Source organism: Electrophorus electricus, chromosome 9 (assembly GCF_041902795.1).
Source record: "Electrophorus electricus isolate QZ-2024a chromosome 9, ASM4190279v1, whole genome shotgun sequence".
NCBI lineage: Eukaryota > Metazoa > Chordata > Actinopteri > Gymnotiformes > Gymnotidae > Electrophorus > Electrophorus electricus.
Window position 1 is genome coordinate 19306475 of NC_137505.1, and position 142625 is coordinate 19449099.

Here is a 142625-nt window from a genome sequence, read left to right on the forward strand (position 1 = left end):
TGTGTGTGTGCGTGTGTGTGTGTGTGTGTGTTCAGTAATGCAGCTTCAGCCCTGCTGCTCATCCTGACCATTCTGTCATTGTGGGCTTTGGAGAGAATCACGGTCTGCTCTGTCATGGTGCCCCTTAAGGTAATGTTGTTGTGGGTATGTAAACATGAGCGCATGTTGTGCCTCACAACCAGCACCTAGATACTCCACATCCTTAGAGTCTTATGAGGAAGTCAGGTCACTGGAGATCGACTTTTAGACTTACGAATTCTGCTTCCTATCTAATTGCCTGCTGGATTTTGAATTTGAATTTGTGCGAATATACTATTACCCTTCCTACACTGTCTTCAGTGAATCAGTTTTTCTCCCACAGTGCACTGGTTTATATTTCTCATGTCTAAAACAAGCTGCCATATATTTTGCTTATACCCGCAGTACCTAAGTCCTGAAACATCACATGCTTATTTTGTCATATTATATTAAACAGCTACAGTGGTGCTCAGCAAATAATTCATTATTATTTCCATAGTTATGTTTATGGAATTTTGGAGTTTGGAGCCATTCCAGCAATTAAAGATTAAAGTCTAACGTCGACATGGAGCACAGCACTTACTTTATCCAACCTTGCACCCACCTGCATTCACTAACGCGCTCTCCCAGTAACACCCTCAGCAATATTAAAAACTGGCAATGTGATGCATGGATGGAACAAATATTTGGAGGCACCCTGAACTCTGGCAGATCCAGTCCAGTAGCTATGGACTAAAGATTAATGTTCACATCACAGTTATACTTCCACCCATCACCGAGGAGGAAGCAAAAAGACATGTCTGTTTGCAGACATTAGTTTCTCATATCCTCTGATAACATTGTGTTCCACATCGCCAGAGCTGCGGGATGAAATCATATTTTCAAGCTCAGCATCGAACGATCCAACTCTCCTCCTCCTCCATTCTGGGCTTCTCCTTTGACCCTCGATCTCTGCACTGTATGCACCCTCTTTTTAGGCACACTCTTTTCATACACACTCTTTCTTTTTATGTACTGATAACCAAGACACGCTATGCTGCTCATGCCCTGACACACAAAATTTGCGATTGGTATTAAGAGAGTGATGTCAGGTAAACTTTTTAAGAACAGACGCTACAGGTCATAGTGAGCTGGCATTCTTTATCTCACATTGCCATATTCTTTATAGTTACACGTGAAACTGTTTTAAATAGTTAACAGGAGGAAGTGATTTACAGGCCCCACACACTTTAATAATTCTTCTGTTTGCATTGGACTCCAAACAAATTAGAATTCATTTAACACCAAGCAAAATCAATGACTGTCTTCTGATGTACATATATTGTCACACTGTCAAATGAGGTAATAATGACTAATGTCTGTTTACTGCAAGTTTGTGCAGTTTTTGCTCTATCAATATTCAGTGTTGACAATATTGTGTTAATTAAAGTGTGAATTCCGTTCCTCTCTTTTCCATGCTTTGTCTCATTTCATTTGCTCACATAGTATTTTTTCTTTCTCTGCTTTTTTAAGATGTTGGGACTTCTCCATTTCTCTTCTCTCTCTCTCCCTCCCCCCCCCTCTCTCTCTCTTTCTCTCTCTCTCTCTCTCTCTCTCTCTCTCTCTCTCCACCTCAGAATTGCCTCCCCACGGCACTCAGCGTTTTGCCAACAGGAACTTCCACTTCCTGTTAGGTTGCCACAGACGATTAACCCCTTCCTCTTTTCCTCTTACTTTTTTCCTTTACCATTTGTACCTTTAATGTTTGAGGGAGTGTGTGTATGTAGTTATAACAAGGGTTTGTAACTTTTTTTCCTCTCTGGAACCGATTTGTCCACAGATTTTCAATGTACCCCAAAAAGAAAACACACCCAACCAACTAACCCTCATTAAACACGTGTGGCCATTTCAGTCATAAACACTGAAATGGAAATACAGAGGCTTTTCCAAAACCACATCCTGGACTTCTTGAATTAATGAGCACAGTTAATAGCCAGACCAGGTGAGACAGCAGCCTTCACTTTAGCTGAGCTTCCTGAACGTGAAATAGCAAATATTTATGATCAAAGAGGTAAAAACAGCATGACATTTTGTATTTGTGTATATGTCTGTCTATCACAACTTTGCAGCATTTGATGCCATAAGATGAGTTTAAAGAGGAGTGACAATGTGAAGTTATGAAAGCAAGGTTTGACTTGCCTTGTCAGGGTCCTGTATGTTGCATAGTATAGCAGATAGAGCAGAGTTCTTCATGGGTTTGATTTCCTGTAAACAACCCACCTGTCAAACTGTAAAATACATAAGTTATTTTGAGTAAACATCTGCCAAATGATGTAAAATGTATTATGTCATGCAGCATAAATCTATTCATTTCCATAGACCAGTAGTATTTAAATCTTGTCCTCAAATTCAAATCCGGTCCTGGATTTCATGACCACTTGTAGTTCATTAAATGATTAATGTACCAGGTTGGCCACTTTGCCATCACACGTGACTCCTATCTGGAGGACCAGAGGACCTTGAGGACTCTGATTTGAATACCTCTGCCATAAACTGTTTTAAAACATGTTTTTGTCATTTTGTTTTAAGATGGTTGAACTTTATCACAAGGCTCTGGCCTCTACCTTACAACAAACAACAAACACTATTTAAGTTTCACTCAATATAGGGTGTACATAGAATATAGTGTGCCTATCATTTTCCTCTGTCACTTTGTTTTATTAGTGCCACAAACTGGCTGGATTGCCCATGTGGTCACCAGACCACTGTACAGCACCGCTGGGGATTTAGAAAACCACTGAAGTAGCAAAAGTCCTCCTTTTTGTCGAGCTTCATATATATGTAGTTGTAGTTGTGTGACCCTTCATGCTACGACAGCACAGGAGACATCAGAAGGTTGCGGGTTCAAGCCCCACCACTGCCTAGTTCCCACTGTTGGGCCCCTGAGCAAGGCCCTCAATTGCTCAAGTTGTGCTCACTCATAATTGTAAGTCGCTATGGATAAAAACATCAGCGAGATGCCATAAATGTAAATCAGTTAATGAATCACTTTCTCAAGAGAACTTTCACAAGAGAACCTTCATGGGAATACTTCCCAAGGACATGCTTTCAGGCTTGACTCACTGACTAGCAGATATTTACAGGTACTGGCCCCAACTGCTTGATGACGCACTGAACAAAAGCTCAGTTCCTCTAGTCCAGTGTTAAAGCTTTCAATGATCTCACACAGCACGTGGAGCACAGCAGATTTTGATTCCTTTGTGTCACTTTCTGCCATAGGAAGTGACTGAACGATCATTAGAAGTTTCATATTTCCATATGAGGAAAAGGAAACTTATATCTGCTGTGTCCACATGCTTGACGCCGCTCAGGTTAATTGCCCCCTGTTCTATTGCTCCAGTACAACACCAACAGTCAACGGAATTGAGGCTGTGCCTCCAGCTGGATGTTAATTGACTTGGTCATTTTTATGAGATGCTGTCTAAACCGGAATGACGTGAAACCTCTCAGTTCCCAGACTAAGCAGTGAAAGAATACCATGAGCACAACCCAATCCCAGTATCCTTGTTCATCCCATAAGGAAACACTATTGGTTATCCACAGGGCTTTTTCTATGACCTATCTATTTGGCACTATTTTCCATTTACTCCCAATTGCAATCAAGTAAAAATCATTATCCTTGTAGAATAGAAACCATTAGCTGTGTTAAATGCACAGTGGGGGGAATTCTCAGATGCTTTTAAGCAATCCTCATTTTGCCACATCCAATATGACTGCCTTCTACAGGGCTGGCTGGCAGCACCTCTGGACCTTAGGACCTCTGTCTGCAGATCAACAGAGGTGAAGGTATGCAGGAGTCCTGAAGCCAGAGGAAGCTGTGGAACACAAACTCTTTCACCACTGTCCAAAATCAACAGTTCTATTCTGTGCACAGACAATGCCATCTGGGCCATGCCAGGCCTCGGGCCTGTTCAGACTTTCAGACATCCTCAGCTGGTGGGCTGGCATGGCGGGATAATCGGTCCCTGCCCTTGAGGGACAGACTGAGCTCTGAACTGCTCAACCCTCCATGGTCACACAAAGACATTCGGCTCACTTATCAGGAGTTTTCGTTGGTGGGGCTGTAGTGGCTGAATATGTGGGGGAGTACTGTGTAAACTTTGCTTTGAGTAAATTGTACATGGCAGGAAGTAAAATGTTTTGCATATTCTATTGGAAAGTGGAAAACATTTGGTTCACAGAGGAAGGAAGTATATGGTGTGATGGAGTACACAAACTGTAGGTTTATGAACAGGTCTGTGGATAGTGTGAACAGGGTTAAAGTGCATAATAATAAAAATGTTCTTACACCTGAGGGACATTTTTGCATGAAAGATTTTATGTTAATGAGGTGAAATCTGACATCTTTAAGTCTTTCAATCAGCGCGAGACTGAATGAAGACCTAAGCATTGCACAACTGATGTAGAAAAGGTACGAGGATGGTGAATCCTGGCTCTTCCACTTTCCACAATCCACTTTGCTCGCCTCAGGCTCTGTGATAATTCCACAGATTCTACTTGTTCTACAATGTTCAGTTTTTGTTTTTTCTCCTGCCATGTTCTTTGCTCCATGTTTTCATTCATCTACAGTTTCCTTTGTCTTTATTTTGTCTGTGCCTCTATTATGATTGACTGGCAACGGCCTACAAAAATCCTTCCATCACTCCATATGGAGTGATGAAGCTCTCCTGATGGGGGGGTTTACATATGCTATTTAAGGTGACATTTGTAGCCTGTGCCCAACTACCATGACACGGGTTCAGGAAAGGGTTCGGAAATATCCAAATGTAAACACTACCTGTGTTATACTCCAAATGGCAATGTAGTGTCGGTGGTGATAAGTAAAATTGTTTTTCATATTAAGTCCAGATTTTGTAAATCTTAATTTAAAAAGGAACAATCCAGTTTGTGAACAACTTTGTTAACAAGGACACTGTGAAATGAATGTGCACAGGATGCACGTGAGGTGTGGCAACAATTAGTGCACATTGGCATTCGATGAATGTGTTAGTGCCAGTGCTTAAAGTGGGCTGGTGCTCACAGGTGCATAGTACCGGCATCTCCACATTTTACTCTTTGGCATATTGTGACTTTTTCTTGCGTACTGGCACTTCTCACAAGCTCCACATACTCTTCCGTCCTCTCCATATTATTATTATTACATCATAAATTTAATCGTTTTGCAAATGGTTGTAAATAAATGTATGTTGTGAACATCAGTGATCTTTTATTTGCTGTATTTTTTTAATTGTATCTTTTATTTGCTGTAGAAATTAAGAATGTGTGTGTGTGTGTGCTTGTTTGAGTTTCAACTGGATTTTACGTGAGCCACTAAGGTATTCTTTATTAAATAATTACATTATTTAGTGCAAGAGAACAAAAGAAAAATAAATGCATATTTCCATATAATTATCTATGATTCACCTGTTAATTTGGTTTTAACAAGTATGCCCACAGGTGCTTGTGTGCTGCACACTGAATACTCAACAGGACATGGTTTTACTGGAAGATTAAAAAAAATGCTGAGACTTTGTTCAACAAGAGGCCTTTTGCCTTCAACCATCGTGTGAACCTGCTCTCAAGAGATCCACACCCTTGCCAGAGTGCATTGTTCTGAGATGTTTACAGTCTGTTGTGCTGTTGCTCATACAGTCATGCTTGGTGCTGATGCACAGCATGGTCTATTGGTGTGTGGGAGGCAATGCTGTGGAAATTAATTGTATAACTGGTATAAACGTTCTGTCTGTGTAAAACAGTGGCTATTGACTGCCAGATAAATTGTGGGTTTTTTTTTTTCTTTTTCCTTCTTGGCTAAATTCACTGCAATGTTTTTTTTTTCCCCAAGAACAATATTTCACAAGGAGTGCAGCCATTCAAGTTTAGATAATGACTAAACAATACCTTTCTTCAAATAAACCATGGCCATGCCTGAGAGACTTCTGCCAGTAGTTGTGTATCTCATCAGTAACAATCAGATTTTGCTGAAGGAGAGCTGAGTGCCAAGTGGAAAGTCTTTACAAATAATATTCACAACAGTAACAAGGAAGTCTCTTTCATGCTTTCATTTTCTGTGTGTATAGTTGTGCATGTGTTCATGCCTAATAGTATCCTCGAGTTTAAAAAGATGCGATTTGATACTTATAGAAGGTACAAATATGGAAACTTTGTTGTTAAGGACTGGAAGTACTAAGAGATGGGATGTTTTCAATCTCTGTTCAGTTGTTTCTCCTTGAAATCTGATAAAAGACTCTGCAAAAGGTTGCCCACTTGTTTAAACTACAAAAGGACATCTCCATTAGGCTGTTAATAGTTCATTCTGATTTCCTTAACTACTGTGTGAATGTGAATTCCTGTGCTCCTTTGGCAGAACAGTAGCACAGGTATCAGTATTCAGTTAATCTGTTTTAATAACTACTGAAGCACAAATTTCCTGCAACTTACTGGTGCTTATAAAACGTGCATACTCCATTTCAGCTATGAAGGGAGCAGCGAGAATTGTTCAAAGACCAAAGCAAAATGACTGTAGCAAAACTGACTTTATAGCCTTTACACTGTACTCCATGTATTGTACTGTATGTAATTCTTGGTTTCAGACTGGGTGTGGCTTTCACTGTATGCTTTTCTTGTGAGTACTAGTGTGTGCCTGCCTAAATTATATAAAACACAAGATTCTCAGCAGGATATTGCCACAGCTCCTGTGTGTGTGTGTGTGTGTGTGTGTGTGTGTGTGCGTGCATTTTTTGTATTTCTATGTGTGAACTTCCTTTCACATCTCATAAATATGCCACCCTTCCCTCTTTATCAGTTGACCATAAACCTTACCGCTAACACCCTGTTTTCCTGTGGGCATAACTACATTATTACTGTCATTTCCTATGACCACTACCATTGGAGCATATAGTAATGAAGTAGCTCAGTCTGCGTTGTGGGTTCAGCTCTATGTTCTCTCTAAGGGGTTCCAGTGGGCCATGGTTCTGTTGATCCTATTGTCACCTCATGTGGTCTGGCGTATAACGGATGTCTGGCTGGACGCTTAGGGTCAGGGTTTGCTGTAAAGCAGTCATCGCAGCCCATCCAATCACTTTTGCTCAGCGGGGCAGTAAGGACTCAGACTGAGGCCGGATACCAAGACAAGAGCAGTTCACTTTGCCCCCTTGGCAGTGAGGAGAGGCCGACTGAGCTACTGGGCTGCACTGGAGCTGCCCTCACACCCAGGTTCCCACTGACCTCAGTTCACCTCACCACCTCGGGGCTTTCATTCAGGTCTCAGCACCTTCCATTGTCAGTTTAGTAGGCACTCGTGAGTTTTGTCCTTTGTGGGTGTTCAACAGTGAGATGGGTCAGAAAGTTATGTACTATAGCTGGTGTGTTAAAGCCTTAGTACATGTAGATCAATATGTTGTGACAGTCTTATATGTAGGACTGATATTATGTCATATAGTTGCAAATGAGAGAGTGTAGTAAAAATGCAAATTTGGGATTTAACAATTTATTTTAATGTATTAATGTATTTACAATATATAAATATGATGTTTAGTCACTTTTTACTATTCAGAAGCTCTGGTCATAACTTTAATGTTCATGTTGTCCTGATGAAGAACTACGAGGCAACCATTGGAGATTGGAGCTTCTTGGGAAACATTTTAGAGGAGGTGAAAGAACATTCAACTGAGATTGGCTGTGTTTGACCCACATTGCCCTTCATCTTTCATATTTTGATTCTGATTCTGGGCACAGCTCATTTGACAGGGACAAGCAGTCTGATTACATGTGTAACATGAAACAGCTCAGCTGTGAGAATGTGTGCCATGATGAGGCCTTCTCCATCTCGCACGTCTGTCTGTGGGTGCTACAGATCATCTTTGTCTCCACGCCTTCGCTGGTTTACATCAGCCACGCTGTCCATCGCATCCACATGGAGGAGAAGCGCAAAGAGCACTGGGAAGCGGAGCTTAGCTGTGGGCAGGAAATGAACAGGACACGGAACCTTGGGGCAGAGGAGATCATCAAAAGGTTTCACCTTGAGGGTACTCTGCTCAGAACCTACTTCTGTCACATCATCTGCAAGGCGGTGTTCGAGGCAAGCTTTGTGCTGGGACACTACATTCTGTACGGCCTCCTACCGTTGTACAAGTGCAGCCGCTGGCCCGGTGGATTGTTTCGTATCGCGACCCACAGAGAAGACCCATCTTCATCATCTTCTTGCTGGCAGTGGCCTGCGTCTCACTCTTCCTCAACTTTGTGGAGATCAAGCCCCTCGGCTTGAGGAGGAGGTGCTTTGTGCCTGTCGCGAGGTGCCTGCCATCCCTCCTCACCCCTCCCACTCAGAAGGCCAAAGGCTACAGGTCCCTTGAGGAAGACCTGAAGAAGGAGAAGGTGACACATGTCTACCCACTAACCGAGGCAGGTTCGGAGGGAGGTCAGCCGCTCGCACCCTCTTAGTTGGAGGTGGAGCAGAAGATATTGTAAGAGACATTGGTGCAGGAAGCAGTGATGGCTACAACACCCCCTATGGAGGATGGAGAGGGTTGTGAAGAGATGTTGTCTTCCAGAACTGAGGTCACAACCGATGCTTGAAATACCACAACAGGAAGCGTATAGAGAGGGAGGTCGAGACTCCACTGGAAGATGTGGTGGTAGAGCGATCAGAGGACAGCAGCACGGATCCGACACACAGGACAGAGAATGTGAAAAATGAGCAGAAGCCAAATGAGGGGATCCAGGCCAGTATAGAGACAGTAATGGATGAACCATAGTCGCACTCTTACCACTAAAACTGGAGACAACAGAGATGCAGAAATATATGAGACCTCTGAGCTGCCTTAGCAAGAGAAGCAGCAGAGCCCGATCAGACAATCATTCAGTATAAGTGTAGAAATAGCCAATGAGCTTAACCAAAGGAAAACAAAAAAATTCTAATTACATGCAACTTGTGTATCTCTAAATTTAGTGTAATTGCATGACATTGTGCAATCTTGATCTGTTTTTGTTTGGTTTGTTTTTGTTTTTGTTTCAGTTCATACAAATAGGAAAAGCATACACTCTGTGTGAATATTTAATCAGAAGAAATGTAAACCTACTTGAATTTTATTTCTCTCATTAAATTGTATTCATATTTTTAGTTTTTTTTGTTTTGTTTTGTTTTGGTTTTTTCCATTTCCCTTATGAAGAAAAGAACACAATGGACTTGGCTTTATTGTTTAGTCTTTTTGGCTTGGCTTGTTGAATTCACTAAGCTGAAATGTTTTTCTTTTACTTAGAAACTGTGCTGCCAATATCGCCACAGGCCATACTTTCTGCTTGTGTGAACATAACTGCCATGACGATAAAGATACTGCTCGGTCAGCACGAGGTATTGTTCCTCTGCAGACAATAAACATTCCTCTCTAACCACTGAACAGCTTCTTATTATACATGGTTAAAAGACGATAAATAAATAATACCAGAACACTGCTTCTGTGTCTTAAAAATGTCTAGTTTTTGTTAAGCTAGTGTCTATTTATTTGTGGAAAAAAAAGAAGAAAAAAAAGGTTTTTATCTAGATAACCTTACTTCTGATTCAGAAATAATTGTAAGAAGTGACATCTGTGCCAGTTTTTAATTCAGTTGATAATTATCGTTGCAGTGAGAATGACCTTTCTGTTCTCGTTTTACTGTTAAAGTTCACATGCTCACTCAAGATTATTGCTAATGGGACCAAAAAGTAACCAGCGCTGTATAATGTGGTGTTTTGTTTCATCTGTGACTACAAATAAATATTTTAATATTGGGTTTGCTTTGCTTTAAAAAAACAAATTATGTGCTTAAATATATTTTATATACTTAACAAATGTTATTCACTAAATGACCACTGGTATAGTAAGAAAATATACAGTGAAAACAGTAAAGATTAATATCAGTTGTATCTCATTGTCTTGTAATCGTAGCCTACATAATTTCTTCACGTACGTTGAATCCTAACATTATGTTATATGAGTGACCTCTAGTGGCCATAAAACATTATAGTAACGGTCACAAGCTTTCAAAACTATACGCTCCCTGTAGGAATACTAAGAACAACGGGATTTTTTGTTTGTTTGTTTATTATTCGAAATATTTATATAACATACAGAATCTTACAGAGGATCAATATGTCACTAATGTTAAAGAAATGAGTCCACCTGAGATGTGTTTTATGACGACATCAATTTTTCCTTCACTTTAATGGTATGTAGCTGACACTTTTATTCAAAGCATCTTATAATTATGACGGAGCACAATTTGAGGGTTAAGGGTGTTGCTCAGGGGCCCAACAGTGGCAACTTGACAGTGGTGGTGCTTGAACCAGCAACCTTCTGATTACAAGTCAAGTCAAGTACCTTAACCACAGCACTATAATGACAGCAGGTCACAAAGTTCTGAGCTGTAAATGGACTGCTCAACTATAAGGGCATTTTTTTAATGGTAAATTATGCATCAAATCAAACAACACTACACTTCAGTCTATCCACTGAATTGGTATAAGTACATATCTGTATATAAGTACATAAAATTATTATAAGCAATGCTCAGGTCCAGTTCTAGTAATCTGCCATCTGCCGATTTTAGTACTAACCCCAATTTCACACCTAATCCAGCTCCACATACACCATGCATTCAATGGTACAAAAAGAAGGTGAATGGGAATATGACATGTAACTGAACAAATTTGGTTGTATAAGGCATTTGCACAGAGGATTCGTTGCCTTAATAAACATTCAATTAAGTTTACACAGTGATGATAAAACCACATCAAAGCCAGACTTACAAAATCTTTAGTGGTTTGTCTGCCTCCACTGTACCAAACACAGGGTAGATTTTCCCTGACTTATTTATAGAAGGAGTCATAGAAGGAGACCCAGGCTTCATCTAGAGCCAGACAGACCCCTATCCTTAGCCTGATTAAATTTGGTGATTGGATCGGTCATAACAATCAGAGAGCCCATCTGCAGACGCAGAGTCCGGTACCCTGTTGTTGGGTTCATATTAACAAATCCATGTCGTGGGGCTGACTCCTTCACTATACCTATTCTCCAATCACATTTCTCCTTCACATCCACCTCCCAGTAATGCCTGCCTGTAAGGTAGCCCTCTCTAGCATGGGCACATGGCCGGCTATCATAGTGCAGATATTTCCTGTTGGGTACATTATATAGATCGCTCTCTTTATGGGCCTTCATTCTGAGTCTGCGTCCATCCTGAGACAACATGAGAGTTGGACTGGCTGTGTTTGGATCCAGAGTAACATCAGCTTGAATAAATATAAGTGCACAAGTATTGTGATGAACACAGAGTAACAACAGAGTGCAATGGAGTAAGTGTTGAGTCTCAGATAGAGATGCCATTAATTCAGAATAAAAATGGAAAGCTGAGGGTTAAAATAGGTTATACCCACAAAAGGACTCATTTGGATTCTAATGAAATTCCAGCATTCTCATTTAGTTACTGGTTAGGTGCACTGCATGTTTAAACATCTGAATACAATACCTGATAGCTTTGTGATCCATTTCAATACTGAGAAAAACAAAATACATTAAGAGTTCCAATATCATCATAATAAAACAACATAAAAATGTAATCTAATCAAAGAGCTCAAACTAACCTGAAGTAGGGATTTGCAAACCACCTAGAAAGAAAGCAAAACTGTTTTTCACAAAAGTGCCCCAAAACACACTGAAGCATTCTTATAAACTCCACGCACATTTCATATTATTGTGACATACTTCAGCAATCCAGAGCTTAATATCACACTGCACATAAATGGGGAAAAACGTCCAGTGAGGTGATCTCACCTGCTTTTGAAAGCTTCGGTGCCCTGTTGAACCAATGGAGGGATAAAGAAAGATCATACATGTCCACACACATAACTTCTACATGTAGGACCGCGTGTCATCTAACTGCTCATAATGAACACTTAAGCGGCTTTGGTAGCCACACAGTCAACTAGTAAGTATAAATGCCGCAGTCCCTACCTCAGCTCTGCACACACCCTCTCATTCATCGTCACCATATTACTGACACCAAGCCACACCTCTCTCACGCGGTCCCCCATTTACCTGCATATGCACTGTGCCAACCCAACCCCCCTTCCCCCAGAATCCGAGTCTGAATTTTTCCCTTCATTTTTGCTTTGCTTTACATTACTGGTCTGGATTCCTGGTTTCAGATTTCTCTTCTGGTTTGCCCTCTGAGCGTTTGTATGCTGGAACCATGAGTGGTGCTGATACTGGATTAAGCCAAGATGTTTAAGAGAGCTATGAGAAATACTGGTCCAATACCAAGTTGTCTAATGATGTTCCTGGTTTTCTTTGTTATGAGTGTCTGGGGTGTGTGCCATTTTACTTTGTATTTCTCCTTTTTATACTTTGTTAGGGAAGTTGCAATTGTAATTTTCTTACGTTTTTTTAAAAAAACATTTTATTTAGGGAATTAAATTGTCAGAGGGTGGTTAGTTTGTTTTTGTTTGCTTGAGTCCACCCTGATGTGATAGTCCTGATTTGTTGATTTAATTATGATTGTTTTCATAATTTTGATAAAATTTGAATTTCAGTTTGTGTTTTCAGCTTCAGTGTGTGTTGTGTCCTTTTTTGGTCCTAAACCAAGCCATCATATTAAGGCCATAACAATGATCATCTGACTTCCTTCTTGACTTTAAGTGTAATTTTACCTGACCTTTTAATAAAGGTTTGCAATTGTATTGGGTCTACTGTGCATTCATGACAATAAAATGATTAAAGAGGAAAAGGGTATTTTGGCTATAAAATAATAATAATATTTAATATTTAATATTTAATAATACTTTCCAAAGCATTGTTGATATTTTCAACAAAGTCTACTGCATACTATATGCAAGGATGATGATACAGTACAGTCAAAACATCATACACTCTTTTATTGCCGGTGTCATTAAGGATCATATGCTGTAAACCTTCATATATTTGATATTTTTTAAAGTGACTTACAATAATACTCTTCCAATGTTTTATCAAATATCAGTAAAAAACTAAATTACTTAATAAACAAATATCACTTAATAAATATGCTTAGTGCATCCTCTTTGGACCCATACAGATCTTTTCTTTAGTCACATGTGACTGCGTGTACGTCTGATTTGTTTTCCTGCAGTGTGTTTTGTATGACGAGGTCCATGACTGGGAGTGCATTGGCCAGCTGCCCCGTCTTCCACTGCATACACACTGTAACACGGCCCTGCGCTCACCGCTGATACAAAAAGAGTCCTGGCGAAAGAGGAACAACCATTAGACATTTAACATGTAATACAAACACCCAACGCCTGCAACTGAGGTAAAAAAAAAAAAAGGATAATTTGCTGTTTTTTCCTCCTGTTTCATCCTTTATGCACTTCTCTATTTTCATGGTTTTTTCCCCCCCAAGTTGATTTGTTGAGGGAGATTATAGGTCACACTTTGTTAACAGTACCAAAGCGAAGTCTGCAGATGTTTATGAGGTTGAAACACTTAGCCAGCGGAATGTCGAAACAGCGGGAGCAAAAATACCATGGCATGCTTTGAGCAAGAAACTCTCTTGTTCTATATAACATATATTTTATATTGGAAACACCAAACAGTAGTCTTCAAACAACTGATCAGATGCATCAAGTGTTTGTTTGCTCGGAGAGAATGAAAAACTGTTTATATTAGGCCCTTTCACAGGGCCTAGTTTTAAATTTTTTAGATGCTGAAAACTTTTTCTACATGTAAATCATATACAATAAAAATGTATATTTTAAAATATGAAATGCTATTTATATTAAGGAGATATTATAAATTTAGAGTGAAATGTCTGTTTTAGTTCTATACCACATATTTCAGGTTTCAGTATTATATAATAAATAAGAAAGTGTGATTTTCTGTTATAACCCTATACATTTTACAGACCATTTGCATATAGAATGTTAGCACCTCTGTTCTTCACTTTAAAACAAAGCAATGTGTGATTTCAGGTCATATTGGTCAGATATCATATTGCTTTTCTGTTGTGTTCCACTATCCAATCTGGATCTACAGTAGTTTGTATGCATTTTCTGTCTATACCATCAGATCATAGTTCTCCAACCTTTGGCATGGTTTAAGTTGGCTTGTCCTCTCACTGAAGTTCCTGTTTGCCTCTTTTATTCTCAGCCGCCTGTCTGATTTCTGGGAGGTTTGTTCATCAGTCTTGCTCTCTGGCGATGTCTGTGGAATGACAAAATGTATAGTTTACTGTCTTGACACAGTGATTAATGCGACAGTAGAGTGGTTGCACATATTCAAGTATATGATGTATTGCTTTTGTCTCAACTGTACCTGCATGGTTTCTTGTTTTTTTTTTTATTCTGTGGGTTTCTCTTTTCCTGTAATAACCTTAGCTCAGCCCACTCCGGGACTATAGCTTGGCCTTCCTCTTCATCAATTTTACCATTACTTACTCCAGACACAGAGGTCACATCTCTAACTTGAGGGTGTAAATGTTTTATTTGAGGTCATACTGTTACTTTTCAAAATGAAAGTAATAGGACACCTGGAAAAAAAAAATAAAAAATCAATGCCAAGTGCACTCGTCACAGTATGAAATTGCATGAACCACTCTGTCCAGCTAAGCTGGCAGGTTTTTGAGGATACTCTTGGAATCCTCCATGGAGAACATGGCTTGTTGTGGGTCATTTTTAGGTCCCTTTAGAGGAAAAAATATTATATTATCTCTTTTAAAAATACAGGCTTTCTTGGCCTAAGCTGTAACCACATTGTGTGGGTTCATCAAAGAGCAGCAGCCTACGGGAGACGATGCAGCTGGAGAAGTGCAAACATAATGACACTTTTTATGAACTGTGAACAATTGAACACAGTTGCAATTTTTCCAAAATAAACTCAACGTTATATTCAACTATCTTAAAATCTTTTGAAGAATTTGATTAGTCAGCTAGAACAGAAACGACATTTTAAACTTTGGTTGTAAACAGACATTACGACTGCAGTGACTGCTTAATGCTGCTAATGAAGCAACAACTAGCCAAATACAAAAGGAATTGCCTTAAAGACCCATATGAAGGGAACATATGGAGCATTACAAATATTTTATGATATTAAACTAGATTAGCAAATTCCACTTTCTGCAAATTTCAACCTAGGTAACATGAAACCATTTCCACAATTTATGCAACAGTACAATGTCTAAATAGTCTGTTTACATGTTCTCTGGACAACACAGTTTAATTTTTTCATTCATTAAACTAACAAAGCTGCTATGTATAAAGAAATGTGCTTTTTTTGTTAGCTCTCTTTGGACTTAATGTGAATGAATGTCCAGTAGGTACGTCCGAATACTGGTAGGAGACACGGAATCAAAACTAAAGTAGGACATTTATAACAGGAATTACCCATGTGGGATGGGAATCCTTTTTTGAGTGTGGAGAGTAAAGCTTATGAAAGTTCCACAACACAAGGATAACCTATTTTGTACCTGAAGGACATATTTGTGTGAAACAGGCATTTCCAAGGCTTTGGAATGATATTTATATAATACACAGTGTGTGGCCAAAAGAGCAAAAAATATAAACTATGAATTTAAAAAATGGTTTAGGTTCCCTGGGTGTTTAAACATTTATTTTCTTCCTTGTTATCTTATTACCTTCGCAAAGCTCAGATTTGGTTTGTGGGATGTCTCTAAGCTGCAGACTCTTTTACTTTTCCTATTTCTGTGTGGATCTGCCAGACTTCCATGACTCCCCTAAACCCTCATGTAGGGATCCTCTGTTGAAATGAAAGATAGATTAGTCAGATTAGATTAGTCACCATTTAACTTTAGCTTTAAAACCTTACTTTATTTTTCCTGTTGGTGAATTACTGGATAATCTTTTCCCATTTGTGAATTATTGGGAAATGGAGCATAAATACCAAGATAAAAACATAAAATATGGCCTAAAAAGTTAATACACTGTACATAAAAGTTACTATTTTACTGAAATGCACCTTTTTAAAGCAGTTCTCAAATTAAGATACAATTCATTCTAAAGCAATTAATCAAAATGGCAAAGTTTTCATTTAAAGATAACACTTTATTGATCCTGAGGGAAACTACAGTGTCACAGTAGCATACATATTACACAAGAAGAGGGATCAATAAGATGGGGGTGGGAGGGGTTATCACCAAGAACAACTGATCACAGTAACAATGAGTAAGTAACAGAGCACCACGTACATCAGTGTGTGTTAATATACTGTAAACATAGATCTGTGTAGGGTTGCTAAGCGCAGTTCAGAGTCCAGGAGATAAGTGGAGTCCCTGCGGAAAGGAGACTTGTATAGTCTTATTGCAGTGGGAAGGGAAGATCTCACATGTCATTCTTTAGTACAGTGCAGCTGTATCAGTCTGCCACTGAATGTGCTTCTCTGTTTTTCGACCATTATACGCAGGGGATGTGATGCGTTGTTTACTGTACAATGGTGAGAATTTTATTGAGGGCGAGTTGCTCTGCCACAAGCTCCAGAGTGGCCAGCTTGACTCATACAACAAAGCCAGCCTTCTTTTTGTTGAGTTTGTTCAGAGGTCTCTTGTTGCCCTGGCACACAACAGCATAGAATATGACTCTTGCAACAACAGACTGGTAAAATATCCATAAGAGTTTTGTGCACACCCCAAAGGACCTCAGTCTCCTCACAAAGTACAGGTGGTTCTGTCTTTCCTGAACACTGCACAGGTGAGACAACTGCATTACAGCTGTCTATGTGAATGCCGAGGTATTTGTAAATACCAACCACCTCCACATCCATTCCGTCAATGGTAGCTGGTGATAAAGGAGGTTTGGACTTCCTAAAGTCCACAGCCATCTCCTTCGTCTTCCCAGTGATGATTTGCAGCTGGTTCAGTTTACACCAGTCTACAAAGTCCATCATTTACTTGTATTGTATCACCTGTCCGTTCCATAATGGCCATTTTAGCTGAGGCTTTCTTCAAATGGCATGAGTTGGAGTTGTACCTAAAATCTGAGGTGTACAGACTGAACATGAACGGTGCTAATTCAGTGCCCTGAGGAGCTCCAGTGCTGCACATGGCCCTGTCCAAAACACAGCCTCACAAACTGTGTAAGACAAGTGAAGTCCATGAACCACGAGATGATGGGTTCATGCACTCGCATAAGATGAAGCTTCTCCCCAAGTAACACAGATTGTATGGTGCTGAATACACTGGAGAATTCAAAAAACATGCTCCTTGCAGCACTGTCTGTTGTGCCTAGGCGTGAGCACACGGTGTACAGCAAGCAGATCCACTCTACTGCCATCCTGATACGCGAACTGGAGAGAATCTAGTGCAGGTCTGACCAGCATCAGTCTTTCCAGTGTCCATCAGGTGGGATGTCAGAGCAAAAGGCCAACAGTCCTTTAGTGCCACTGGTTGATTCTTCTTTGGGACAGGAACCACGCAAGATATTTGTCACCTGCCTGGGAACTTTTCTAGGCTGCAGCTATGCAGCACACACTCTCAGAGCTTTTGGCTCAGTGCCATCCGGTCATGTGGTTTTGCCCCATTTGAGTTCCTTTCTCGCCTGATCGGCAGTTAATGTTGGCAATGCTGGTCCAGAGTGAGGTGGGAATGTTCAGACAGGAGGAGCGTGAACGTTGGTGGCTGTTGAGTAGAGGCTTTAAGCTGCGAAGACATTGTCAGCAGAGATGATGATGGGGGTAATAGGAGAGTGATTGTCAAACTGTATATATATATAAACTTCATTCGCCCATGTACAGTTGCCTTCAGCTGATATTCCGTGGCTGCGCTGGTTGAGGCGTGTGATTTCTTTCAGGCCTCCCCCGACATCACGTATATTCTTCTGCTCCAGTTTATCTCCAACTTCAATTTGTAGTCAAAGTTTGCTTAGGAGCCTATTAAATCAGCGGTCTTATCACCAACAAAAACTCAAACTGTGTAACGCCGAGCGATATGGAGGCGGACGCATGGGCGGAGAGGAGCGAGATTTATTCAGGGCAAATCCAAAATCAGAGTCATCTAGATAGTCCAGGGTCATAGAGCCGTCACGGAGAGCACGGGGAAACGTGACTAAACAAAACAAACACACGAAGGCCCACGGGAAAGCAGGTTATAACTAAGGAAAGGAAACAAGAAGGCTAAGATACACACAAAGAAACAACCATAATGAAACACATTCACAAATAGGAACAGCTAAGACCAAGGCACACAACAGGGTTTAAATACATGAACTTCACAAAACTACAAACGAGGGACAGGTGTAAGCAATGAAACAAGGTGAGGACAAAAAGAAACTATGGAATGGAACTAACACGACAGGGAAAACACGGAACACGGCAGATGGAAGGGACTGCTCGTGACAAACTGAAAGTATTCTATCTGAAGTACTGAAAATACTTCCGTTTACTGTTTTAATACCACTATGCAGAAATATAATTTCCATAATTACAGACAATAATATGAATGCCTTTTTCATTAGAAATTGTATTTGCTTGAAAAAAGCCGCAAGAAATACATCCTTATGACGTTTTATTTTCACACTTACCTGTTGCTGAAGAGTTCATTTTGGACCAACAATAAAAGTGAATTTCCCACGCAGAAGAAGTAAACTCTTAGAGCTGTTGAAGCATATCCTTTTGACAGCTAGAAGCAAAAGGAACAACGAAAGGAAAACTTGCTTTAATATTCATGGAAGGAGTGGCTTACACTCACTGTAAGGTGTGGGAGTGCATTACCGTACTCTCATAGATTTTTTTTTTCTTTAGTTGTACCTAATTTGTGTTTAGTCCTTCAACTGGAAACCATAAAAATTACCAAATCTCATGAGCTATGCACTGATGCTGCGTTATTAATATTGATGGACCAGAGCGTTTAACTCTGAAAGTGAAATGTAATATAATTTATTGTCCATCTAATTTATAAATGGCTGAATTAAAACACATAAGAGCATTTAAAAGGGAAATATATTTTGCTCCAGAAATTTTTAAACTGTTTATAATCATGAAATCCCTTGCCAGTAAATGACATGACATATGCTACCTCCATGCCTGAAACATTTTGGAGGTTTCTTCCATCCAGTCTCTCATCACTATGGGTCTGATCTGTGGAGAGGGCGGTTAATCAGGTCAGACAAGTTTGTTCGTTCTTTACCAGCTATAGCTACTATTTCTGTAATCTGTCACAGATAACCTAGCACTGTTTCAAGACAGACATACACGCAAAAGCATACTGGTATATTCATGCAGGTTGTGACTGAATGGATTTCAGAAGTATGACTCTGGTATCAGTATAAAAACCTCAGACTTTGACGTATCTTACTCCATGGAAACATGGAAGAAACGCATGACGCACATACGCCATAAAATTAAAGCACTTGCCTCAGAGGAAAATACATAGTAGAGAATTTAAGATTTTTATGTATGTGTTTGTGAATGTATCACGTAACACATGTATGGTGTTATGCCTTCCTATTTCATATGTTACACAGTTTATTTTCTTTTAATCACATATTTTATGTTCTTGGTAGGTATAAAATGTTATCAATTGTAAATGCTTTGTTATTATGTCATTTCTATAACGTAATAATATTTATTAAGAAAATCAAATTGAGTCGTTTGACATAGTTGAAAGCGGTATCGCGTTGGTCTGCACCGATTAGTAATCTGAGCATGATTACAGTTCGACGGTGCGAGTAAAGACCGTTCACCGCCTCATCTCCGTAACGCTGAGATTGAATTCAGAAATGATAGCAGCGCCAGGGATCGTGAGTGTAGTATCAGTCATCATCCTCGCACACAACTTCTTATAATCGTTACTGGAATAAAATGCTATTTTTTGTCACAAAAATTCTCTATTTGGGGTTATGTTGGTGCTTTTCCATCCAGTGGTGAAGGTCCATTATGATCTGCTATAATAGTTAATAACAACGTTTTCTAGCCTGCCACTTCAGCTTGTTTTCAGCACGCAACTGGTGTAGTGTTATGAATAGGCTTCTGCTTAGTAATACGTGTAAGAAAAGTGTGCGGTTACATTAAGGAATAACAAGTGGGATAAATTACAAGTGGGATAAGTGGGGAAAGGGCCATCGCACTCGCTGGATGGGCGAAAACGTTTTTAATAATGAACTGGAGGTCCAATTATCCAGACGCACGTATTCTAGTTTTGTGTAGTGATCAGTTATCTAAAGTGATGTCAAATATTTAATTTCATTTAATGTACTAGTATTAGTCCTTCAAGTCATATGTGAAGGCAGTGCACTGGCATTGGTTAATTTAGGAACTGCTCGCTTCATTAGGTTTCAAGAAGGTTCAGTGATTCATTTCAGGATTTGCTGTTAAAAGTACACTATATAACGTATGCATTTTATCCATGGAGCAATAAATAGTTTTTCAATGATTATTCTTAACATTGTGAAACAGCTATTATACAGACAGAGATTCTGTTTTAAAGTTGGTCTCCACAATGTGGGGTGTCTGTGCTCTGTGGAAAATAAACTGGTTTATTTGACAACAACAAGTAATTCGCTTCTTCTCAAGTGAGCTGCACTTTATAGATAAAAGTAAAAATAATAAATCACCCTCATGCATATTGCTTGCTACGTTTTGTTGGTAAAACTAACTTATTGTTCCTTTAAGAGAAGTGGACACGGTCAGAACGGCGATGTTGGTTGTCTTGTGTCTTATCCGAATGAACCATGTCTCATTTTCAAATACATTAAACTAAAGAAACACACAACGAAATCGCGTTTACATGCCATGACTTCGTGTTGAAAACTCAAAATCGAAAATAATAATTCGACCTACAGGGGGCTTCTCTTACTTTTATTCCCGTCTGTTTCTCCGGAAGAAAACCTTCGTCTCACCCGTACACTTCCTTTTTCCGTCAGCGGAGTTTAGGTATGAGCGTTGCCTTTCGTTCTCTCCACTGCATCGAAATTAAATCTATGTTTAATTTTCACCATCCACTATCAAAACGAAATGACAAACACACACACAAAGCTCGCGTCAGTTTTTAGATTGCTTTGTAGTTGGGTGGTGGTGAATTTATATGCGAAATTCGTCTTTAAAGTTTGTGTTGTCAAGGCCCAGCGGTGGTAACTAAAGGCATATGTGCACGCCGGCGCTGTCATGAATAATACTGCACACTGGATCATTTGGCTTTAGGGGTTTTACGTCAAGATTTGAATCTGTTTATAATTTGTCGGATATTGAAGTTGGATCCTTTGGCTAGTTCATTAGCTGTTTGTGGCTATTTAGCTTGTACCCGGCGTGTCGAATCAATCTAACGTTTATTTTTCTGTCCTGGACAGCTGAAGTTGTTGAGCAAGTGCACAGGTTAAGTTTTCATTTAGTTTTATATTCAGCGCCACACCTCAGACGTTGAGAACGATGAAGTGTGTACGTTGTGTACGAATGTTTTCCAGCGAGGCGGTGTGAAGTAATGGTCGTTTTTGCCCCACTCCAGGACGCAGGATGGGCCGTGTGATCAGGGCACAGAGAAAGGGAGCGGGCTCTGTCTTTAAAGCCCACGTCAAGCACAGGAAAGGTGCTGCTAAACTCCGGCACATTGACTTCGCCGAACGCCATGGCTACATAAAGGGAATTGTGAAGGTAAAATTTGCCTGTGACCAAAAAGTCCAGACGGTGAGGGTGTTTGGTGGTGACAAGCGTAAGCGGAATCCTAATGCTGTCGTTTCTTGTCCAGGACATCATTCACGACCCGGGCCGTGGCGCTCCCCTGGCTAAGGTGGTGTTCCGTGACCCATACAGGTTCAAGAAAAGGACTGAGCTGTTTATTGCCGCTGAGGGCATCCACACTGGGCAGTTCATCTTCTGTGGCAAGAAAGGTAAAACTAGCTTCCTTGTTTGCAGCTTGGCTTGTGTGCTTTTGCATCATGAACTGCAACACATTGTTACTAATCAGTCAGTGACCCATCAGTGTTGTAAGCACTCTCTGATGGTGGTTGGGAGCACAGATGTTGCCATTTTCCTTCTGAACGACCTGCAGCCCAGCTGAACATTGGCAATGTGTTGCCTGTTGGTGGCATGCCTGAGGGTGCCATCATCTGCTGCGTGGAGGAGAAGCCTGGTGACAGGGGAAAGCTGGCTCGTGCGTCCGGAAACTACGCCACTGTCATCTCCCACAACCCAGAGACAAAGAAGTCCAGAGTGAAGCTTCCTTCTGGAGCCAAGAAGGTCATCTCTTCATCTAACAGAGCTGTTGTTGGTATGCACTTTGATATTTATGGTTATGAATGAATGCTGGCTGTTTCATAGACATTCTCTGTTTTATTAATTTGCCAAATAAGAGAAATCACCAAAGTATGTTTGTGTCGGAAAAACAATATTTTCTTTGGAAGATTTGGATGTTACATGGTCAGGTTGGTAAAATAACTTATGGTTCGGGACCTAGTGAATGACAGGGTTAAGTGGTATCGTTATTATTGGTGAACTTTATTGCTTGCTGTAGTTAAGTAGCATAACTACTCTGAAATACTGGTTGAGGTGCCACTACTTTGCCAAGTTATTGGGATGTCCCCTGGTGATCACCATGCAGAGCTTATTTCTGATTGCTATTCTAATGAGAACCATTACATACATTATTGCTCCATTCTTAGGAAGAAATAATGTTCTTAAAAGTAAATGGTAAATCCCTGAACTAACCACTCTGCTTAGGTTATTTAAGGCATTTGAAGATTAATTGAATCAGGTGTATCTACATGAAACAAAGCTGAACAGCTTGCAGTCCTGTAGGCCTCAAGGTTCACAACCAGGAGTGGGATTATTGGGTCCTGAAGTGGCACAGAAGGCGGGGAAATTAAGTTTTTCATGGTGGCCTGAAAGTGTGTCAAGAGTTCAACGTGTGTTTTACTTGTTTGCTCCAAAGGAATCGTTGCTGGTGGTGGTCGTATTGACAAGCCTATCCTGAAGGCAGGACGTGCCTACCACAAGTACAAGGTCAAGAGGAACTGCTGGCCTCGTGTCCGTGGTGTGGCCATGAATGTGAGTAGTGGAGATGTTTCTTGTCCTCCTCCCATATGGACATTTGTGATACCTGACAAAGAAATAGTTAGGTATGTGATGCTAGAATTAATTATGCATATTTTCCATGTATTGCAGTGAGAGCATATGTGAATGTCAGTGTGATGTAGGGCTGTATGATTTGTGTATCAGGTGTACAGAGCCATTTACACTTTCTTTACTGTTAAATGAATCGTAGATCAGCCATATGTGATGGATGCAGATGAATGCTTAAGTGGTTTTTAAAAGCTGATTTCTTTAACTGTGCTCTGAACTGCCTCATTTCCTTCTCCAGCCTGTTGAGCATCCGTTCGGTGGTGGTAACCATCAGCACATTGGCAAACCCTCAACCATTAGGAGAGATGCGCCCGCTGGGCGCAAGGTTGGTCTCATCGCTGCCCGTCGTACTGGCAGACTGCGTGGAACAAAGACCGTCCAGGAGAAAGAAAACTAAATGCATCTTCATAATAAAATATTTCCCAATAAAGGTGTTTTAAGTCTTGTTTTCTCTCAAGTAGGATATTGAGCCCTTGGCTATAAAAGCTTTAGAGGTAGAATCGGACCAGGGCACTTTGGACTGTTTAATCTAGTAGGGCTGTCTGTTCAGATACTTTTGAAATCTAAAACTGGGCAAATGTGATCAAATGAACAAACTAGTTTAAGATCCAGATTAATCCAAAATCTGTTCCAATGGATTTTATGAGAATCTACCACTGACCCTGTATTTTAGTCCAAGGCTTTCAGTAATCCATCACCAGAAAACTCAGCAAGTTATATAAAGGGAAAGTGAAATTCCTACTGCCAGGCCAGAAATCAGAAAATTGGTTTGTCATATATAATGAAACAAGCTTTTAAAAAGTTAAAAACTAGCAGTCATTCACTGCTCCTAATCCTGAGCCATTTTATTAAACCCAAGTGAAATTGGTTGTGGCAAATTGTTTTGAAAAGGTATTTCCTTGGCCTGAGGATGACATTTTTCCTTTTAAAGAACATCAACTAGTTAATTCAGACCCACGAGCTGGTCTGCATCTCCCTCCACACCTGAACCAAGCTATTAAAAACTACATGGTACAGGTTTACTGGGAGCCAGTAAGGTGTGTAGTGGTGGGTTGTCTGAAGCAACTACATTTGGGTTTTAAAGTGTAGACTCAAACCACCAGACACTTTCAAGATTCAGTTTATCTTTATTCTTGAAGGGCGCAATGCTGTCTGTAATATTTCTGTGCACAAAAAACCTCACAAAGTGAAAGTTAACATTGCGACTGTGGCTCCAGAATTCAACGTCACACCATGGCCAAAACAAGTCGGCAAAAAACCCCAAAAACAAACAAACCAAAAAAAAAAAAAAAAAAACGGTGAAGAACTCTGTACAGTCAATATCTTTAAAAATAACACAAGGACAAAAATGTTCCTCTTAAATCAAATTCTATTTTTTTCTTTTCAGTGAAATACAACAAAATAAATTCTATAAAATAAAACAGCAAAATATTTAAATATATGGTGGGCAGAATAGTTTCATTTGCAGGAGTATTTGGTATTTTTAGACAAAAAAAATGAACAGAAGCATTCAAGTTACCAATTAAATACAGTATTTACTGATGTTTACCTTTACTCCTAGAGAATATTACTTTACCTAGCTTAAGTTGCCACATGACTAACCAGCAGTTATTTTACGGTACAAGCCTGCTTTTTAAGTCCATTCTGCTCCAATGAAGAGTCCCCAGATGCAGCCTGTGTTCAAGTAGAATAATCAAATGTGAACATTCAGCATCTGTAGTCTGTCGACTTTAGTGGCCAATGGCAATCGTTTTTAGTTTGTCTAATGCAAGGTTCAACCAAGGAAAGACAAACAAGCAAATTGAGTACAGTCCACTAATGCTCCAGGCATCCTGGCATAGCAAATTGTTGCATATACGTTCTCTTTCTAAAATTCCTATAAATCAAAAACTAACTATTTATTCCCACCAAGAACTGAGTGCCAAATGTTAGGTCTGAGGATACGCATGTGCAATCGAGAAGCCACCCATTTCTTACATTGATTCAAGAAACGACAGTGGAGAAATGGAGAAGGGGGGGAAAAAAAAAAAAAAAAAAAAAAAAAAGAAGTGTCATGTCAAAAGAGCTATGGATTAAAGGCTACAGCTGTTATGATCACGGAGCTTTCCCTTTGGCTACACTAGTCCGGTGTGAAGCCATGCTAAAATGTTACAGCACATCAACTAGAGCTTTCGAATGACTGAATTAATACCAGAACAGAAGAAAGGCAATGAAAATTTCCAGAACAAAATGTTGCATAACCATTTTTCACATCAACCTAGCATCACAATCACCCAACCACTCCCTCATGCCTACACCGCAGCCGTCTCTAGCGCCAGAGAGGGGTTAGATTAAGTCAGAGATGGCGTGGATAAAATGATCGAGAGCCATATGACCAAAATGGCATATGGCATGACCGAAAGGCAGACCAATCCTCACAACTGTGGACAGGTGATAAAACTTTTTTTCCCTCCCTCCCTCTCTTTCCTTCTCTCTCCTCTGTGTTTTTGTAGTTTTGAATTAAATTTTTCAGAAATCTGCAAGTGTCCAAACAGCATGTTGTACTGCTGGTTGGAGACAGTCAAAACAACAGAATATGTACACCGCTGTCAAATGAGACAAGTGCTTCAGGCCTGGCTTATTAGAACACCCACCACGGCCCACTGCAGGCAGGTGTTAATACTGCAGGGCAGACAGTGAGTACTCCACTCCAAGATTAGAAGGACATGGGAGCGGAGGTTTCTGGAGACACAGGTTCTGGAGTGACGCTGCATGGTGGGGCCTGGCCTCGCTCTTCGATCGAACAGCTCGACAGAGCGCTCGCGTGGAGGACAGGATGAAAGCGCTGTGCTAGTCTTTCGGCTGGGCGGGAAGCACCTCTTCAGGGGGCTCCCAGTTCTCTTGTGCTCGTGGGCCTGCACGCTGGGGATTGTTCATGTGCTGGGCCGCTGGACCCGTGTATGGTTGACCGTGCGGGAGGTTGTTCTGCTGGAACAGGCAAAGACCATCACAGGATAACTTTACCTGTGGCCACTGCTATAATGTCTATGCACAGGACTGTAAATCACATAGCCTCCATGTTACCTGCTGATATTGGGTCCCTGGAGAGTGGGGGTACAGAGAGGTATCCTCAGGTGGAGAAGAGTCCTGATCATCAGGGGCCTCTTGATCATCTGGCTCCTGAAAGAAGACCAGGCACTCATCAGTCTCATCTCAAGTGAAACTCAGAGGCTTGCACATTTGAGCAGTCAAATAAGAAGACAAAAAACCCAACATATCTTCAAGTCCATTTAACTCATTAATAGCAAATGTTTATGTGGACAACAACAGGATACTGACAAAGCAGAATTTTGATATATTACACCTGAACAGCACTGCTTACATTTGATTTAGTAGTTAGATGAGTGATCTTGGCTTGATTATTAAAATACTATATTCCCAAGAGACAGCCTAGGGCTATTAAAACACTTTACATATAATCAAGTTGACAACAAATAACAAATGGAACTTAATGGAAGACAGACAAATATATAACACAGTAACTCTGCTGGACAATAAAATTGAGAGTAATATTTTAAAACAACAGAAAGTTTCAATCCATATAGAACTTAACAAGCAGGGCCTTCTCTTGCATGCAAAAGGAATCATGTAAGGCATGATTACATCAGGACTTTAGCCTTGCCATGAAAAATGGCTTGCAACATCTCACTGAGAAGCTAGGCTAATGCTTATATCATTTATTCTGAAGCCAATCTGAGTGAGATTTATTCTTTTGATTAGACAGAATACTACTTCCAGAAAAACTTCAACAAAAAAAGTACTCAAAACACTTCACAGATTCAAAAAACAAAACAGAAAAAGTAATCTGTACACTATAGCCAAGGCTTAGAGTTTTCGATCACTTTGTGTATGACACGAACAGTTTGAGTCCAAAAGCACATTGAGATGAGGACAAGAGAGAACAGTTATTCAGAGATTTTCAGGGGGGGGGGGGGTTGTTTTTTTGGGGGGCTGGTTGGTTTGAAGGGGGGAGGGGGGGGGGGTGATGGATTTGGCTACATCGTGCCCTGTGAAGACCAAGAAGGTTACGTAGATGGCACCAGAGTGCCTGGGGCATACGAGTCTTACAGTGTGCTGCTGCTCGCCTGCCACTTCCCTTGGCAAAAGCTGCTGTGGCGAGGACGGTTTCCGGCCTGCGTCCTCTTCAGACACCACCTCGTGCTTCGTTAAGTGACACTGGTTTGAAATGGCAATTAATAATGCATACTGTATATTACAGGTGTCAAACGATGCAAGTTTGGATTTATCTATGGTTGGAAATACGCAACAATGTCAACTGGCCATTGATTAAGTTAACCTGAGCAGGTCTAATTTTACTTAACTTAGCAAAATAAAGAGACAAAGCTTTTATACAACAATGGAAAAAAAGAATGAAAATGTGTAAATAGTATGAATTTGTATAAATGCCAACAGTAAAACATTTACATTTTGACTTGGAAAATAAATATCTGAAAATTAAATTGTCGAAAACTCAAAGCCCTATCTATAGTTATATGCACCACTTGTAATTTGCCATCAAAATTTCACTTAATGTTAAAAATCAAACAAAAGGCAAATGTGATTTAAATAAACAGACCCTGTTAGGTCCACAGTTAACATCCAAAAAACGTTTGAATTTTTATATATGTGCTGTTTATCTGCCACATAGCATGCTACCTAAATACTTCAATCCAGATTTGAATTGGTTTGTGTTAATGCGCTAAATCTACAGAAGGGTAATTACTCCTTGAAAATTTTTTTAATATGTACAAGTTAAATTAGAGAGACAAAACACTGCAACTACAAGCTGTTGAAAATAAAACATGGGTTAAACATGTTTCCATTTTCTGAATGTTTGCAAGCTCCTTATTTGCAAACAGTCAATGATAAGTCTGTTGTGTTTACATTTAGTCTACACGCAGCATGCTAGAGACCTGGGGGGGGGGGGGGGGGGGGGGGGCATGAGAGCAGTGATGCATTTCCCCTACCTCCTCCGGGCACAGCTCACAGGCCTTGGCCAAGGTCATGCGCGCACTGTGGGAACGCTCAAGGAAGTATCCGTTGGAGGTCTCATTACTCTGGACAGGAGGTGACCAGTTGTTGTAGGTGTACTGGGCATTCCCGGTGTAGGGCCGGCGCTCCAGCTCATCACCGAGCCATTCCACGGCCCACGTCCACTTCCTCTTTAGGTCCCCGTTACTCTATGAGCACAAGCATCAGGTAGACATGGTTATGAGGGTATGATTACAGATACGATCATAAATAAAAACAATAAACCAACTCCCACCATAGGAATGATAGTACATGGAGTCATATGTACCTGTAGAATCTGATAAGCCACTGAACAATTACTGAACAGAGCCACCATGCATTTGATGCACTGGTACGCCCTCTTCTGGTAGTGGTTTTTAGAGCGCTGGATGGTGTCAAATAATCCATCACGGTCATCTGGGATTCCCTTCAGTACATTATGGATCCTGATGGACCATAAAGGAAATGTCAGAGACACTACGTGTCATTCAGGAAGTGGTGTTTTGCAGTCTGCTAGTATGGCAAGCTTGGGCTGACCTGTGCGTCTGCCAGGAGTCCTCAATGAGCAAGATCTGCAGCAGCAGGTCCAGATAAGGCCTGAGCTCATATGTGTAGGAATATGCAACCTTTTTAGAAAAATCAGAAACAATAATTGAAATTCACAATTAAAAAAAAAAAAAGAAAAAAAAAAAAAAAAAGAAAAAAAAAAAAAGAGCCATGTCTCTGGAGTACAGTTCCAATGGATGCAGAAAAGGCCCACCAGACTAGCTGAGACTCCCACATCTCTTATCGAACTGCCTACATGGACTATATATAATGCAATAAAGCATGGACTGTTTATTAGCTGGGCCTCCCAAAGAGGATGGCTTCTCTCGAGTCCATTCCAGGGAATTTTCCTTTCCACCATCTCCAGTAGCTCGCTTATTAGGGATCTGGACCCAAACATCTGTAAAGCTTCTTTGTGAAAATGTATGTTGTTTTAAAAAAAAAAAAAAACAAGCCAAAATGGTGTCAAGAAAAAGCCAAACATCAAAAGTGGCAATGTTCCAGAAAAAATTGTGGATCTTATCTGAAGGTAAACGTGATGTCCCATACCTGCCACAGCAGCTCACTGAGCACGGTGGAGGAGAATTGGGGGTTCTCCCAGCAGCAGAAGCGTAGCAGTTTGATGGTCTCCTCAGAGCTGCTGCAGTCCTCGATGATCTTCTTCACGTAGCTGGTGCGCACAAACAGGATCTCAGCCACCAACTGCTGCAGTGGCATGATGGACTGGGTCAGGCTGGGATCGCCGTATGGGTTCGAAAGTGGAGGGTTACCTAAGCGGGATGGAGGACACAAAAGATGCTGATTTAGAATGAGGGATGACCGTGCACTCTTACATTACATGCAGGCCAGGGGGAGTTCGGTCTATGCAGTGAGAATGATCGTTGTCCATATGCCCTCAGCTCCAGGCAGTGCCAACGAGGCAGAAGCGCCTGGAGATGGCTGCTTTGTCAGTCACGTGCCACTGAGCAAGGATGGGACTCATCATGGGGCAATGTGGATTGAAACTGGAAGGCACATTCATGCGATTACAGCCCAAAGCACAGAACGCATGACAAGGTGATGGAGGGAGCGAGCAGAAGAGCCTCACCGTTGATTGAAGACTGCATGCGGGACGCGACATCGCAGCAGCGCACTAACTGAGACACTACCGTATACAACTTCCCCAGCTCAGCATACTGGTACTTAATGGGTGGGCCTGGGCCCTCGTCCAGAGCCACTAGCATGAAGGTGGCTGGCACGCCAAGTTTCAACAGTTGCGTCTTCTCAGCCAAGCCTGCAGTGAAGGATGGAGGACAGAGAGACCAGGTCACAGGAAGTACTGCTACATCATGTGGTCAGCTGTGCTCGATGAACTCACGCTAGTCTGAATTTCATGTCATGAATTTTGTTCATGTACCTAAATTTATAATAAGGAACTTGTTTGGACGGACAGACACAAACCCCTCCCCCCAAAAAAACTACCACACACACACTATTTGATCATTGCCATTGCTTTTCATTTTTGTCTGACAACGACAGCCTTGCAGGTCAGATCCTACTCTGGGACTTTTCTGGTTGAGTGACTCTCTTGAAAGCGGGTGCAGACTGCTCACCTAGGTTAGCATACATGACGAAGAGGTTGAAGTATTGCTGAAGGTGGCGGCCATGCTCAGACACCTCTCTCCGTAACAGGTTGAGCACAGCACGGAACAAGTGGTCACTTAGGCTCAGATTATCACAGCCCTAGAACAAAAGCCAAGAGAAACACATGAACTTTCGGAGACAGAAAGAGGGAAAAAAACAAGAAAATTAACATATGAACTTGAAGCTCCCACTAGTGTTGCACGGTATACATGTACTGAAAAAGTACCACGGTACTAGGGTTTTGAAAATTATACTATACCAGCACTTTGGAAAAACAATACTTTTATTATGTGAATCGCTATTTGAATCTGCCTCTTTAATCACGATGCTGACATTGTTAGTGGTGTATGTGACGTGGGAAACAACCCTGAATAAGTTTGTAATATGAGCCACAGCAAGCGTGTAGAGCACGCGTACCACTTTCATTCAGAGACTAGACTTGAAGAGATGGCAGCAGCTTCTATAACACCTGAACTACTCTACAGAGAATGGGGATAGGGGACCTGAGGTCACTGACAAAGAGGGAGCATGAAGCGGAATATGGAGATATTTTCCTGAATTCAAAGTCCAATAGGTGATAGTTCACCAGTTCACTCTTCTGTTATGCCCAGAAGAGGCAGGAGAATCCAAAAGTGGGTTTAATATCAAATTACTAAGCACACAGGGCTAACAAAACACGGAGAAAATCCAAAGCTTATAAAAAGTGGATAAAAGTCCAAACCATGCTCAAAATTGCAAGAATACCACCAAAGATTTCATACGATGTACTTAAAGAACACAGATAATGAAATGTAATTGATACAATGTGCAATCAATAAACAATACAGGGGAGGGGCGACCTCCCCAGGGCAGGCTAGCAAGCATCACATCAGCTGTACACAGCAAAAACAAAATAATGCACATGGGCATCTCTATATACTGATTTTATATACAGAGATTTGGCTAATGCTTCATACACTGTAGCTTTTATTCTTTGGAAAATGTTATCTAGGTATCGTATCTCTCAAATTAATTAGACCCTCTACTATGAAATTTATAATCATAATCTAGTTAAGTTCAATGACTGAGTTCACAATAGTTTTCTTGATGGAGGAAAAAAGATTTAAGGATAGGTTAGAAGAAACTGAACAGTTTGAGATTATTTTTATTGCTCTCATTGTACTAAAAGAAGTTTGTGTTTTGATTGGAATTATTATTGTCCAGGTTTGATATAACGCACAATAATATTTGAGCATGTTTACCTGGCATCAGTACTGAAACAATTTTGGTGTTGTGACAACACTAGCTCCCACTACAGAGCCGAAGAGCTCACCTGACTGGACGGTCCTGGCGAGGCAACTGGTGACGGATAGGGTCCATCTTGCAAGGAGAAATGTGCAATAAATACTATGAGTTTGGAGAATGCACCTCGGACCTCAGCACTGGGGCACTCGAGTAGGTACTCCGAGAAGCGGTTTGCGTAGGCAAACAGGGCATTTTGTGCAAACCAGCAGCGTACATTCTTGCTATGTCGGAGCAGGACGCAAAGGGCATCATACCTAGGAGGAGATTTAATGTGATTATGTGTAAAGGAAATCAAAAGCCAAATCCTATTATTAATAATAAATGATGATTATTGATCAAAACTACACCAGCGTATTTAAGGGCACAGGTAGGTACCAATCACTAGCAGGACCACGGACTACTTTCTTGGTGTGGAATCCAGTGCTGAAGAGGAAGCGAGCAGCGAGCTGAATGCTAATCATAGCCATTTCTTCTGCTTCTGGCAAAAGATGGTCTTGGCCTAATTAAACCATAAATAATCAAGAGAAAACAAAAATTGCTTTCTTAAATTCAAGTCACTCATCCATATGCATGCCTTTAAAGATGCAGGCAATTTAATGATGGGCAATTAAACTTCACCCGAAATGTGTCCTCGTTAAAATTCAAGTCATAAGAAAGAAAAAGAATGATTTAATTCGCATTGTATCTAATTAGGTCTCTGTCATCTTAGAACCATGATGGTAGAAACTATGGAAACACACTCAAAACATACAACCAAAGCGGTCATACTTGTACCTAAATTGGTTATGTCATGCTCATAAGATGTCTAATATTCCTAACACTACTTTGTACAACTGATAAATAATTAATCTGGGGTAAACAGCCTCTTACAGATTTGGAAACCCTTCAGATGTCAGCAGCCATAATAAAACTGCAGTGCCTCAAAAAAGCGTGATTTAAATTAGGATACTTCTAAAATAAATAATTAGGATACTTCTCTCAATAAATATCAAAAATCATATACCTGCTTGAAGGCTACCATGAAGCACCAATATAATCCTGGAATAATTGACTCAAAGCCCCACATTAAATCAAAGCACCTCACACCTACCAATATTTATTTGTAGACAAACAGCCACAGGTTTGCACCCAGTTCCATTACCTGGCGGTGGGCTCAGGTAGACGCTGTTGCAGGTCAGGAGCTTCTTGATGAACTGGAAGTACTCCAGGCTGTACTGCATGCGGCTGTGCATGAACTGCACGTTCTGCTTGCGCACGCTGCACTCGATAGCCGACGGCATCTTGACCTGGTGCGGCTTGCTGCTCACCGCCAGCTCTGAGATGCACTTCACCAGCTCATTGTCCCTGTCCGGTGAGTCCATGCGCTCGTAGAACAGGATGTAGGCGTTCCACCAGCGCTTCTGCCGCCGGTACGACATGCGCTTCATCATGTGGTCAAACACCTCGCCCATGTACTCGCCGCCGAAGCACTGGTTCTTCATCTCCTCATCGTCATCCATCTTACACTCGGTGACGTCGCCGTCGTCAAACTTGTACCAGCGGTTGCGCTCGCCCTCGCTGCTGGAGCTGCCGCCGTTCCGCTGGATGATGTAGGAGTAGTAGTGACCCCCGCTGGCCTGGCCCGAGTGCACCAGCACCCCCACCAGCCTGTAGCGAGAGCTGCAGGACACCTCCACCTCCGACAGCTCATTCTGCTGGATCACCTGCTGGAAGATGTCGAGGAGCGGAGTGAAAGTGAGAGACTTCAAAAACAAAAAATATATAATGAAAATCTTTAAAACGCATTGAAATATTTTTACTATATTAAAAACAACCTAATCAAAACCAAGATGCCACAAGTGCCAGCACTTCTTTCTGGTATAATTTTCAAAAGCCAGCAAACTGCCACAGATATACCATTTACTGCGGTTACTAAAATTTGAAATGGTATGATCTCTGGGTTTTACACTGTGCATCATCAAACCAGTAACTGCCCCATCCCCCCCCCCCCCCCACACACGGCCAAAATGTCATCACAACCAGCAGACGGTATAGCACCCAGAAAAGGCTTAAAGGCAACTAGATGGAAGATCAGAAGAATAAGGCATGTGGGCCACAAGTCCACAGTTATTACGTTGTATGAGGCAGTACCTGATTCTCCGGGTGAACGTCTGAGCCCTCCAGCTTGGCTACACCTGCTACTGTATAGGGCTCCATGTCCAGCTCCCGGGGAAATTCAAAGTAGTCATTGAACTTAATGGCGCACTCCCTCTCCCAGTCGTAATCGAATCGCTTCAACTGGATGGCCAGGACTGGAGGCAGTTTCTTAATGAGCAAACGCTTTACTGTGTCCACCTGCAGTAAATTAATTACAGCACACGTTTAATCTAACCCTACACCAACCAACACATTCCAGTCACGTCACAGAATTAACCCTCCATGTGGTAAGTACCTTCTTGTTGCATTTTTCACAGTGATAGGCATTAGCACCCTCTAGCAAGTCTCCCTTTACATACTGTTCCATGGAGTCGAGTAGATTCTGGTGGTTTCTGATATCTACATTCAGTGTTGTGAAGGATTCCTCACATTCATATCTAGAAATAGATGAATATTAAAAAAAAGAAGAACCACCCCATCAAAACCAGAAACTTTGCCTACCTAAAGAACCTTTCCATTGTAATAGCTGCATAGGCTTACCTGTGAGGACACCCCTGACAGATTTTCTGGTCAGCAAAGGAACCTCCCAGAACTTTGCTGAGCATGGCAGGATGGCCCAGAGCTTTCAACGCCTCATCTAAACTATCTACAAGCGAATTGAAGAACTCCAGGGCATCGTGCTGTTCTCTCAGATTCACCGGCTCACCCCATAATCTGCACAAAGAGAGCGACAAATCGAAGCTTTCATCGTTTTGAATGCTAGACAAATATTTGGCTATTTGAAGTGGCCAGGCACTACTGGGAATGGTTCTTGGTGCAACATAAAGCAACAGCTACTCAACTTCACAACAAAGAAAGGCATGTTTACCTGAACTGTTTCCAGAAGCCTCTCGGAACATAGTACTGCAGTCTGGAAGAAGCAAGGTGCCCAAAAATCACCTGAAGGTGACGTAGAACGCCGATGTTGTACTCCTTCCTGTCCTCTGACTTATTAAGCGATGGCTTGTCATCAAACTGATGGTGATAGCTGAACACCTCATCCCGAGGGTCTACATTGCTCTGCAAAAACAACAGTGCTTGCATAACATCTCAGGGAAAGAAGTGGAAGACAGGCTTTCACAGAGTAACATGGGCTTAACAGATTTGGCACATATGCCCTCAGCTCCAGGCAGTGCCAACATGGCACAATGTCCTAGAGATGGCTAGTTTGTCAGTCACATGATACTGAGAAAGGATGATCATCATCATCATCATCAGGCAATAGTTTTAAGTTTCATTTAGTGTAGAGAGTTATTTTCAGCAACGAAAGGGAATGAAAGTAAGCAAACAGTAACCAAATACTTTTTTTTGTGCTACAGGAAAACCCTTACATTAAAATGTGAAATAAATCTTAAAAATGGTGAACTAAGAAAGCAGATTTTTGGAATGCTTTATTTGATGTGAATGTGCCATAGAAGACTGATGTGCTTTCAAGCCAGCACAAGGGTTTTCATTACAAATTAAATCAGTTAAAATCAACACTCATTCCACCAAGCACATTTCTACTAGGTCAGTGAGCATCAAAAACTCCCAGAAGAGCTACCATGAGTGATTACAAAACCAACCAGTGGCTTCCAATACAAACCATAGAGAACTTCAGCCTGTACCTCATTATCTTGCTTCTCATCCCCAGACATGTCGTCGTCCACGTCGCTGCCCGTGCCCTCGATAGCAAGGATGCCGTTTCGGATGGGTGGGATCATGTACAGCTGCTGGATCACTGAGTTCATGTAGCAGGTGGCCCCTGCGTTCTTCAGTCCCACAAAGCCCTTATTGGGCCTTGGGCCCACTGGTGGTAAATACTCCCATTCTGTAAGTGCCTCGCAACCTGAGAGAGATTACCCACTTATAAAAAGAAAGGGAGGGAAGCAGAACAAGGCTGACAAGTCTAACTACCAAGAAAACTAGTGTAGGAGCTCTGATAAAGCTATAACTCGACTATCATTAAGCACAACACCTCTATATCCTTTTATTTTTAAACAAAATTTGGCTCTGTAATAAGCAGAAAAAAAATGTCCTTACCTGAGTAGTACATGTCAGTTAGTGTGTCAACAATCTGTTTGAGATTGCGCACACATCCGACAGCAAGTGCGACCAGGAGCTCAAAGCCGGCCGTGATGGTGGCAGGGCTGCTGCAGACAGGTATGGCCTGCTCAGGAGGGAACTCCCCACTCTTTACGTACTGCAGGTACACGTTAGAGGCCGGGAAGAGAAAGTCATCTATCAGCTCCTGCACAGAGAGGAGAAAGAACAGGATGGTAACCAAGCAGTTAAGGGAAGAGAAAAAACAAACAAACAAACAAACAAAAAAAAAACCCACTTAATTAATTGACGTGTTCTCCGTGTTGTATTGGGTAGCTACAGTTCAATTAAACATAGCAGATTCAGGAGCACAACCTGAGAATGAAGTACTAAAAGATAAGGGGAAAATTGATTAAATGGCTTACTTTGATAAGGTTGGCTCCTCCCTTCTCACAACCTATATAGTACTTCTTTTCTGGGGTCTGGAAAGCCAGCAGCTCTTTTGTGACGCCAATATGGCCCTCCAAAATGGTTTCTTCCATCCCGGTTTCCCCAGTTCTCTTTACCTCGTCCTGATGGGAAAAAAAATGCATTACAATATAGTTGAGCGAAATTGAAAAACTGCATAAGAACCAGTGAAAGTCACTGTACCTTAACTCTTTTCAACCAATCAATCTCATTGTTGAGAAGAACTTCTGCATTGGGGAGGTTGATGTTGCTGTTATATGCATAGTTGAGCAAGTGCCTCAAGAGGGTGAAGTAATGCCCCGCGTGCTTGGCTCGCTCTTTTGCAGTGCTCTGGAACAAACAGGGATAACTTCTGATCAGCAAAAAGAATGGCTTCCCAGCAGCCTGTTATTTTCATCAATTATTTCTCAGAAAGACAAAAAATAAAACAAACCATACAGCACTATAAATCATGCTCAACACTTACACCTAAAACTGTGAAGAGGAGGGTGATGAAGAACAGGAGTGGCCTGTGTCCCATACAACACCTCGTGGCCATGAGAAAAAACTGTTCTTGGGCCATTTGACGAACAGACCTAGGCGTAAAAGAGCGACTTAAAGACCAAGTTCCCATGACAGCAGTTACTGCATTGATCACACTGGAGTGGCCCTGCGGTAGGTAGGCTGGCTGGCTGAATGCATCCCACTCACTTGCTCTGGCAGTGCAGCAGCAGGTCAATGATGAACGTCTGCCAGGCCTTCTCTTTGCTAAGTGCATCGAGTGCAGTGGGGGTGAGGGCGAAACACAGGGTCATGACCTCCAAAGCCTCACAGCACACCTGCTCGTCCTCTGCATCTGGCTCATTTCCTGCATTAGTCTAAGGGAAATGAGAATGCAAAGAGTGAACACAAACTGTAAGACACTCTGAATATATATTCACAGTACATACTAAAATATATTGTATATTTAATCCACATTAAGTAGTTTTATAAAATTAACATTTACTGAGAACATCACAGATTAGCCTCTGTATGGAAACTTGGATTTCTAATTAAAGCACATATGAACGCAACACTGTACACTTGACAGAAATTGTACACCAGACAAAGAGAGAAATAAATAAATAAAAAAACAAAAATAAGGTCTGTCATATTCCTCCAAGTACACAAGTGTGGCACCTTCTCGTAGATCTTGCTGATCTCCTCATTGGAACTAAAGACAAGCTGAATAGTCCCACAGCCAGAGGCCCAGACGATCTTCTGGACGGCTCTGATGACACAGATGTCTGGGATGTACTTAGATGCCTGGAAAAAGCTCTGCGTGGGAAACAGAAATGCAAATATTACTATATACAAATGTAATTTAATAAAAGCCTGCATCTCAACAGCAGCTTCTAATGCCAGTTTACTCTGATTACATTGGTCAACGGTGATTTTGACTTGATTCATTATGCATTTTTGTCACCGAATCTAAATAGGTTTTCAGAATTTTATCACCACCCATAGCTTTTTTGTGTCCATGTATAGCATGGAAAAGTGGTACCGAGGAAATTGGAGCCCGTCTGTTGCCAGACTACTCAAACATCCCTCTTCAGTGTCCAGCAGGTCAAATATAGACAAATTCATACACTGTACATTTTACAAGTATGTACACAAGTACACACTTAAAATGTGTTTGAATTCAGCATAAACATAGTATAAAAAGGTCCACCTAGTGTAGTTTGGGATGAAAATGTTCAAATTTTGTTGTCCAGTGTTATACAAATAATTGTATATTTTGGATAGCTTAGAACTGAAAATGGTTTAGAAAATATCTAGTTAGATGTACCCAACAGCTTGAAAGTCTTCAAAAGCAAATCTTACCTGAATTCTAGGTCATCTTTGTCTGTCACTCTTATATCCCATTACAAATATACATTTTTCCCCGAGTCCAAAAATAATACCTACTAACATTCACTCTCCGGTTCTCACAGTACAACACCAACTGCCAAGTGTGGCAAACCTGAAAGCCGTACCTCATCAGAGATCTGCTGGGCAAGGCGGATGGCCACGTTGCGGAGCATGCACTCAGCTGTGGGGTTGGGGATGTTCTGCAGGGCACTCTGGAGCACCAGCGCCTGGTCATGAGTGGCCTGGTTTATCTGTGAGTGAGTGAGTACAAGAGAACGGCACAGAGCCCACACCATTAGGTTAATGGGTTTTGAAGAGATGATGCAAAGATGCCGCTTTCATCTCTTCCATGAAAGGTCAATTTGCGGAGGAATTTTAAGGAGTATAAAAAAAAGGTCGGCAGTTCTAAATATGGCACACTACTTGAGAATTGACTTTTTGCTGAGACTATAAACCATGAAAAAATTAAATATTTTCTTGACTACACATTTGACTTAGAGGTTGAATCACAAACACTTAACTGAGTACGAACAAATGTTGGTACAAATGCATATTTTTAAATATCATCCAAGATGTGTCCCCCATAATGAGAACTCCCTGTTGCAGAGTATTCACACAGGCTGAAATTAATTGTTTTGTCTTTTCTCCAGATACGTGATCATTAGAACGAAGGAGTGAATATTTAAGAAGTAAAAGACTGTCTGTAATTTAAGTACACTTCCTGTCAGGACACCATATACCCTTGACATTTGCTGCGTAAAGACTGTCAGGATGCTGCCAATGTCCCTGGGAAAATTCTAGGGAAAGGTCACGCTCCCAGGTGGTTCCTCAGAACTGCTCCTGACATGATCAGCTGCAACACTTCACTACATATTCCCCTTCTCTCTTTTGCCTCGGGCTACACAACCATAGCAACTATTTTGTAAGAGATAAAGCAAGGTGTTTTTAAAGATAACACTGGAAGAAAAATACAGAACACACAGCTGAGGTGACACGTACGTGTTGGGGGGGGGAGGTGTAGGAACTTACGGGGGACACAGGGATGGACCCTTCCGCTACAGGCTGACAGGCCTCTGCCACAGACTTCACGTGACCAAAGCCCACCGCGGTCAGCAAAAGCTTGGCTATTTTTAGTGCGTTCAGATAGGCTCCACGCCGCGTCTCCATGTCAGCATTTGGGAGGAAATTATTTCGGGTGAGCATGCTCAAGACCAGTGGCAGGCCACCACTCTTCAAGAAGTTGTACTGGAAGTCACTGGCATCCTCCCCCAGTGTGCCACTAGCCGGCATCAGCAAGGCGTAGACCACCTGGCATCAGGGGGGAGACAAAACCGCATTTGCATTTCAACCCTGACGTTATCTACATAAAATATATTTTTTTAATTACTACCGTTTTTTTCTTTAACCCGGGTAGACAGAACACTTCGGATCTCGTTCATTTCTGAGCTTCTTTGAGAAAAGCCACACCAGACGAACCTCGATCAAGTACAGCACTTGGGAAGGTGAAGGACCAAAGAAGCGCGAGTCGAGGGTCGGGCTGAGGCTGGTTTCTCCCAGCTTGGCATGATCCAGGCAGATAGCTCGCAGGTTTTCCACGGTAGTGTTATCTGGAGGTCAACAACAGGATGATGGAATGAACAGAGGAAACAATCAGGTGCAGACAACAGTTGTGTGTGCATGCAGGAAGGAATTGGGCACCAGGAGGCATGAGCTTCATAAGGACCCGTGCGCCGTCTCGCAGGAGTGGCATGTTGAGGTTACAGCCCAGATCTGCTACTTGCCACAAGAAAGAGATGTAGCGCAAATGCAGTGACATTATCTGCAAAAAACAAAGAATGTGGAAAAGAATAACAAACACTACATTAGAATTAATCTCAACTGCTCAACATGAACAGACCACTTATGATTTCTTGCTTCTTGGCCAAAACGGCTGTTCAAGACCATGCCCAAAATAATCATAGATTTAAAAAGCGAACAAGCAACTGTGTTGACGCCACTAGCGCCCAAAGCATATTGCCTGACTATGATTGAGAGAAAGCCATGGTGCTCACCACTCCAGGAAGACAGCTTTCCACTTCAGGGTTTGGCCCATCACTATAGTGGTTGCCATGGTTGCCTGGGGAGCCTGTGGAAGAGTCTGAGGAGCTGTCTGGGCTTGAAGGCATGTTGGCGCTGACCTGGGTAAGCTTGGCTGTAATGAGCTGAGGAAGAAATGAAAGATGTCACGTAAATCAGGAAAAGAAAAGGAGGACCATTGTGCTTCTCATTAACGTCTTGGCACTTCAGCTGTGTGTTGCTTTACAGTGCCAACTCCATAAACCAGAAAGCATCATGTGTGGGGGAGGAAGTTCTTACTGTTTTGTCTTTAAGATTAAGCTGCCCAATCAACTTCCTGTCATCGGCAGGGTCGATTATGTCGCCGCCAATAAAGAGCTCAATCTTCGTGTGCGCACTGTTAGCTTTTATTCGATTGAGAATACAGCGTCGAACAGAGCCGATCGTGTCGTTGGTGTGGGACCAGATGTCCAGGTCATCCACCTGTCGCCCTTGGTTGGGGAAACGCACAATCAGGGTGATGTGCTTCCCCCGAAATGCTCTGCAGGGGAAAAAAAAAACAAAAAAAAACAAAAAAAAACAGGGCAGTGAAAATGTTGTCATGAGCTGGTCAATGCACCCCAAATTTCTCCCACGATGGAGGCATGTGTGGGAGACCTGGACATGGGCAGGATGGTCCTCTCCTCATGGTAGTCACTGTCACACTCGGTGATGTACTCCCTGAGCACAGTCAGAACCCTCACCATGCGGATGGCCTCCTGCCTGGCACAGTTAATGCTGTCTTTATCCCCATCCAGCACACATAGCGTGTCGTAGGAGGCTTTCAGCCGGTCAAAGCAAGACTGGATAAAATCCTCATGGATCTCTACCTGCAATCCAATATTAGTGATGTTTAGCTTGTTATCAGACATATATACAACTTCATGAAACAAAACACTGTCAGTGGTGAGAGGTTATACCTGATTGGCTTGTAATTTTGGTCCAAGGTTTGTGTAAATCTCTTTAAGCAAGTCAATCGCTCGACTAGCAATGTCATCACTTCCTTGGATCACAACCTAAGAAAAACAAAACTGATGCCTATTAGGGGCTTCCCCACAGCCTGCTCTGAGAATATCTTAATCTAGCCTTAAGGGTGTAAAGATGGACAGCAAGGAGCCGTCTAGCAGCTGAGCAATAGTAAACTTCAGACACACTGCCCAAGATGGACAGACAGGGCTGCTCTGCCAGCTGAATACTCTTCAGACACATCAGACCATTTCAAACAGCCCAGCATACAAAAATATATAGTCATACAGCCTTAATACACCATAATACTGTATGACAACAATGATTTAAAGGCAGCTCAGGGACAAATGTGCTAATCTAAAGACACTCAAACAGCTAATTAGTAATTATGTGCTCAAGTTAAATCCAGGAACAAATCATTATAAATGTATTGCTTTCTCTGCAATATAAAAAAGACCAGAGACTATTAGCTAACTAGGTCATGCCCTCTTTGTAAACTACTAAATACGTGTTGATCTTAAATGGATATAGATTGCCATTCGGTTGCTAAGGTAACAGAAGTGATGACTCACTGTTACTGGATTGGCAGGACCTATACTTACACATCTACTGGAATTCAGAGCTCCTTATGACAGTGATTTCATGTAATCATCTGGTCACCACTATAATCAATCATTGGTGGAAACACCGAAACCCCCAGACTTGAAGCAGTGCTATAGTGGCATTAATCTTGTACGAGATCACCTACGAGATCCTGCATAACTCAGTTCAGACCCTGGGCCTCGTTAACTCTCTTCCTTTTCCTAAACATGAACATTCTATGGTTTGATAAAGCTGGCCTGCAAAGCACACGCTAATGTGCATGTAGCCAGGCTTTTGCATTTTTGATTCTTAAGACTCCACACGCTGAGTACCCACCCTCCACAGGTAATCCAGACCAATCAGCTCCAGGTCGTCCATCATGTACACCCGCCGCTTGGCCACCAGCTTGCCCTCCCTGCAGTTGACTGCCTTAAAGAATCGCTCGAAGCACTTCATGCCATTCTCCGTCAGCAGCGATGGGTCCAACTGCAGCACGTTGTTCTCGAAGAAGTCCTTGTTGATGTCGGGGTCAAGGTCCGGCTCGTCCCCCATCAGCTTGGAGTACCATTTGAAGCAGGCCTCCCGATCACACAGGAACACGGCATTCTCCGCCAGACACTTCCAGATCTGCTTGGCCTGAGGAGCACACAGCCACAGCTGCCCATCCTTCAGCAGGAACCTGGCAGCAGAACCCATAGCAGAAAAAAAGTGAATGCCATGTCTTCAGCATAACAGACACTGGAAAGGTTCTGGAAATGGTTTTAAGCCACTGCACCTTGAGCAAACGTTCTTTGCCATGTCAAGAAGAACTGGTTTGTTTGTATAAACAAAAATACTGAACCAACAAATTCGTGCCTGGGGAAAAGTATGCCTTTAAAATATAAATGCCTCTTTATGTTTAGGAATCAAAAATTATAGTAAGACTATTCTTTTTGGCCTCATACCTCAAAAAGTTGAGACGTTCCTGAACTTCCTGCACGTGACTGTATCTGCTTCCAGGCCTGACCGTCTGTGGGTCGAAGTCTGTGTGCTCTGCTAAAACCCATAGGTGCACATCAGCCATGGAATATGACCAAAACTGCACACACTTGAATCGTGTTTCATTGTAACCTATGAAGCCTTTAACTGTCCAAGATAACCAACCTTTGGAGAACTGCCTCATGTTCTCCATGTATGCTGACAGGTTCTCAGCCACTAGAGTGACCAGTGCATGATTGTGCTGTAGTTGGTTTATAAGGTCATGCCGATAAAAAACATGTGGACTCCTCTGTGTTTGACTACAATCAAAGAAGGAGAAAACAGCGAGTTGTGTAAAACCAATTAGTTGCTCTTTGGTCATTCCCCTCCCCCTCCATTTTGAAAGGCAAGTTTAAATCAGGAATCTGCATTTCCCCATATGAGGCTGGGGAAGAAACCAGCCCTTGAGGCGTGAGCAAGCATAACACATGAGTGTCTCACTCTGAACCCAAATACTACCTATCATGACCAGCAACTGGTAATTAGATTAGGAGCCCAACAGAGATATGCTGAAGCTGATTCTGAAGCTGTTTTTAATACAGCCAGTTTTTCAGACCCAGATTAGATTTAGATTAAGTCTGGGGTGATACTCAGCCAAAAGGTTTAGTTTATGATTAGTCGTAATCTGAAAAACTGGCTCACAGATTTACAGCGAATCTCAGTACATAGTTCAGCAAAGTTGATAATCAAATATTATATCCCAAATTAGCTTTACACTTACCCTAAGCCCTTTAAGTTAATAGGTATTTTCTTTCTGAAAAACAACAGCATGTGCACGATGTATTTGCTACTTTTACATTGCTTTACATTTATTGAAATTGAAATACCTTTAAAAGCGTCTCATTGGACCACTGTATGATTTATCAAATTGTTCAAGAATAGGAGCATTAAAAATGACCCAGAACTACATCTGAATATTCTGCAGCCGGTAACACACATTTGCCTGAATGCGCCTCTGGTTTTCACTGACATTAAAGACAAAGATGGATGCCTTGTTAAAGTATTCCTAAAAACAAACAATACCATGGTATGTTTACCTGAGATTTTGAGGAGCCTCTCCAAACAGACTGCAGATCTCTCGAATTTGCTTCAGTGCAGGAATTACCCATTTATCATTAGATCGCAACTCTTCAATGAAGCGATCTATCCACTGGATTTTCTGTGTGTCTCTGTCCTAAAGAAAGAAAGAAAAAAAAACAAACAAAAAAAACAACACTTGTTTGATCAAACACTATTTGTAGAATTTTTTGTACAAGAGAAATTCAAACTGGTTACAGAAATCCTAGTGCAGGATCCTAATTAGAGCCACTGCCCTGACACTACCTGGGAGCAGCTATAGTCCAGGATCTTGATATGAGCACTGAGGGCCTGATCCATGATGTCCACTGGTACATCGTCACTGTGGGCCAAGTTCCACAGCAGATTGAGCACCTTGTGAGCCATCACGCCATCCTTATCGTCCTCTGCCAGCCTGCGAATCAGCTCCAGCAACTTTTCCCGTTGTTTTTTACTTGCATTAGTCCAACTTTCCTGTAAACCATTCAGAAACCTTTGGAGTCAGAACTGAAACAATAGCTGAACTCATTAGACTACCCTTTACAGATCCATAAGGCAACTCAAATTGCATTAACATGATGAAGACATATCAGGGAATGTAAAGCAAATTAGGCTTGGTCATTCCTTTTACCATATAATTGCACTTCAGAAATGTTATACTTTTATTGATTAAGCCAAGATTTGTTTTTAGGTCATGAATATTTTCAGGTCTTTATGCCCCCTCATTTTTCATTTTCCTAATAACTACGCTTAAATATTTTGATTCTGATTTTTATTGGTTCATCACAGTACCACCATGTAAAAAAACAAAACAAAACTAACTTTAAAACAGTCGAAGAGATGGTCCAACTGTTCAGGTGAAAAGTCCCATGCCAACTTTGCAAGGAGATCATGAACGTTCTTAACAATTGCTTCATGCTTTCCAGCCTAGAGATGAGAGGGGGGAAGGAAGAAAAAAAAAAACCCACACACACATATGCTTTGAACAAATAAAATAAACTCAGTTTAAGGGAAGTTACTAAGCATTAATTCTATAAGACAGGTTTTTTGGACAATTTAACGTGATACAATCACTGTTTGATAACAGCAATTTTCTACTATAAATGAGTTATATAATCGTGTTACATTCCACTGAGAGCAGCAGAGAGCAATGTGTTTCTGTACCTGGGCAGCCCAGATGTTGTCCAGGTCCTGAAGTGTAAGGGCCTTCTCCTTGATGACAAAGCGCAGGATCTTCTCTAGTTTCTCCACATATTGTGGCTGATGAAGGCTGTCCCGCAGTACAATGGACAGAATGTTGTTCTGCTGAATCCACTCCTAGAGGACAAAAGCTTGTGTTCAACTTATAGCCCTGACAAAGACCATATTCAAGGTTGAGTGCATCTGTTAAGGTGGGCTGGTAATTTTCCAACATTTGACCCAGACCAAACAAGCAGCATACAACAAATGTGGTTGCCAACTCTTTTGTTGTTATGACTAATGTGTTCAGTTTGTAAGCATTCAATTACTATGACCTCTGAGCATGACTGGTAATGTTTTATTTCTAATGAGACTATAAGCACAACTTACTGCCATGCGCTCAGCTGTGAGCCACTCTGGCTCCTCTGGGTTGCCATGACGGTGTGTGTAGTAAGAGACACTCGATATCACCTTATTTACTTCATTTAGTGCATTCATTTTGCCATTAAAAGAAGAAATTTGTAATAACCTGTGGAGAAAATGTAATAAATTTTTAATTGCTACAATGTTAGCTTCAAAATTCAGAATTGGCTGAATGACAATTCTTAATCTCTCACCTAAGAATCATTTTTAACCTAAAAATTTCCATGTTCTTCACCGTTTCCTCTTGGCCAGGTACTCGTGAAGCCAGGTTCTTTAATGATTTGATTATCATAGACAGAGCATCATTTTTGGCTTCATTCTTGGCTTCTTTTTTTAACTCCTCATCTGTGAGATTTTCTAGAAACTGGGGAACCATTTCTATAATAGGAAGGAAGTACTTCTTCACCGTGTGCAAAGTGAGAAACTCGTAGCACTGCCCAAAAGGCCTGCACAAAAACAAACATAAAAACACAGAAAAAGGAATCAGCATTAAGTCAAAATGACTCCATCACAACCAGGCAAAGATGTTGAAGTTCCCTTACTTTATGAGTGCAGCGATGATCTGAACATTCAGAGCTTGACCGCTCATGAATCGATCATGCAGAATTTGAAACCCGTTTAATGTGCCAAACTTGTTTATTAAATCCACCAACCAGCCCTGTAGAAAACACAGGCAACCTTGTTGAACACACAAATCCACACCGGTGGGGAGGTTTAAGATATGAAATTAGTATGGAGCTTTTTGCCAACAACAACAACAACAACAACAACAAAAATTACCTTTGGAGAGCGAGGGTCAGGTGGGCGGGCAAAGAGCTCGTCGTCTGCAAGCTGCCCCGCAGCAGGCACTGTCTCTGAAGGCCGTGTACCATTGTAAATATGAAACTTACAGTGGGGGTTGGTGGCCATAGCCAAGAGCTCGAGAAGAGGGAACCAGTCCTGAGAGAGTTTGGCCACACACAACTCTACCAGACGATGGGTGTTATTGATTATGCACCTCTGCAGGGCAGAAAAATGCACAAGGACAAAGTGAGCAACAAGGTGAAGTTAGAGAAATGCTGTGGTAGATATAATAACTTCCTTAACGAACAAGACTGGCACTACCGTGTGGAATGCTCATCTTAATTTAGTCAATTGTGCGCAGCTAAAAGAAGCCGCAGCCTCTTAAGAGGAGGGTGAGTCAGAGCCATCTCCTACTGTTGGCACATCTTCCCCCGTTTTAATGAAAGGGGGCCTTTGATCAGTGCCATGGTGGTTGAATGAAACAGACAAACAAGACTATAGCTCTGAAAATAACACTGATTCCACAGCTCTGCTGGATAATAAAGAACTTAATTATAAAATCATCTGCATTGCTTAAAAATGAGGAATGAAAACAAAATATTAGTTACAGGATATGGTAGTGGAGAGCTAACAACAGAATCTGGGCTGCATGTTGCATAACTCACATGGATCTCGAATTTCCAGCCACTCACAGCCTCGTCAGTCAGGATTTTCGTGAAGGATATTGTCAAACCATCACGGAAGAACCTCTGGCAGGCTTCACACTTGACATCAAGTCCTTGGGAGAGAAATCAAAAGGGGAGGAAAAAAATAAAATAAATAAAAATATCAAGGGCTGACATTTGCAGATGCTGTAAGGCATGTGCATAAAAGTTAAAATGAAAACAATTGTTCAGACTGCCCAAAAATAAAGCGCACACACACAAACAATCTAGGCCAGGAATAAGTATACGGGTGAACAACGATTCATTTTTGCATTCCAGGTATAAGTCATGTCATTTATAACAAGCCGGAAAATAACACGTGTGCGCGCGTGTAAAAAAAATAAAAAATAAATAAATATATATATATATATATATATATATATATATATATATATATATATATATATATATATATATATATATATATATATATAAATAAATAATGACCTCTGATGAGCTTCATTTTTAGCCATGCCATATTATGTTATTCATATCAAGAGAGTTAAACAAATTATTCAGCCGCACTAAAACCCCGGCTACACCAAATGAGCAGATTTAAGATGTTTCATACCATAAAAGCATTTGTAATATATAAAACAATTACATGCTACTCCGTTTTACCTTTTTTACAAAGATCTATAGCAGCTTCAAGAAGAACTTCTAATTCACCCTTTGGCAAAACTGGAACAACCCAGCGGGGTCTGCAGGTATAGAGAACACCATATGCAATTGCACTGCTTTATATTGACACTGGAGCAAAAGTAAACAGGACCAGATGCTGAATAACTGTACCTGTTGATCATGTCATCCAGCTTGGCCAGGTCTGTGTGGGGAAAAGCAGGCTCCTCCTCCTCCAGCTGGGGTGGGCAGTCCCCCTGGCCCTGCTCATCTGGAGGGCTTACCGGAGAGTTCTCATTGGACGAGGTGGGAGACGAGGTCTGCGACAAATGGTTCAGACACACACACAAAACATGAATATGGAATTGTCCATTAAAATAAATAAGCTGTTAATTGAATAGAGTGCCTAAAGGTTCATCTGAAACAATCAATCACTGATCAAATATCTGTGTCTAAACTACCATTTCTGAGTATTACATGACAAAGAATGTGAAGAAGTGGTAAAACTGGTAAAACCGAATGCAAATGTTCTTAGAGCACTCTGAGTGAGTAAGTGAATGAAAGAATGGGTGAATGAGTGAGTGAATCGGAAGATCCACTCGCCACTTAAAAAACTGAGCCCTGCTATATAGGGTTTCCCAGCAAAAGTTGCCTATGCCATGATGCATGGTGAATCCTGTTAAAAGCATAGATAAAAGCTTGCACCATGTTTGCAGAAAAAAAATGCTGCATGTTCAAAGAATATATAAACTATAACTATTCTTAAGGGTACTCATATTTCTCTACAACATTCTCGTGGCTGCACATAAATAGTACTGGTATAACATTGGGGCTAGCACGTAAAATGCAAATATGACTAAATATTAACCTGTGACTAAAAAAAGCCTGTTGCAGTAGCTTGTCATGTTTGATCTATGGAAGATAACAGTGTTTATTCTTAAAATGTAACAAATCTATAATTTTTAGTTTTGAAAGGTCAGTTGTTCTTCAGTCAGCACACCACCATATTCTTTTCCTTATCTAAAAGTTTTTTTTTTTGTGTTTTTTTTTTTTGTTTTTTTAAAAAAGACACATGGCAGAGCCAGAGAAAACGAGAGAAAGGGATGCTCCTCTGTTGCTTCCTGTGGCACGATAATCGCTGAATGTGTGGATCTGAGATGAATGGAAGCTGCAGAACTTGGGAAATGTGGGGGCGTGCTGGAAAAGGCTCCTTCTGCTTGGCTGACCTACATATGCCGTTTGCTTCTCACGTCTGGGCCGCACGCATCTCACACCAACTGGTGCGCCTTTCTCCACAAGCGCTTTATGTTCATTGATTGGCCCCTTTCAGCATGCACAAGGTGTGAGCACGGGCAGCCGCACACTACGCTGCCCCTCCCGAGTGTGTACCGCTACCCTTCAGCAACACAGCGAAGGAAGGTGGTCTCCTCCCTTGTCACTGTAATTTGCCGATTACTGGAGACTGGCAGTGGTCACAAAGTAGACAAACTCTCTCTTGTGGAACTTATCACGAAGGTACCGTCATTCTTGAGGTTTGTACCAAACCTTGGCTACATGATCACACTCACTTGGACTTGATTCTGCGGTTGCTTTGCAATCAAGTCCACTGGAAATCCCCAAGTTTGTTAATTCCATGAATCGGTGGGCTCCGTCATTCTTGACTTAATATCAATACATTTCCAAGTATTTTATGCATCATTGCATTTCCAAAGAAAAACAAGCTGTTTATTCCAGGCAAACAACATTGGCAGGGAGCATAGCGTGCTCATTATAGTGCATATTTAAAAAAATTAACAATTTAAACACTTACAATAGGCCACATTAATATCAGCATAATTAATTACACATTGTTAGGTCACCTAGTTACCAAAAGTAAAACTTAAAAGCCACACCTAATATCCTTCCAAAGGCATTTTATAATTTTTCCTATACCAGATAAATTATGACTTCGGAATAGACCGAGATGAAAACAGCCTGCAGTCACTATGTGAAATGCAGTCTAGAAGAGCACATGGAAGGGCGTGACAGAAAGTAGAGCATTGACCTGGTTTTGGGGCAGCGGTGGCTGGGACTGGCCGTCCGGAGCTTGGCCCTGGTCCTGGCTGTCATTCCCTCCCACGGGGGAGCCACGGGTCGTGGCAGTCATAGTCGACAGAGGGCAGATCTTTGCAATCTTGTCTGCTTATGTTGTTGGCGCACGGGAAGAAATTACTGCCTCCTGTGGACTGATGGACAACCGGTACACATCTGAAAGTGAAAGCACCACCTGGAGGACTGGGGGTGTTGCAGAGAACATTGCATAACCTGGAACATAAAAGGTATTCAAATCACACAGTGCAAATGAAGTGTACAGCATGCTAGGATAGTGAATTTCAATTGTACACTTTCATATTTGATCTGGAGCTTTATCTCAACACTCTGCCAATGAAAATATAAGCAGACTATTGCAAACACAGACTCATTTTTGAAATAAGGGCAAAGCTCTAAACATGCAGCTACACTTATAACTGATTAACCAGTTAACAAACTGCAGCAGCAAGACAAAAAAAAGAAGGGGGGGGGGGGGGAAAAAACAAAAAAAAAAACAAAAAAAAACCTAAACCATATGCCTAAAGCCTCAACAACACAAAAGAACACCTGGATCTACAGCTTGCTTTAAAATTTGTTTAAACCACACCACTGTCAAGTTTACAAAATTATCATTTGAAATCCACAAGAAAATAAAATTAGACTCATGAATGATCAATAACATTCAGACATGCCAAGAGCAGCAGAATGTACTGAATGGAACAGACTACAAAAAAATGACTGCCATACAGCAACATCACAAAAAAAGGGTTTTTTTAAATAAATTAAAAAAAAAAAAAAACACCACACCACCACCAAACAGCTGTCTTTCCAGCAATGTGTGGGCATTCCATTTGTAGAATACCTCTTAACCTGGTAAAACAAGATACTTGTGGTTTGAGGTATGAGTTCTGAAAGTGTGAGCTCTCAAAGAAGTTCAACACAATTGCAGGTCACAGAGACATGGAGGAAATGACTGAAGACGCTTGTCTCTGTGGAAATAAACTGGATTCACATGTCTCAAACAAATGGTCTGTTTATTTAAATAAAACAATACCATCTCAACTATTTCTACATGCAAATAATAATAAAAAAATCTTCAGGCTAAAATTGTTGTTGCTGACCTGGTGTATTACAGAAAAAAATATAAAATAAAATCCAGATACAGGAAAGACATGCTATTAAAATTACAAAACAGAAAAATGTCAAGTTCCCTGCATGTTTTGTGCTAAAATGGAGATAAACTGAAGTGCATTGTTGATCATATGTGGAATCAAATGCTGCTTAGTGAAATGGTTTGAGGCCTAGAGACTTACATAGACATACGGCCTATATTTTGATTACACGTTTGTAAGTATAAAACAAAATAACTCACAAACTGTACCACAGTTTTAATCATGTAGTGCTTACTTAAACATGTAACTGCCACCAGGCTTAAATCAGCTTGAGTGCTAAAGGTAACTTTGAAACACAAACGCACATTCATAACGATCTTTCCCTATTAAATACAATAAAAAATAATAAAATATGGTTAATTATACAGTAGTAGCTATGATGTTTAATAATAAACAACTCCCTCCGATACGGCTGTTTTACCAAATCATAATCTATCCAAGCCTGCTTTTCGTTGTTTAGTAAAAACTGACTACACAATGTATTTGTATGGCAAAAATAAATTAGGTAACAACGACAATCGAGTGCGGGGAAATTGTTCACTACATTTAGCAAACTGTACGAGCTAGCTAGTTAACCTGCCTGGGTCTACTGTTGTCAGCCGAAGCAAAGTTAGCCAGCGACATATTCGACGACACTAGCTAAATCTCAAAACAATATAAAGACACCCAAATGCGCGATAATATATTGTAACATCAGCATAGCAAGCAAGCAGCATTACAAGCTCAGCGATAAGCACGGATAACAGATTATTTAGTTACTGCTAACTAGGTAGCTAGCCAAGACGAGTAACTTAATGGAGCTATCTACCTACCAGGCTAACCATGCATCCCAGCTAGGCAGAAATTGCGTTTACAGTTCAATTCGAATAGGAGGTACTTTCGTTTTCCATTGAGAGATCCGGCTATTTCCAAAACCATCTTTAATAATTTTAGAGGGGAGTTAACGATACCAAGGGAGAATTGTTTAGGCCCAAGGATAAGGCCTAGTTTCCTCATCTAAAGTGCCTGTTAACCTACATAGACAGTGTAAACGCTAGCTAGCCATTAACTATTCTGCAGCTTAGTTTTTACAAAAAAAAAATAAAATTAAAAAAAAATCGAACTGCATAGTTTGTATATTAGGTATTTAAAAGGCCAATCCAACTGGCGATAGATAGTTATCGCATAGCAATCGATATTCTAAAAAGAGCAAGTTAATAGTATAGCATTGCTATCTATCCAGAATGAAATGTAACCACAGCCAACTTAGCCGGCTAGCTATCGGCTTATTTAAAAATACTGAACAGTTAGCCAGCTAGCTAACCTAGCTTACCCAGTCGTTTGGCTAGTTTGCTGATTTAGTAGAGAACAGCCGGACCGGGCCTGGCAAACAACTTAACTACTCTCAAATTAGCCATCTAACATACCTTAGCTCTAGCTAGGCTATTCATTACCAACGCCGAGTTAAGAAATTAGGGCATCCAACAGTCTAAGACAACTCTGGACAGGAACAGGCCTAGCTAGGTTAGCCTACTGGCTAGCCTGGTTAGCTACGTCAAAACCACTTGTTTGTTTTCAGACGTGGAGAGCCACAGCTCGCTGCCTAGATAAGCCATATTGTTCGTTAGCCAGCCATCTCCTGCTACCCTCTTTGTACTGTAATACTGTTTTTAAGTTCTTCGCCTAACGTTGCTAGCTTGATAGCCAGTCCTATCTGAGGTATTTAAATTAATTTGTTGTGTCGTGGTGACTGAGTAAGCCAAACAACAGTAAGTTGGTAACGTATTTGATAACAAATAATGGCTCTTGAGTCTACAATGACAGGAATTCGGGAAGCTAAACGGTCTGCATTGACGTTGACTGATAACGATAGCTAGCGAGCTACCCATTTAGCTAATGTTAGCCAGCTAGCTACATAGCAAGAAACCCATAGCCACTCACCAAAAATCAAATTGGACCTTCTTCCTCTCGACCGCAGACTTGGTCAATTAAGAACCGCTAAAAAGCTTGGCTGTGTCACATATATATCTCCTGCTCGACATATATGAACTGTCTCCGATTAGGTCCCTGTTTTTTGGGGTTTTTTGTCTACTGCTGGGTGTTTTTCCTGCGTCACCAGCAACGACTGCCCCCCCGAAGTCTCTCGTCAGTTCGGTCTGAGCCAGTCGCTGTGCTTGGCGAGTGCCGAGCTCCAGTTCCCATAACTTGGGAGTATGATCCGCCGGGCATGCGTAGTTATGGCCCAGAAATCTCCGTACTTTTAACTGAAGCAACGAACACTTCTCAACCAAAAACCCAAATGATCGGGCACATGACAATAATATAATCGACTGCCTGTTGATGCCTTTAATGTTCGTAAGCAAGCAAACCAACAAGAAAATGTCAGTGTGTGAAAAAATAATATCGTAAAATCTTCTGCAACTCCACGAAGACCAAATGTAAGAAAATAAAATACAACAAAAACGATTTGTTTTGTTTTATCACTTTTAATATATCATTACCTTTTTGCACATGGAATGGCCCATATCCTTAACGGCCATATTTATCTCTTATATTTACGAACTTTTAAAATAGTTGACAAGTTAGTTGTAACAGTGTTGTGCACCAGCAATTAAATGTAGCAAATACAACAGTGCATTACAAGGCCCTTTTTTTTTACTATTAGTGACTTTAAATGGCCTTTAAATCATTCCTTTTTTTCATTTAATTTGGGCCTATTTATTTTTATCAACACATCTTTAAATATATTTTCGTGGGTTTCTTGGATTTTCAACTTGACAAAATGGGCACATGCTTAGATCTGCCCTACAAATTGTTCATCTGACATCCATTAATCAAATTAGGTAAATTGTTAAAGTCAGATAATTTAATGAATCATGGAATCGTGGATTCAAAAATGCCCCAGGAAAAGGAATTAATTTCATATTACATGTGCCAACAGCGAAGCTCCACAGCAGAAGTTAAAGTGATCTTAGTGGTTAGATGTTAAACATGTTTACCCATGTATTTACACATTTCATAAAGGGAAGGTGGTATACATATACTTCCCATGTGTTTATTTAATAAATAAACAACAAACATCAATAAACAAACTTAAAATAGTAGTAGTAGTAATAATAATAATCTTAAAATATATTGAAAATCATGTATTGTATCAACTATTATTTGTGTAGTTTCTTATTATTATCCTTTAAAAAGGCCCAAAACTGAGCTTTTAGGAAAAGAAAACATTGTTACAAAAACATTTACAATTTTGGCCCCAAGCTTATAGAATAAGATACAGAAAGAACACATATAATATTATTATTATTATTATTATTATTATTATTATTATTATTATTATTATTATTATTATCTTCAAGCAAATTCTGTTAAAATATATGACTTTTGTTTCTACCATTTTTGGGGGGTGTTCAAAAGTGCTGCTTCTAGATGTCTCCTGTCCTAACGTTTCTGAAACACCGTTAAATTCGATTATGCTTTATGACATTACTGATATTTGACTAATTTCAGTATCAAGTTGATTGAAATCCGAGTCTTGGTGGTAAACAGACCGTCACGAGGAAGGCTAGGCAGAGCATAAGTAGCGGAACACTCAGGAGATGTCGTCATATATCATGGCCAGATATTGTTCTGCAAAGTAAAAGTTCCACCTTTACTTTTAACCGGATATTAATATAGTGTTTTGATAGGTTACATTTAATATGCATGTTTTATGTTTTTATTATTTATGATTTATGTTTTTATGCACTGGCATGCAATAAGCAGCCTGCATTGTGAGACACATACATTTCGTGAGACACATACATTAAAACGTCTTTTTTCCACCTTAAACTTTTATTTTATATTAATTTCTTCGGAAATCGGATGGGGAAAAAATATGATTGTATTTGGCTTCACACATTGCTTAGCGATGATGGCGGTCAGGAGCGATGGGTGATTTTTACGGCTAGCTAATTCACTGGCAGGTTTAAATGAACTTTCCATGGGGTGGAGGTATTTTGCCCACCCAGTAGCGTTAGAAAAAAACAGCATACATCACTTCTTGTTCTTAAGTACGCGTTTGGAGGACGCCCAGTTGTTGATTTATACGCCTCTACACCAACTTGTTTAAAATGGCTCCGGTGCAGATCGGTTCAGATGGCCAACTGGTCCCCGTCGGGGGTCCAACCTCTGCCCCGCAGCCTCCTCCCGGTGCTCCGGCCACTCAGGGGGTCCGTCTGAGTGTTTTGATTGAGTTTCTTCTTCAGCGGACCTACCATGAAATAACGCTGTTGGCTGAACTGTAAGTAATCTGTGGTAACAAGCTAGCTAACTTTTTTGGGGCTTCCTTCAATGAATAGCGATAGCTCTGCTAGCAAGCTAGCTTGTTTTGAATAGCAGCTAAACATGCTAAGCAAGCTAGGTTAGTTTAACCAGTTTTATCAGAATCGGTGAGGCGATACAGGTTACTGTACTCTAAGGCTTTCCTATCCTTAACTAACTATCTTAGCTAGATTCATGTGCTTCGTTTTTATGACTGAAAAGTTTTATCTTTACGAAGTTGAGCTAGCCTAGCTGTATCATTGGCGCAAGGAGTGACAAAGTTATCATTCGACCCCTCATTCACACATACACCAGTAGCTGCCACTGAAAGCACCACTATTCACCAGTGGCATAAACTAAACCTGCCTGCCGCTGTTGCACAGAGTATATGTTAGTGTTAAGTTGCATGCCTTTGAAATGTATAGCCAACTTGTGGGATGTTAGAATTAGGTTGCTTAGTGTACAGTACTGGTTCTATTCTAGTGTCCTTGCTTTCCTGTACCTGTATACCAGTAAAAATAAATACAAAATTATTCATCATGACTCACAGCTGACAATGGTATAGGATGCTAATATCTGATTTATAGGGAGAAATATTTGTATCATATTTGTCTCCCCATTCTCATCACTTCCCATTCTTATCCTTATTCTCATTACAGACTCCCACGGAAAACGGACATGGAAAGGTGGGTAAAGGAATAAGTAGTATTTCAGCCTTTTTTTTGCCAGTGTTTAAAGTACCACATATTCCATGTGATTCTTTTCAGGTCTCCATGATTTGAACATGGTAGACATTTTTCATTTTGTGAATTCATGAAAAATGAAATGATTTTGTCAGTCGTGATGATTTCTGTCTGATTCCTGCTGTTTCTGACAGGAAAATTGAAATAGTCCAGTTTGCCAGTCGAACCCGGCAGCTCTTTGTAAGGCTCCTTGCGCTTGTGAAATGGGCAAGCAATGCTGGAAAAGTGGAGAAGTGTGCGGTATGCTTTTCTCAGACTTTGTATTTCTGTTTTGTAATTGCAACAAACATTTTCTAGCTGGTCGGTCTCGAATGTTCAGTGGCATGCATTAGGAAGTTGGCCAGATGTCAATCCGTGCGCTTTAAGATTTTGGGCTGCCAACTTGGTTCAGAAGATGTAATGGATGCGTGAAGGCGTGCTGCTCCTGTACACTGTATTGTTATTTATGACCCTCTGAGCAGAACTGCAGGTTCTACTGGATCCTTACCCTGCTTTCTGTTTTAGATGATTTCTGCATTTCTGGATCAGCAAGCTTTCTTGTTTGTTGACACGGCGGACCGGCTGGCATCACTGGCCCGGGATGCCTTGGTTCATGCCCGCCTGCCGAGCTTTGCCATCCCTTTTGCCATTGATGTTCTGACCACTGGATCATACCCACGTCTTCCCACATGCATCCGGGTAAGTGATGGATCAACCCACGCCTCAAATGAGTCATCACCCACTTGTTAAATAATATTTTACAAGTTGTTTTTGATGAGATGCTGGCTTGTGAACAGCTGAGAACTGCTGGCTACCCATAAGCAACAGAGCGTGTGATTTTTAAAAAAAAATTTTGTTTAAATTGAATTTATTTTTTCTTCTCTCCCCCTTGGAGTCGTGTATCAGCATCTAAGTTGCGGCAGAGCTGTCTAAAATTGTGTTTCATTTCAGGACAAAATAATCCCTCCAGACCCTATCACCAAAGTAGAGAAGCAGACCACTCTGAACCAGCTGAATCAAATTCTCCGCCATCGACTTGTCACCACTGACCTGCCGCCTCAGCTGGCCAACCTTACTGTAGGTAGGTACTCATCCCCACCCTCTCTTCATGACTGACAGCTTCTCCTGGCATTATGACAAACCCTCATGCCATGTGATGCGAATGCCTTTTGCTCTTTCTTGCTGTGCCTTTGTAGCCAATGGGCGGGTGAAGTTCCGGGTAGAGGGTGAGTTCGAAGCCACGTTAACGGTGATGGGGGACGATCCGGACATTCCTTGGAGGTTGCTGAAACTAGAGATCCTGGTGGAAGACAAGGAGACAGGGGGTGGTGTATATAAATATATTTCATGGGCTTTATATGCTGACCACATAATCCTTTTCCTGTTTTCAGGTGCTCGGCTGGATGCTAACACATCCTGATGTGTTTGCATTACAGATGGCCGGGCACTGGTGCACAGCATGCAGGTGAACTACATCCATGAGCTGGTGCAGTCCCGCCTGTTTGCAGATGAAAAGCCGCTCCAGGACATGTACAGCTGCTTACGTATCCTCGCAGCTACTTTCTTTACTGTGTGCTATCAGCCAACTCGCCCCTCTGCTTCAGTCTGTTACTATTCAGCACAGTGTCGTATTAGGTCATGATATAGTTCAAGTTCAAGTTCGGTTTATTTGTCACATACATAGTCATACACAGTACAACACGCAGTTGCATCACCAAGTTCTGGTTGATGCTTAGCCACTGTTTAAATTTATTAAATGGGCTCAGCAGCACATTGGGCTCAAAAATGGGCTCAAAAGCACACCACAAATTGTACCTTTCCAGTGTAGTTACATTCAAATTTAAAATGGATTCAAATGGAGAAATCTTCTGGTTGATGTTCTCAATGTAGCCTAACTACAGTAGTGCTTTTTTGTGAATGCAAATTCAGTGCCAGTAGAGCGCCAAGTCAGATTGCTGCCTCAGATGCTGGAATGATAATCTGTGCAGACAGTAGCTGTGTTTGGTCAGCTGTGTGGCTGGCTTCCTTTCTACAACACTGCACTCACTCATTGAAGCTATGGGGAAGATGCTTCATAAGTCTTTTCCCCGAGTTAAAACCCATTTCTGAAATATGCCTTTGCCAATGTAAAATGCAACTGGCATGATTCCACCGTCATTATCCACAACTCCTAAAACCTAGTTTTTCGGTAATTTGGTAAACATTGCAATTCTGAAGATGAAAGGAAAAGCCCATGCTTTGACGGACTGGTAAATTAATACCAATCTGCTTTATAAATATTAGTGGACATTTGCATATAGTTACTACTGTTGTAATCTAATCTGTGTTAGTTTTGCAGTGTTATTTCTGGCCCAGGGCAGTGGCTCTACAGTCCTTGACTGGCCTTGTCAGATTCCTTCTGCCTGTCGCTGCAGCTGGAGGTGCTGCATTCGCAGACGCTGATGCTGATTCGCGAGCGCTGGGGAGACCTGGTGCAGGTGGAACGCTACCTTCCCGCCAAGTGCCTCACCCTGGCCGTCTGGAAGTAAGAGCCGCCAGCCCCGCCTCCTCTGCCGCAGTCTTCCCCTGCCTCTGAGGTTTGTTTTGTCCACGATGGTGACTCACATTGCTCGTCCGCTCAAGTCAACAGGTGCTGGGGCGTAAGACAGGCACAGCGGCTGTGCACAAAGTCAGCATCAAGATCGACGAGACGGATGGATCGAAGCCATTGCAGATTTTCCATGAGCCCCCACTGCCAGCCTGTGACTCTAAGTTAATGGAAAGAGCCATGAAGGTGGGGGTTGTTGGACTGAGTTTCTCCAAGCTTAGCCTCCTCCAGTGCACTGCATCTCAGCGTTTTGCTTTGTCGTTAAACCTCTGCACCTTTCATTGAAGCTGACTGAAACTACATTGTTTACTACATGGGGAAAACCCAGTACTCGGGTTATGCATAAAAAAGTCAGCCTTGGTCTTTTTTTGATTGCAGATTGACCATCTCTCGGTGGAAAAGCTTTTGATTGACAGCGTGCACGCCCGCTCCCATCAGAAGCTACAGGAACTCAAAGCCATACTAAAGAGTAGCAACCCCACTGACAATTGTAAGAGTATCTTCTGTCATGCATCAGGCATGCTCTTAGGCATGGTTTTGAACAGTTATTAATGGGATGTTTGAATATTTATGAATGCATAGCTCCAGTGCGTTTGTTTCCTTTCTAGCATTCATAGAGACCGCTCTGCCAACACTGGTCATTCCCATCCTGGAGCCCTGTGGGCGATCAGAGTGTCTTCACATATTTGTCGACTTGCACTCGGGAATGTTTCAGCCAATGCTGTATGGAATTGGTAAGGTCACATCAGAAGGTATCCAGAAGTTATCCAAAATACTTTTGATCCAGAAGTATTTGTTTATTTATTTAAACGAATTGCTGTAACGCAGGCTGAAGGCAGTTACCCTATGCCTTCACCTCTGGTGTGTGACCCCTTTCCCTTTTCCAAGGGCACACAACTGCCCTTTCCCTTAGGGATATGCCCATGCCCCTCATCAGGGGTCCTTGCATCGGGCTACAGCGTCCTCTCACAGCAGGGGTTGAATTATCAACCTGCGGCAGACTCCTGGTGGCCATGCTCCCATCCCACCTCTGACACCTGCTTTTCTTTTGTCACAGCTGACTTCTATCAGCTGTATTTGCAGATATGACAGATGTTGGTCTACTTTTAGAAATTCATTTGGATAAACGGGGATGGCTATTGTATGAACTAAAATGTTGCCAGTTATATGTACACACAGTATACAATGTTAAAACTATAACTTTTACATTTTCAGCATTTGCCAGACACGCTTTTTCCTAGAAACTTTATCAGTATATATGATTGTGGATTGTGTGTGTGTGCGCCCCTGGTAATTGAACCCACATCCTTGGTGTTGCTTGCACCTTGTTCTACCTGCTCTATCAGGTATAACACCGGGGTATAACATTAAAAGACTTTGGTTCTCTAATAGCATAAGTTATAGTACAATTTAAAGGGAAAGAGAGAAAAAAGCAAATGGGAAACTCTGAAATATCTAAATTTAGACCTGGTATAGAATTTCTCAACTTCCTGATTATAACTATTTTTGCCTTGTGAAAATAATATAAATAGCTTTACTGCTCAACCCTCTAGACAGCCTTTCAGCCTGCTAATGCGTTTTTCCCCCCACCCAGATCAGTCCATGTTGGATGACATTGAGAAAACCATCAATGATGACATGAAGCGCATCATCACATGGTTACAGCAGCTGAAGTAAGTGAGCTTTGTCCACACTTTGAAGCGAGCTAGGGTACTCCCCTCACATGCCGAACCAGGATGGAGCCATGGTTGATGTTTAACGATAGGCTCCCTTTCTGTTTGAATAGGTTCTGGTTGGGTGAGCAGAGGTGTAGGCAGTCCGTGAAGCATCTACCCACGCTGTGTAGTGATACTCTGCATTTGTCTAATTCTGCCTCTCACCCAGTGGGCAACCTATCAAAACACCGCCTCTTCATCAAGCTCACCCGCTTGCCGCAGTACTACATCGTAAGCGTGCCCCATGCCCTCTATTCTTCTGCGTTTTTTGTTCCCCCCCCCCCCCCCCCCCCCATTACACATCTGTTATTTTTCCGGCTTAAATCATCACTGAAAGCAGGGGCTTTGTCTTCTGTTTTGCCTCTGTGATCTAACTGCCCTTCTCTCCTCAGGTGGTTGAAATGTTTGACATGGCCAGCAGCCCCGCAGAGCTGCAGTACAAGTACTACTTCCTGTCCGTGAGTCAGCTGGAGGGCGTGGAGGGGCTGCCCTGCGCCCAGCTGCTGCAGCAGTTCAAGCCCAACCTGGAGGAGCTGGCACAGGACCTCTCTTCGGGCCGCGCGGCCCGACCCGGCGCCAAGCGGAAGGTGGGAAGCCGTCTGCTCGCGGGCGCAGAACAGAAGTAGGAGTGAACACGTGAAGGTTGATGCGTATTAAAAGACTTTCAATGCTTTTTTTTTTTTTTCTTTTTTTTTTTTTTTTTTTTTTTTCAGCCTTCAGGAGAGCAGGTGGCTATTGAGCCTAAGAAGCCCAAGCGCTCAGGGGAGATGTGCGCATTCAATAAAGAGCTGGCCCACCTGGTGGCTATGTGCGACACCAACATGCCTCTCATCAGCCTGCGCTGTGAGGTACAGGCCTGCTTTATCACCTTTCAGTTTTTACATTAAGAAATATTATGTAATCTGAGCATGATTTTCTCACATTCCTGAATTGTTGTTCCCTCCGTTTAGTTGTCCAATATGGAAATCCCTCATCAGGGGGTCCAGGTTGAAGGAGATGGCTGCACCCATGCTATTCGCGTCCTCAGGTAAGACCCTACAGACTTCACAACTAGAGCTTGCGTTTCGGTTTCAGGCCGCAACCTGCTCAAAGAAATGGCCTTGCATGGTGCTCTGATCAGAATCTCAGGTTACAAAGAACCTGATATCCTAGAGATTTCTGTTTGTGTTCAGACAATTGAGCCCCTTCCCTACCCTGCTCCTCTCTTTCCCCAGGGTGCCGCCCTCGAAAGGCGTCAGCGAGGAGACGAGGAAGACTCTGGAGCGCTCTCTGCTGGACTGCACCTTCAGACTGCAGGGTCGCAACAACCGCACTTGGGTGGCAGAGCTGGTCTTTGCCAACTGCCCCCTCAACAGCACCTCGAATAAAGAGCAGGGTGAGATTACCCTCCTACTTCAACACATATTAGAAAGGAATTTCAGTCCCATCTCGCTCGCGTAACAAAGGGGTCCTGGTGTGTGATTGGATGGTTGATGCTTTGCTGTGTGCGTTTGTGCAGCGTCCACACGGCACGTCTACCTGACGTATGAGAACCCGTTGTCGGAGCCTGTGGGAGGGAGAAAGGTGGTGGAGATGTTCCTGAATGACTGGAGTAGCATCAGCCAGCTGTATGAGTGTGTGCTGGAGTTCTCCTGCGCTCTGCCTGGTGAGAATGGCACTATATTTACTCTGTGAACAGTACATCATCCTGTACTATTTGTGATTAATTAATTACAGTTCAGTAGTAAGTATATGAGCTGCAGCGGTCAGCGTGGACATCATGTAACCTCTGAATCTAATTAACTTCAATTTATCTCGGCAGACATGCCCTCCTATCTGGGACTTTTCTCTGAAATACGGTTGTATAATTACCGGAAGCTGGTTCTGTGTTACGGCAACACCAAAGGCAGCTCAGTAAGTATACATCTGCGCAGCGGATACAGTGGCTACTCGCCTTCCACAGTATTACTGTGGTAATTGGTTGTTCTGTATGCGGCATGGCTGACCTGCCTGTAACACTTGGTATGATGATCCCTCTGAAGGTGACGATCCAATGGAACTCTGTGAACCACCGTTTCCACCTTGCCTTGGGCACGGTTGGGCCTAACTCGGGGTGCAGCAACTGCCACAATATCATTCTTCACCAGCTGCAGGAGATGTTCAACAAAACCCCCAATGTGGTGCAGCTTCTACAGGTCCATACTGGAAATCCTTTTGGGATTTGTAGTTTTATGTGGTCTGCAGTTGGAGAGCCTAATCAGTTTGTACCGTTAACTCTACAGTACTGTCAGTTTCATCGATCACTGGCGGTATTAAAAAAAGTTGCACCCTAATAGAGTTCATTAAGATGGTATTAATTCCAGATCATGTTCTCTCTTCATGTTTCACAGGTGCTGTCAGACACACAGGCCCCTTTGAATGCCATCAACAAGTTGCCCACTGTGCCCATGCTGGGCCTGACCCAGAGGACTAACACGGCCTATCAGTGTTTCTCCATCCTGCCCCAGTCGCCCACCCACATCCGCCTGGCCTTCCGCAACATGTACTGCATCGACATCTACTGCAGGAGCAGAGGCGTAGTGGCCATCCGTGACGGTGCCTACAGTCTCTTCGACAACACCAAGATTGTAGAGGGCTTCTATCCTGCTCCTGGGCTGAAGGTACAAAATAAAAGGCCATTACTTTTATAAAGCAAACCATTTCTAGTAGAATGCAAGGCCCTGGTGAGCTCTTAAAAAGAGCTTTCTGTCCTTGGTCACTTTGCCATTCATTTTGCTCCTTGTTTTGTTCAGGGAGTTAGCTGTTGTATTTTGTCTTTTGCCATGTGGAGTCTATTTTTACCGGGGGGGGGGGGGTGTTTGTTTGTTTGTTTTTAGACACAGTAATTCTGTGTGATCTGAAGCTGTTCACTTGAAGTTGCCTTATTAATTCTTAACCTTCCTTGTCGTCTGCAGGCATTCTTGAACATGTTTGTGGACAGCAACCAGGACGCACGGCGCCGCTCTGTTAATGAGGACGACAACCCTCCCTCGCCGGTGGGCGTGGACGTCATGGATACACTCATGCCCCACGTGCAGCCCCAGCAGCCAATCCGAGGCCAAGGGGTTTACCCTCCTCTCACGTCTCCGCCCGCCCCGTACCACAGCAACGTGGCCCCGTCGCCCTCCGTGATGCCGACGCAGTCGCCAGGTAGGGCGTGCGCCTGGCGCGTCACGCGGTTCGCACGTGAACCACTGGCCTCCGCTCTCTTCACGTGCCCCTTGCTTGGCATTCCACCATGACGGTAGGGCACAGAAAGAAAGTGAACCCTCTTGTGTGCAGGCTAGCCTGTCTCTGTGCGTGCATGCATGCAGTCATTGGCCTCTGTGTGTTCGCGTCATCATGTCTACTTGCACATGGTATGCTCTGTCATGTGCCTGACCACCCATCTCAACCTAGGGGCCTGCAGTTGCTGTCCTGCTTTGGCTTTATTGTGTGTGTGTGTGTGTGTGTGTGTGTGTGTGTGTGTGTGTGTGTGTGTGTGTGTGTGTGTGTGTGGGAGAGAGGGAGAAAGCGACAGCAGCTGTCCAATGAGGCCACTGATCAGTTGATTGTGTGCAGGGAACATCCACGCAGCCAATTCCCCTAGCGGAGCTCTGCGGGCCCCCTCGCCCTTCGGGCCCACCCCGTCTCCCTCTTCTCTTGGCATTTCTATGGGCCAGACCTCCAACTTTGCCAGCCCACATGGTAAGTGCCTGAGGGGCCGGGTTCCCGAGCCTGGTGGTGGCCTCGATCAGCCTGAGTGACTGAGGAGCAGCTCCGTGCAGACTCCGTAAGAGGGTTCTGTTGCCTGTAGCAGGGGAAGGTTTTTTGGTTTTTTTTGTTTTTTCCTGCATGGACAGCTCTGTGGGCACTCTGTGGGAATTTCTTACTAACATCACTGTTGGCCCCTGACTGGGTGTGATCTCCAGGTTGAATGGGTGTTTGGTGGTGGTTCGCCTTTCACTACTAATTTTGTCTGTGAGTGTCTGTGTGTGTGTGTGTGTGTGTGTGTGTGTCTGTTTGTTTGTTTGTGTCTTATGGTACAATGAGTGAGACCTTACTGACCCCTGACAGTTTATGCATGCGTGGTGTTACGAGGAGGCCAGAGGCACATTCTGAACAGCGTCAAAGGAATTCTGTTCTATCTAATGTTAATCAAGTTTACATTGGACAGATTTTCAGTTGCTTGGAATGACTACTGTTAAAATCTATGATCAATTCAGTGTTCAAACACTTTTTGGTGATGAATTTCACCTCAGTCAAAGGTTGTGTGTGTGTGTGTGTGTGTGTGTGTGTGTGTGTGTGTGTGTGTGTGTGTGTGTGTGTGTGTGTGTGTGTGTGTGTGTGTGTGTGAGAGCGCGAGAGAATTGCTGAGCATAATCTGGGACCTTTTTAAAAAAAATCACTGATTTGACAAAATATAATTGTAGACCATGTGGTGGTTTGGCTGAATACCTAATCAGAGTAAAGGGTTTATATCAAATATCATGTGCTTTTAACTCTTACTTTGTGATTTTTGCACCAGTAGCCGACGATTGTGAAAATGAAATTGAATGTTCAATCGTTGGATCATTTAAGGCACAACTTGCGCTGTCTCTGTATTGCAGGCACTCTGGACCCCAGTTCGCCATACCCGATGGTGTCCCCTAGCCAGAGGGCAGGAACGTGGCCTGGCTCTCCACAGGTCTCTGGCCCCTCCCCTCGTATCCACGGCATGTCTCCCGGCAACCCCTCTCTCCACTCCCCCATTCCGGATGCCTCTCACTCTCCTCGTGCTGGGCCCAGTAAGTAGTCACACCAGCGATGATGACGTGTTGGGAGTTTCGTACTGATCATGGTTATTGATTAGTATTGAACAGTGTTGCCATGACATGTGTTTGCACACGCCTAGGTTCCCAGGTGATGCCGACCAGCATGCCTCCGCCCCGTAAGCTACCTCAGCGCTCCTGGGCCGCCTCAATTCCCACCATCCTTACCCACAATGCCTTGCACGTGCTGCTGCTACCCTCTCCCACCATGTGTCTGGTGCCGGGCCTGGCGGGCAGCTACCTGTGCTCCCCGCTGGAGCGCTTTTTGGGCTCCGTTATCATGAGGAGACACCTGCAGAGGATCATCCAGCTAGAGTCCAACGTGAGCGTCTCGTTATACTCCAATCCGTCAGCACTGCGTAACCTGTTAATTGGACGAAAACCCCTTTTGTTTTGGCGTATAGGTGTCAAAATATGATTAAAGTAATATCTCAAGGTAGGCCCATGACCGGAGCATTTGAAAATGATGGTTCCAATAAAACAGGAGGTAGATGAATGTGCAAAAGCTATATTGTTGCAAAATGTAGCCTGATGTTTTATCACCAGGCTTAATTTCGAATCCATATATTGGCAATTAGTGACTTGAATCGTTTACACATCATGCTACACCATAACCTGCAGAGCTTGCATTTGACTGAAAAATGACCTATAACTGTATGTATATTGTTGGTAATTGTGGACATCACTTAAAGGTAAATTAAACTGTACTAAAGCCTACATCTATGGAACTGCTAATATACTACTTTGAAAATGGGGGGGGGACAAAAAACATGAAACATGTTTTCCAAAATATGTTGATAATGTGGATAACATCAATCAGTTAGGCTAGCTGTTAGCATCTCCTGCGCACTATCAACAAGGAAGTGGAGATGTCATGGATGCTTTCATTTCATTTTATTCACACACATTCAGTGTGGTGCTATGACAGGTGACTGCTGTTTGAGTGGCACTGTGCTGGTACTTTCTTCTGTGGGTGAAAACTCTCCACACTTTGAATGTTTCTGTGTCTCGTCTGGGCTCCAGAACAGTTTTAAGTTCTGTGGAACAACAGAATAAGAAATCACCCCAGCAGTCCTGTTGAGTGTACAAATTTGCATTTCTGGTTATTTAGGTGAACACGGATAATAAAGTCCATGTTAATGATCTTTATTATTCATCTTGGTCCATTTTGCCAGCCAATTGTTCCAGCTGTGTTATACTCCTCCATGAGTGGCCTTTGTCTTTCTGTGGCTCTTTCCATATATTCACAACATCAACTCTTCATTGTCCCTGATTCTACAATTTTTGTTTCATCGCCTTACCACACTTCATCTGGATGTGGGAAAAGTTGCTCCATCTGTTCTTGTCTCTGTACGTAGCCCTCCTCTAACCACCAGGCCTTCTTCCTTGTCTCAGCTCACCATCGTGAACTCCAACGAGCCGGGCGTCATCATGTTCAAGACCGATGTGTTGAAGTGCAGGGTGGCTCTGAACCCGAAGAGCTACCAGACTCTGCAGCTGAAGGTCACACCAGAGAATACTGGTCCCTGGTCACAAGATGAACTGCAAGTTCTGGAGAAGTTCTTTGAGACAAGGGTAAAAGAACAGCTTTTTCAGTAGATAACGCCAGCTGTAGACTTTCCTCTTCAGAGACTATAACAACAACAACAAAAAAAGTTAACTTAATTTATTTGGTATTACACATTTTTGAAGTTCCACATTCCAAGTCACAGTTCCATGTTCTGTAATTTTGGTTTAAGGCATTTTAAAACAGTAAAATAAACAGAAACAAGAATTAAATGTTGTTGTTTTTTGTATTTATGCTCTTCCGTTTTCAGGTGGCAGGTCCACCGTTCAAGTACAACACACTAAATGCTTTTACAAAGCTACTAGGAGCTCCCACCAACATTCTCAGAGACTGCGTTCGCATTATGAAGCTCGAGTTGGTGAGTAAAAGCATGGGTGAAGGGGGTTGTGTGTGTGTGTGTTTGAGTCTGGGTGGGTGTGTGTGGGTGTATTTTTGAATTTGGGTGAGTGGGTGGGTGTATTTGGGTCTGGGTGGGTGTGTGGGTGGGTGGGTGTGTATATGTGTAACCCTTCTCATCCGTGCTCCTGCAGTTCCCTGACCAGGCTGCCCAGCTGAAGTGGAACGTGCAGTTCTGCCTGACCATCCCCCCCAGCGCCCCTCCCATCGCTCCTCCAGGAACCATCGCCGTAGTGCTGAAGACCAAGATGCTTTTCTTTGTAAGAACGCTTCTCATGTAAAACCATACAGGCTTCACAGCACAGGAGGCAGGAAGTAGCATGTGTAGTCTGAGAGACACACGCGAGTAACCGAATGATTGATCCACAGCTCCAGCTGACCCAGCGGCTAGCAGGGCCACAGGAGCCCATCAGCATCATAGTGCCCATTGTGTATGACATGGCCACAGGACTAACCCAGCAAGCCGACATCCCCCGCCAGCACAGCTCCTCCGGGGCTGCTGCTCTCATGGTCAGCTCCATCCTCAGGAGGTTTAACGAGCACCATCCGGCTCGGCCAGGTAAGCCCCTGAGCTCCAGGCTCATCGAGCGCCTGCTTCTGTTGCACCATCTGTGTTTCTGTCATAAGTTAGTTCGTTTGTAATGCAGAAATCTTCTCTTTTAGGAGAGTGCACCATATTTGCTTCAGTTCATGAACTCATGGCTAATTTCACCCTGAACCCTGGTGGACGGCCTTAAGAGAGCATGGTTCGGCTTCTACGGACTGAGCTTGCTTGGCTTGCTGTATGGACAGCCATGGTTCTCAGCGAAAGCGAATGAACGTTTCTTCAGGTGTACAAACTGTCAAAGAAGGGAGAGAAAATATGATGGACACTGGTTCTGTTTCATATAATGACATATGTAAATGAATGAAGGACAGCACATTTGAAAACGTGTTGGTTGAGAGTACCATGCATACGACTATAAATTCATAGAGAGGATGATTTATTTTTGTTTGAGTGCACTTCCTAAATAAAGGTTTCAAAATAGATAAATAGGTTTGTTGACCTTCAACTGTAAATGTTTTTTTATTTTTATTTTAATGTCTGCCTTAAAAAAAAAAAAAAAAAAGCATTTTGGAAAAAAAACTTTATTCATTTTTATAATGCAAGATATCATCAGTACTGTGTGGATATTGAGGATGTATTGTTTATTATGACACTATTTAAATTTTTTTTTTTTTTTTTAATAACTGATCTCTTTCATTAAATCTGTCTCGTTGAATACTGTATGATTGTGACAGACTTTCTAAATATGTTGTTGCCATATGTGTTGTGTCCTCTGATGCTGGTCTCCAAGAATTAATATTAGCTTTTCAAAGTAAATTTGAGTACTTAGAAAAACCTCAACATGGAGAGGGCTACTGGAAGGGAAACGAGCATGTAAACGGGAGGTGTTTTGGGCTACAAAATCCTAAGAAGCAGAAAATCTATATGCTACTCTTCATTAAATTAAAAAGACTCTCCTTGATGTTCATACACATTTCAATGCTATTAGTCCCCAGCCATGTCTAAATAAAGACTTTCTAATGAAGAGTACCATGGAGATTTTGTTTTTTAAATCCAAGTATTGATAATTAAATAGTAATTGGGGTATATCACCTGTCATCAGCTGTTTTCTCCGATGGTAGGAAAAAAAACCCCAAGCATTTACAACTTTTAAGTTTTTTAAATGGGATCTCAATTTAAACTAGAAAGGCAAAGTTTGAGAACCAACTTTATGTTGACAAAGCAGATAAAAATAACATTGATAACTGGGTAAATCCTGTTAAATGTTGTTAAACACTGTTTAAATATAATATAAATGTACTGTTTAAATGTATTGTTTGGCTGTGGAGGCTAATTTTGGTTGAGGGGTAGTTGGCTAAGGTATTGTTGAGGCTGGGGAGTATTTAGGTGTTGTGGTTGGGGGCTGTTAGGCTGATGGGGCAGTTGTTGAGGTGTTATTTAACTGGGGTTAGTTGTTAAGGCCAGTTTGGAAAAGTTGTTGAGGGGCTGGGAGGGTGTAATTTTAGTTGATAGGGTGATTGGCAATAGGTTATTTATGGATGAGGGGTATTTAGTTGTTGAGGTTGTTGTCATTGATGGCCATTAGGCTAATGGGGTAGTTGTTAGGGCTGTGTGGATCTTTTTAAGAGGTAATTGACTGTAAGGTAGTTGAGGGTGAGTGGTTATTTAGCTGTTGGAGTAGTTGAGGGTGAGGGGTTATTTACATCAGGGGACAGTTTTTGATGCCAGTTTGGCTTATTTAATATATATTGAGGTTCTGTGGAGGTAATTTTGGTAGAGGGTGATTGAGTGTGGGGTAGCTGATGGATTACTTAGCTGTTAGGGTTGAGGGATTATTTAGCTGTAGGTGCAGTTGATGAAGGATGATTTGGATGTATGGTTTAATTTGTGTTAAGGGGTAACGGGCTGAGAGGACTCAACTACCTCACGGCCCCTGACCACAACTACCCCATCAGTTAAACTGCCTTCAACATCTTCCCCACAGCTGCTAAATAACCTTTTAGCCTGAAATACCCCACAGCCAGTTGCAAAAATCTTTTGTTGTCTCTACGGAAGAAATCCCACAGTACATTCGGCCAGGACAGCATTAAGATAGAACCCTGTCAGTACACACAAGGAAAATACAGTGTTTTTGTTTGTTTTATAAAATACATTTAGAGATTAATCTAAAATAAATTTAATCTTATTCTACAGTTAACTGCTATGAAGTGGCTGGGATCAAAAGTACAGGCAGGCAGTGGAAGTTCACAGGGTGATTAGTACCTTTTGTTCCTAATAGATGGTAAACCTCACCAAAACCATATGCTATCCTAAAGGCTTTTTCCCACAACTCCAGTACCCTACATTATGTCCTTACTGAGCAAGTGACTGCACACACACCCTCTTTTCTCATTCCTGATATTCCTTTATTAGAAACCTTGTAGATGCACAGACTGCAGTGGATCCCTTGCCACGAACAATTTGATAGCGATCTTCCAGATATCCCTTTTGATAATTGCACATATAGACAGAGCTTCATTTGTCTTATTCACAAACCAGACTCAGATACTCTGAATTCTGTGGGGGAAAAACTTGGAAGAATAACACCAGCTAATTTACAGTAGGCTATCTGCTGCATGTTGCCTAGTTTACATGTTAGATAAAAACAGCAAATGTTTTATTTGCCTCCCTTACTCAGGGTTCCTTTATATAATGTATATAATTTATTTAAAAATAGTTAAATAAAATGTACTTAATTTACTAGGCCTATTGTTACAGTTTACAATTTTTTAAATTATCTTGTAAAATGTAACCTTTATTACTGTTTATTACCACTACTACAATTATGATGATGATGATGATGATGATGATGATGATGATGATTATTATTATTATTAATAATAATAATAATAATAATAATAATAATAATAATAATAATAATAATAATAATAAAAACATAGTTATTACACATTTCCCCATGAATCGCCTTGCGGATGATACCTACGTATCTTTTTCGTTTGGAAAGGGTGTGTTCACGGTGCTTGGAGGACCAAAGCTCTCCTAACTGCACTGGAAATCCCGAACTGTACGCTTTTAGGTGATTACGTCATACGGACCAGGACTTCGACATTCACGGATCGGATGAGGCTGACATAAAATCCCACTAAAAGTAGGCTGTTGTGGGAAATAGGTTATATTGGGAAAAGGATACGTTTGGCGTAGAGAGCAAAAAATAAATTAATTAATGAATTAAAAATCCGTCGAACAGATCATAGCCGCGGAAGGCGTTTGCATTCGAGGGATGCGCTTAAGAATCCCTTATAAATAGAACAAAACGCTGCAGCCGGGTCGTGTCGCAGCTCCAAGCATGGCAGCTGTCAGTTTAACGGAACCACTTTGCCAGCCATGTGGTTACAATGATCATTTCAAAGGTACGTGTTCATCTCTCTTAGTTGCGTTTTGATTTCTGTCTGCAGAGCTTATGGCGCGAGATTAAATAGGTAATATATTAATTAATATACATCGTTTGATGACGTCCCTCACTTAAGAAGTTCGATTGTAAAATTGCAGGTATCGTTGAGGTGGCTCACCTGAGCATATTTCTTTTTTTTGTGTGTGTGTCCAGTTGAACTATACGTGAAAAAGCCCCTGATGCCGATCCACCTGAGCCCTGAGCAGGTGGCACTGGAGATGCTCTGTCTTTGCAGTCAGATGGACCTCCTCATAAGGGCTCAGGTCTACCAGGTAAAACAGAATCGTGTCTGATTCAGACAATAGCAGCCCAGTTGCCACAGTCTAACCTACCTGTGTTAGTTTCAGGGGCAGCTAAAGCAGGACAGGAGTCCTGAAGAATCAGATTCTTTTCAAAAACAAGGTAATCTTCATACAAATAATTGTGTGTGTAATCCTGTGATTGGTAGCTTATAGAAATATTGGTATTGCATCTTATAAATATGTCTGACTGCAAATGTGCTGTATTCCTGATTCTGTGAACACAGGAGCTGAAATTATAGATCAGATGAACCAAAACCTCGAACACCTGCCTAAACCGGCACCCCTCCTGGAGGTAGCAGAATTAGTCACATAAACCCTTCTAATAATTGCTGAACGTGTGAATGTTCCACTTTGCTGTAAACTATTTGGACTAAATCCCCTTTTCCATCAGGACTATCTGGACATCGCTGGACTATCTGTCATGTTCCCTCGAGTAGAGGTTTACATCATCCACGGCAGCCCCGTGGACATGCTGGAGACGCCACCGCTGGACGGTAAGGGGCTGCTTTAGCTCGGGCATCTAGAGAGGAAATTGAAAAACACACATGGGGCTTTGTGCCGTGTCCTGAGGCTTGGTTACCTACTATGGTCGTGGCTGCAGGGTATCTCCCTCACCTCGGGAGGCTGAATCAGTTGCTGGTTCTGAGTCAGCAGCTGGAGGACGACGTGAAACACTTAGGAAGCCACAAATACATCCCCCATCAGCTTGCTGTTATATACGTGAGTTCAGCTGTACACTTGTAGCTCAAACAGCCAGTTCCCATGAGTTTTATTAGTCTGCTCACATTACATGCTGATTTCCGTTTGTCACATTATTTTTCTTGAATACAATGCTGTGCTTGTAGTAATAAGCTCTTCGTTATGTATCACTTTATTAATATTTTTATGCCATATGCACAGGTCAGGTTTCCAGTAAGGTCAGGATGTTGTATTTATCGTTTGCACTTCATGGGCCATATTTGCATACCGTATGTTTTGTTGCAGCAAGTGCTCAGCTGTCTCAAAGACATACTGCCACTGTCTAGTATAAAGAGGGACATTGAGGCCAACTTTAAGCAGATGAAGATTTCTTTGATAATAGAGGAAGGGGCCCAGCAAGAACCCCAGTTACCAGACCAATACCTCAGCTGGTAAGTTTGTTAAATTGTCCATGCAGTAACGCCCCCTAGCGGGCTCACCGGTGGGCCTAAACTTGCATACTCAAATAAATCACTTGATAGCATCGAATATTCTTAAAGTACAGTACATTTATCAACATAGCATTTCTTAGGACTAATACAAGTACCTGCATGCCGATTTTCAGCCGTCTACATGCATCCGTTCGCCATAAATCCTACACTGAATAGCCCGTGCTTTTCTGGTAAATTTCTAACAATCGTGCCCTGGCCTTCTAAATGGCCTTTTAAAACATGCTTCCAGTATATGATAACTTCAGATGTTGTAGAAAATTTAATTACCATCAAAGCAACTGCGTGACATGTTTAAATGGTATATAGAGTGTTAGTAAAGTTGTTTAATTGCGTGCTCGCTTCTTTGCGTAGTCATTTCATGTATATGCTCAAAACTGTTCAATTTATTAGACAACACCCTGGTGAATCAGGAAATGTAGAGCATGAGTGAAACTGAATCTCCAGCATCAATAGACACATTATACACCCCAAAAAAATCAAAGGCGTTTTATGTTTTTTTTAATTTTTAAAAAACTTTTTTTATTTTATTTTATTATTATTATTTTTTTTTACATTATCTTCTGTATTAGATGAGCTCAAATGGAACCTAAATGATGGACAAATAAGCCTGGATGTGAATGGATGTCTTGTCCCAAGTGTCTGCTTCAGTTTGAATCCTGAATGATCATTGTGTTATGTGTACAATTTCAGATAACTAGTGTTAAGGTGAACAAGTACAAATCGTTCAAAAACGAGCTTAAAACTGCAGGTGCAATATATTTTCCAATTTGTCCCATGCATGGTCTATTTATGTCAAAAGAAACACTCATAGTTGATGATGCTCTGACGACTGCTAATATGTATTACCACGTCATTAAGCTGCAGTTCTTTACAGGTAATTACTTTAATTTTTACAGGGTATCACGGTTAACACACAGCATAATATCAGCAGTGTCTTCACTCGCCGGACAACTCACTGAAGAACTCAGCCCAGTCATGGCCTTTGTCTCTAAGCTGTCCTGACAAAACTAGTCTGTGGAATTGATGCCATGGCATTCATCTGTACTGCCAAATTTTTGCAGGTGACTGGCAGCATTTTTAGAAATACACTGCGACAGCCCAAGGAATGATGTGTGCACCCGATGAGCGAGCATACCACGATGACCACTGTGGTTTAATAAGCAAATATTACTGGTTTCATGCAAGCCTACTAATTAACGGCACTGAACCAGACCAGATGAATGTTTGCAGGACCAGGCTCAGCAAAGGCGCATCCGTCATAAAAATGAAATAAAGTAGAAGCAAAAATCAACAGCAGCACAACGCAGACTACGAGAACGAGACGTTATAAGCAAGATTAATGTTTACTAATATTGAATATATTTATTTCACTTCCATTTGGTTATTCTGTATGACTCATGGTGCTAACAGTATTCAGTGAAGTCACTTGGAATACGAATAAAAGTCTTTACTGTACACCAGAGCCGCACTCTTTTTTAGACTGCTACCTCGAGAATGGATGAAATTAGCATGAATCAATTTTCATAAATTATGAAATTATAAATTCGATATGTATAGAAAATGAAAATTTGATAGCGTCGTGAAAAAAAGAGAAGATTTTCTTGTACATTTTAGTGTTACAATAATCACAACAGATACCGCCTTAGACAAAAGCTCTCTGTTGTACAGTTTTGCGGAGTGACGTGTTGACGTACGGCACGTAATAGCTTTGTTCAAGGGGACCGCCGGATGGCGCACAACACTCACCGCTCACCCATGTTTCCATATTATTGATCATAAATTCTCAAAACCCAGTGACGTCGTCCAATGGTAAGAATATCACTATGTTGCATCTCGGTTCATGTGCTGACTGAATAGATCTTTAAAAAGAGACTTAGCCATTGAATTGGCGAAATGGAAATGTCAGGACATCCCGTAACCATTCAGGCGAGTATTTACAGCATTAAACCGCAGAGTAATGGCACCCGGGAGTAAAGCGACGCTCCTCTCCTGTTAGTGGGGAATATGTACATAGCCGGGATCTAAGACCTCGTCGGTGGACTGTTGTTTATGGAGTTAACGTAGGAGCCTGCGAATATAAGGGGGGGGGAGAGAAAAGCAAATCCTGAGTGATGCTTGCAGCGCCCAATCGAGCTCTGGGTTTCATTTTACGGACGCATGTCTAACCAATGGCACCGTGCTGAGAGGTTTCGCTTATTTTGATGGCCGGGTTTCTCTTCTTTGTGTCTGAGCTTTGTCTTATGTGTGAGTTTACTAGCGATAGTCTAGTCACGTCTACAAATCCGAAATGTTCCCAGTAAGGCCTCATAGCGACAGCATCTTAACTGCGAAGTGGGAGAACACGCAAACTCTCCGTCTCTAGCACGTCAAATCCGCTGTTGCATCACTACACAGCTGCAAACCGCCTCTGGAATCAGCATTTGCACAAGAAATGTGTGCCGGGAGCTTCATGACCTGGGCTTTCATGGTCGAGCAGCTGCATACAGGCCTAAGATCACTATACACATTAGAGAGCAAGGAATAGGACAGAAAACAAGTCCATAAGGTGTTATCCTCAGTGAAGGTACTCATGGTCAGGCGTCCACATACCTCTGGCCATGTAGTGAGTGTAACAGACTTTAGATTACTGCAGAACAATGTAACAAGTTATCACACCAGTTATAATGTAAAGTCTACAGTTATAGCACAGAATGAACTATGAGGGCGAAACGGTATTATTGAGTAAAAATCTGACTTGATTGCTTAGTACATTTGTAAAAATTCTTTTTGCAGCGAAACGTGAAAACCAGAACGTGTTGCCACAAAATTATGTGAGAAGAGATGATAGCAGAACCAACATTGCTCTCCAGATCAGTGCAAAAGTAAGACCTGGCATACGAGAGACACAGCGACCACTGCATTGATAATCCAAACTAACAATGATAATTAACAGTAATTAACAATATCGTTTTATCATGTTTTGAAGAGAGAACTCCGTTGTAGACGTTTCTTCTGGCACACCTGCGAATAATACAGCTGGCGTGAGAAATGAAAATAGACAGAAAAATGTGGTAAGACGTAATACAACACCATTTTACTCGTGTTTTCCTCCAGCTTATTACAAAACTACTCTAACGTGGATACATAGTGTTACTGATGTGAAGCACCAAGGCTCCCCCTTGTGGAGAATTGTATATTTACTCTAAACGTGAATGAGTTACAAGAGGTTGTTTCACATCTAAAAATAAGTACAACACCAAGTAAATGACATAATCCCTCATCGTCTTTTTATGCTAAACATTTCCATAAAATGCGAAGACTGACATGTTTTGATAGATAACAGGCAGTTTTATTACACATACCTCATGCCTGACAGCTTTGTTGCTGTTTGTAGTGTTGATTTACCCTGTGAGCATTTCAAACATCTAGAGAGGAAAGAGAAAAGCCAGAGATGGCTCGGAGAATGCTAAGCGCAAGCACCCCAAGGCCAGGCCAGAGAATGAGCGGGTCAAAAGCACAGATGTGGAGGCGGTCACCTTGTTTGAGGTGGTTTCCATGGGGAGGAGTGCCATACAGGTATGCGCCTCTGATCCAGTTCGGACATAAGCACTTGCCTTTTGACTACACAGGTTGGAATACTTTGTAAAAATCCCAGCCTACCAGCTATTCACTTTCTCTTGCTTTGTGGGATGTTGAATATGGATGGTTTGGAGGCAAGGTTGATTGAAGTATTTATGTCTGTTCTGAACACCCTTAAAAGGCTGTGGTGGATGACTGGATTGAGGCTTATATAACGGACAGAGAACCGGCCCTGCTTGACCTCATCAGCTTCTTTATCCAGTGTTCAGGATGCAAAGGCAAACCATTTAAAGATCATTGACAGTAATAATTATTATACGTAACCCATTTTTAAAAATAAATTTGTCTTATTTACTGAGTAATAGTTTAAATGCTCCTTTCTCTAGGGGTAGTAACCGCTGAGATGTTTCAGAGCAAGGAAGACAGTGATGTCATGAGCAAGATGGTGGAGGATCTGGATGAGGTGTGTGTCCCCTCCCTGGCGTCGCGGTTCCCACGGCAACGGCACTATATTTAATTGCTTCCTGCTTTTGCTTCCTCGTGATTCCTTGTATCGGTTTCATTCTGTTGTGCCTCCTGGTTAGTTCTATTACCTTCACCTGGATCTTGTTAGTCCTCAGTTCTAATCCCCGTGTTTGTATGCAGCCTCTGTGAAGTCTCGTCCGAGTTACGTCTGTGAGCTGTTTGTGTCATGTGTTTCCCCTTGTTGACTTGCCCTCTGCCTGTTCTCTGTCTGTTTTGGATGCCTCATTGAGTGCCCTTATGGATTTACAACCTTTGCTTATGTTCTGCGGATTACGACTGCGGACTACCCGTGTTCTCTGTTAAACTGCATTCACCATACTGCATCCGCCTCTGCTCATGCTCGGAACGTTGCAGTATTATCTAATTTCCAAAGAACCCTCATACTTTCATGTGGCTTTATGTTCCTTTGTGTTTTGTGAAGTGTGACAGGTCTTTGTATTACAAATTACAGAGCTCAGGTTTACAGTACAAGAAATTCTTGGCATTCCCATGGATTCTCACTGTCACCTGGCCCATGGACATGGTGTGTATAAAACTGACCTTTCTTCTGAGGCCATGGTGTTTTTTTGAATGTTTTTTTGAGTGCGCAGAAGTATCCTAAATGCCCATCCTTTCCATCCTGACTTTCCCAGGACAGTGGCGAGTACCCTCTCGTCATGTCTGGCATGTATTGGAAGAGGTTCCGCATGCACTTCTGTGACTTTGTCCAGGTGCTCATCTCTCAGTGCCAGTACAACGTCATCTTCGACAACTACCTCTTGAACACCCTCATCTCCCTGCTGACGGAGCTCTCAGCTTCGTGCGTGCGTGCCTTCAGACACACCTGCACGCTGGCAGGTAACTGGGCCATACACCTCCACCCCTCGCGGGAGGAGGCTGGGGGGAATGGGCCGCGGCGGCAGCGGCGAGCTGGTTATCGTGGCTCACGCTGTTCTCTTCTGTGCGTCCGACAGCGGTGAAGCTGCTCAGCGCGCTGGTGAATGTGGCCCTCAGCCTGAGTGTTGGTGTGGACAACAACCAGAGGCTGTACGAGGTCGAGACGGCCAAGGCGTCCAGGAAGCGAGCTTCGTCACAACTGGAGAAGATCCAGAGGAAAATCACTGAGGTGGGGGCAGGAACCCATCTGGCTACTCTCTGCTTCCCTTGCTTTGACAGGAAGTTCTTTTTTCCCCATTTTTGAAATTGATTAGTAATTTCCAAAAGCTGTGGTGAGATACATTTTTCACAGTCAGAGCATGGCATGGTGGCTCAGTGTTTAAGGTATTTGACTAGTAATGAGAAGGTTGCCAGTTCAAGCCCTGACACTCCCGGTTGCCGCTGTTGGGCCCCTGAGCAAGGCCCTTAACCTCAAGTTGTGTTCAGTCATAATTATAAGTCACTTTTGATAAAAGTGACAGGTAAATGCTGTAAATGTAAGAGCTGAACAGTCAGCAGAATAGGTGTATTTCATAAATAGAACAGGAGTTCTCTTCTTGTGTATACAGAATTTGAGATGGACTCTCCTCACCATTCCTGAACTTTTTTTTTGGTTTCTTTTTACTGGTTTTTCAGTTGCAGGACAGAAAGCTTGAAACAGAGGACATGATGGACGCTCTCTTTAAGGGAGTATTTCTCAAAAGATACAGGTAATTTCATCATTGGCTGTTTCTGTCTGTACTTTACTTTTTCCTCCCCCTGGTGTACCACTTTAACAAAGCTCTTCTATGCTTTTCCTGGATTGGCAGAGATGTGATACCTGAGATCAGGGCTATCTGTATGGAGGAGTTGACCATATGGATGAAACTGTACAGTCCAGTGTTTCTGAATGACACTTACCTAAAATATGTAGGATGGATGATGTATGATAAGGTGCGTTTCCTTGATGAAACCTGACTAGTTTCTGTGCACGTATTACTCTGTACTCCTGTAATAACTGTCTTGGCATTTACAGAAGGTGCTTTCCTGGTGGAGTCTTCAGGTCCAGTTTTTGCTCCCATTTCTTCTGGATGAATATAGTTTCAGTGAATGTATAGAAATGTATTACCCTGCATTTCTGAAGATTTACTAGTGACATATGTGTGCTTGCTTTGTTATTAAAAACAACTTATCATGTGTAAACAGATTTTTGAGTGCTTGGGAAAGTGACTTATTTTGTTGCTTGTTTTAATAGCAACCTGACGTACGTTTGAGGTGTGTGCTAGGTCTGCAGGCACTGTACCAGGACGTTCAGCTCAGCTCCAGAATGGACCTCTTCACCAGCAGATTTAAGGTACCACTTGCTTCTATGTTCCCCAAATCATTAGGCATTGTTTACAGATACTGAAATGAGCTTCCCGTCCAGTGAGATGTTGCCCGTTAGCCCAGTCCCTGTCAACATTGTGGGAGGTGTGATTGCACCGCCTTCAGCCGCAGTGGAAAACATGCATCAGGCTTTCCCAAACTGCGTCAAAATAAGTAAAAGTTTCAGCCTGTGCAGAAGGTTGGGTATTAAAGTCAGCGAGCGTCGGCCCCGGTGGGCCGGTGGAGGAGGCCGGTCGTGACCGATGCTGGACTGACAGCTGGTGGAGCCCCCCTCAGGTGTGCCTGAAGCTCAGCATCTCCCGCACAGAGCCTGGAACCTTCTTCAGGGGCTAGGCACCTCCGCACCACTTCATTTACCCAGAAAGCCTTTAGAGGCCAGCAGATTGGCAAAATTCAGATTTAAGATCTCGTTAAGTACTGAGGAGTAGCCCTAACAAGGCTAAATTGTGTACTTTTCCATGAGATTGCTCTCAGAGAGGATAGTTAGTGTTTAGAGGATGCTGTCGGTTCGTGAGAGGGACTCTGGGTTGTTTTTTTGTCTGCAGGAGAGGATCGTCTCCATGACACTGGACAAGGACCACGAGGTAGCAGTGCAGGCCATGAGGCTGCTGATGGTCATCTCCCAGTGAGTCTCCATCGCTCTCTCCCTCCACCCTACAGTTCTCAGGAGGCCATCCTGCCTCACATAGTACCTGGTTCTCATGAGGCAACCCAGCTGTCCAAACGACGCTTTGTTGTACGACTGCCCTCAGTATGGCTAGTGGCAAATACTGCACCTGTCCTACCTCCCATTTTGGCAGGTCATGTGACGACGCACTGAGCCAGGATGACCACGAGCACATGCTGCAGTTTGTTTACGCTTCCCATCGGCCACTCGCAGCTACCGCGGGAGAGTTCCTCTATACCAAGTAATTGCAGCTGCAAAAGCCACTGTAACATGCCAGCCACACAGAAACAACTTATACACTGTCACAAGTAGGATTCTGGATCCATATACAGATCTCATTGCACTCAAGTCAAACAGTAGCGTCTATTTTGTGTTTTTCAGTAATCACACATGATAAGATGCATTAAGAGTTATTTCTGCTCATAGAGTTATACAATGTTGTCTCAGACTCCTCAGTGACCCCGCTGTGCCTCAGCTCAGAGAGGAGGTGACAGAGGAGGACAGAAGCAGGGCGCTGACCCTGGCCAGGATCCGAGCTCTCACCCACTTCTACACTGAGAACCAGGTAGTGCGTGAGGGAACAAACAACGCCTTTGAGCTCCACACGTTAAGCGAGTTGCTCAAGAACAATTAATGTCTGAATTGTTCCTTGGACAATTCCTGCATCGCTGTGGAATTTCTACTTGATATAGTTTCTATGTCTGCTATTAGGAGGGACATACCCATGTCTAGACTGCCACAAAGTGAACCAAAAACTGAGTTTTGAGACGAACGCCTTAACATATCACCTTCCAACCAGAGATGTTGCCTAGGGAGATGCTAAGGCAGACTAGAATAGAAACTGATCTGGATGTGTCCATAGAGTGTTTATAGATATCCACCGACATACAGACAGGGAATTACCTTAACACCGGATATAAGTCTACTTTGCGGGTGCTCGTGCATGTGTGCGTGCTGGTGCCATGGTCCCATGCTGCAGCTGCACCAGCACGTGCTGTATCTGGTGGACAGCCTGTGGGACTGCGGTGGTGCTCTTCTGAAGGACTGGGCTTCCCTGACCTCTCTACTCACAAGCCAGGCCTCTGTACAGGAGCAAGGCTAGTACCTGTTCTCTCACATCACGCCTGCACCGGTCTTCTACCACACTCCTTAAGAGCCCATATTAGAATGTTTTCCCTCTCCTCTGGTGTGTGTGTGTGTGTGTGCGTGCGCGTGTGCGTGCGCTTGTGCGTGCGCATGTGCGTGTGCGCGCTCCACAGCTTTGAGCAGCGACGAGGAGGCTGTGGTCATTGAGGTCCTTGTGGCGTCAGTGAGACAGGCTGCAGAGGGACCTCCACTAGTGGGGAGAAGCTCAGGCAAGAAGGTTGGCTTTGCTCGCCTTCATCTGGAGGACTTCCAGCTTTACCAGCTCCACCACGCACACAGACCAGGGGACACAGCAGGGACTGTTAGATTGCCATTGCCATGATTTCATGTTTATCGACCTGGTGCTGCCTGCTTCATATCAGTAAACAGGCAACATCCAGGTTGTAGTATTTTTGTGCCCTGGCCATTAGCTGCAGTAAATTGTTATTGTTGCACAGTTGAAAATATTTATATTTTTGAAATGTCATCATGCCCAATCAAAATATTTTCTTGACATCTACTTTAATTCCTAAATGGTGCCCAGGTGATCATCACAGGTGGAGTGTGTTACGTTTGTGGACTTGTATTTTAGAAGTGCATTGGGCTAATTGCCATGTGCGTTTCCAGTAATGAACCCCATGTCATCCAGAGTTCCTCTGTGTGTGGGGAAGACTGATTGTCTGCGTGCCTCTTTTAAGGTAATTGGTACTAAAGAGAAAAGACCTCAGACCGAGGACTGTACAAAACTTACAGAACATTTCCTTAAGGTGCTACCTGAGCTGATATCCAAGGTGAGGAATGACCTGACCATTTGCTTATCAATCTCTTGTACTCTACTGTTTCTGGCGTGGTGGGAGTGTTCATCTGTCTTTCATTTGCAGTATATAGAAGATGCCAAGAAACTGACCCCTTTCCTCAGAATACCTCAGTACTTCCACATGGACACCTGTGGTGGGGGTGAATACTCAGAGGTGAGGCAAGTTTGCTATCTGCAGATGTAGCAGTAGTTTCTTCAGTGTTCATCATATTTATGGATCGTTTTATCTTTGATAGTACTTGCCCACCTTTGCAGACTCATAGCAGAAAGTTGTGTTCATACGTCGACTCATGCAGTTCATGCATTATAGCTCTGTCATTAAAATAATAGTCTTTGTCTAGCTCTCCTGTATTGAGGCCCCTTCAGAAATATGATAGCGGTCTCTGTAGAGCACCCCCTGCTGGTGAGAGTATGACAGTGCTTTGTGTGGCATTAGGCCGTGCAGGCGTTGCTGACAGGGCTGAAGGCTGCAGTGGACAGACACTCAGAGGCAGAGCTGCTGGAAGCAGCCGCCCGCTCCTACCAGACGCTCTGTGCCAACGACTCACCCTGGCGGCACCTAGCGGTGACAGCCATAGAGCAGCTTGCCCAGCACTGGAGCCGCACGCTGGAGACCTGCCTAGATGAGACACTGAGCGTGAGTACCAGCAGAGCTCAGCTGAGTTGGCTGCGTTGCACCTGCAGAACCTGGGCGTTTGCATTTTAAAGCCACATAGGTCTGGATCTCTCTGAATTTGGGGCAGTGTGTGTCAGCCTGGGAAGGGTGACTTAACAGGTCTGACCACAGTGTTCCTCTTGCATGTCTAGGACGGCGCGTTTGTAGCAGATGACGGTAAAAAAGAAGAAATTCTGTCCACTCTGAAGAAACTAACCACATTCAACAAGTAAGAGTCCATCGGTGAATTTGCGGTCGGACGTGCTGCGGTAGACACGTGCCCTTGCTGTTGTCTTGGGTCTTTCTAACTCCGTCTACAACATTGGGTCCTAGCACTCAGGATCTGTCTAAATGGGGGATATGTGAGCTGGTGTCCAAGCTCCTCCTGGCTGAAACGCGGCACGGGGGCCTGCCCCTAGAGGTAACAGCACTTCCAAACGTCCATCCGCCCGGGCAGCTCTGCAGTGCCATGACGAGGGTTCCAGAGTCTTCTCTCTGTGCTACCTGCAGATCACCACCGAGGCCCTGCGGTGCGCGTGCTGCAGCGTCCTGTGGTGCCTGAACACCTTTGGCGAGGGATCCACCTCCAGGGTATGGACGAGCACACTCCCGCTTGAACTCTCCGAGCGCAGCGAGGTCCCTGTCGCCGGTGTCCATCGGAGTGACAGGATTGCTAATGTTTACGCTCGGGGCAGAATTCAGTCCCCAGTGATGAATTAAGCAAACGTTTCAGGTGTGCTCGACTCACTGTCTGCGCAATTCCTCTATGATCCATCACGAGCAACATGTCCTTTAATCCTGCTGCGTCCCATTTGAAATATCTGCCATGATACCTCCAAAGGCCCCCTGGGTTGTGTCCAGTGGATTTTAATAACGGTGGGAGTAGCCTGTGATTGATCACGAGCCATTAGGAAAAGTAGGTTCAGGTGATGGATTGTAGCGGGCGTAATGGCTACCTTCTTGCGTGAAGGGTCCTGTGCTGATCTCTAATGTGGCGTGGTTATTAAGGCCATGTTTCCATGCAGCGCGCGGGGTAATCATATTTCCCGACCCCTAACCTTTCCGCACTGAGATATTGATGGCCATTAAGAATGCTGTAGGTAAGGGAGAAACATTAAAATCTGTCGGCGTCGGAGGGGAGCGGCAACAGAACAGACGCGTTGGCTCGGCGACCTCCTCATCAATAACTGCCAGCGCCGCCTCTAATTTGAGGCCCAAGCTGCGACTTCGGCCCAATCTGCAATTCTAATGTCAGTGGCATTTGACTCGGAATGAGAGTGAGTCTGAGCGCGGGGGGCGAGTTCAAAATTGGGATATTGTCCGATTAAAGTGAGCCGTTTGGCTGAGTGTGCGGTGGTGGGTAGGTCGGCCTCGGACAGCATGCGCCTACGCGCATGCAAACGTGCACGCCGGAACAGAGGCATACTTACATTACACACGCATGCATACATGCAAGCACACATACACAAACACATGCATGCATGCACGCGCACACACACACACACACACACACACACACACACACACACACACACACACACACACACACACACACACACACACAAACACACACACACACACACACACAAACACACACACACACACAAACACGCACACACACACACACACACACACACACACACACACACACAAACACACACACACACACACACACACACACCATGGCTGTGTCCAGATCACCCCACTCCCCTGCCCCCCAAGGAAAAAAACAAGCACAAAAACATCACTGCTGCTATCCAGTCCATTATGATTCGGCTTGTTTGCGCAATTTGAAGCTGAAAGCAGTTTTACTTGTTATTGATTTTGACTTCAGTTTTTACATAATTAAATTCAGACTGCAAAAGTTCTACCGATGGCACCTACAGAGAACAACCTGTTTTATAGTGGGTTTTGTGTGTGTGTGTGTGTGGATGTAGGAATTTGCCCTCCATCAGAGAACTCAGTTACGAACCTTTTGTGAAAAGTGCCACCGTTGTCTGTCGCACCCTGAGCAGCTGGTGAAAGAGCAGGTATAGTAGCCTCTGTCGCGGTCCCTCACCTCACACATCTCCAGCTCCTAGCTCTTGGCCTCAAAGAACTCCAATACAAACAACAGCCTGTGGAATTCAGTGTGCCTCATGTGTGAAACACAGGTGTTATGTGAAATTACCCACATTGTATAATTCCTGATACAGGCCCATGGCTCTTGCTTTGGGCTGTCTGGACTTGATTAGGCTCTCTGTCCATGCCAGAGCTCACCTCCGATTGCCTCTAATGGAGATGACGTGGGATGAAGGCCTATGCTAAAATGTTCTGGTTAGGGTGTGCGTATATTGTATTGCTCTGTCGCCATGCTCTTTATATTCTTTGGGACCTGTTTTTGAGAAATAAAATAGAATCTACATTTTAAAATTTAAAGTGTCCTAATTTTTTAAAGTCATATCTTCCAACAGACCAGTTGGTTTTATGCTCCCCACTGTACTCTGCTGCGGGGTACATGCTGTACTCTGGCACGTGTGTGTATACAGCATGTGTTTCTGTGTTCGTCCTCTCATTGCAGGCGTTCCTGTGCTTGAGTGACGTCCTGGTGGCCCACAGCCACCGGCTGCAGGTGTGGGAGGGGTCAGCGGGCATTCCCCGCCTCTACACACCTGAGCCCCGCCTCCAGAAGGCCCTGCTCAGCTTTGTGCTGGAGCGCGTCTTCACCGGCCCCGAGGCAGACAGCCACAGCAGCAGGGGTACTGTTCCCCCTTCTCCTGCTCTCTCTCTCTTTCGTATCATACATTCTCAGGTCTGACATCCTTGTTGCAGATGCGTTGCTCACTCCGGAGTTGCATTCAAGCGTTGAGCAGAGAACCTCTATTGAAACTTTTTTTTTTTTTTTAAATGGTTACCCAAACGGATATTGGTGCAGAGTCACATGGCATGTGATGTTTGAGCAATGTCTCCTTGAAGGTCTTAGAAATTCACAAAGCACAAACTCCTTTGACTTTTTCTTTCGAAAATGTTGTCAGGGACACTTTTAATAAAGGTCAGTATTAAAGTGAACTCTGATATACTGTTCAGTAAGTGCCATCTGTTTCCAGCAGATGGCAGTCTACCTCTATGGTTTACACAGGGATAAGTATGTTGGTACAGACAAGTCGGCTATTAACACCATTTGCTGTCATTTTTGACTTGACAAGGGCAATCTTTTTTGTTAACTTATTAGTTTTAATATTAATCTTATTTTTATGAACTTTTTAATTTACTTTAACAGAACTTGCACAGAAAAAATAGGCAATACAATTTAATGGACTGGCCCTAAATGAAAAAAGATTTTGGATAGATAATCTAGGTTTTAGTTGGTCTTTAAAACCAGCCCTGTTTTTTTTTTTTTTTTTTTTTTTTTTTTTGCATTGTTAATATTTGGTAAAATGTTTCCTTTTGAAAGTTAAATATGTATTTAATGTTGCACTACAAATGTAGCCTATGTAGAGGACATACATTACACAGAATTACAATTATAGCATATGATGGCTATTATCATGACACACCTTAAGACCAGATCATTAAATAAAATATCTACTGCATTATGAAAGGTGTGTTGCTTTAGTTTTGCTTCAGGGAATTTCACAAATACACGAGACCCCAACTAAATAATAGATATTTGATTAACAAAGAGTGACTATAGCAAACCTGCCTGGCTCCATGAATATTTCAGGAATCTCTTGTACTGTTTTGGCCAGAGTCGAACCCCTTAAAAATACAATATAGGCTTTTGGAAGATAACCCAATAAAAAGCAATTTGACCATATGATTTCTCAGTGTCCATAACAGTGTTACAAATCTCCTCAATGAAGTGATGGCTTCATGAGCAGCCCAAGTCAGACATGCTTTTCTGGGGGGAAAATGCAGTTACCTTTCGCTAACCTAAGGACAACGTTTCACTTATGAGGTTTAAGGACTGGCATGGCTCTCCTCTCCCTTTACCCCCCCCCCCCCCCCCCCCCCACCAGGCGGTGAGAGTGAGTGTGGCACACACAGGCTGGAGGGCTTGCACAGGAGGAGGAATCTGCTGACCGCCTACTGTAAGCTGATAGTGCACGGCGTGCTGGAGATGAGCATGGCTGCCGAGGTCTTCAAGCAGTACGTGAAGGTACCGCCCAGGCGGCTGAGTGGCCTCACCCCGAAACCCCACTTGTCCTGGAGTTGTCTGCTAAGATTAGCAAATACTTGGGAATAGCGCACAGTGCTGGGAATTTGCTGTGTAGTTTTGAATGAGAATTCAATACGGCGTTAAATTAAAAAAAGGGGGCTTTGTTTCATATTTGAATGAAATAACACATTCCAGCAGCTTTTCCTGGTTATTTAGGTTCTTTAGGGAAGTGAAAGATATGGTCTGTGGATTAATGTCAAATGGCTAGGAGCACATTACTGTTTTAGTTATAGAACGGACTAAGATCCTCCACTCATAAATACGCCAATTTGCTTTTGAATTTATGAGTTGACAGATGAATCTACTGTGTGTGTGTGTGTGTGTGAGAGAGAGAGAGAGAGAGAGAGAGAGAGAGAGAGAGAGAGAGAGAGTGTTTGACATACTGACTTGTTTGAAATGCCTGTTCGGTTTGGCCCTGGCTGAGCCAGCAATCTCTCATCAACATTCTTCTTGATCAGGCCTTCACACACACACGCATGCACACAGCTGCCACAGTGAACGATGGTTTTCAAAGTCAGGCAAACGACAGAAAGTTGGCGGCTAACCGTAACCCCATATTTGCTCAACTTCCTGTTTCTGCAAGGCTCGCCAACAACTGTTCTCTTCTCTGAGCGAACCCTTGCCAGTTCGGAACGTTTGCCAGTTTCACTACCAATTACACCGTCTTGAGCGCGTTTCTAAAGGAAAACCCTGCGGCGGTAAAAGGCGGCTGTTGTGCTGGTCGGAGATACAGTGGATGGTGTTGTCTGGGTGTGCTACGGAGAAGCCGGAAGGCTGGCGTCGAACCCCTCCCACGGTGCTTTGGGACAGTGTTAACGCAGGAGCCGTCAGCCTCTCACAGGGTGTCCGTTACCAAGGATTTGTCCGATCCAGTAGGGGCTACAGCGGGTTAATTTCCCTGGCCGTCAGGGCTCGAGGGCCAGTGCTCTTGTTCCGACACTAATAGGGTCTAGTCCAGGTCAGGCAACAGGGTATCAAATATCTAACACAGCCCAGCAGACCTGATTCAGGTGGATGAGGGTGGATGATGCACCCTGTGGAAGACATCACGTGTAGTATTTAACCGGTGACTCGTTGGCCCGAGCGGAGCGGCCGAGCGGCATACAGCCCGACCTGACGTAGTTCACCATGCTGCTGCCAAGAGTGTGCCATGGCTCAGTCTGCACTAGTGATGATTTATACTCTGTGAACCCTCAACTGTTTCCTTTTGTTGTAAGATGAGCCTCTCTGCGTGGATATGTGGTCTGCTAAGTGTGCTCATGCATTGTTGTAGCTGTCAGTACCGTGTGCCAGGTCAGTACTGCGCCCAGGCCTGCGCGCTCAAGCGTGGTGGAGCTCGGGCTCCAGCAAAAACCTGGGCCGTCCAGGCACCCCTGGGGACCGGGCTAGGAAACCCCGTGTCCGGAGTCAGTGAAGCTCACTGCTGTTCTTTCTCTTTTGCAGTACTACAATGACTTTGGTGATATCATCAAAGAGACACTGAACAGGACCCGGCAGATGGACAAGATGGAGAGTGCGCGCACCCTAGTTCTTTGCCTACAACAGGTATCCATACTACAACAGGCACGAGGCCTCCACCCGCCAGACTGCCACCGTCACCATGTGACGCGCGGCATGGTCCACGGCTCCTCCGTTCTGTAGACCAGCTTTTGCCTCCGACACTCAAGACGAGAAGGGTTCGTGGCGTAGTGGTGAAGGCCCGTGTGTTCTTCTGCTCAGCTGTACCTGCGGCTGAAGCAGGAGCAGGACCGCAGGACCCCGCGCTGCTCAGGAGTGCAGACCTACAGTAGCATCAAAGAACTCGCCCGCCGCCTCTCGCTCACCTTCGGCTGGGACCGGATCAAATCCCGCGAGTCACTGGCCACCATCCATAGGTACTGCCGGGATAACCAGGCGCTCGGCCGGCGCCTCCAGCGCTCCCCTTGCTGAAAGTGTCAGGTGCCCTGATTTGAGTGGGTTCCACTCAGAGAGTTGTGGCGTTCTTCTTTCACAGGGATGGCATTGAGTTCGTATTCCAGGGTTTTGTCCAGCAGTCCGAGAAGCACTCGCCTCCGTACATCTCCTATCTCACCATCCTCAGCGAGTTCTCCAACAAGCTGCTCAAACCAGACAAGAAGACCATGTAAGTCATGGGCGGCTGCCTCCAGTTCCGAAGGGTCAGACCCCAGCACAGTTTAATCTCCTCCGTGCTGTAAACACACCTCCTGAACTTGGTAATTAACCGATGCATTGGATCAGGTGCTTTTAAGTAAGCAAATCGCTAAACTGTGCTGCACTCTCGTGATTCAGGAGATGATGGTGATGTGTTCCTGCAATGTAAGTGTAGGAGCAGATAGAAAAGTACCAATAACAGATGAGCATAAGGAAACAGACCTTATAAATATCTTCCTATGCATTTAGCATTAAGGTGCTTTTGCATCAGAACAAATAAGGCTTGAATGTCTTTTAAACTAATCAGCAGATCTGCAGCTCACGTGAACCACTGAACCAGTTGGCTTTCCTCCAAGAATTGTCATGACAATGACTGTCATCTCTAAATATGACTCTAAACATGACTGTCATCTCTGCTTTTTTAATCTATTCACTCTGATGTCTGAAGAAAATAAACTGCATGCATATTTTCTCTGACTCTGTCATTCATTCTGAGACATGTGCCCCACGGTCCTGCGGAGGAATAACCAGATTCAGGCGAGGCAGACAGTGGAACCAGAGAGGACAGGCTAAGGAAAATTCTGGGAATGTTCTTGCACCTCCTCTCCTCTCCCCTCTCAGATACAGCTACCTGCAGAGGTACATGGGCGAGCAGACCATTAACATCAGGGAGGAGTGCTGGATCCCCCTCATCTACTACAGAGCGTCCCTCCAAGCCACGGCCGAGGGAGAGGACGCTGCATCCTTCATCAGCTCTGACACAAACAGGCAGCCGTCGCTCACCAATCGCTCCAGATCACCGTCTGTCAGGCAGGCCACCGTGGAAGGTAGGCCAACATGCAGGGAAGTTGCACTTACTGTGGATAGGTCCAAACGGACCGTAGTCTAGTGTCTAACTCATAGCAGCTTTAATTGCAAATGCATGATGCGTTTACAGATCTGCAGTTTCAGCTGCCCTCTGCAGATGCAAAGGGGAACAAGCAGGTGAAGAGGTGAGGAAAGCGTCAAATAAGTAGGTGATCGCACCAAAGATGATATATGCAGTTGTGTTGTCCATCTGGGGTCAATTATTCTTTGTTGTTCTAATGACTATAGTCTTTTATATATAGTATCAGATGTTCTATTTTAATTTCCATAGTCCTACATCATATTTTTTTCACAGTGCCGTGGTAGACCTTAAAGCGTTTCAATGTGTTGAATGTGATGATCGGCATTCTTTAAAAACAAACAAAAAAACCCCCCCAAAACGCTTAACACTACTACTTTTTTCCATCTGCAGTCAAGAAGAGGTGAAAGGGCCCGTAGACAAGGGCCCAGTCCCGCGAGAGCAGGCAGCGAGCAGTGAAACGCCGGCCATCCCGCCCTGGAACACTGACGACGAGGTGGATGCGGACACGGTGGAGATAGATATCTAGATCCCTGGTGGCCAGGTCGGATCAGGTCGTGTTTACAGGTGTCCGGGGAAGTTGAGGCAAGCTGAGTAGAGTGAATGTCGCGCTGCTGCACAATTCCTCCAAAGGATACATCACATTTGATCTCACTGTGGGAAAGGTTAGTAGGATTGCTGTAAATGTTAATATGTTGGTGCTGCAGATATGTTATTTATAATTTAATCAATGGGAATTATACAGTGCAAAAGTGTTGTGATTAAACGGTTTGAGCATTATTTTTTTCTTTCACAAAACCAGATCTAAGCTAAAATATTAGAAGGGGCACGTCACTTAGCTCTGATTTCTAATAAAACCCTTTGTTGTAATTGCTTTGGAGTAATAAGCTGAATTATACAAAGCCCCAGAAGAATGCCCTTCATAGGAGAAACCCACACTTTTACAGATGTTCTTGGTCAATGTTAAACTACTATTCAGTGCTGGTCAGTATTTTATGTACAGTACTAGCACTGGGCAAAAGCTGGAAATACCATATGAGAATAGGAAATGTATATAGAAAATGACTAAAACTTAAAGCAACATGCACATCTGTCTCTTATTCATTTTATTACTACTGTTTTTCTTTGAAACCTTCGCAAACCTTTAAAAACCACATTTTATTTTTGAGATTTCAAAGTGATGTAAGCCATCAAATAAATTATGGTTATATGTCAAAATGACAAATTTGCCCCCCCAGACAAAAATCTGGATTTAAAGGACATTTAAGACAAGACACATCCTAAAATCTAATCTGCCAATATGCTGATGCTTCCACCATTTCTTCCACTCTGTAGAGTTTCATGAAATTATATGTATTAAAATATGAATATTACAGTTTTTGGATATGACATTTGCAATTACATTAACTGTAATTGAAGATAAAGGTAATAATTAAACTGAGTATCTTGCATTATAATATCCACACAAAATACTGTAACATTGTGTATATATAATCCATCATATTGCCCATGCAAACCATTTTTTCACGCCCCCCAAACCATTTTTTAAATAATTTTTACTTCACCAGAGATAATAGATATTTGTGCTCATAGTTTAGGCAAATTTGGAAAAAATGTAAAAAATATGAAGGCACAAGAAGAGGCTACTACAGAGCTTTGAAACAAGCGATCATTTAGACCTCTTTGTAATATTTGTTTTTATATCATTCTGTTCCGTTCTATTATATTAGAATTACAATTCTAATACAAGTTTTTATATTATTCTGTTCAGAATAATATAAAAAAATATTGTTTTACTTTATCATTGTAATAGTGCCATTTGAACCTTTATAGAATCGCTGTTGTTATTTTGGGCAATAGGGCACAATGTCAACTTTCACCAACTCAATGTTTATTTTAAGATCACCTAAGCCTAAATTACAGGACAAATTTATTGACAAAAGGTAGATAAATCAGGGATTAGAAACCTCAATACAACAAGGAATCGTAAATTGTAGGGAATTAAAACAGAAACACTTGAAACTTTCAAGTGTTCTAGAGTTTGAACAATGAACTGTATAAGAACTTATTTATTTGTTATATCAAATCATGTGTACTGAATTAAACATTTTTGCTATTAGCTACATAAAACAGTGATGCAGGAATGAAAATACACCATTTTTGTTTAGAGGAAAAAAAGACTAGTCTTTTTTTCTGTCTAGTCTCTGACAAAAAAAAGTGCACCCGTAAATTAACCTATTTTTAAACTAGTTGTGTTTTCTGCAACATGAAAGGATAGTAACAACAAAAATATTTTTAAGAGGAGATATGTTGTGACATGTATTTGTAGTAAGAGAAAAACAGCATTATGAGTGAGTGAAGCTTGCCTTTGCACACTCCCCTTCATTCAGGGGTCTACACTGTTATCCATTAACCAAGCATTTGAATGGTCTGAATGAGGAACTTGTATATTGTACTTGACTGTTATTGTCTGCTAAATCTGTGTAATGTTATCAAAATTGCCCTGATACATTTTTTCTATGTTTTTTAAAATGTACTATGTACTTTTTAAAATAATTAAATGCAGCATTCTCATTTAAACGTATGGAACCCTTTATAATAGACAGGATGAATTAACTTCTAAATACTTTATTTGACCTCATTTTATACAACATAAAAAGCGTTTTTCAAGGATGACAGTAAAGTTTATAGAAAAAAAAATCCAAACATGATTTGTTGAAAACATTTAGCTGAAATAAACCTAAACACTGAAGAAAACACAGCAAGCTCAAAATAAATATTTACAACTATTTATAAATATGTCTATAATTTAAAACAGTTTTCACATCTGTGAAACATCAAAAGTTAGAGGCTGACAGGTACATTATTTTTAGAGGTTTTTCCATACAAGGGCCTTTGATGGTGTGAGACATTTTTAGACATTTAGACACAGCTGCATTAGAAATGCACTGTCCATGAACTCAAGCTGCAGTCAGAAATTACTTTGGTTAATCTCTGGAATGTCATATTAGCCAATTCTAGATGGTAAAAAATGTATATTATGTACTTGGTGCGCATTTAGTATTTCATATGTACCGCAGTGGCCTGGCTTTAGGGCCCTGTGCTCAACAGGCCTTGCACACACATACTGCCCATCATGCATAGATATAGATATTAGCAATCAGGCTTTTTATAGGTACTTTGATGCTGGGCTAGCACAACCCTTCCACATGATATGTCTGACCAGGACATTGGTGTCTTGGCCAGTTATAGTGGACATCAGCTTGAGAGCTTTTGCGGGTGGCTCAGTTGATGTCCTGTTCAGAGAATAGCTCCAGGCATGGTTTAGTGCGGACAGCCTGCATGGTCGTGCTCTGCTGGGTGTTGGCTTTCTGGGGATGGTTTCTGGGGACATTTGTATCGCTGCAGCGACTGTCATTCAAAATCGTCCAGGTACTCATACTCGTCTAGGTCCAGGTTACAGTGAGGGTTTGGGATCTCAAAGAGGTGCCTCTTCTCTCCATGCAGGTCAAACTCACTGGTGATGTGATGGTCAATTGGGTCCAGGATGTTTTCATAGCTGGAAAGGGAATTTCAACCATCAGCCCAACTGATGCTCTGCAATATGACTAGATGAATTATCTAAGGAAGTTTCATTCCACTAGATAATGCAATGATGGAAAAAGCAAGGAAAATAGGGAAGGAAGGTGTCTCTAAATCCAGTGATGTATGACCAGGTTTCCACAGTTAGAACACTGAACCAAATCCCCAGGGCCAGAAACACTGCAAACCACACATCTGACAAAATTCAAGTAACACTCTACGGACATAAGATAATGGCAAGTTTGTGGACTCCTAGTCTGTTCTGGCTGTTTGATTCAGAGTCCAACAGTGTAAATATGGACACTGATATCCTGCCAATACTAAAGCCGTTTTAGCTTTGGGAACACCTGGTGAAGGGGGAGTAGAGTGAACAGGCAGGTCTCCTGGGAGAGAGAGCTAGCAGACCACTCCAGTGTGAGTGTGGGAAACACACCCTGATCTTACTGTAGCTTACCTGCACGCCTCAACACAGAGGCTGCGTTTAGATGTCAGTGGTGCTCCTGAAACCACCACATAACAACTGGTCAAAAACGATCTTATGCTCCCACAACCATTTTCTCCAGCGTAATGCAAAAGTACTTTACAGTAATACAGAAAATACCAAATTGGCTTTAAAAAGCTGGTTGTTGTGAACTTTCTTTTAGGTTCTCTAGAGGCCTTCAGACCCCTGGTCCTCAGTCTGGCCAAGTCGTGAATTTCACAGTGATCTCAGAACCTGTGTAATTTCACAGTGGAAATTACGATCCTAAATTTCATGTTGCTCATCTTTTATAGCCATGAGGGAGCCACATGCGCTTCTAATAAAAGCAAATGCATTAAATTTAGTATGATAAACTGTGCCATTAAGGAAAGAAATGCCAATTCTTACAATTCTTATATGCCAAGCATATACCTCTTTGCACATCTTTTCATACACAAAATACCTTTTTTTGTTTTAAATCACCTAGTGTAGATTAAACCTGAATGCATCTAAATGTGTATTTAGTGACATTCTTCCCTGCCTGGAAGACAGACACATCCTAAGCTGAGAGGTTGAGCTTTGTGATGCTTCATGCGGTTAATGAGGCATTTTGCCTGGGATGGGACGAGCTCATGGTGATGTGAAATGCTGATGAAATCCTGGTGCTTTACCCATCATTGTACTGCTCGTTGGCCGCCTCCTCTGCAACCAACACGTCGTATTCCTCGGCAGCATATCTCTCCCAGTCAGAAATCTCCTGCCCCAAAGTCTCCGCATCCTGAAAGGGAAGAAATGATAGTTCATTACACAGTGCTGTTGTGTCATAGCAAACTGAACATTCTAACTCTGATGCCCATTACCTTTGCAACCATGAAGGGATCCTTCTGTTCATGATCCAGATATTTCTCAATATTGAAGAAAGTGTCAAAGAATATATGAGCGAGCTTGCATCTCTTCAGATCTCGGAGGGTGATTTTGTCTATAGAGGACATGATGGCATTTCTACATCTGCAATCAACTAATATTCTGTGCATTCATAATTATTTGTGATGGTTTTAAGAATCACATAAAAGTTTGTTTTTTTTAAATACACATGCTTGGCCAAAGCTACATTTTAAGCAAAAGCCTAATGAAATTATATCTGTGGGTACATGATATTGACTAGCCATATTTTATTTTTAAGACTACCTGGGAGTTCTGGCCTGACCAAGTCCAGCATTTGGCAGAGACAATCCTCAAAGGGCAGAGGCTCAATGGCCATGGCCTCCAGCTTGTGACACTGCTCCTGATAGAAATACTGGAGCTCATACATAGACAGAACTCCATCGCCATCCAAGTCCATACATCGGAACCAGTACTCAATGCTGCAGAGCCAACAGATCAAAAATGATTAAGCCCACCTAAGGATAGTTTCAGTAGTCTCCTGGGAAAACACTAAAAGCACATAAGCACATAAAAGCTAAACCTACATTTTACAAAGCAAACTTAACCAATCATTTAATTGAGGTAGGTAAGCTGAGTAAGATGTAATGTGTCACATGATGATTAAGGAAGACTGAAAAAAGGTAGATCATTGCAGGTTACCTGGTCTCAGTCTTCTTGTCCTCCTCTGAGATGAGAAACCACACAAAGTCAGAGTAGCTTAACCTAGACTCTTTATGCACCTTCCTGTCTCTGTAGGTTGGGACCAAAATACATTAAAAAAATAAACCATTACTACTGGTTTGCTCTAAGCTTGCTCTAAACAGCTGAAAAGACATTCCCCAGAATTTTTGAACACACAAATTGTGTTTCTCTAAAAGGTACCTTGTTACCGTTCCTGAAAATATTCTCTCGATCATTCTGTGGGAAATAGCTGTCAAGAAAAGTAGAGACAGAAGGAATGATTACAGAGCAAAAAAGTCAAGTTAGTGGTTTTTGTCTTCTTAATTGCAGTAGTTGCAGGTAGTTGTTAAGTTCTCTATCTTTTATAATTTTAATACTAAAATATAAATGTTTTAGAAAAGACAGATGCTGCAGGAAATTCACAGTGAGAGGGAGTTATTGTTCTATTGATCTTAATCCCTTCCACTAAATGCAGCAAAAAGTAGGAACATTTGTTGTGATGTGGCAAAGTAAGGCAAAGCTATTAGGCTTTCTATGACAATATGATGCTGGCCAGCAATCTAATGCTCAATATCACAGCAGACAGCTGTGTTTCCAGAGGGCACAGGGAGCCAACTGATACCTTGATCGTTGTGCCGTGCCAAGTCCCTCTGATCTATATACAGATCGTGGTCAGTGTCTAGCTCCCAGAATTTACAGTAGACGACGTAGAAATGCTCATAGGAGAAGTATTCAGTGAGCTGGTTGATATCATCCTCTTCATCCAGTAGTGCCACATTCTGTCAGAGAAAACGGTGACTATGAAGCACAGATTCAGAAGCAGTTAAAGGCGGTTTTAAAAACAAAGCCAAAATCCCCCCCACAGACTACAGACAAAGGGAAAAAAAAAATTCCTACCTGAAGCAAACTGCTTCTTCTGAGTTCTGAACATGTTATTTTTCCTGTCCATGACCGATTGACATTGTAAAATATCCTTTGAATTACCTGTTGGTAAAAATAATGAGCAAACACAATCATAATTTTAAAAAAAGTGAATCGCTTAAATATGAATTTTGTGTACAATAATAGAGATGTACACAGTGTTCAAAAGGCTTGCAATGTTTAAATATTGAATCAGTTAAGAGAGTAAATAATTGTTTTAAAATTACTAATTTTATATCTCAAAAGGCAACTTATGTTTTAAAAAAACTGCTATAATGATGTTGCCCTTACTGTGGTAATGTAGCGTGAATGAAAGTCTGATGCCTCCTTCAGAAATGCAAGACCTGCATGTGAATCCACCACATCCTAAAAAACAAAAAAACAAACAAACAAAAAAAACAGTTTGAGAATGCTTCTCACACTCCAACATCAAAGTCAACACAGAACAAATGATTGTCACATGAGGGAAAGGAAAATCCTTGTGTCAAAGCCATTTGTGCACGATTTTTCTCTAATGCAAACCAGAGATCCTATCTTTTGGTGTGCCTATTTGCAAAGGCCATCATGGTGATTGAGGATGTGTAGACATTTTAAAAGGTACTAAAGCTTTAAGAACAAAAGTGGAGTTTTGAATGGCAAAGCAATATGCTAGTTGAGGCCTTCTGAAGTCCCAGCCCAGCCATATGTGGCATACAGCATTTTTTGATCTAACGTACATTTCTCAAAAGGGGGGAAAATATTCAATTGGTTGTTTTTAACAAATGCCTGAAAGTCAGATTCTGATGTGTCTGCAAAGCTGACAAAATTTAAGCGACTTATTTTAGGGGAGTTCCGGACTCCTTGACCCTTTCCCATAAGAAATTAAATAATAGAAAAACACATAAATCACCTGTTTGGGTGCAGGCAAGGAAAGTCAGATCTGCTTCACCACAATACTTTTTTCATTCATCAAAACGGTCAAAGCAATTGCTGAAGCCATACAATACAAATTAAAGCATGGATGCCAGAGTCCATTTCCTCTGGAGGCGAGGAGCTGCGGGCCACAGTGGCTAGCCCTGCCAGCCTGAATATCAGTGATGCGTCCATTACAGGCCAATGGGCTAACGGCTAGAGGAATAGCCAGCATGGCAAATAATGCCTCGTTAGCCCACAGCCCTGGAGAGAGGACGCAGAGACCTTCAGCATTTCAATGTGGCCACAGTGCCAACTGTAACACTCATACGGCCCATGGCCTAGTTATGTGACATCCCCCAAAATGTATAAAATTAAACGTACCATTTCACTGAATTGATCAAGGCTGATGCGTAGTCAAACAAAACTGCAAAAGTCATTTAAAGCTCCTGTCTAAACAGGGATTCACTGTCCATGGGTCTGCTGCACCATAATGGAATGCTCAATCAGTTAAGCAGCAGGCAGTCCTGTCTTTTAGGCAATGTGTTAACGGCAGTCTTATCTTTGCCTCAGTGAGTGAGCTGGGTTAGCCTCAAGAGAATGGTCACAATCTGCAAGCTCTCTGCTCCTTTTCCCAAGCTAATGGCCCATACCTGCAGGAATGGGATAAAGTCCTCCTGCTCCAAATAAGGACAGCCAGGCTTGGCCAGGAGGTGAATGAATTTGGACGCATCATCATGACAGTTTTGCAGCACTCTAAAAGGGAAACAGATGGTTTCAGGCTCTCTCGCCTATCACAGAACACAGATTCCAAATCTGTTCACTTCAAACACACAAGCCCAGATTCATGTGTTCCAGAAATAAGCCTCCACAAGTCAGGCTGGGTCATTTTCTACCTATAGCGGTGCTGGAATAACTGAAACAAAGTGAACAAGTACTAGCACTTGCCATCTCTGAGCTATTCAAGAACTTATAGGGCACATATAAAACAACTCTGAATGAAGTAAGAGCACTTGCTCTCACAAACATAACACACAGGCACTGCTTAATACAAGTGTGACTGACATTAGTGGAAGAAACTCCATGCTAAACACGCCGTTGTCTTACTTTCTCCACATTGCCACAAACTTGTGAACAGACACATATCCTCTCCTGTCTCCGCCAGCAGCGTAGAACAATGGAGCTTTCCAGTAGAGAGGACACTCGCAGGCCTGGGGAGACACGAAATACACAAAGACCCAGACTGATGGTGAAGCCTTACACAAAGGAAAATCCTGACACTCAGTGCTGAAATAATAAGATAAACAAGTCATTCTAGATGACCTATATTTGAGAATAATCAAATTCTTCTCTGAAAGGGAATGTCTCCACCACACCTCTACTGTGCGCTCTTTACGAGGAACAGCAGTAGAACAGTAGCCCCCTCTTAGTGTCACAGTGTCTGCTTCATGAATTTGATAAGCACAGTGTTCATGTTGCTCTTCACTATATGATAGTCACTTTGCTGCAAAACAAATCAACTATCCTGCCGGTAAGAGTTCCTCAATGGAGCTCTAAAAGTAAATGAACAATAATTGTGTTTGTAAATTATTCGGTTTGAAGGCCTGAGGTTTGAATAAAATGTTGCCTGTAAGAAAATATATATGTATATATTTTGGCCATTTTAGAGAACTCAGAAGTCAGTTTGTCAGGTTCTCTTCAGAACACAAGTTACGTATTTCTGAAATTGTAATAATATTTTGCCATTGATTAAGGAAAAGAAAACCATTCAGACCTGTAAATAGTTACAGACTTCTGCTAATTACACAAGTGAAAACAATTTTGCTGGGTGGTTGAAGGCTGCACATTACAAATCACACTTACCTTGGCCACCTTCCCCATGTCCTCAATGGTCACTCTTTCATCGGGGAATTGAGAAAATATTTTCTCTATCTTGGAAATGAGATTGTCAATGTTGATATTGGCTTGGGGGCGCCCTCGAGGGAAGTAGAACTTGGGAATGCTCTCGCTTAGAGCTGGCACCACGGCCTCCTCTTTCTTAACCTGAGTCTGCCAAAACAGATGGAAATAAACAGTGAGCCATGGGCCAGTTTGTTTCCCAGGACCCACTCCCTCTGGACAGCCCGCTGTGCTCCCTGAGCACATTAATACCCAGCAAACTGCTCAGGGTGACGCCTTTTAATTAAGACATTTCAAGTGGTGCAGGCATAAACAAACCCCCCCCCCCCAAAAAAAAAAACCACTCACCACCACTCAAGCTTGGAACACTTTCACCAGCCTCCATGATAACATTTTGCTTTAAGATTGATAGTAAGGATCTGTGATTACACTAATAGCAAGTTGATACAGGTAATATGAGTTTCATTGAGTGCAAACTATTTCACTGTTTCAGTAAACAGGCCTAGAAGACATGATGTGGACAGCAGACAGAATGAACCTGTTAAAGCTGTTCCAACTTCCTAAAAATACACTAAAGTAAGCAGTGCTGGGTCTAAGCCGCTAAAATAGAGATACGCTAAAAATAATTGAAACATATTGGCTGGCTCAGGGCAAATCTCTGCCAGACGACCATCCACCTCTGACTTAAACTACTGGTAGCAGTATTAGGACAATACTAAAGTTACATACTTGATTGGATAGATGTAATGGAAAATACTCATACACTGATGCAAACTCAAACATTGTATTAGGGTACTTCACATTCATTTACAGGGAGACACCTGTAACCTTAACCCCAGGTTGCAAGTGTGAACATTAACTCACACCTACTACTCTTTCTCTCTTCATGATACTATAGTCTCCCCTTCCTCCCAGGTCAGAAATCTGGGTGTCATCCTCAACAAATCTCTCATTTAATGCCCACATGAGGTCTGTCATTAAAACCTGCTTTTTCCATCTTCATACTCTAGCTAAAACTCTGTCCCTGCTGATGCATCTCTCATGCATGTCTTCATTTTTAGTCGCTTGGACTATTGTACTCCTCATCTTGCAGGTTTCAGTTCTTCCTCACTCTACAGGCTCCAAACGGTCCAGAATTCTGCTGCATCTTCTCACCTCACACTCACTGTCACAGCCATATTAAGATCTCCACTGGCTTCCATTACTGCATCAATTTCAAAATCCTTTGGCTGACTTTCTAAGCTCTTAACATCAGTCTTTCCTATATATCTGACTTTCTACTTCCTTACAACCTCCCATATATAATAACTTACCAATAACCCAATATTACCCTCTCAATACAAACCCGTTCTGTTGTCTGCTGTTTTTTCTTGTTTGTCCTTAGGTGTTCTTTGTTCTAGTACGAATGTAGCATTTTGGGTACTCGAAAAGCACAATACAACGCTCATATATTATCATTACTTGACCAAATACTTGGTGTATGTGTATTTGTGGTACAGACAGTAAGCTAAAAGCTGTTGTTTTCTAAATACAGTCTACTTTGCTGTAGATATGGAATGTTGCATCTAAGCATCAGAACTAAACATCTTCCAGCATCTGTAAATCATGTCAAGGAGAGCAGTCTATAAAATGATGTAGCGTCTCGCAACAGTGCTAAAACAAGCGTTTGCAGACATAAACGACACCACTAGCCTTCTGATTCTTATGAGGCTCCTTGTGATCGACAGAAGAATGTGAAATGTCATCACAGACAAAACATACTGTTACATAAAAGCAGCAGACCAGTGAGGAGGACCAGGTTTGTTCTGGTTGAGGAGGAGTAGTGAGAGCTTGTGGGGACAGAGATAACCAGTGAGCACAGTCTCCTTGATCACAAGCAAAACACAGCTCAGAGTGTCTTAACAGGCCAGTGTCTTGCTAGTGAGGTGAAATTCTGCTAACATTTCATGCTTTGGCAACAGTAGTTCCATCCAACATGTTTTTTATGAGTGATCCCTTATAACCATGAACTTCTCCAAGCTTCTTCCATGATAGATTTGGTTATAAAATGTTACTATTCCAACGAGGCCCTAGTGGGAGAACGAAACCGACAACATGACAGTTTTATATGTCTAAACTTGAATATCAAGTTGTGCTTTCTGCAGAGGTACAGGAACTGCTAAGAGTGCTAAGAACAGCTGAACGCCCTCATGCAGTACTTAGCCTGCTGTTGTGTCAAAATATGCTGTTACTGTGTTGTTTGCGCCTGTTCACATTCTCCCTCATAACGGGGGTGATTGCACCACTGACGACTACATCTTGCTCCAAAGCACGACTCTCACTCCTTTACTGTTAACTGTCACTATGGCTTTTTGAACTAGAGACCTCTCTACTACATTAAGCAAGCACAGCACTACAAGTGTTTTAGAACTGTCCCAAAAGGACGACCACTTAAGTAAATTTATGAGCCCTTATATGGCATCCCATTACTGGAAAATATTTGCTCTGATGTGCCAGACAAGGATTCAGTGTGAGAGATGAATGCTGTTAATCTTCCTCAGCGCACCTCTGTCAGCCATGGCTATAAAAGGGAAAAGCCATCCTGTAGGCCAGCGGAAGGTGGCGTGTGCCCTGGTTGGTGGTAAACAGCAGGAGAGTACTTAGCCCTGCTGATACTACCTCAAAGCTTCAACAACGGAGACGCACAGACACTCAGCGTGGCTTTCAAGGGCAGCTAAACTTGACCTTCACACGTCATGCAAACCTGAATTTTACATTCCCATAACCAGCCCAAAAAAACCTACAACAACAATAACAGCAACAAAAACAACCAACAAACTGGCCACAGCAAGTTTCCTGCACGGGCTCGGCCGAATGCCTGACAGGTACATGTGAGTTGCCACCACCTGCCTGTCCTTGCTGGAAGGCTTTCAGCCTCTTCTTGAAGCGCGAAGGCAGGACAAAGTCGCAGCCCCTGGCCAGCAGAGCCAGCTCCTTCCTCAGGTCGGGGTCCTGCCGCAGAGCCAGCTCCTTCCTCAGGTCGGGGTCCTGCCGCAGAGACAGCTCCTTCATCCTCATGCTGCTGCCAGCTGGCGGGGCAGGAGGGGCTGCAGGCCAGGCGGGTTGCGCTACACGCCGTGCGTCCTTCGTGTGAGCCCTCTTAACGGCGAGCAGCAGCTGCGCGTCTCAGCCTGTCGCTGGCCCCTGCTGCGCAGTTCCTGTATGTCCAGCGTCGGCTGGCTGAGGTCACGCAACCCTGTCCGGCAGAGTCGCTGGGGAGACAGGGCGAGGGTGTTTGTGTCTCTGTGCGCGAGTCACAGTGCCTGTGTGTATGTGTGTGTTTGTGTGCGTGTGTGTGGGGAGACTGTAGGCGGGGGGTGGATCTGCCCTTTCCAGCATGCATTCCACAGCTCTCATGGAAGGTTATGCAAAGAGACAAACCTGTTGTTTCAGAGCGCTGTGTTACCACCATGCGTTTCACTGTTAGGTAGATGCTGCACAATATATACACCATAGCAATGTAGTTCCAACGTCTTCCATGACAACTTAATACTTAAAACCCTCCTTTTGGTCTGAATGATACTATATCTCTATACCCATTCTTGGCAATTTTATGTTTAAAAAGAAAACCTACATGCACACAAAAAGTTTAACAGATGATATTGCAGTTTTAAACCAAAGATATACTGATGACGTGCAAACCTTATTAATCTAAATTTATATGATGGCCATAGCAATGTAATCGAAAAAAAAATGTTTTAAAGGCATTACCACCTATGGCATTTGTTTATTTTGCTTCCTGCGTCTCTAGCTTCCAGCCATTCCATACCTTATTATAGATGACAAGTCTTAGTGTTACAGTTGGGGGTGGGGGGAGAGTGCTGAATTCACAGAATGATGTTAACCAACAGTCTACGACTATTAAAAGACCCAACATACACTGTTTGGGCAGTCTCAAGAAACAAGATCTTGAGAAACAAGTGTATCTTTAGTCTGTGCAAACATACACACCCAGACTGACAGCAATTACATCAATTCTCTGTAAGCATGCTGATCCACAAGAACCCAGCCACTGGATATAGGGGGGGATGGGGCGGCTGTGAAAAGCCCTTTCGCGGCCATTACAGTTTTCAGAACAAATCGCACTGACAAATGGCACCACTGTAAAACTGACTGGATGTGCACATGAGGCAGCCTGCTGTGGCTGCTACCAAACCAGGGCTAAAATAATACCATGCCTGGCTTAAATGCTAAGTATTTTTAGATGGCAGATCACAGAGCCCACATTCTTCCACTCATTTCAGCAGGATTCCAGCTCCTGTTGTTCCCCCAGAGGGATGATCCTGCCCACGTTTAATAAGTGCAACACTCTTCCTACCTGCTTTTGTTGTCTAAGCACATTAGTCAATTACCACAGAATGAGGAATGAGGGAAAAAATAAAAAAAAGACAAGAACAGGCGGTTATAGAAAACTAGCTGGCAAAACCATGAAGGTTGTGTGTTAGGCATTAGGACTCATGTGGACATTCACCCATGACACTTTTGCCTCAGATGGTTCTGCATCATATGTAAAAACAAGTCTCCTCTGTTCGAGTACGCTGGCACTAACAGAGCAAGTCTCGGGCGTGTCTGTCCAAGAGGCAGCTGTCAGTGCCAATAGTGCCAATTTCCAAACAAAGCCTTGTGTCCAGCCAGGCTGACAACTGCACAAAGACACTGATCAGCAAAGCAAAAATGGACACACCAACAAACTTAGTTGCAGTTGCCTTATTAGTTGGTCAGTTGTCACGTCACATGTTTTAAAAACATCCGTATTATCTCAAGTTACTAAAGGCTGAAACCCATCTTATTCAAGCCTTTGAAGGCAGCAACAGAAAGCAGCAATCTTTGCTGTGCTAGATGATCAAGTTGTAAAATTCAGTGGTCATTGTCATTGATCTGCCACTTGATTGCCCTCTGAACAGTAGCAGATTCTTTACAAACTATTCTGGAGCACAGGAAACAGGCCTGAACAAACAACTAAGGTGAAAGCCCTCGTTTGTTGACACGGCAGTTAGTAAACAATTGGTCACATTTGCGTAGTAAGTTGAATTTGCACTCCATGTCTTGTTTTTTTATGCAGTGTATATACTACATATAGGACATTTGCTGGTGTAATCTGCAGTAGCCAGAGAATAAGCTGTTGATTGGTCACAGACCAGACAGCCAAATTTTGTTTTGAAAATGAATCCGGTGACTAGATCAGTAACAATCATTGCACATGAAAATCAGTCATTTGACTTTATAGTCATATGTCAATTTATAGTCATTCGACTACTTGTGGTTCTGTTATATGTCTGTTATTTTACATACTGAAACATAATCCACATCTATCCAAAGCTTCTCCAATATTACTGAAAATTCAAATTCCATGTAAATAATGTAGGTTGTGTAGGTTTAATTCTATCACTTTAATATCTAAATATTAAATAAGCTCTAAAAGGGAGTATATAGCCAAAACAATAAATGGTCATCATATGATGCATGCAATTATGGAAGTCATCATACACAAACATTTCAAAGCAAAATGCTTCTGCCATTAGCATTCTTGGGAACTCTACTGAAGGACATCAGGATGAAAGGCATGACAATGAGTTTATTCATTTTCTTACTCTAGTCTGCCTGAAGTGACTGTCATTAGGCTTGGGATAAGACATTCTTCATATTTCATTTCAAACTACACCTACCAAATCACCATATTAGACACATTTATTTATTCAAAACACCATGTAGGTGTTTGTAAGAGATTATAGCAGACACCATTCACAATTTTCGTTAGCTACCCCCAACTCATCAGTCTCTGAGTACAGGACAGCTGTTGCTTGGGTGTTTGAGGGTGGCAGATCACTCTTAGCCCAGCAGTGACACGAACGTGGAAAAACTCTAGCAACTCCGGTGCTGAGCCGGACATGCTTATAAATGCATAAAACCATTATCATGCTACTGCTATGTGTATATGCTGTGTTAGGAAAGGTCTGCCACTGAAGGAATAACCTAATCAGCAATGCAGGTGAGATTAATCTCACAAGTGAAGAACAGAATACAGAGTGGTTGCCAAACTGTGCATGTCAATAGATGGGAATCCATAATACCAAATGTTTAATTTTATATACCAGGCCTAGAGTCTATTAGACTACAAAAGGTTTTAGTTTTATGATGGTCAATGTGCCTAAAAAAAAAACAAAAAAAACCCATCCTTTTAAATAAAGAATAAGAATTCCAGATAAACAGTTTACACAGCAATGCCACCCCAGGAGGACCACAACAGCACAGACTTAACCGTAACACCCCTTATTCCATTAATGAATAGCTCGGTAATTGGCCATTGAGTTGAACCAAGTATGTCAGAGCAGGCAATGAAATGCTTAGTGAGTCCTGCAGGGCCCCAGCAAAGTGGAGAGGCCTGGTTTGATAATCTTACCATTTCATTTTACATTGTCTTAATGAGCAGCCGGCTCAAGGTATGGAGAAACTACGTTAAATCTAATTGAAATTTAATTAGATTGTCTGCCTACTCAGTGGTTAGATGGTTAGCACAAACATCTATAACCACATAAATAGTTTACATGATAAGGGACTATCTTATTTTGCCTTCTGAGTAATACTACACAAGGAAGAGTTCAAGTACTTTTCATCATTAATTGCTAAAGTACCAGAAATCATATTAAATTATTTTATATCCTAAAGGTGTCTGTGGCCTTTACTTTATTCTAATGGTATAGAGTGTTGCAGTAAGTTGTGTTTGGTAAAAACATTTTTTTGAGCCTCAGAATATAGTCCCTGTTCCACAAAAAGGGCAAAACAGAGAATGAACTGTAGAATGCTTAGAGAATGTGTCCAATGCTTATAAAATAATGTTCATCAGAGTTCTCTCAGCACTGATAGCCAACTGTTCTCAGAACGGGGATGGCTTGATGATGTAGTAAAATAGTACATCTTGTCAGATACATGCAGAGACTGGAGTAGTTTAGCAGTTTAGTAGTTTAGTTACATATTATAACAAGAACTGCCACAAATATTTCCTGGTCCCAATTTCCAGTACAACAAAAAACCCCACAACTGGCCTCAGGAGTTTGTAGTGGCACATAGTGGCCTGACATGGCCTTAGGAACTGGTTATCCCTACTAGTGGAAAGAGGCTTATGCTTTGGCAATCAGAAACAGCTGTCCATTTTTGTCTGTTTCATGAGACATTAATTTGCTGAAAAAACCAGACATCCAGCACTTTGTGTTCAAGATCAACATCAATGATAGCCCTGCACATACAAATAAGATGACTACTTACATTAGATTTTTCCTTGATCTCCACTTAGAAAATATATCCCGTCACAAACGAGTAAATTACTAGTAAAGCTGCTTTAGGCCAGCAGAATATTAATGAGACACAAACACTCATGCACAGAAACAGCACACCTGCATTAGTCAAAGCACACTATGGACCTTGCTAAACCAGAGCCAACAACTGAAGAGGTGATGAGTAAAAGATTTACAGTGCACATACTTCAGTGCTGCTTTAATTACGAAGCTGTTACTTTTAGCGATGTACTGGAAAGACACATCTTGCCTGAAACCAAAACTGCAATTACGACACACTGGGCTGAAAACCACAAACTAAACATTGAAAACCAAGGTGGCTTTTTCTAGATGAATTAGCTTTTTTAGATTATAGCACAAAATGTGTACTTTTTAATTGTGCATTTTGAATACACCACCCAAAAACATTTTATTACTGAGGAGTCAGTCCTTTCAACAGATCTACTGACTTGTCATTCATGGAACCACAGAAAAATGCCCAATCAGAAATGCTTAATTTGATCAGCTGAGCTATACGCATGAGAACCAAATGCTTTTTTAAAGTTAATTTTTTTTTATTTAATTTTTTTAATTTTTTACTTTTTTAGCCAAACTAAAAAACTAGTTTGCCAACACTACACCAAAATAGTGAACATGAAACTTGTGTTACCGATATAAACCAAAACTAGGCCTATATTAACAATAATGGAGCTACTTTTCATTAAAATATATTGTGATGAATTGACATTCAGTTTGGCTCTATAATAAGGGCCATACACACTAAGACTAGTTTTTGGAAATTCAAAAGATCAAAGAATGAAAAATGATATCTGACAATTAACAGCATGTAACAAGTTTGTTTACATCTGTAGTACTCTGAAGACAGTTCTGCAAAATGTAAACTAAACACCAGTCAGTTTCTGAGTATTTAATTCCTGTATAGGTGGAACTATCTCTATCTTTGCTGGTGTCTTGTGTCAAAGTTGGACCAGCTGTTCTGCCCGTGACGTTAATTGAATTTCTAACTAATCCTTTAAAGAATGAATTTGTATTCATGAATTCCTTTGGTCCTCCTAAAATAGAGCATTATTCCACATAGGAGCAGAATGCCTTTAATACATTGTGACAAGTTCTGGGCACATGCTGCTGACGTCACAGCAGAAAAATATGGAACGCACAACAGTTGTTCTGAAGTCTGCACAGTGCCTGGGTAGAATTCAAGTGGCAGAAGAGGACCGGTCACGGAAATCAAAGCCTTGTCATATCTGTCAAAACCCTAACAAATGAGAAACTGCAGAAAAACTTGACAGAAACTGGTCAAACTCATAACACAAACTCATTTCAGACAGATGTTTTCCATAAAAATGGCCTATTATAAAAAAAAAAAAACAGTATAAAATCTGAAAGAAAATTTTAGGGATTTTCTGAGAAAGGATGACAAAATGGACTGTGGATTTACCCTATGCCTCCTGTATCAGGGCAGTAGGCCAGCACTGCTCTCAGTCTGTTGCACAGAAGGACACTGCCTAATATTACCCTGCAATGGTCTTGTGTGTGCTGAAACCACAGTGTTTCTGTCAAAACTAGAGTCTTGTCATTCAGGTCAGCAGACCATGACAGGCTGTGACCCACCACCAAAGGAGACTTCCGTCACAGCTGCCATGCTGTTTGAGGGGGACTGGCTTTGGAAAGTGTATACATGCTTGCTTTGCCAACAATGTTTTGCATATCACACCCCAGTAAGACAGGTTTTCCCAGTATGAAGACAAACCTCATGACAAGTTATGCCAACCACACAGCATCCCACACAAAGAGAAGTCAGTTCCTTTTATGAACAAAATTATTCACATATAGAATTACATTTCAACAAAGCGTGTCAAGTTTTTAGGTGTAGGCAGGCTTGGTAAATGATCTCGAACATATTAAGATGCTACTCTGCTACTCATAGCTGCAGCTGTCTGTCCAACTCACTGACCCCACATTGCATGCATTCACATACGGAAATGTCTCCTTTCTTTTACTGGTCTGGGTAATCAGTACAAATAAGGATTACTGCTTCCTTATATAATTTTTAGTTACAAGTGTGGCTAGTAACAATATTGATCATTGAATATGATTAGCTGCATACCTGCATAGGTCTGAGCTGTCCAGACCTCAGGAGTTTGATCCACCCACTTCACTGACCAGGACACAGTGGGAAGATCATTATCATTCCAGGCATGGATGGACTTAAAATGTTTCCACCTCTCATTCTCTGGCCCAAAGTCCAAGAGAACACATGGAAAGTATTTCTTTACACAATGCAAAGGACTCACTCCACAAAGTGTGACCTCTTAGAGACCCTAAATTCAGAGGCCAAAGACAGTCAGGCACTCAGCAGCCTCTTGTGGTAAAATAGAGAAACTCAAAGCACTTGACTACTCCCAGTCAACTGTAAAGTACTGAATGCTTACATATTATAATTAGACCAACAACAGCTGTGCTCATCATTGTTACCTTAATTCTGGAATGAAACTTTCATCTCTTTATGATGACAGAAGGATGGATGCTCTTGAACCACAGCGCCTTTCAAAGCCAACGATTGGCACAGGGGCCTTACCTTTTTAATGCTGATGGAGCGTCGCAGTGCCCTGCTGCTGGGTCCCACTCTGTTACTGCAGCCACTCCCAGATGGCAACGTGGCAGAGGGCGGGCTACAGGAAGCGCTGAATGAAGCAGAAGTCCTCTCTGTAATACTGTTCTTAGAGGCGACGTTGTTGTTTTCCGTGAAAACAAGAGAATCCCTCCCATTACACTCCCCCTGTGCAAACTCTAGCTCGTCTCCATTCTTGATCTTTCTGAGGTAGTCCTTCAGTATCACCTGCGTATTGGGCTCACTCAACCAGTTGAGGAAGAGCTCATCCACCTTCATCTTCAGAACTGGCTGCAAGGCTTGAGGTGATGGCATTTTTAATTGGGATGGCACTGACAATCACCTAAAGCTCTGTGAATTTAGGGAAGCAATCAGAAAGGACAGTTTCACCTGTACAATCAGCAAAGTTTAAATATGCATAAGAACATGTTTGTCATAGTTTACAACACTTCTGTTCTACAAGTATTTCTAAACCACCAGCATATATGCCATAAGATATACCGTTGGTGCATCAAATTAAAATGCTCTTGGACTATTAGCTGACACTTTAATGGCCACATCTCTGGTGTCATCTCATAAGCTGCAAATTTCAGCACAAGTGTTTAGTAACGTCTGTTCATCGTATTGCTTTGTGCAAAACATGCAATATAAGTTGCTAGCCAACCAACTAGGGTCAGTGGGGATCAAAACATACGTGCTTCTGTAGTAGCTAACTAACTAGCTAGCTAGCTAGCATGAAAGGTAGTAGCTTGCTGGCCAGCTAACTAGACAGCTGTCAGGCTAGCTAGTTAACTGCACGTCTTCCTACCAATTTTAGCTAATGCTAAATTTGTGCCAAGCTAGCTAACTACACTTTGCAAAGGAGCGCGTTAAAGACGAGGCTGGAGAAAACAGAAGCAGCTTTGTTAGCCTAGCTAAGCTAGCATGGGTGGACAGCAACAGCGTTAGCTAAAAGCTATCTAGACGACTAGCTACAGCCTCGAGTCGATGAAGTTTGTCATTTCTTTGCAAGCAGCATGCATTAGCTAGCCAGCCACGGCTTCTGACTTGCTTGTAAATGTGTGTAGCCTTTACAAAAATCAAAATAAATAAATAATTACCAAAGCATTATGTAAACATTCTGTAAATTAAGGTAAATATTTGTATTAACGTACCGGCACCAGTAGCTAGTTCTTATAGATAGGTAAACGTCCCGTAGTCGTTTCACCGGGGTTCACTTTGAATCAAACTCACGTTTCCCAGGGCAACCGGGAACTCGTTTCTCGCGATGTTGTTCAGTTTGTTCGGGCAAGGTTGTAGAGCTATTACTTTAGTTAGCATTAGCTCAATTATCATTAACCGTTATCTTATTAACCGTTTTTTTTTCCTTTTTTTTTGAGCAGTTGAAGATTTTGACAGAATATTTTGTTCCTGCTGTGAAGTGTTACACACTGACTAAAGTTGGTCTTCAAAACTAGTTAGTCTGTGATTGTTACTGTCTGACTTTGAGATTAGTAGTTAATTTATCTGGCCAGGACTGGGTTGATGGACAGTAGGCTATTTAACCTGAGAAAATAACAGAAGTGTCCCAAATCTTGCTCTGTGGATCTTTTGTGAATTTATACATAATAACCAGGTTTAGTAGTTTACATTAGCATTGCAGATGTAAGTTTAATAAATAAACTTAATAAACTGTAAGCTTGTACTGGATTCCTCAAGGACCAGAGCTGACCTCCCCGGTTGATAACACTTTTTGACAATGAAACTGCCCCAACAGCTCCCTCTTTGGCTCCCCGTAGAATAACACCACATGGAGAAATGCTTATTGGAAAACCACAATATTTTAGTTTGATTCCTGTTCTAATCTCAGTTATTACGTCATCCACTAAAAACTAAATATATATTTAATAAATACTTTTTTAAACTTATTGTTTTGCATAATTATCTAGGTCTGTCACCCTCAAGTCAGAAAAAAAACTTTATAATACCTTCATTCTCTTTTTATTCATTTGTTGATTTCCCATCCGTCTACATTAGATATTTATCACTTCTATTCTTTTACCTTTATGTACAAATAGCAAGTAGGTACATTAGTTGTTCACAGGCGGCATATCAGACAAAATCTCCTGCAGTCCTCTATATCGAACCTGACCACTGGTCTTGGGCCAGGTAACTAAAATAATATGCTAGATTCCCCTTAAGTGTTGCATGCCATAAACCAAAACAAACAATTAAGAAAACAAACTCCCAAAATCAAGGAGCAGTAAGTGTTTTTCTCATCTGCTCAAAGTATGTCAAGTGTAATTGCTTTTATTATATACAGCTTGTACATTTTTTATGCAATCTAATGCTATCACAAACCTGAACTTATCCCCACAGAATTTGTACATGTATAGCAGCCGCCCTTACTGTTATGTGTGGCCAGATGGCACCACCGGTATTTAGAGAACTATTGCTGTTCCTTGTTTTATGTTTGATCTTTTTTTTATCTTATTTTGTTTTTCATATTTCATTATTTTGTTGGTTTTTGCTGTCTATTTTATCATTATCTTATTATCTTGCTATTCCATTTCCATTTTAGGCACTTTGTAAAGTACTTTATAAATGTTGTTTTAAAAATTGCTATATAACTAAAATATTATTATTATTATTATTATTATTATTATTATAATTATTATAAGTAGTTTAAGGCATATAACCAGTTATTGGTACTAATTTAATACAAGGTTTTCTGACCTAGTAAAATGATAATGGGTGGTCAGTGTGGATGAGATTTGAATTAAAATACTGAATGATCACTGCTTCAAAAGTAGGAGAGTTTGTGGATGTAGTGTCTTGATTTACCTTTTCTGTAAATAAATCTGAAATGTAAAATTAATAGTACCATTTTCTAACATATAAGGCTTGACCTACATTTTGTCAGTTTCATATTTATTTAGTCAAATATAGATTTCTTATAAATTATTTTCACAAAGTATATAGATCATCTGTCATGTTTTACAATAGCTCATTCTCAACAATATTCAGAACCCTGAAATAGAATGTTTTTTTAAGATTTTGTATTTACATAACATGTTTATTTTTGTGTTAAGTATGTAACACTGACATAGCAATCATAGCAATTTACATTTTAAAATTGCTAAAAAGATCACTATGAGGCAGTTGAACAAAGAAACAGCTGAACAATGGTAAAATATTTGCATGCATTTATCTATGCTTTATAAACTACCCACACAGACAATTATTTTTAATAAAAGTACAAACAAGAAATCAAACCCAGCTCAGAAAACATTTAGATTCACAATTCACACAGTCAAACTGAGCTGCAGTAGGGCGAAACTCTTATGAAACACTTCAATTGCTCTCAGATGTTTGCACTCTCTATTTGAGACTGCAGTCGGGAAGGAGAACAATGCTCCTATCTTTGGAGACCCTTCCAGATTTTCTTACCATATATGAGTGAGAAATGTACAGCATGGGACCAACATTAAAACTGCACTACCCAAAAGAAGTAGTTTCAAACCGCAAGAATGATTATGCCCAAGCTGATTATGTACCGCACGCTGTGCAAAAAGCCAACAACGTCTACTGATAGTGTTTTCATACGCAAAACAGTGTAGGGAGCTCTGACCTGCAGGGGTCATACTTTACCACAGTTACACGAAAACACACACACACACACACACACACACACACACACACACACACACACACACACACACACACACACACACACACGCGCGCGCGCGCACACAGATAGTGTACTTTGAGTACTTTACTCAAGAGTGTTCTAGCATAACTGTAATAAATTGTAATATGTAGTTTTTTCTCCTTTCATTAACATATTTTTTTGCAAATGTAATGCACAGTTCTGTTGTAACAATAGTTCTTTCTATAACAATATATTTCCATGTTCTCTCACAGACAGAAAAATCTGTACATCATTATGCGCATATTACTTGTTTTATTTAATAACACTGAATCACACTGGGTCAGGCATCATGTCTTCAGTCATTACTAAAGAACAATGTGTCCAAACTATTTATTTGATGATGTGTTATTAGCTGCATTCAAGGGCAGATAAGATGGTTTACTCTCAAAAGAATAAAAGTAATGGACATTACATCACAGCACAAATTATTTCATGCATCAACTAAATTGCCCCATAATTTGTTTGCCTGCAAAAATGAGTAACCAAAAATGTGTTTCATCTATTAATTGACTTGAGATTTCAATCTTGGCTTTAATGGTTGGAACATGGAAGCAAAAATTTGCATTCAATGTCCCTTTACACTGGCAAACGTCTGGCCGGACAAACCCCTCTTCTCTCCCTTATTATGTACATGTTTGCACGCAATGTGGACATGGAAATCAGACTCTGTTAATTTTGCTCGGGTCCTCACAGCGTTTCCACATCTCGTCGCTCAATAAAGGAGGCTAAAGAGGCCTGTTTGTTATTACCCTGGGCCTCACCTTTGAAAACACATCGCAGTGTTCTTTCATTTTAGCTCCACGAATTTCATCATTCATTTTACATTACATTATCTGAAGTGCACTCGCAGTTGAGCCATGTTTGCTGTCGAGGCGCCGCTATTGCTTCAAGAAACTGTTTGAATAATTCAGAAAAAAGCAGGGGAAGATTAGAAGGCATTAGACTTGACTGGGTGAGGATTCAGTCCTACAACTACCAATTGTCATCTGGCAAAGTCAAACGTTGATGCTTCTGTGTCTAACACCTTTATTGTGCTCCATGGTAGTGCACTGAAAAGTAATATATATATTTGTATTTTTCAGTGTAGCTCACATACATTCTTGGTAGCTCTATTCTAGCTCACATACATTCATTTGTTCTGCAAATTATATGAGATGTTTAAACAGAGCTAAAAGCAGAGTGGAGGATAACGTAACAGAGCTGATCCAATGCATTACAGTCCTAATATTAGCCCTACTTATGAGGAGTGATCAGTAATGAGTTCATAATTGTCTGTATTTAACCACTCTCCAGGGCTGATTTATGTGCTTTGTCACAAATATACCCTCATGAATTTGACATGGTACCAACACAAATTATTTTTTCCCCCCCCACCGATTTTTTATCCTTGTTATTAATTTAGCCTTATGTGCAGTTAAGTGATGTTACAATTTGATGTAAACGTTGAAAGTTGGAACCAGGAGAGTGCTTAATATGGAGGTGCATTTTAAAACCACTAATTTTGGAACCACGTCATAGCTTGAAAAGAACAGAGGAATAATAATCATATGTGACATTTAAAAATTAGTTGCCTGGCCAAGTACTAATACCAGTCCTTTAATTTGGGGGTAATTACGCTATTATGCTCAACATAGCCCTATATGGACCTTGAAACGTAAGATTTTAATGAGTATCACAAGACAATGAAGTCTTATCAAAGGCAGCTAACTGTGATTTCCAAAAGAAGGAAACATTCTCTTTATCCCTGCCAAAGAATGTCCCTTTGGACCAGTGGAACAGCCTGATCTGATTTAAGAGAGTCTCCACTGATCTAATCCCAGCCCCAAATTGGACTGCATATTAAAATTCACCCGGACATGTTACTGCGTACAGTATTGCGCGTGGGTTTCTGTTCAGATATTCTAGTCATGGCCAAAGTTCTATCCAGGGAGTTACAGTGTGGTAAAGAGGTAAATTAATTCCTGGAGGTGCAGGCTTGCCAGCATATTCAAACAGACGAAAAGGCGAGTGTGTCGACTCCATGTCAGCCAAGAGAGGCCATTGGCACCAACATCACATGACCAACGATGCTCATGGTTTCAGCTGCGTGTATGCTGCCCTGCTTCAGCAACACAAAGCCCTGCTGCTCTCAGTAACGAGGCTGAGCCTCTGCTCATTCAGGGCGTGAAGTGTTTTCATGTGTAAACACAGTTCCATGGCCAGAATCATTGTTGACCATGTGGTCAAACCAGACATAACAATTACTGACAAAAACTCCCACACACAGACACACACACTCACGTGCGTGCATACACAGAGCTCATCGGTTCATTGCAGTATGAAAGCTTCACCCTCCGCTACATCTGTACAATTCAGGAAAGGTTTTGATTGAGTTTTTTTTTTTTGGCCATCCAGGAAATCTCCTCTGTCTCTGCGCCATCTTGTCCTGTGAGGAAGCTTCTGGTTTATGTGCGCTGAAAAGGACACACACTTTTCACATCAAGGCGCGGCCCATGTCTTGGCAGAGGACCCAGGAAAAAGGATGAAAACGAGCCACCTAGTCAGACAGAATCAATGAAAAGCAATTCCATTAGCAGCGTGGGGAGAGGAGCAGGCTACCTGTGCAGCATGGAAACAAAGAGCCGTGATCCCCTCCTCTCACATCTCCCAGCTGCCAGAAGCATCTGTGGCAGGCCTGCCAAACACGAGCACACACACACGCACACACACACACGCACACACACACAAACGCACACACACACGCACACACACACACACACACGCACCCGCACACACACACGCACACGCACACGCACACATGCACACACACACACACGCACGGGCACACAGGCACACACACACACACTCACGCACGCACACGCACACACACACACGCACACGCACACACACACACGCACGCACACACACACACACACGCACACACACACAAGCACACACACACAAACACAAGCACACACACACACAAGCACACACAAACACAAACACACACACACACATGCACACACACACAAACACACGTGCAATAAAATTATTTAAAGCACTACATACCTTCACTGTCAAGAGGCTCACAGATATGTATATATGTAGGGTTCACATACTTGCCAAGTTTGTATCTTTGTCTTTTTAATTGTTCAAGGCATGATGTTACTAGCAGGAAATGTACATGAAGAGATTAAGCAGTTCTGAGTATAATGTATAAATAAATATATACATTTGCTTGCTTTTTTGAATCGTGATGCATTTTGCTTATTCTTGTCAGGCTGAAGCAAAAAAAAGGAAGCCCAAAGCCCAACTTCAGCATGATTTAATGTACATAGTATAGCATAATACATAGCACAGCTATATGTTAGAATGCAGAAAATACTGAAAGATTGAATCATAGGTATCCCATCCAGCGAGAAATAAAGTGCAATTTCTACATTTGCCCACTAGATGACAGTATATCCTGCTTGTGTCTTGCAATATTACTCACTAAATTATTGGTTAGCATTGGTAATGGTAGACAGACCCAAAGATTTTAGTTAATAATGCTTTGAGACACCAAGGATATGAAAGCAAGTCAACAAAGAAATTGTACCTGACAAAAATGTTTTGATATTTGACTTAGCCTAAAAAGATTTCTTTGAAGGGTGGATTAAAATGGCCATTGTGAAAGGAGCCACACATTCACACAGAGGTAAAAGTACAATAAAATAAACGTAAAAACGTATATTATAGAATTACTTTAATGAATATCATTCAAATGTTTTCAAATTCTTAGAGTCTACTAGCAGGCTGACTGCATAATTTTAGCTAGCTGGTGTTATTGATAATCACAATAAGGGTACATTCATCTCCCTGCTCATTATCAACAAGATGAGTGTACAGTCTGTATGTCTGTAAGTGCTGCAATGAAAACACACAGTACTCAATACACAGAGGAGCTTAACAAATGTAACAAGCAAAACTGAAGAGCTCCCCCATTTCTGTTCCAGAATATTGCATTCATACTTTAAGGTCTTAATTATTTAACTTAGTTATATATTTTGATGTTGTCACACTAAGAGCATGATTTATTTAGATCTCAGGTCAAAACGTGTGACAGTGTAATTTGATATAACCATAAAATTGTCTTTGTTTATAATTACATCATACAGGCATATGTAACTTCAGTGTTCAGATATTTCAAATGTGATCTACCCATTTTAAATATGATTGACCTAAAATTCCAGTATTTCAGCGTGTTGTGCGTGTTGAAAGTGTCCCTCATCCAGGTGTCCACTGGCCAAGCGGTCAGATTCCGCACTGCTGCGTTCTATTATGATGTCAGCATGCCGCTTAAATAGCATTCAATATCCCACGGCCTCATTTAGCGGAACGTCAATAAAATAATACACAGCAACACTAAACAGCCATTGCTCATCCTTGCACACTTCATTTGCCCATTGATTTATTGACACACTACTGTTTAATGCAATTAAAGTGCAGTGATTAAGGCTTGGTGAAAAACAGGTTGTTTGCGTGTTGCTGGCTTGCCCGAAGAACATCTGTCTGTCCAAATGGTGGGGCCTTCAGCACGACGTCTCCTCAGCCTTCCTCCGGTCAAATTACGGTGTGTGCTTACCAAACCACATCATTACAGCAGCCTGTCAGACGCACCAGGCTGGGTCTCTTCAGAACAGCCAGCTTCACACTGTGCACAAGTGCAAAACCCCGTGCCCCCCAGACACATTCACACTCTGCCTCAAAAGGGTATTGCGTGGCAACTTGTTTACCGTGAGACGAAATACTGCAGATGTTTTCATTGTTAATGAAAATGTCAGTCAGTCATCGCTCGCATCAATCACTGAAGAGGCGGCACGGAAAACGAGGCCGTGCTGAAGTTCCTCGGGCTGACCCGCTGAAACCCGCGACGAGCGAGAAGCTTCAGCTCCTCTGGTGTGGAACAGCCGGTCAGTGGAGGAGAGGAGATGACACACAACTAATGAAAATACACACCGAATGACCAGCCAGACCAGCACCTGAAGGCCTTTACATTTACAGCCACAGACAACCACTTGTAACCTCAAAATCCATAGCTCATAATATCTTCTGGGAGGTGGCGATGATTTTGTTGCATGAAATAATTGGCACTAATGATGAACAGAATTGTGAGAGACAAGCTACAAAAAAAAAAAAAAAAAAAGTTCACACAGCACAACTGATCTGGGTGCTTGCATCACCTCCCAGCCAAAAGGCGTTTGGTTTTTTACAACCCCCCCCCCCCCCAAAAAAAAAACAAAAAACAAAAAACAAAAAAAAAACAACTAAGCAAAACAAAACAAAACAAACAAAAAATCCAGAAAAAACATCCTGCAGATCCCAGAAGGTGAAGGTGCTGGCTACTCCTGTTGCAGCAGTCTGTCGGGGTTTCAGCAGCAGGCAGGCTGCTCCTGTGCCAATACGGTAGGTGTGAGAGGCAAGACGGTTGCCAGCGATGAAGACGAATGCTCTGTACTTTCTCCCCTAGCACCCGGTCTTAATTCATGCAAAATGGAAGAAAAACCTCCTTAGCAATATGCAGATCCTTATGCAAAGCAGCATTACCTATGGCACACGGATTGCAGCGTTCAGCTTTGATCTGCGATGCTGACACTCTCCAACTATAAAGAAGAAAAGAACTTAAAAACTGTAAAGGCTCTTAATTGAAGTTAACATAAAAGCAGACACACAGTGTTAATTGGTCTGCGCTAAGAATAATTCAGACCTTGGAGACTACTGTCCCTTACCGGCCCCCTGCCAAAGTGTCAAGATTTACATCTTTAATTCAAGATTTCCCTGTATTAATTACCTCTCAGCAAGATGTGAATCACTTCATTTTAAAGTATAATAATTATCAAATATTTTTTTCTAGCCCATGAATATCAATTTCCTTTGGTGAGTGGAAATGCACCTCTCTTGTTCTTTTTGGACATGTAGAACAAAACTGTTCCTGGATCCAGTCTTCATATTCCCAGATTCAGTCTTTCTATATATGAAGATACTTGCTTAAAGTGACATATGTAATGTAAATAGAAGCTTTATATATATTTTTAATAAGCATGAATTTCCATTCTATTTGGGTTTTAAGCATAATGTTAGACAAACTGAAAATGCTTTATCAGAAAGGAGATAATAAATCTTCTTACAAATCTTGGAAAATTAATGTGTGGTTTATCTAATTCAGAGAATTGCATAAATTAAGCATAAATAAGCATAAATTAAACTTTTAAACATTGCATAAATGTATTGCAGTTATAGAAGTAATCCAAGTAACCTTGCACTGAAAACAAAGAAAGAAATCAAGAAAACATTTGAAAATCCTTACAGATAAGATCAGTGCAAATTTTACAGACAATCCCCTTCTCTTGGCAAAGACCATGGCGACTACGTACTGAGACGAATGACAGTACGATGAGCTTTTAGTATGTTCACCATTTCAGTACAGTGCTCAAAGCAATACATTGAGAGTCCACTTGGAATTGTACAAGAGAGGGCTCCTGTGGTAAAGCAGCGCCTAGGCTCAAATGTGTTTTGGCGAGAAGTAAAGCAATTTCTGCACCTCACCCCTTCCGTGACCTTTCATTCTCGCGGGCCTGTCGGCGAGCCCGCTCTAGCGCAGGATGCGTGACACCCTCCCCCGAGATGATAGATAGAGGAGTGGGGACTGCCGGACAACACAAGCATTTAGGGAGGCAGCGCAGCGCACATTACCGCTAACACCCCACAAGGCAAAGCGCTTATCTCACACGGAACGCGGCGGCCACCCCTCCACCCCTCCACCCCTCCACCCCCACGCAGCCCGAGTCACGCGTAAGGGCGCGCGTCTCTGCGGAGCGAGTCTCCGCCACTGCGCGTTTCTCTGCAGAGATTGAAACATCAGCTCGAACTTGGCATGGGCTCCGTAAAACAGCACTACAACGTAGAATAATATACGCAGGAGAGTAAACACAAATAAGCTGTGTGTGTGTGTGTGTGTGTGTGTGTGTGTGTGTGTAAACACGATTCAGATGAGGGTTTTTATACCTCAATTGGTAGAATGTTTTTATTTGGACGTTTTGCACTAATTTATTGGCTCATAGTGCACGACCCAATGTTGACTTAATATGGAAACCGGCAGCGACAAAAAAAAAAAAAAGCCAAAAAAACAACAACCAAAAAACCCAGTGTGTGTAAGAGTGAATGTAATTAACATTCTGCCATGACTTAAAAGTTGAATATTATTAGAGCTGCAGCCGTCAGCCTGATGAGAAGAGCAACACGACAGTGAAATTGAAATTCAAAGAGCCACGGATAATGTACACGCACATCAAAAGAATAAACAGCGAGGAGAAGAAAAAAAAATTAATGGCAAAGAAGTTTCATTTCCCCGCAAGAATGAGTACAAAAGCTTTTGGAAAAAAAAGTCTTCTCACCAACAACAAAGTTCACGGCGACGAGCTCTAATACTGCCAATTAGGAGGTGTCGCAGCCTGCCACTCGAGAACGCGCCTTTGCGTGACCTATATTTGTGATATCGTTGGCTTGCCTGCTTTGAACCCGATCGAGAAGCAAACCAACATGCTCGCGATTTGGTCGAAGAGAAATGCACAATTAAAGCACAGGAGAAGCTCTCTGTCTCTCTCACCTTGAGTCTGCGCTGCGCCCACGGCTGATCCGCTGCGCGCTCAGCCCGGTAGTCAGTCCTAGCGGTGCACGTTTAGAGCGCATTAGCATTTGTCCCAGCAGTGCGTCTGGGTGCCAAAGCGGCAATAATTATTATTCATTAGTATTCATTAGTTCCAGGTCCTGGCCGGTGTGTACCTCATGTTAAAGCAGTTGCAGCGCTGGCTTTCTGAGAGAGGCCGGGATGCGCAGGTCAGGGAGGAGGCCTTAATTGGGCCTGCTAGTCATGAGTTCTTTTTTTTTTTTCTCCAGCGTCTATATGCGAGGTTAAGAGCAGCCCAACGGTAGCCAGGGAGAGAGAGAGAGAGAGAGAGAGAGAGAGAGAGAGAGAGAGAGAGAGAGAGAGAGAGAGAGAGAGAGAGAGAGAGAGAGAGAGAGAGAGAGAGAGAGAGAGAACACCCTCACCCCTTCTCTAGCCTGTCTCTGTGGGTTTTGGAGCTGAGGAGATGCCGGGCTGAGGAGTGAACATGATTTGCACTGGAGCTTGTTAGTTCTGTGGGCTAGGTTCATTATGCTCATGGCCAGATGAAGAGGCTTTTGCTGTTTATCTTTGCATCCTTTTCACATTCTTCGTGTTCAGATTCTTGTCTTTTTAAATCTGTTTTTGGTCTACAGTTAGTCATAACAAATTATACGGTTGCAAGCAAAAAACAAACAAACAAACAGCACTCTGTCCATGAGGTGGTAGTGAGAGTTTGGGGTTGACCGTTGAGAAACTCTGCTTGTGTCTTGTTGCCTGTGTATTAATTCTCTGTCTTTGTGTCTTTTTATTGAATCCTTTATCAAAAACAAGAGTTACTTCAGAAGCACTTTACGAAGCCAGCACAGGACGTCCTCCTTGACAGTGCAGCAGAGGTTGGAGTGTTGCCCTTTGGTTTAGACTCAAAACAACATTGTTAAAGTAGCATCTTGATGGATGAAAAAGGCATCTTGTAAACCTTCACACAACCGAATAGTTGTCAAAATTATTTCACTTAAGTTAAAACAAAGTTAAAAAGTTTGAATATTTTTTCCCATTAAGTAAGAATAACATTTGTAAATAAAACCAAATGTTTTACTTTGTCATTACATCAGATATCATTTAGGACTGGGATTAGGACTGTTAGATTGGTAGAGAATTACTGAGAAAAACATTACTATTCTCCTCTGTGAATATGACGTGATCCACCAGTGATATGTTCCATCATTTAGCAAACAGCTGTATTCGCTAGTACAGAGATAATGAGACCCATCACATCGCTCTATCTAGGTCATCAGATTCAGTCATTCTGGTGTAATATGTGCTGCTGGAAAACATCTTGTTACAGCTCGCCGGTTGGACAGACAGGTACAAAAACTACGGGAAAATTTAAAATGAGTCTTCTGAATTCAAATACCTTGCCAGTGCTCAGTTTGAGTTGTTTATCGCTGCGGTTATTGTGAAGTTCGTGGTAGAGATAATGGATAGTGCAGAAATAATGAGGGAGGGGTAAATAGCAGGGTGAATAGCAAGGGTAAATAGAGTAAATAACAGAGTAAATAGGGTAAACAACAGGGTAAATAGGGTGAATAGGATAAATAACAGGGTAAATAACAGGGTAAATAGGGTGTATAGCAGAGTGAATAGCGGGGTGAATAGCAGGGTAAATTTGCATTATTTCAACCCCAATCACCACCACAGGACCAGAAAACACCACAAATCATAATTATTAGGGTGTGTGTGTGTGTATGTGTGTGTGTGTGTGTGTGTGTGTGTGTGTGTGTGTGCGAGGGTGGACGTTTAACAAGAGCCGAATCTCCCAGCCTGGTTTGTGTTGCTCAGCTAATTGTGTAATTGTTAGCATGACTGTACGAGTCTCTCGCAGGCATGCCAGTGGCACCGCAAAGGACCAAAGCACAACTGAATTAATCTAATCAGAAAATAATTATGCTCACCCCAAAGAGAGTCGGCGTCAATTTATCAAGCCCCTCAGCCTGGCAGGCAGCAGTAAGGGCTTCTGGATTCAGTGCTGCTCTCTGGATGACCCTGTAATGCAGAGTGGGCCACTATAGGCCAAACTGGTCCTGCCTTGGATTAGGAGTGAACGCAGAGTCGATGCTATTCATACTCGTGTGAGTGATGTACCTTCAGATTTTCCCCAGACAAAAGGCTATAAGGGGCGTTCCATCGTCACTTCACCTAATCAGAGCCAGAGACACGGACAACAGCGTGGAACACAGCGAACACGTCGAGGCCCCCCCCCCCCCCCCCGGCCAAAGAGAGAGCCTCCTGCCCATGAGCCCATCGGATCGTGACAAGAATCCCCCCGTTAGCAGCCCTCCCCATATCTCAGGTGCCCACATTGTGCTTTGGATGTATGACACAGGGATTAGCTCCGTCACAACCCCACCACATAGGTGCACTTGACAGCTTTCAGATTGGAGCAAAGACGAGAGAACTTTTTTTTTTTTTTAAAGTGAGACGGGTTAGCTGGGTAAATCTACCAAGGGGTCCATCCTGAGAGGGGGAGGGGGGGGAGGGGCTTTGAGGAGCCCCGCTGAGTAGCAAGCTCCCATGCTGTGCACATCCTCAGCTCACTGACAGTCGTGCTCAGCCTTCACTGTAATAATGAATAAAAGGAAGCTCCCTGTAGATTACGTATCTTCCATGTTTTGACATTGACCTTAATACATAATTTAACCACAAAGCCTGAAGAGTGGGTAACAAGATAAGAAAAGACCGAGAGAAGGGCAGCGAGCATGGGTGATGCGGAGTCACAAATCAGATCCCAGGGATCCACGGCGATCGGAGAGGATGCTGCCGAAGGGGGCGTGTGGGGGTGGGGGGGCTGATGGAGAGAGAGAGAAAGACAGAGACAGAGAGAGAAGACCGATGCTCTACAGGGCCAGTGGAGAACATGTCTCAAGCCTCTTAAAGAGCTCAGGGAGCTGTGGCACAGCACACACAGCACTGTCAATGCCACCCAGTTAATAATTGCTGAGCTTTTTGGCTCGGAGCAGTGATCTTCCGCTCCAGCCCTCTGTTCTTGCTGAACGATGGAAAGAGGCTACATTGCTTCACTTGCCTAGTGGATTGCCAGCCCCCCCAGTGGTTGCCTTAATGGCAACATGTTTATAAAGTATGTGGACAGCTTCTGATTTTGTGTGTGTGTGTTTGTGTTTCTTATATTGTGCCAATGTGTAGTGGAGTGACTGCAGTGGTCCAAACTGTGTGTGTGTGTGTGTGTGTGGGAAGTTATAGGTCTTTCTGAGCCCTGGATGATGGCCAGTATCTGCGGTGCATGCACTCTATAACAGGAGAGGCGTCAGTGTACGGGGCCTTCGTGTCAAATTGGTGTCATGAGGTGACAATGTACTTAGACATGGACTGCTTATACAGGCCAGGGACTCTGTCTTTAGAGTGATACAATTTCTGCGAAAAGAAATCGACAGTGTTATTCTTATTTCATAGTCATACAAAAGAATAATGTAAATATTTTGAGTTTGCCAACATTTATCACTGCAGTACCAGTAGCAGGCAGATAAGAGCTCATTGTTCAACTAGCAAATTCAATGAACTATTTAATTGCATTTGCATTTATGTAACTTGTGCCATGAGCAAAAGTAAAAGCAAAGAGTAATTTTATTTGGTTCGGCGCATATAGTGTGTATTCAGTTAGGAAGCCTATTGTTCACATTTGTGCTATATTTCCATAGCAGTAACTAGTAACTTGATGGACTGGTGTGATTCTGTGACTGTTATACAAGGATGTAAAAATATCCCAGTAATGTTGTATAATGTTGTGTGTATGTGTTTATGTGTGTAGGTGTGTTTATTTTTGTGTTTTGTTTCATAAGCTTAGTCATAGAATCATAATTCTAGTTTCAGATCTCTTGGCTGAAAAACACACAAAATATCCAGGTGAGTCATATGCCTGTTTTGAAGGCTGGGAAGTTCTGAAAATCTGTATTTTTCCAAAATACAGATTTTCAGAATATTTAAAATTAGGTGACCTTCACAAATTTGGACTCAAACCACTTACAGGAGTCTGGGTGTTAATAATTACCAAAATTATTTTATTACAACATGGCTGCCCAAAACCTTTAGTACATGTAATTACTTTGTAATTACTATTACAAGGGTACAGGTATGGCTCTGAATCAGCATACGTTTTGATGTTCTTTGACTTATATGACTCTTAAACCAAAACAAGTGGACAAACCAAAAGCTTAATATTATGCACATGTTTGTTCCATCCTCTACAAACCTATACCTGTAGGGGGCGATATAACATGTCGATGACTTTTCAAAAGCAGCTCATACTCATGTAAGTCATGGGCCTAGTTTCAGCAAACCTGGCCTGTGCACCTCACACAGTCATCCATCTAACTCAGCCTTGATCACGTTCACACACTATAATTTTGCTCACTGTCACAGAAATAAAACTTGACATACATTGCAAAGAGAGTTCTTTTCAAGGGCCATGGGAGCTAGTGCGGCTAATCCAGTGGAGCTAAAACCCATGCAGTCCAAGTCTGGTTTTTCCCCTGACTTGGCAAGCATATTCTGTGCGTGGCTGGAATCCACTGGTGTGCCTCCTGGGTCTCTCCTATGTGCCCATATGTTATTTTATTTGACTGTTGAAGGATAACTCAATTGAGACCAAAGTGTTATTCACAATGGGTCCATAATACAAAATACAGTCATATTATGTAAACAAAAGCAACAACAAACAACAACCACCTTTAGCGGTGCATCATGTGGTCAGATGCTCTCAGTCTATTGCTACCTTAACTGCAGTCATTTAGCAAAACGTCAGGTGGTGTTAGCTCGTATGAAATATCCATGCAACCACGTATCATGCATTCAAACACAGCAGTGATGTATGCAATGTATGCTGATCAGGAAGGAACCCGCTATTATTCTCAAAAGTGCCTTAACATTCTCAGCACACTAGTTCATGAATGACGACATTGGAATCTGGGCGGTTTTCCCTTTCATAACCACACATATTCCTGTTCTGTTGCGTATGCAGATAAACAAATTCCCCAGGCCTTTCCCCTTGAGGGCAACCCGAACAGCATGAAAATCAGTGATGATGCAAGAAGCGGTTTTGAAGATTAATGCTCTCTGCCCAAGCGTGGGCCTGTTGCGAGTGATCTGGGGTGTACGTTCTGATCAGCAGGGGGGTTCAGTGTGAGGAGGTTGGGCTGAGAGGCCCCAGATCTGCCCCACAGCTGGATGCTCATCACTTCCCCGAGTTGGGGGGTGGATGGGGGCTCTTGAAGGAGCGTCGCTCCACACTTCTATTTGAAGCACCAGGCTCGCTATGCATATTAACTAACTACAGCAAATGTGAGATGAGCTGGCCAATAAATAAAAGATTTGTGGAGTCTTGTAAAGCGGACAGGTTTGTGAGCTCTCTCTCTCTCTCTCTCTCTCTCTCTCTCTCTCTCTCTCTCTCTCTCTCTCTCTCTCTCTCTCTCTCTCTCTCTCTCTTTCTCCCTGTCAGCCAAGTCCCGGAACCTGCCCTACCACACCAGATGGGAGACCCAGGAGACACCCTAGCTTGGCTGCCATACAACTGGCTCTGATGCAGCTTGAAACTGGCCCAGCTGTGTGGTGGAGGAAAGCTGTGTGTGTGTGTGTGTGTGTGTGTGTGTGTGTGTGTGTGTGCATGTATATGTGTGTGTGTACGTGTGTGTGTGTGTGCATGTATATGTGTGTGTGTATGTGTGTGTGTGTGTGCATGTATATGTGTGTGTGTATGTGTGTGTGTGTGTGTGTGTGTGTGAATGTATATGTGTGTGTGTATGTGTGTGTGTGTGTGTGTGTGTGTGTGTGTGTGTGGGTTGGGGGGTGGGGTGATCCTATAGGTGGAAGTGTGTCTGGCTGCAACTTCATGCTGCAGGACACGTTGGGACCCTCAGCGGAAGGGGAGGAGCGACGTCGCTGCGGCAGTCATCTAATCAGCCTGTAAACACGCTTATTTGACACCCGTAATTGGAGGGAGATCAGAAGGCTTCAGCCGAGGGAGGAGGGGGGTGATCGCGTCAGAATATGTTCTCCCAGATCAAAGATTTACACTCTAAAATCCTTGATTATGCGAAGGGGAGACACATTAGACACATTTTTTTGCATTCACCGCTAGTGAGAGTCGAGTTGCGTGGTCGGAGCCAGCAAATCCAGCAAATCCAGCTGATCAGCGACATTTGCCTGGCAGAACGGAGCGCGTGACGGAGGAGCCGAGTTAGAAACTGCACAAACAGCACTACTAAGAACGCAAGGGCCCAATTTTTGTCAGCAATTAAGTTATCAGCTCAGAAGCCAGCGAGATCAGGTGAAGCGCCATGAAACATAGTCTTGCCCCAAGCCCCCTCAATCCCTTCCCACTGATTTTAAACTCAGCAATTTAGAGCAGGAAGGCATTTGTTTCAGATTTGAAACACAGATAACTTCATGACTTCATATGTGCTGCTTGTGTTATCACTGCCTTTCCAACTTCAGAATTGTCAGGCAGTTCCCAAGTTAAAGAGCCGATCTTAGCAGAGACCACAGCTTCACGCTACACTCTGAAAAGTGACTGAATCTTCAGTCTGCTCCTAATGATCCACCACCTGTACAATGGAACACACTGCTCCTAATAGTTTTCATGTTTCAACCTCCAGACACAATTTTTCATACTTCTTTGTTCGTCACGGAGACAGACACGTCTTTATGTTTTTTGGCCTGAGCAGGAGCTAGTTTGCAGTGAGCATATTTTTGGTGGAGAGCAGCAGACATTATGAAGATTTAACTTTTCCCCTTTGATTCCCCGTTGACACTCATCCTTCAGCCAGCCTTTAAAGTCCCACGTTCAATCCCTAATGGCTGTCATGTCATTTTGTTCTCTGGACTCTTACTCAAAGTGTCATTGGCATAATGGTCGGCTGCCGTTGGCCTCGTTTGATCATCCATGCTGTGTGCAAGAAGTTCTGGTGCCAGAGACGTGGGGTGTGGAGCAGAGGGAGAGCTTTTTTTTCTTCAGGGTTCTCAACAGTCGCCGCTACCCCCTCTGCTTCTCGTGAACATTCTCAGGAGAAAGCTCTTCGACCGGAAATCTAAAATTCACTTTCAAATATCCCCCCCAACCCCAACCCTCAGATTCGTTTAATAGCTTCACAGTGGAAGCGGCGTGCTCATTAAAGCACGGGACGGAGCGACATGTCGGATTCGCCCTGCATCAGCATCTCCGGCCCAGGCTGCGTCTGCAGCGAGCAGGCCCAGAGCCCAGGGTGGCTGCGTCTCCACTCCTCCACACCGCTCTCATGTTCTGCCCGGCCTGCATGGATGTCCAGGCCATGGCTGTCAGATGCTCAGTCTCTTTGGGCGAGGCGTGCCAAGAACCCGCCGAGACTACAAATGATCCTAGCTCTAGTGGAGCAGAGCACACCTGTTCTCCTTCTACTCATCAGCGGGTTGTGGAGCAGGGCCGGACCGTCCTCTGCCCTCGGAGTCATGGGAACAAGCAGACTTTGTGCTGGTGATGATGTCATATGGTAACAATCTCAGGCATAAGGCAGGATCATAATGGCCTTGTACAAACAGTAAACTCTTTAGAGACCTGGGTTAGCTGCAAGATATTAAAAAATGGCAAGGTTACACTGGACTCAATAAGTTACCTTCATAGATAAAAGCGAATCGTGGTTTTGGCTCTGGTGACAGGACAGGATAGAGAGGAGGCATAGCGTATAGCATGTATGCATACTCATAAACCATGTATAATAAAACACACTGTACGATTGACAACAGAGGCTGGCTATCAGCTTGGAACAAAAGAACTGAACTTTTCAGCAAAAAAAGTAAACTTCAGAGAACACACTTTATCAATCGATTTGTCTGTTTGTTTATTTATTTATTAGAGCTTGGCTCTCCCTAGCTGGTAAGAACAATGATCTAAGCGTATGGCCAAGTGAATGTGATATAAAGGCTAGAGAATAAAGGATGTCTCTTCCAATAACACCCTCTCCGCATGTATTGAAAGACATGTCAATTTCATTTAGATTGTGTGCTAAAGTTGAATGGGAGTTTTTTTCCTGGTAAATGTGTTGCCATCCAAGTTGCTATTGTGCTTTACCAAACCTGCATGACTGATATATAAAACGGGGGATACATGGGGTTGGAATGACGTGACGGGATACAGTTTCAAAGCCAAGCAACATTTCTCCAAAATAAGCCAATGTAATCAGCAACCTGCTGGAAACACACCCACATACCCACCTCCGCAAGAAAACAGACAGAAGCCGTTATGCTAAACTCCACCGTCCCAAGGTATAATCTGGTCTCCTCACTGCTGTGAACATTTTAGAAAAATCAATCAGCCAGTCAATTAATTAGGGCATAAAAAAGAACAAAAAAAGATCTTGAAATGTTGAACTGTCGGCAGCCAGAAAGCCTGAAGGCCTGCGGTTGGAAAAAGAAGATGATAATGTTGGAAAGGGAGATGTTCAAGACAATCGCTCAGCTTTTCAAGTGCTCATGTGTTACCCTGCAGAAAAGCACTTGCAGAATCGAAATGTACAGCCTCCACGCAGACCTGACAGAACTGCCATATTCTCGCACTGTTGCACGAAATTAACTCAGGCATGTGATAGGACAACTTAGTCAGACCCGAAACTGTGCGAGGGCAAACTCCGTAGAGAGCGACTTGCCTTTGTTCACCGTTGGACACATTTTTTCCCCCCCATTTGGGAATGTGACACGGGGCTTGTTCTAAGCCCTGACTGCTCCTACGACTCATCAGCCCTCTTTCTCAGTTCCACTCTGGCGCGGCGTGCTTCCACGAGGCCACTCCGGCTTTCCTGCGCTGCGGATTAGCGACCGACAGAGACTCGCTCCGTGAAGCGCCGGAACACCGAGGCCCTGTGGACTCTTTGATTTCGTGGGGACATTTTCCCTGGTCACCGTTTCCCTGCGTCGGACACCACCGATATCTGCCTCTGTTGTCCTTTTTACTCATCTATCAAAAATCTCAACGTTTGCTTCCTTCAAAAGGCAGTGCTGACCTATATTGGTCACGGACTCCCGTACTGTGTTAAAACAGTGTACCAGTGTCCCCAGCCAGAAGCTTGGGCTGTTTTTTCCATTTGTAAAATATATCCTTATCTGGTATGCAGTGGTAATTGGCAAGGATTATTTCAGTGGTAGGCCCGGATTTTCTTCGCTAACTTAAGCAGATGGGAATACATGCTAATGGTTGAACAGAGCCTCTGGCTCATACTTCGGCATTCAGCCTCCTAAATGTATGCTTGCTAAATGCTCTCAATCATTGGGCTGGCAGGGAGACTGGCCTTCCAGGCCATGCAGCACATGCTGTCCATTTCTGTCCTGAACACCAGTTGGCGTCATTTAGCCTTTTAAATTAAGTGTTTAACTGTTCTGGCTTTTGGCTAAGTATGTGGAAAAAAGAAAGAGAAAAACATACAGCATGAAATAGTGATTATTACAGAGAATCAATTAGTATTCCCCACATATCAAGGAGGGTGCAATTACTCCCCAAAATAGAGCATCAAATATTTAGCAGTTTTTAATTATATCATGCCTACTTAAAATTTAGACATAATTAATAATAACCCGTAGCTATCTTAATTAAATTGCAAGAGTTTGTGAACCAACTAGGAATGGATTAGATGAGGGGAGGATTACCTTGTCAGATATTTTCACTCTGAGGATCTATATGATCTAAATGGTTTATACATCCGCATTTGGTTGGTACAGGAAATTTATACTCAAGATAATAATGGGACAACAAGGCAGGGTATTGATTATATAAGCATGACGAATGGTGAAGTACCACTGGTTCGAACCAGGTTTCACTTTGCACTATAGTGGTGCCTGTGGTGGTATGGAGCTGTCCATGCAGTCGAACTTGTTGGCTAGTCAACCTTAATGCCAGAGCATGTCAAGCGCGAAGCCGTCAGCCGTCACTGAGACAGCTGGGTAAACACTGCCAGACTGACCCTCTGTGTGGAGCTCTGCTCTGGACACTTTGTGCAGAGAAGTGTCCAAACAAACACAAAAATACAAGTGCATAACCTGAAAATAAACTTTCCGGCCAGCCGCGGCCTGAATACCATTAGACATAATAAACCGGTGGGAGACAGTATCAAAATGGCGTCATGTCAACGACACCGACATGTATCTTGGTGCTCATTATTATCCTTGAACAGCACCAATTTACATCTAATGCAATGACTAATTCTGATCCAGTGTTGTCAAGAGGCATAGGAAATGCTCTGGCAGAGATGACAGTGTTCCTGTCAGGAGGTGCAGGATGGAGGATTCCTTGGGGCAATGATTTAATGCCCATGTCAAGTATTGCTGTCAGGCTTTCTTAGCCGACCATTAGAATTCAGTATACGCTGCAATGGACTTGGACCCTGGCTAGTTGAGATTCATACTTGCATGGAAAGCACGCCCTATTCTGAAGTGATTACCCCTTGGCTGTAAACTAGAATTAAGGTGAAAAAGAGGGGAAAGAGAGAGAGAGAGAAAAAGAGAGAGAGAGAGATAGAAACAGACAGAGAGACAGAGAGAGAAAGAGAAACAAAAGTGTATGACCTGGCAGAAGACCAAACAAACCTGGAGGTGTTTAGCTTCGTCTTTCCTTCTTTTGCTGTGGCTTTTACCTTTTTTTTTCGTGTGGTTGCTTTGTTGCAAACCAAACAAATCAACCTTTTTTTTGACTGCAATTAATACATTATATGGTAATCCCTTATAATTCAGATTATCCCCATTATCTTCACTGGAATTTAAAAAAATTATTAGCAGAGAAGAAGCAGAGAATGTTGCACAACATGGAAATGTTCAGTGAAACAAATTGATTGGGTATGGGAGAAAGACTGGTGGAAGACACGGCTGAGTCCTGGCTGAGAACAAAAAAAGCCTGACCTAAAAAAACCCACATAAGCTTTAGAAAAAGAGACGTGCTAACCACAAAGTCATAATGACCCGTGTCCCAAAGCTTCGCTCAAGTTCTGCTTAGAGCGAGGCTGATGTGATCACTGTTCGGTCCTATTGCTCTTGTTCCGGACAGAGCAAAAACTGTCCCTGCTTCTCCCGGTGGACACATTTGAGCCAATGTGTAGAGCCAGTGTAATCTGTTGCAGAGACGTGTCCCTTAAATCCCCGGCCGTGTCTCAGGGCTGCGGGCGGGCCAGCAGCCTCTGGGATGGTCATCAGCGTGCGGTGCCTGTAGCCTGCTGGATTGCCTCCGTTCCTTCATTAACCTCGGAGCCCCCCCACCACTGCGTCTGCCCCCTCCACAGCCCTGGCCGAGGGTGTGAGGGCCCTTCCTACAGGCCCGTGATGAATGACCACTGCTAGCGCTGCCTAATGAGTTTGCGGAACATGTGCCTCGTTATGTTTTCATGTGGTTCTCACTAACGTCCAAGTGTTCCAGGGCATTTGCAGTGGTTATAGCAACAGGTCCAGACTGAACCCCGGGAGTCTGTCACAGCACCAGGTCCAGTTTGTACGACCTCACAACTATGGCACCAAAACCATGTGTTCTGGAGGGCATTTATCACCTTTTAAATCTGCACAGTGTTTAAACACAGACCTCATTATAGCATTGCAAACACTTGCACTTTACCGAGTCTTTTTTACTTCATCTATTTCCTCACCTCTGCCAAGAAGAATCTCTCTGGTAAAATATAACTTCTGAAATTAGATTTAGATTTGTAAGATAAGAATTATTTCACCAGTAGCATCAAAAAAGTAATGTTAAACTGGGCATAGAAGGTAAAATGTAGAAAGGCAATGATTATGATTTGTGTATGCAATGACATGATATGATATGCAATGATAAGAAATGCAATGTTAATGATTAGTTCCTAATGGTCCCTAGTAGTTGTTCATATGGTGTTAACCTTAGCTTGATTAGCTTGGCCATGTGGAGATACGGAGTGAAATGTTGTTGTACAACCACAGACTGGCATCTCCGCAGCAATCAGAGCCAGGAATGCTGCACAAAGCAACCAGAGTCTTTTCCCTCCTTGAGGGCTTAATGAACATTAATTGCCAGTGGAATGCGCCCTGCGTGTTTTGGCTCTGCTCATATCCTCTCGGCCCATAATAACTGGAGCCGAACGCGGCTGATTACCGCACTCGGAACGTTTGAGCTGCAGAAGAAAGGACGCATTCAATTTACCGCACCGCATGGACGCAGGAACCGGAAACCAATTAGGCGCTCGGAATGAGAAATGGGCATTTTTATAAGCAGTTTGCTTGATATCCCTATTAAACAGGCCTCAGTGCATTTCCCACTTCATCCTCAACGACAGGGGACTCACTTAAAGAGCTAACTAGAGGCAGCCTGGCGTACACGCCTGTGCCGGAGGCAACTTCCACCGCTTTAACAGGCCTGCCCAGCCGAAACGGACCTACACAGATAGGGTCGTCTTCAGAGGCCTTCCTGCTTCACGAGCATAATTCATTTTCATTAGCTCATTAGCTTTCATTAGCTTAGTCAGTAGCTGAGGATATATGTGCTCCAAATCTGTGATCTAAATCTCTTGTTCATTTGAAATTTTGTGGGAACTGGTTGTTTGTGATAAGAGCAGTGATGTTTGTTTGTTTTTTTGTTTTTTTTCAAGAAAATTGATTCTCTGCATATTACTGAACTAGTCAGAGACTGTGTGACACTGTTTTTTTTTTTTTTCTCAGAAACACTTACTCTACAGCTGTAGTTAATCTGATTCCATAAATTTTAAAGTAGGTGCCTGGAGTAGAGACATTGAAATCCACTTCGTGCGCTACTATTATCAGTCAACTGCACTGTCATCCGTTATTGGCCTCTTTCATGAATGTACCGATGTTGAGGTGTTGGCTGAATGTTTTTAATTTACATTTATATTTATATAGATGTACTGGATAACACTGGTTTATCCAAACACTTGATGCAGCATAAACTGACATTTATGCATTTATATGCAGCATAATACAGAAAGGGTGTGTGCAATTTATGTACAATCCCCATGTAAATATTCCATCCTTATTCCTTTCTTGATATTGCATTTGAATAATTAGCACATTTGTTGTCTCTCTCAAATGTGTTTTTAAATATTCTGACACCGTGTTTGTATCTTGTGCTGATATTGAAGCATATTCACAGATTAAAATTCCGTTAAGGCTGGCGTAAGCAGATCAGGCGAGAGGGGCTGCCACTAAGATTGAACTCGGCATCATATCAACATGCCAATACAGCAGCGCTGGCGTCCCGCCACCCTGTCAGCTATCGACTGTCTCCAGCTACAGCTGCCGGGCTCGCTCTGAGAGCTCGCCGCGTCTTTCAGGCGTGGGACTGAGGAGGAGAGAGGAGACAGGGAGAACGCATGAGTTGACAGCCACATGAAGTCCAATCCCCATTTTTTGACAATAGGGAAATATCCAGAGTTCACAGAACAGAGGAAGGAATCCTGGCGCTTTCATCTTGTCATAATTATTTCCAAAAGCAGACATGAAAGAGAGAAAACGTGCATTTTCCTTTTGTTTATAAATTAGAGAACAAGGATGTTTGCAGTGACATTTCCGATGGCTTTTCCCATATGTCAGATTGTAGTCTCGCCTAATGATCTGGTATTTTACTGAAGTGTTTTTATTGCGCAAAAGAAAGGGAGTGAAGAAAATTACTTTTACAAATCTTTATACAATAACGCAGAGAGAAAAGAAACATGATGTCAATTGTTGGAACTCTAATAACAAGGTATCCGATTGTATTAAAAGTTTGGTTTAACTGATGTCCTTCAGTTGGTCAAATGAAAAATACATGTGTCTAATGACATCACTGTTTATTTTCAAAGACATTTATTTATATACATTTATATTCAAGTACTGGCAAAACAATTTACTAACAAATAAAAACCGAACTGGGTCAAAGGTATCTCACTGCCAGTAACTTGTAAGCAAACGTCCTTGCAAACGTGGTTAGGTCACTCCTCCATGGTCAGGCCTCTCGAGCTGAGTGGCAGTCGCTGACTGACTGCTCACTCACAGCCAAGCAGGACTGTGATGAGTCACGCTGCTCAAAGCAGCCCTGACCAACAAATGGAGGCTGAATACAAAGCCAACAGCAATCAATACTTCCCTTTGTGAAGGACTAGAACATTCTACAGAGCCATCAATCTGCGATGAAGCATCGACTGATCCACAGTCATCCAGTGCCCTTTGAGAACTTGCTGTATCACAGTCCCACAATACAGCAGAACACAATACCATGTACATAAATCTGTTCTTAATTCAGTTTGGGCCTATTTGTTGAGTGCTGTTTCACATTGTCGACCAGTGCAGTTTCACACACACACACACACACACACACACACACACACACACACACACACACACACACACACACACACACACACACACACACACACAAACACAGTTTTTTACGTCCATGTGTAGAAAAGGCGATGGGGCCTGTGTACTGTGTGTCTGTGGTGTTGGTGCAGCCTCATGGGAGGTAATTATAAAAATAAATACAGAGAAGGCTGTAGCTGTTAATAAATGCGTCATTGTTGACAGTCAGAGTATTGTTTAACATGCATGGTGAGGGGCTGTGGTGTTGCCTTTCAGAAATGCCTGTGTGTGTGTGTGTGTGTGTGTGTGTGTGTGTGTGTGTGTGTGTGTGTGTGTGTGTGTGTGTGTGCGCGGGTGCGTGTCTGAGTGCGTGTGTGTGTGTGTGTGTGCATGTGTGTGTGTGTGTGTGTGTGTGTGTGTGTGTGGTGGGGGGGGGGGTAGATAAAGCTAGATGAGGCAATAGGCAGGGTCCCATTCTAGTCAGAAAATGAAGTTAATAGCCTTTTACTCCTGCTGTCAGAGTCTGTGCTTTAAGGATTCAGAGGGCATTTAAGGCCAGAGTCCAGCTATATTTGGAAACAGTATAGAGACCAATAAGAAAAGAGGAGGATGAGATAAATTAGGAGACAAATAGCTGTGAAAAGTAGAGATTTAGGGACTCTGAAGAACCAATGGAGGCATCTGACAAACCTGGCTGGATGATCAGAGGCCTTAGTCAGCTCATAGCTCTGCCTGCTGTCAGCAGAGAACACCATGCCAGAGCACTCTGACCAGCATTCAGTCACATTCAGTCACAAAAGATGCTGTACAACAGGTGGCACCAATGACCGAAAGGTTCACATGCTGGATGTTCATCACAGACATCAACTTCTTCTCACCAGCCCACTGTCTCTTCACATACTCTTTCTGTGCGTCTTCGTTTGAAAAACGTAGGGCTGGACAATAATAGGATTTGCACAATTTTGTAAGGTCTATGTAGAAATGGGAATGGTCTTTTCCCCATATCCTACAGATTAGGTTTGTTTACTTGTGAGAAGACTCAGATTAAATGGTTTCATCTTTGAACTGAGGTGAAAAAACAAACAAACTGTCATGACAGAGCACCACAGTCAGAGAAACCAGACAGGAAGGGGAAAATGCAAAATGTTGTTTAATGCTTTCCAGGAAGAATTAAGCTGTACAGGCTCGATGGCATCTACATCCAACAAATCTACAGCTGGCATTAAAGCAATTATCATGACAGTAGGTCTCTGCTATTGACTTTGTTATTTATTCATTATCCACAAGCTTATCAGATAACTGGAGGTCTTGCTGTGGGAAATCCAGTATCTAAACCTCAAAACCCACGGCGCTTTAGGATGTCATATTGCAGCATTTTGATTCAGATAAAGACATTTGCATAATAAAGTGCTTTGCCAAAAGCAGGATGTGTCCTGTTTGCATCAGGTTCAAGATGACCTCAAACAGAAAACCACTGAGGTTAACTGCACATTTATTTATGGCACAATACGTGGCTGAGATTAATCTAAAGCAAACTATAGATTCCTGATGTTTGGTTGACATACGACTGCTTTAACTCAGTGTTACAGAGTTCTGCTGCAAAAAGCAGGAATTATTCCAGATGACTTACAGATCCCATCACGAATGAATCCTAGGGCCTAAACTAAATAAAGTTACTCAGGGGTCCCCAACTTTTAGCACTTCTGGGTCCAATGATAACATTAATAATGTATGTTTCAGAACTAATAAAGCGCACCCTTATCACCAAAAGAGATGGGCCACACAGGCTTTCTTTGGAGAAATACCTTTGAGGTTGTGACTGAGTGGCAAACTTTAGACGCCTTTGTATTAGTTCAGACTAAAGCTGTCCTGGTGACTGCCTTCGTTAGAATGGCGGCCATATATAGTAGGGCTGATTGATCAGTTTGTTTAATTGAATGTAAATAATGAATTCCCAAGGATAAAATTTGGCCCAGTTGGTAATTGGCCAAGATCACAGCCGCCAATTGGCAACTTCAAACCGTGGCTGTGAGGGTGAGGGTAAGTAATGACGATTTTCAAGCAAAAGACAAGGATGAGGAAGACAGAGAAAGATGGCGAGGGAGGGTAAAAAAAAGCCCTAAACTAATGAGGCACAAAGACCTAATGAGTTTGGTGGGGGGCGGGTGGGTATTGAGTGTTTCCAAAGTCATCTTTAAACTTAGTGAGATGAAACAGAGGCGCGGCAGTTGTTTTTGACAGCACGGGATAAGCGGGCCACAGCTCTGAGAGAGGGCTAATTCCCTATTCCTGTTTCATGATTCCTTTCTCCCTCTCTGCTGGGAGCATCCTCATCTCTCTCCCCAGTCCCAACATTGATTCTGGAATTAGACGGTTTTATTGAATAATTAATACGCCGCTACTCCTGATTGATGATTTGCATGGCTTGAATATTAGCTTTTCAATCAAACACTGCTTGTTCTAATGTAATCATATTGAAAACATGTCAAGAAGTGTTTACCCACTTTGCGCGTGATGTCGTCTTAAACAACGTCCCAGCCACTGCGTGCGGCTCTTCCGCCGGGAATAGCCTCGTTGAGCATGCACGCGTTGCTGCGTGCGTGGCTCTCGCGCGCCGGCAGCTTGGAAACGGGCCTGATAGATTCCGCCACCCCCCACCTCTCCACCGAGAGCCATCATTTCCTTTTTGAGTGCCTCTCGCAGACTTCGAGAAGGAGCGCTCATATTGAGTGGCAGGGCCCACGAGCCTGGGAATAGAGCATTTGTCAGGCATGTAGCCCGAGTCTCCTGGCGTCAGTGCCATGCTAAAATAAGGTGGGAAAAACACATCAATAAGCATGGGCCCAATATTAAGATTCTGCTCTAATTCGAGGGTGTAGCAGCACACCAAATCCCGCCGTCAGCAGCCGTCGCTGTTTGTTTGCCTGTTCGGAATCCGTTTCTGGGGAGGCGCAGTTTGGGCTCTGAGGCCCTTCGTCTCATCGCGTGTGTGCTGTGTTTAGACTTCTCCAAACGTGCGTGGTTAAATAATTTACCTCAAACACGCTAATGACGCGGAGGGATGGTGTAGTGCAAGGGAAGATCAGGGAACAGGGCCTGTCTGTGTGCCTACCACTTGCAGCCACACAGGGACAGTCCTCCCACCAACCTCAGAAACACTGCGCCCACAGCCAAACCCTTCACCATCACACACCCTGTGCTGTCAGTGTACACTTTATTATTACAATTCATTATTATTATTATTATTATTATTATTATTATTATATTATAGATGACTTTACTCACACAGTGGTGGTTATCACTAATGTATGCAATATTGGTAGTGTCCCACTGAGTGGGTGCCTCAGTACAAGCAGTGGAATAGCAGTGGAATAGCAGTGGAATAGCAGTGGTCAATCGTGCCGCAGGGATTCAGGCTTGAATGAGTCATTTATTGTCAGTACTGGATCGTTCTTCCACATCTATAAGCACCATGCCTGAAGGGAATGACATGTGCTGCTTATTTGTAATTATTAAAAAACAACAACAACAAAACATGTCTGTGACACCTTTAAATCTCCTTCATATAATATAAGATTAGCATTAACCAATGTGCTTGATTGAAGTCTGAAATGTAATAATATAAAAAAAATACCTTATTCACATTAAAGGCACCTTGAAGAAATGTAGCTTTTCCCTGGGGCTTACTACATGTCTGATATATTATTCCAAAAATCATTAGGCTAAATTAAAAAGCTGTTTGAGGGCAACTGGATCCTTTAATGAGACTACCGAACAAAGAGCAACATTAAAACAGAACTCTAGAACAGAAACCCAATACAAGCAGAGGCAGTGAGCATTGATTATCAATCAGCCAGGTCACTCTCCCTCTGTGGCCACGGTGACTGATCCCAGCATGGAGAGCATAGGGGATATCTAACACCGCACAACATGGAACTGACCACATCTTTTCATTACTATCCTCATGCTATTCAAGATTGCACGGCTGGATTAGCAGGGTGGCTTTCACTTAACACTTTCATCCATTAATATGTTAAGGAATTCTTATCCCCATAGTAACTGCATTAATATAACAAGTATTAATAAGTACATTCAGTTCAGCACCATGAGCCATAATGAACTACTGCGAAATTAAGTACAGATGTGCTCGCAACATAAGAATGCATTACGATGCTGTTAAGGCATGCAAACTCGATTGAAAAGCAGTGCTAACTCCGCTAGCAGCCCGAGTGCTTTCTCTCACACACGTGTCTAATGTCAAAGCTTGGAACACCACACTAGAAAATCAATCCTAACAACATGCATTAGGCAGCATTGTGCTTCGATTATGGAATAGCTGCATAATATTTGATGCTGCAGATCCAGAAGCTCCTAGTGCAGTGCTGGAGGCTCAGTGCTGTTTCAGCTCCCAGACAGGTAACATTCAGCAGGGTAAAGGACAGCTGTTGGTGTCCAATTACTCAGGAGCTTGGAATCAAAAAGCCGTGCTGTTTTGGGTTGTTTGAGGACGGGATTTAAGTACTTCTGGTAAACCTCTCTCATCTGAATCTACTAAAGGCAGCAGCTGTTTGCACCCGAGGCCTTGATTTCTGTAAATGATTCTTTTATTTGTTAATGTGTGAGAGGTTGTTGTAGGTTTGTAATGAAAGGCAGCAGACACAGGGCTTACTGTCCAGCATGCCAAGGGGGACTGAGACTGAGTTGCACGGTAGTGAATGTGACCACTGCAGTGGGCAATCATGACATTTTTTTCAGTCTTCCTCCTCACTGTTGTTTTAAACATAGCTTTAGGTTAATAGTATGCAGTATACAGTATGTGTGTCACCGGTGCAAGCCGGGGCCGTCCAGTGACTGCAGCCAGCTGAGATGTGTCTGTGAAGCATGAGACATGCTCTGCTTTCTACTCGCAGTACTGCCTTCACCTTCAACTGACAGAGTAATGGGGAGAAAGAGAGAGGGAGAGAGTGAGGAAGAGAGAGAGAGGAGAGAGAGAGAGAGAGAGAGAGAGAGAGAGAGAGAGAGAGAGAGAGATACAGACATGGTTATGTGGTTGGAGATCTTACATGGGAATTGTATGACACCTAGGTTAGGCTAACCTTGGTTGGAGGTGAATAAGGGTAGTAGTTCTAGAGAGTGGTGTGGTTGTCTCTTTCTGGCTATCCTGTCAGAAAGCTCATATCCTATTTGTCACTTTGGGTCAGGAGTGGTACCTTTACAACCAGGCTGACACAAAGTGCAGTCTCAGTAGAGTAGAGTCCATCCCTCTCTCTCTCTCTTTCTTTCTCTGGTCATGATATAAAAGTACGTGAAAACTTTACCACCACCAAAAAAAAACCCCCCAAAAACCTTGACATATCAAGAAACAGCTAAAGCTTGTGTGTTCAATAAGATATAAACCAAGGAGAATGGGAGATATAAACCAAGGATAGAAAGAGCATGTGTGTGTGTGTGTGTGTGTGTGTGTGTGTGTGTGTGTGAGAGAGAGAGAGAGAGAGAGAGAGAGAGAGAGACAGAGAGAGAGCATCACTGGCAGCAAATTACATAGATTGCTTACCAAAACTACTGGGTCTGAGACATACTCCTGACAGTTTCTGCATGGTTTGTGAATGCACTGAGACAAATGCTCAGCAACCATGCCATTGTTAGCAGTCCTGACTACTTAATTAGAGACTTGGATTTCAGGCAGCCAGTATATCTAAAAATATGCCTAACTGATGTTAAAGAGACAGTGAAATCTGTTACTGAATAAAATGTGTACACAAGCTAAACTAAGTTTTTAAATGATATTGTTTACATACCCGATGGAATTTAAATTAAACCAAGTAAACGATATACATCATTTTGCTCCACATTCAGAAAGTGACGTCATCACTGTCACACCTTATCACATGATTAGGAAAAAGAGGCATCAAATCTGAATTATTTCTAATTGCATGACATCATACGATATTTTGCTGCGAATGCATTAACCCTTCATTGTTCATGTGAGAGAGATGGCATTTCAGCTGTGGGAGAGAGACCCTTCAACACAAGTTAATTTAAGCCCAGTGTCATCCCACATTACTGGCATGTTATTCTTTGTTTAAAGCCTCTCTGGCTGGGGCCGATGCCACTGTGAGTAACAGTGGAGTGATTAGCACTGAAAATAACCTGGCTGCTGATGTGGCCCCATCAGCCTTTGAGCCGCCCACCTTTAGACAGGCAGTGCCAGCCGTGCCTGTGTCTGTATGGCCATGACCCGGCCGCCTAACGTCACCTCATGGGTGACCAGACGCCCATGTCCGCTGTCGACCTTTGACCTCCAGCTGTGAGCGAGAGCGCTCTGTTTAGGCTTGTATCGAATGGGAGAGTAGGCGCTCGATGGCCCCTCTGTCATCTGGGGCGGGGTGGTGGGGTGGCGAGGAGCAGAATTATTAAGAGTCAACCCGAACATGTGTCTTAAAACCGTGTCTCAGCCGAAAGACGTGACTTTAAAACGGAGCTGAGGCACCTTGTCTTCCTGCTTGTGTGCGTCGTGTTTATTCTGTGAGGGTTGGATAGGATGATGTTGTGTGCACGCACGTGTTGATGACAGACATCATGAAAATTGCGACATCTTCATCAGGGCTGAAAAGGTTCCCTTTCAAAGCAGCAGCTCCTGCGATGGGCTTAGCCTCAGCCTGGGCTAAGGGTCTTGGATAGCATGTGCGCCCGTCCTGTGCCTGTGTCTGTCTCTGCGTCTTAATCACCGTGGGGAGAGCTTTTTGCCTTCTCCGAGTTGCACTGTTTGGTCTGTTTCAGTGGCGGACAATGGACAAGCCAGTCCAATTAAGTGCCGTCCTTGACACAGTTACCAAGGCGACACAGAAAACACGTCTTGCCCCGTCATATTGCTATTCTTGAAATAGCAATATCAAGGGGCAATTTGGCAGGTGTGTGATTGTGCGGTAAGGTGCGAGGAATTTAAGAACAGCTGATGGATGGCCTCTCACAGGCTGCCTGGCCAGCTGCAGAGACATGTGCGCTAGGACAGCTGGGCCAAGCAGTGGGCCTCCACGTCTGATCCCCAAGCCCCTGTGTGTTGGGTGGACAGGCCTGTCGTTCCTTCCCCTTTTTCCGCCAGGCTCGGGGGTTCGCTGGAAGAGTGCGGGCTGAGGCGGAGCATCCGAAGCCCCCCTAGTCACAAACAAGCAGCAACAGGGTGACCAGGATGAGCTCTAGCCTGGCGGTGACATCCCGAAGTCAGGGGGAGGTCTGGGGTGACCACAGGGAGCTCATTAATGATGCATGCTACACATAGCCCAGCACTGAGCTAACTTTTTCTCAAATGCTGTTGGGCTGAATTTTCTCTCTCTCTCTCTCTCTCTCTCTCTCTCTCTCTCTCTCTCTCACACACACACACACACACACACACACACACACTTACATGCATACACACAAACCCACCATCTGGAAGCCACAGCTAAAGCATTCAACTGGCCTAAAAGCCCAGCGTGAAAATCCAGTGCGTCCGAACACTTTAGCATGCGTGCGTGCGACAGAGTGCGTGCATGTGTTTGCATGTTCATGGTTCCCAACGAGACCATGGGACCAAAGTTAATGATCCACATAATGGCAAGATTGCGTAGTGAGCCATCACTCCACACCCGGGCCCAGCAGTTTCATCAGATACTCTTAACGCGCCACAGTATGAGGAAACCTTAGCCGCGCATGAGCCTTCCATTACACAGCCATGTAAAAAAGATTAGTTGGCCAATCATGTGCAAAACAAGTGGTTTTTGATGCAGGCTCCTCTGAACACAAATGCGGAGCAGGCAAAGTACCCTTTTATTGGTTGGTGCAGCTTCACTGTGAGCGGCAAACGAGCTGTAATTAGTCACTGGGGACCCATGCTCTTAGAAATAAAGTGACTTGTTTGGTGAGAAATTATTCAGAACACTAACAATGTGAAAAGGATAACTCAACAACAAAAGCAAAAACAAAAACACAAATGTACAAATGTGCCGTACAGCCATGCGAGCAACCGTTAAGAGACATACTCTGGCGCTCTCACAGCATGCAGGTGGGCAGAGGTGGCTCAGTGTTTAGGGCACGTGGCTTGTAATCAGTAGGCTCCAGTGCTTCAAGCCACACCATTGCTCAAATTGCATTCAGTCATAATTGTAAGCTGCTTTGGATAAAAATGTCAGCTAAATGCTGCAAATAAATAAATAAATAAATGCAGGCGCTCCTACCAGGGCCAGACTGGTCGGAGCATGCTCCCTGTGGTCCGGATGAAGGCTTTGTGGTTTGATGGCAGGCTGCTAGGGTTCTTGTGGCAGATGGAGCAGGAGGCTTTCACGCAGAGCTCCATGCAGACCCAGCCTCCACTCCTTTCATCCAGCGCTCGTGTTCCACGTCCCCACGAATCCCGGCCTTGCACACTGCTGCCTCAACCAGCCGATAAAGGCTGGCACAC

The 142625-nt window shown here is 42.6% G+C and overlaps 6 protein-coding genes, 1 long non-coding RNA gene and 1 pseudogene across 29 annotated transcripts; 5 read left to right on the forward strand and 3 right to left on the reverse strand.

The window, feature by feature from the left end:
- The first annotated feature begins 7628 nt into the window (after positions 1-7628).
- On the forward strand, positions 7629-8478 carry LOC113567852 (gap junction alpha-8 protein-like; annotated as a pseudogene).
- Positions 8479-12931: 4453 nt separating this feature from the next.
- Positions 12932-18681, reverse strand: LOC113567995 (uncharacterized). Its single transcript, XR_003409522.3, has 5 exons — positions 18578-18681; positions 15682-15803; positions 14361-14574; positions 14131-14249; positions 12932-13292 (listed from the first exon to the last, which is right to left on the reverse strand). It is a non-coding gene; the product is annotated as an uncharacterized LOC113567995 (long non-coding RNA).
- A 2132-nt stretch (positions 18682-20813) lies between these two features.
- On the forward strand, positions 20814-23538 carry rpl8 (ribosomal protein L8). Its single transcript, XM_081720458.1, has 6 exons — positions 20814-20927; positions 21496-21641; positions 21736-21877; positions 22039-22257; positions 22918-23033; positions 23347-23538. Exons 2-6 carry the CDS (start codon positions 21504-21506, stop codon positions 23503-23505), a joined length of 774 nt encoding a protein of 257 aa, XP_081576584.1. The 5' UTR covers positions 20814-20927; positions 21496-21503; the 3' UTR covers positions 23506-23538.
- Positions 23539-24215: 677 nt separating this feature from the next.
- usp9 (ubiquitin specific peptidase 9) lies at positions 24216-52956 on the reverse strand. Of its 14 annotated transcripts, none has more exons than XM_027033194.3 (48): positions 52729-52955; positions 49611-49870; positions 47741-47886; positions 47570-47649; positions 46910-47022; positions 46242-46460; positions 46004-46119; positions 45656-45907; positions 45429-45567; positions 45024-45176; positions 44682-44786; positions 44127-44333; positions 43841-43977; positions 43525-43557; positions 42930-43063; positions 42731-42818; positions 42123-42465; positions 41159-41254; positions 40857-41068; positions 40500-40740; positions 40196-40345; positions 39843-39963; positions 39621-39751; positions 39174-39452; positions 38270-38395; positions 37434-37571; positions 36966-37132; positions 36742-36850; positions 36459-36605; positions 36233-36379; positions 35808-36015; positions 35393-35613; positions 34615-34805; positions 34287-34460; positions 34042-34183; positions 33741-33944; positions 32752-33316; positions 31986-32109; positions 31639-31864; positions 30296-30425; positions 29791-29976; positions 29253-29473; positions 28695-28783; positions 28447-28603; positions 28115-28327; positions 27216-27323; positions 26172-26267; positions 24216-26075 (listed from the first exon to the last, which is right to left on the reverse strand). In XM_027033194.3, exons 2-48 carry the CDS (start codon positions 49710-49712, stop codon positions 25938-25940), a joined length of 7824 nt encoding a protein of 2607 aa, XP_026888995.2. In that variant the 5' UTR covers positions 49713-49870; positions 52729-52955; the 3' UTR covers positions 24216-25937. The 14 variants fall into 14 exon arrangements, with proteins under 14 accessions (XP_026888995.2, XP_026888979.2, XP_026888988.2 ...); XM_027033178.3 differs by having other exon boundaries at positions 32752-33313; positions 42731-42821; XM_027033187.3 differs by having other exon boundaries at positions 24216-26072; positions 42731-42821.
- A 1745-nt stretch (positions 52957-54701) lies between these two features.
- On the forward strand, positions 54702-68154 carry med14 (mediator complex subunit 14). 2 transcript variants are annotated; one of them, XM_035522974.2, is made up of 30 exons: positions 54702-55072; positions 55752-55778; positions 55970-56075; positions 56340-56513; positions 56766-56895; positions 57011-57139; positions 57251-57358; positions 58206-58338; positions 58437-58587; positions 58780-58891; positions 59010-59135; positions 59996-60074; positions 60188-60347; positions 60509-60703; positions 60830-60964; positions 61067-61143; positions 61331-61491; positions 61615-61761; positions 61918-62009; positions 62138-62290; positions 62486-62755; positions 63050-63284; positions 63696-63821; positions 64724-64900; positions 65008-65246; positions 66320-66499; positions 66742-66849; positions 67022-67147; positions 67257-67446; positions 67551-68154. In XM_035522974.2, exons 1-30 carry the CDS (start codon positions 54903-54905, stop codon positions 67622-67624), a joined length of 4290 nt encoding a protein of 1429 aa, XP_035378867.1. In that variant the 5' UTR covers positions 54702-54902; the 3' UTR covers positions 67625-68154. The 2 variants fall into 2 exon arrangements, with proteins under 2 accessions (XP_035378867.1, XP_026888947.2); XM_027033146.3 differs by lacking the exon at positions 63696-63821.
- Positions 68155-70508: 2354 nt separating this feature from the next.
- Positions 70509-73830, forward strand: si:ch211-218d20.15 (uncharacterized). 2 transcript variants are annotated; one of them, XM_027032698.3, is made up of 8 exons: positions 70509-70844; positions 71039-71157; positions 71227-71287; positions 71412-71479; positions 71579-71681; positions 71789-71907; positions 72172-72317; positions 73274-73830. In XM_027032698.3, the coding sequence occupies exons 1-8, from the start codon at positions 70781-70783 to the stop codon at positions 73377-73379; spliced, it is 786 nt and encodes a 261-aa protein (XP_026888499.2). In that variant the 5' UTR covers positions 70509-70780; the 3' UTR covers positions 73380-73830. The 2 variants fall into 2 exon arrangements, with proteins under 2 accessions (XP_026888499.2, XP_081576600.1); XM_081720474.1 differs by having other exon boundaries at positions 71233-71287.
- Positions 73831-74057: 227 nt separating this feature from the next.
- Positions 74058-91819, forward strand: si:ch211-269e2.1 (cohesin subunit SA-2). 6 transcript variants are annotated; one of them, XM_035522766.2, is made up of 32 exons: positions 74058-74186; positions 75150-75238; positions 75343-75427; positions 75786-75932; positions 76117-76213; positions 76322-76398; positions 76912-76983; positions 77093-77297; positions 77414-77565; positions 78012-78085; positions 78185-78308; positions 78610-78708; positions 79286-79365; positions 79541-79648; positions 79855-79972; positions 80387-80504; positions 80667-80770; positions 81231-81323; positions 81414-81503; positions 81786-81986; positions 82157-82233; positions 82338-82425; positions 82515-82595; positions 83942-84034; positions 84565-84742; positions 86003-86142; positions 87646-87747; positions 87922-88076; positions 88196-88324; positions 88975-89180; positions 89291-89345; positions 89633-91819. In XM_035522766.2, exons 2-32 carry the CDS (start codon positions 75198-75200, stop codon positions 89766-89768), a joined length of 3525 nt encoding a protein of 1174 aa, XP_035378659.2. In that variant the 5' UTR covers positions 74058-74186; positions 75150-75197; the 3' UTR covers positions 89769-91819. The 6 variants fall into 6 exon arrangements, with proteins under 6 accessions (XP_035378659.2, XP_081576594.1, XP_081576595.1 ...); XM_081720468.1 differs by having other exon boundaries at positions 89291-89365; positions 89633-89773; XM_081720469.1 differs by lacking the exons at positions 80387-80504; positions 80667-80770.
- A 32-nt stretch (positions 91820-91851) lies between these two features.
- Positions 91852-109807, reverse strand: ppp2r3b (protein phosphatase 2, regulatory subunit B'', beta). 3 transcript variants are annotated; one of them, XM_027032668.3, is made up of 14 exons: positions 109694-109805; positions 108507-108890; positions 98562-98747; positions 97806-97909; positions 97352-97454; positions 96099-96173; positions 95784-95870; positions 95509-95665; positions 95088-95136; positions 94866-94955; positions 94470-94645; positions 94142-94260; positions 93953-94059; positions 91852-92798 (listed from the first exon to the last, which is right to left on the reverse strand). In XM_027032668.3, exons 2-14 carry the CDS (start codon positions 108852-108854, stop codon positions 92654-92656), a joined length of 1746 nt encoding a protein of 581 aa, XP_026888469.2. In that variant the 5' UTR covers positions 108855-108890; positions 109694-109805; the 3' UTR covers positions 91852-92653. The 3 variants fall into 3 exon arrangements, with proteins under 3 accessions (XP_026888469.2, XP_026888486.2, XP_026888477.2); XM_027032685.3 differs by lacking the exons at positions 108507-108890; positions 109694-109805 and adding an exon at positions 101487-101913; XM_027032676.3 differs by lacking the exon at positions 91852-92798 and having other exon boundaries at positions 93949-94059; positions 109694-109807.
- Between the last annotated feature and the right edge of the window lie 32818 nt (positions 109808-142625).

Coding starts and splice junctions, on each gene's coding strand:
- usp9 (XM_027033169.3), bottom strand. CDS start 49,712: ATGACTGCCACGACCCGTGGCTCCCCCGTGGGAGGGAATGACAGCCAG. Junction 43,978..44,126: donor TGGACTATAGCTGCTCCCAG/GTAGTGTCAGGG, acceptor TTCTTTCTTTAG/GACAGAGACACACAGAAAAT. Junction 36,380..36,458: donor ATTGGTTGAAAAGAGTTAAG/GTACAGTGACTT, acceptor TTTTCCCATCAG/GACGAGGTAAAGAGAACTGG.
- med14 (XM_035522974.2), top strand. CDS start 54,903: ATGGCTCCGGTGCAGATCGGTTCAGATGGCCAACTGGTCCCCGTCGGG. Junction 58,588..58,779: donor TAATGGAAAGAGCCATGAAG/GTGGGGGTTGTT, acceptor TTTTGATTGCAG/ATTGACCATCTCTCGGTGGA. Junction 67,148..67,256: donor AGACCAAGATGCTTTTCTTT/GTAAGAACGCTT, acceptor ATTGATCCACAG/CTCCAGCTGACCCAGCGGCT.
- rpl8 (XM_081720458.1), top strand. CDS start 21,504: ATGGGCCGTGTGATCAGGGCACAGAGAAAGGGAGCGGGCTCTGTCTTT. Junction 21,878..22,038: donor CATCTTCTGTGGCAAGAAAG/GTAAAACTAGCT, acceptor AACGACCTGCAG/CCCAGCTGAACATTGGCAAT. Junction 23,034..23,346: donor TCCGTGGTGTGGCCATGAAT/GTGAGTAGTGGA, acceptor TTCCTTCTCCAG/CCTGTTGAGCATCCGTTCGG.
- si:ch211-218d20.15 (XM_027032698.3), top strand. CDS start 70,781: ATGGCAGCTGTCAGTTTAACGGAACCACTTTGCCAGCCATGTGGTTAC. Junction 70,845..71,038: donor TTACAATGATCATTTCAAAG/GTACGTGTTCAT, acceptor GTGTGTGTCCAG/TTGAACTATACGTGAAAAAG. Junction 71,908..72,171: donor ATCAGCTTGCTGTTATATAC/GTGAGTTCAGCT, acceptor GTTTTGTTGCAG/CAAGTGCTCAGCTGTCTCAA.
- ppp2r3b (XM_027032668.3), bottom strand. CDS start 108,854: ATGCCATCACCTCAAGCCTTGCAGCCAGTTCTGAAGATGAAGGTGGAT. Junction 96,174..97,351: donor ACTTTATCCCATTCCTGCAG/GTATGGGCCATT, acceptor TTTGTTTTTTAG/GATGTGGTGGATTCACATGC. Junction 92,799..93,952: donor AACGAGCAGTACAATGATGG/GTAAAGCACCAG, acceptor TTCCCTTTCCAG/CTATGAAAACATCCTGGACC.
- si:ch211-269e2.1 (XM_035522766.2), top strand. CDS start 75,198: ATGATAGCAGAACCAACATTGCTCTCCAGATCAGTGCAAAA. Junction 81,324..81,413: donor TACCTGAGCTGATATCCAAG/GTGAGGAATGAC, acceptor TTTCATTTGCAG/TATATAGAAGATGCCAAGAA. Junction 82,426..82,514: donor ACGGGGGCCTGCCCCTAGAG/GTAACAGCACTT, acceptor TGCTACCTGCAG/ATCACCACCGAGGCCCTGCG.